The 132,847-nt window shown below is 50.5% G+C and overlaps 3 protein-coding genes across 9 annotated transcripts in view; all 3 read right to left on the bottom strand.

The window, feature by feature from the left end:
- Window positions 1-12,650: 12,650 nt before the first annotated feature.
- LOC122389387 (protein FRG1-like) lies at window positions 12,651-21,227 on the bottom strand. Its single transcript, XM_043381325.1, has 6 exons — window positions 21,080-21,227; window positions 15,993-16,078; window positions 15,515-15,640; window positions 15,127-15,293; window positions 13,973-14,169; window positions 12,651-13,509 (listed from the first exon to the last, which is right to left on the bottom strand). Exons 1-6 carry the CDS (start codon window positions 21,136-21,138, stop codon window positions 13,362-13,364), a joined length of 783 nt encoding a protein of 260 aa, XP_043237260.1. The 5' UTR covers window positions 21,139-21,227; the 3' UTR covers window positions 12,651-13,361.
- Window positions 21,228-23,154: 1,927 nt separating this feature from the next.
- On the bottom strand, window positions 23,155-103,436 carry LOC122389384. 5 transcript variants are annotated; one of them, XM_043381318.1, is made up of 17 exons: window positions 102,538-103,436; window positions 89,363-89,461; window positions 86,401-86,592; window positions 47,476-49,321; window positions 42,492-42,608; window positions 40,612-40,800; window positions 34,489-34,610; window positions 30,734-31,186; window positions 29,929-30,117; window positions 29,371-29,463; window positions 28,379-28,417; window positions 27,804-28,008; window positions 27,080-27,502; window positions 26,463-26,721; window positions 24,995-25,106; window positions 24,526-24,660; window positions 23,155-24,072 (listed from the first exon to the last, which is right to left on the bottom strand). In XM_043381318.1, exons 1-17 carry the CDS (start codon window positions 102,583-102,585, stop codon window positions 23,929-23,931), a joined length of 4,665 nt encoding a protein of 1,554 aa, XP_043237253.1. In that variant the 5' UTR covers window positions 102,586-103,436; the 3' UTR covers window positions 23,155-23,928. The 5 variants fall into 5 exon arrangements, with proteins under 5 accessions (XP_043237253.1, XP_043237254.1, XP_043237255.1 ...); XM_043381319.1 differs by lacking the exon at window positions 28,379-28,417 and having other exon boundaries at window positions 102,538-102,614; XM_043381320.1 differs by lacking the exons at window positions 86,401-86,592; window positions 89,363-89,461; window positions 102,538-103,436 and adding exons at window positions 70,658-70,916; window positions 75,169-75,223.
- Window positions 103,437-125,975: 22,539 nt separating this feature from the next.
- LOC122389381 overlaps window positions 125,976-132,847 on the bottom strand; it is a 14,647-nt gene continuing 7,775 nt past the window's right edge. Inside the window, exons 1-2 of one of the 3 annotated variants that reach the window (XM_043381316.1) lie at window positions 132,275-132,304; window positions 125,976-128,854 (exon numbers count right to left, since the gene is read on the bottom strand). In XM_043381316.1, the coding sequence (XP_043237251.1) occupies window positions 126,052-128,544 (2,493 nt within the window). In that variant the 5' untranslated portion in view covers window positions 128,545-128,854; window positions 132,275-132,304 and the 3' untranslated portion in view covers window positions 125,976-126,051. Of the gene's footprint in view, window positions 128,855-129,060; window positions 129,090-132,274; window positions 132,305-132,847 lie in introns of those variants that run through there. The other 2 variants (XM_043381314.1, XM_043381315.1) reach the window with 2 other exon arrangements.

The following is a 132,847-nucleotide window of genomic DNA, read 5'->3' as shown; positions in this document are numbered from 1 at the left end:
GAGAGACTCCTCGTAACTGAAAATGCAAGCGACAAGTTGTAAACATGTCGCGCAGATGTCGGTGGTAATGTAGTGACTGTTCTTGCGTTGAAGTCATATACAGATACGGAAATGAATGACGGATGCAAGGGGAGCACATTTTCGTTTCTCTGAGTGCCTCGTGCACTATTGGCAGCAAAAATGAATGAAATGAAACATAAAAGAGCAACATTCTCATTTCTGTCAAATTGAGTACCTACACTATTTTACAGCAATATAAAATCGATGTGTAAAATGAAACAGTAAGTGGTACAGTCCACAGCAGAAGTAATGTGGGGTTTCAGTCATGGGTATGTTCTGCTTCTGAAGCTTAGGAACGATTAGCCAGACTACAATGAAACTTTGAATGTAGCTTATATGCATCGTCACCCTTGCAGCTGCAACTTTAGCAATTGGCATCTTCTTTTCGATCACTCCGCATTAAACAATCGCCAGTCAAAGCCAACCGTTGAGATTGGTAAAACCCTACATTACTTTAGCTGTGGGCTGTACCTATCAATCTGTCATCAAGGAGCATTTTTGCAGCCTTCCCAAACAATAACATTATTAATCAACTACCTCTACATCGAAAACGAAAGCAAAGCAAACAGCAGCAACACTGCAGTTTCGTCCGGCGCTCAATAACGGCACATTGGGCGCGATCGACAGGAATCGTCCATTGCTGGCTCCGTTCGCACCTGGCCGGTTCAGCCGCGCGTCAGGGAATCCCCGGGGAAATCGGGGCAATCACAGCCACCAGTTGACTGCCACTGTTGTCGAGCTATCGAATCAGAGCCAAGCCGTCCGGTTGGACGCCTACCGCCGCCGCCGCGTCGGCCGACGACCGGGCGCCGCCGCGAGCGACGGGCGACGGCGCCGCGCCCCGATCGAGTCAGAGGCGTGACATGACTCCGGACTCCGGCACTCGACGAGACGATATCGTCAGGGATCCCGTGCACCCGGCTGAGTTCGGTGCCCAGATGGGATAGCAATGTTGGAGAGAAAGGAAAATCAGGAAGTTTGTTTGGGTCTGTCTGAACAATGTAGTTCCAACTTCCAATATAGCATAATAGGCAGATGTGCGTTTGGTTACCCGATGAACCATATGCCTTGAAAGTCATTATACTGCAGCTGTTTCATTTGTTCATTTCAATTAAAAAAAGGCTGGAGGATTGGTTATTTGGGGTTTTGTTTCAAAGTCCGTGCAGCTAACCGATCCACACTTTCCAATCCTGACGCATTGAGTTACATCTGTCATCACTTATCATTGTTTTATCAAAGAAAGTCCATTCAACAACATCCGATGAATACTTGTTAAATCGCGTCCACCTTTGTTTGCTTTCGGGATTCAAGTGTCTGCCAGATAACTCTAAGTTGATATGGCATTTTCTATCTATGCCAAAAAGTAACGGCAGCGACAGGACTTTAGACGTCACTGAAAATAAATCGCCATCTGAAATGACCTGACTCCAAAGGCAACTATCGAGAAAGTGCTGTAGCCAGAGAGAAGTAATAGTAGAGAACGGATATAAAGGAGAAAGAGAGAGAGAGAGAGAGAGAGAGAGAGAGAGAGAGAGAGAGAGAGAGAGAGAGAGAGAGAGAAAGAGAGAGAGAGAGAGAAAGAGAGAGCAAAAGCAGGAGAGAGAGAGAGAGAGAGAGAGGGGGGGAGAGCGAGATGGAGAGCGAGAGGGAGAGCGAGAGCGAGAGCGAGAGGGAGAGGGAGAGCTAGAGTTGAGTGCGTTCCTCAAACACCCCACAGCACCTGCTGCGATCCCACGTCTTCCCTTCCCACCTGCCCCCTCCCCCTCTCTCCACTCGGGCTCGGCACACAGCGCGGTGAGGGCGGCCCTCGACCACGGACAGGTGGGAAACGCGAGCGGCCGCCAACTCGGTGGCGTGTTTGCCAGTGATGGTGTGTGACAGCGCCCGCGCGGCCCGAGTGGCAGCCTGTTTGGTCTGTGTGACGGCGTGGGTAACGTCGGAACCGACTGCGCGCCAGGAACGTCGCGTCGTCGTCGACGCGTGCCCTGTCGTTTCCGCGTGTTGTGCGCCGCGGCGGAGAGTGAAAACAATCGTATGGCTAGACAGAGTTTGTTGTTTGCATGCTGATTGTTTTGTGGGCGAGTATTGGTGTCCTTGGAAGTTTCCCGAGTTGGGTTTGACGGTCGCTTCTTTCTTTCATGCTACGTTGGAGTTTTCTGATTCACGGTGACAAAAGTGAAACTTTGATGGCTATCATTGACAAGAAAACTTCGCATAACTGGGAGAAAAATAATATCAACATTGGATGTTGGAAAGTGATTGTAAAACGACACCCCAATCTCAAAGAGAACCCATACAACCAATAGCCCCTTCTGTTCCAAAAGCCCAATAAAGATAATGATAATTCACCGTTCGATAATGCAACATAATAAAAATCTATTGATGACGTCGCTGCCCGCGCTTTCCGTTCCGATACTTTGGTGCCAAAAACCGATGAAGTTCCAGATGGCATGGAAAATTGAGCCCTTTAGACTGATTAGGGTGCGCAATGCGCATTGCGCACTGCGCAGTGCACTATAATAGAGATAGGGACACCCTCAACTATGCTAGTGTTTCATTGACCTTTATGTTATGTGACTGCTGTATGAGCAGGTCAGGACCAGGCAAGCAAGGCGAAAAAGTATAAAAGGTATAACGCAATATTGGAAAAATGTATCATTGCGAGATGTAGTTGTAGGTACCCTGCATGCAATCATTGCAACAAATTCTACAGTACAAACATAAAGTCCGTTTGCTAACCCATCCTTTCTCATCAGCCATGGGCGTAGAAACCTCACGAAAAGTAGGGGGCCAGCGAGACTTCAATGTCACTTTGTGGGAGCCCCAATACCCCTATGAAATTATTTCCAGTTTTGTGTTCATCTCACCTTGCTGAACCATTTCATGCTCTTAGATTTATATTTAAATCAAAAATAAAGATTTTACTTTAAAACATGGCTGAAAAGTGGGGAAACATTGCCCCCCTCCCCCCCCACTCCCCTGTTCCTACACATATGTCATCAGCGCTTTATTTCACGTTTCCCATTCGTCCGGCAATACTCGCGTTCTGGCGACCCGGCGCTGGCCATAGCGCTGGCCACACCACGTCACGTACCCACATCGATCATTGGACAATTCGGTAAACCACGAGTCACAGTGCAGTAGTCACACGCACGGGTCGTCACGTGCTGGTCGCACGTACGTGTCATCACGTGCGACTGTCAACACCGGTTTCGTGGCGGCTAGTGTCCGACTGTCTCGCCACAGTCACCGGGCCATCGTCTGTTCCCAGTGGCCATATCTCTCCCATCTAGATGGCCTCGGGATAGGCATTGCTTTCCGACCAGTAACGTGAATTAATGATCGTCGGCCGTATTGATCAGCTTCATGTTGTCATGCCGCGTTAACCGCGCCAGTGGCAGATGTGTATGTGCTATTTGGCTAACGTGACAGTAGGTCGCAGGACGCAGTCGGTCTCTCGGTTCTACTGCGTAGAACACTCAGCAAAAATTAAAAAAAGGGGAAAATTGAATTCGGTTCGAATTGGGTGGAATAACACGCGATAACTTTGCATCGACAGATTCAGCAATGTGGCATGGGACGCTGCACTATCGTATCGTTACTCTCCCTCCCGAAATAAATATCCACATTCCCAAACTTTCCGACATTTTGACGGCTCACTTTTCCAAAGTTGAGTTGTTCTGAGAAAGCTTTATCAAAATTGGTTACCTTTTTCAGCGAGGGAAGCGGCAATTTTTTTACATCCGTAGTCCGTACATTACAGGGGACTTATACATATAAGCCCCTTATAATGCACAGTCAATTTCCTCATAATCTGATGTATAGTTAGACATAACCATTCATTTTTTCAAGGTAGACCGTCGTCTCAGAACGTATAACATGATCCCATGTTCATCTGAACTCCGTTCCTATCGATATCTAATTGGGCAATCCCGTCTCTGGTACAAATGCCTTGTGCCTATAATGCATCTGATAGGATGGCAGATGATCTCTGAAATAATGGGGTGTTGTTTGATACCAACGAACGAAAATAATGACCAATTAGATGACTTCCGTTATTACTTAGCAACGTCTCAAAGCGACATTGTACGCGGCCGCGGATGTGATGCTTCATAAGGAAAAGAGACGGTTATTGGTGTATGAAGGTGTGCACTGAGCTTTCCGCGGGTGGTTAGGTATGAATGATGGGTAATTGTCGGCGCTGCTGAGACTGAGCCGTTTGCTATCTCACCAAAATGCATCGGAATGTTGACTGGAACGTTAACACTTGTTGACTGGTAGTTATTGCTAGTGTTGATGAAAATATGATGTGAGCTGATGTTCAAACACACTTTTGCCGCCTGTTTTTTCTTTTTACCGTAAATACACAGTAAATGGTTGCACTGATTTACTCGGGAAATTAAATTTGTTTTGACTACAAAACCAACAGCTCCTCCTTTCGTTAAAGCTCAAGTTAGAAGAGAAAACAGAATCGTCACTAACACACATATATTTTCGTCTATCCCGTTCGCACCGCCTGCCACTCGGTTAGGTTCCACGCAGGGGTGACGACCATTTCTCCCAGCCGGCTGGCTCACCAGTTGCTCGGCACAATAAAGCCAGAGACGGCATCATTATTCAGACGGATGCCGAGCGGCGCCGCCACGACGCCTTTGAGCGAAACGAGCCGTTCCTGATAGCGTTGGCTCAAGTGGCAGTTCGGTGGCGGGGCCGGGCCGCCGGGCCGTTGTCCCCAACTCGGTGGTAAATGGCAATCATAGATGAATGCGGATGTCAAACGAATGGGACCGCCTCTGTTTTGAGGCAAGCTGTGACAATGTTTTCGTTGTGAGATGAATGAACTTGAGCTGATCTTAACAGAGCTTGTGACAGGGGAAATTCATACCTAAAAGATTGAAGGAGAACTGAAACATCACGATTAAGTAAAGTGTACAACTTAACCCTAGAACGCCTAGGGGGGGGGTTGTATCAACCCCCCCTGAGGTTTTTTTCGAAGTGCACGCTAAACGGCTTGTCGTAGCGGGCTGAAATTTTCAATACCCTCTGAGGCAACCTTTGCGAATCTTTTGCCGAAAAAAAAAATTGATCGGGTCATGTCAGGTCTTTGAGTTCGGTGCGAGCGACTTTAGCGAATGTCATTTGAGCGAACGTCATTTGAGCGAACCATTTTCAGCGAATGGCAATTCAGCGATTATCAAGTTCATCGATTATCAAATATAGCGATTATCAATTTTAGCGAAAGCTATGTTTCAGCGACATCTATTTCGTCGACTACAATTTGAGCGACTGTCAGTTCAGCGAAACATTTCATCGTCCTGTAACGGTGGATTTTTTTCTTTGCGAGCGTATCCGTACGAATGTTTCCGGAATTTCTCATGGTTATCCGGAACTGGATGGCGGATGTCGCGCGTTCAAAGGTCAGACATTGAGCTCCAAATTTAATGCTACATTTGTCAAAAATTCCAACGGTTCAATTTCCCCCCCCCCCCACCCTGCTCTTTGTCAATAATGGTGACCAAACGTTTGTTCAGAGATCTCAGATCAATATTGCTTTTGCTTTTTTCGCGAAATTGCCCCGCTTGAATTTGGATCAGTTCCCCATGTTGTAAAATTTGTTCTTGCCCCAAGCACCGTACGAATGTCCAGACATTTGGGCGAGGTCCCTGAAACATAGACTGGATTCCCCTGTTCCATCTCTCTAGTTTATTATTGGTCCTTGGCATTCCTTCCGTCGCCCTACCTCTCACGTTCCGCATTTTCAATTCAAATTTTGCCCGCCTCCTTTCCCTCCCATGCACCCCTTGTTGGTCGTCCGATGTACAGTCCACAGCAGAAGTAATGTGTGGTTTCAGTCATGGGTATGTTCTGCTTCTGAAGCCTAGGAACGATTAGCCAGACTGCAACGAGACTTTAAATGTAGCTTACATGTATCTTCACCCTTGCAGCTACAACTTTATCTATTGACGTCTTCTTTTCAATCAGTCCGCATTTAAAAATCGTCGGTCAAAGTCATCCGTTGAGATTGGTAAAACCACACATTACTTTAGCGGTGGGCTGTACATATGTGTCTTCAAAATTCAAATGATGCGTAAAGAGGTGCAATAATTTCCGAAAAGTAGCAAATGATTGACTTTCGTCGCGTTCGGTCATTCGCTGTAACTGCATCGCCCAATTGGTCTCCCACTGACCACCATATATTCGCTCAATCTGGTTTCGCTGATTCTGGTCCTCGCTTAACCCGCGCCCGGCTGGGGGTCCTGGATTTCCACGCCCTGCTGGGGGGGGGGGTGTTTGAACACCCCCCCTTGTAACTCGGCTCCTGGGCCACGTAGCGATACGCGGAAGGCGGCGTTCGAAAGAGCGTCAAAAATAATGACGAAATCACTTCGGTCAATTTTTTGGTCAGGTCAAAGGTCAGGTCACCAGAGGTCATTGAAGGCAAAATTTCGCCGATTTCCAGGTCGAATGTCGAAAATTTCCAAGAAGCCAACGCATAACTCGGGAACCAATAGAGCTACAGCGCCGCGGAAAAGCGCATTCGATAGCCCTATTAACGCCCTTTCTGAGTAATTCTCTCAGATTTGACCTAACGTCAACGGTTTTGCCTGCAGGGGGCAAAAACTGCAAAAATAGCCGATTTTTTTCGGAAACAGTTTTTCTGCAATAACTTTTGACCCAAGCCTTGTACGAGCTTACTTTTACCGGCATCGTGTTCCTCTCGTCAAGACGCATCGAATGAACTATAACTTGACCTTAAAAGGTCAACTTGAAAATTTGACCTCAGGTCAAGGTCATGACCTGACCGGAAAGGGTCATGTTGCATATCAGTCGATCCGTATCGTCGAGCTGAACACATCTAAGGCGTTTTCATCGCTCTAGCACGCCTCTATCAAAAGTTATTCGCGAAAAACTGTTAGATATCATTAGTGACCTAAGATGACCTCAGGGCATAAGCAAGGGTCACGGACACCATTTTCATGTTCAGTGTGTCTAAACCACTTGTAATTCGGTGTTTGGGAGTGTTTATAATGTCTTTCGTCCAAAAGAGACGCATTTCAATTTTCTCCCATTGACTTATAATGGGGAGGTCGCAAAATTGACCTGACCTTAGGTCATCGATATCAAAATTCTGAGATATACATTTTGTACATACTATTGCTCTTAGCAATCGCTGAAAGTTTCAAAGCGATCGGTCACTCGGTGTAGCTATGACAGACATTGAAACTTTTTATGAGGTGAGGTCACTTCAAGTGACCTGGTGACCTGACCTTGAATGACCTTGGTCTGAAATTTTCACAACATGTGTAGAATTGATGTATGATAAGGTGTACCAAAAACGGCGGCGCTCCGCGCCGCCGTTTTGGAGATATTCGCGAAAAACCACAAGGGGGGGTGTTCAAACACCCCCCCCCCCCCAGCAGGGCGCGGGTTAAGTTGATAATCGCTGTGACTGAATTCGCCGACTTGACAATCGCTGAAAAAGCCAATCGCTTAAATTGATAATCGCTGAAAATGTTTCGCTCAAATGTCGTTCGCTGAAATGACAATCGCTCAGGTGTCGCAGAACCCACGGAGTTATGACGTCATAAGAGGTACAGCCTCCGGCCGACAGTTACCAAACGTGTGCGCCGAATCCCTAGGTTTTCTGCCGGTGATACCCACATTGTTTGATGGATCATGATGAAACTTCCCATGCATGTTGGGGCAAGCATTGGCTATCGTGTGGTGCAAGAAAATTGACCGGGTCAGGTCAGGTCACGGAGTTATGACGTCATAAGAGGAACAGCGTCCGGTACTGTTTTTGAAAAGCGCCCGAACCACTATTTTGCTAATTCTTGTCACCTCAATGGGAATATGCAGCAATATTAGCTTCTATAAGGAGCAAATGGACCTTCCAAATCCAAAAATACAATCAGATTTCAAAAATTTAAATTTTGATTTTTCGAATTTCTGCCGCCGACTGTGACCTTGCCGACTTCCGGCGCTCCCAACGCGCCATTTTTAGAGCTAGGGAAACGAAATACATACCAAACGATAGAGAATTGATCAAGGAACACGATAGTGAAGGTTTCAAGTCGATATCTCCCACCGTTTTGCCGCAATCGCCGCAGAAAGTTGAAAAAAGTCTATTTTTCCGAAAATTTGACCTTTGACCGGTCAAAAGTAGGTCAAATGTTGACCTAGGACCAAAAAATATACCACCAATCGCGAGATCTCGTTGAGAGCAATCCGTTGGTTTTTTCCGCTAAGCTCTACGACCTTCCGTTTCGAAACGCCAGGGGGGGGGTCGTAACAACCCCCCCCCCCTGGTCGTTCGTGTTATGAGAAATGGCCTGGTCGTGCGAGGGTTAACCCTCGCCGGCACAGGGGGGGGGGGGGATTGATGCAACCCCCCTGAGGTTTTTCGCAAATAACTCGCGTAAAAAGTGGCCGATTGCGACGAAACTTTCAGTACCTTCGCATTGATCAATTTTACACCCACCCTGAAAATTTCATAACCCTGACCCAAATGACCTTTGACCTGTGACCTCTTTTCCGTGACCATGTTTGGCCGGAATCGCGATTCGGCGTATATGTCGGCTCGCATTAGCCGCGCGTTTGCGAGCTTTTCGTGGTTTCAAACGTTCAAACATGTGATTTGATGCTGCTCCCATGCATTAGGGTGGGTGTTAAGGTCACCTGAAGGTCAGGTCAGGTCATTGACCTTTGGTGACCTCGGTTAACTTTATCGAGTTTTACATGTTTCTAGGCTAGTTTTTGGAGCTGAATTCGAATTTAGCAACCATTTGAACATTTACGAAGTAGTTTTGGTACCTTCGTAACATGTTACGAAGCTGTCAGAGGCGGATGACAGGTACTTCGAATACCCGTCACGACCCCTACCGGTTGACCTGACCTGACCTGACCCGACCCGGTCTAAACGCTTAACGACATCATCTGTGATAAAAAAATAACACGATATTTCGCTATCTTTGGTAGAAAGGATGCAGCTACCCTATAAAAATTACCGCAAGTCAATCGTCCAAGCGGCTGCTGAGATATGAGCCTCTCAAAATCACTACTTTTGCAAAACAGCTTGAACACCCTTGACTTTTCACGTGGCACGTGCCACGACGGTCACTGAGATGTATCAAAAGTAGTCAATTACGGGGTAGAAGGGATGGGGCTACCCAGCAAAAAAGACCGCAGGCCAATCGGTCCAGCGGTTGCTGAGATATAAGCCTCTGAAAAGCGTTACAGGCCGGGCCGGGCCGCTCATACTGAGATTTTTCCGTTATATTGAAAAGACTAACACGCTCGCTATTTTTTCGCGAAGCTCTAGCTCCATCAGGGGCCAAACGCGAGGGGGGTCGTACCAACCCCCCCCCCCTTGTGCCGTCGAAGGACTGAAAATAGCCTGTGCCGGCGAGGTTTAATCGACGAACATTTTATGTAATAAATTCATCCGAGTCCAATAATACCTATTCGCATCCTCATAGTTTTGGACGCACAAATAACAACATCGGCAAATCATGACCATCATAGGTAAGGACCACCCCAACACCATTTCAAGTCTCGGAGGGTAGCACCAATCCCGTTATTCTCCCTGCCACCCCGCGTATTTTAGACCACGGAGCACGGCAGCGGGCCGGCCGAAAACATCCACTCGAGGCTCGGCTTAGCAACTCTGAACTCCGACGGCTCTGGCCATCCATCCGAGGCCGACGCCGACAACGCCGAAGATTGTATGCATAAATTCGGGGCTAAAGTTGAGCAGGCCCGCCTGTGAATGACGATGGTAGTAGGGGAGGGCGTGGGAGGACGTGGGAGAGGGAGAGGATGACAGGGATATGAGAGGAAAACAAACAATCTGTCGAGCTGGCTCAGTGCGAACAGGGGTGAATGCAATCCCGCAGCTCTTCACTTTCGATGTCTCGAAATTATTTGATATGCGCGACAGGAAAAAGTGGCGGATGACTGTTCCTTCAACACACTCCCATTCCAATTTCCATGAAAGGTATAGTGTGTGCGTGAAGGCATGGTTTTAAAGGGACTATCCCACCTTCTAAAAAGTACCGTTTAGGATTCGGAAATGTTACTCATGATATAGTGACGAATTCTGCAAGTTTTTACGCGTTTTCATCTTATACTTTTTGAAATATTGCGACTTTTATATTTCATTGTGACGTCATTTAGATCGGATCTGTGACGTAATGAAGGATTTACTTCATGTCAATGTGGAGGGAAAATTGGCAGCAAACATATTTGCTCTCAAATATGACGCGGCTCATACAATAGCAAAAGCATCTCCGATTGGCTTATTCGTAAATCAAGTGATACTTGATGTGATACTTCTCCTCCTCCTCCTCCTCCTCTCTCTCTCTCTCTCTCTCTCTCTCTCTCTCTCTCTCTCTCTCTCTCTCCCTCTCTCTTTTTCTCGATCAGGAACAGAGAGCCAAGATGAAGACAAAGTAAATACAGGACGCTCGTAGGAGTGACAAAGGTAGACGCACAAAGGAGGTATGGAGGCAAGGAGATAAAAATGTTTGCACACAGCACGTCACGTAGATGGTCGGAACAGAGGACAACAGACAACAGCGATTGCGGAGGTAGGCCAAACTAGCAGTACAAAGGCTGAACACAAAAGGCGGAGGGGAGCCTCAGTCCAGAGGGATCGCGGAAGAGGGATCGGTTTAGCTCTATACACATCGACTGGCGCACTATCGTGCTAATTCAGCGACAGACGGACCCAGCGATCAGCGGGTAGCTGAGCCTGCCTGGGCGTTCAGGGAGTGTGATTTGACCAAAGACCTGAGACCCTGGTCTGAGGCAACAGGTTGGACTAACTGCACAAGGGCTCGGCCCGATACGGACCTTCTGCTGGACCACAGGGTCACAGCTTCTGCCGTCTCCAGCCGTCTGGGGTCAGCCCTATACTAGCTGTAGAGTGTGTCAAGCCGTCGTCGACACATACCATGTCATAAGTTAACGAATAACGACGGGAGATAATTCCCGGTGTCAGCAGCGACGAGCTTTCAAGAGACCTCCGTCGTTCACGAAGGATTATTTCACCCGTACTTAGGAGTTAGGATCAAACAGCGTCAGCATGTATCGATTGAGAATGCGTGACCTCAGTCGACCTGGCGCGGCTTTGACCCGCTCTCTGCGTGCAGTCGGGGCTCCAAACGCAGCCGCCGCCTCGGGTGCCGCATATGAATGAGCCTTAGAGCGACGGAGACCATTGTGTGCGTCGATCGTCACGCTCAATGCGGACACAGAACAATACTGTGCGACTCTGTGTGTGTTTGACTGGTATTGTTCTACCGCGATGAATACCTGACGGCAGGCGATAGGCGTCTATAAATGTTTCCTGGATGTTGCTTATTGGGATCGACTGGTAGCGTTATTCTATTATTTATATAATTGCTTGAATATGCCAATGTATGCAAATCACCTTGCAGCACAATCGCTAAGGCAAGCCCCGAAGGGGAGCATCTGAGAGCTGAGCCGAGAGTAATTGGTGGCAGCTCAGTTCGAGCCTGTTTGGAACTCGTCATCTGACCCCGACGAAGATGGCCTGCGGGGGCCAAAACTAAGTAGATAGGAGAACCGGGTCAAGTCCGGCTGTGTGGGAATGTTAATTTTCAACACCAAATTCTGACGTTTTCTTAGAACAGGCGGCGGAGTTGAGAATCGAAGTACCAAGCCTCGCGGCTAAAGCGAACTACTTCGGGTCGGTTCATTCCCTCTCGAGACATCCGGTTTACATTTAATTGAGAATGTGGTTAAGGAACCTGTTTTTTTTTCACCAATAATGGTCATTTCACGATGGAACCGTGCAAATTATATTAGCGGGAAGTTGCGCCATCTCCCACCTCCGCCAGCGCCAGGTCGTGCCTCATCACGGGACAGGTAGTGCCACCTAGGTGCGCCGGGGAGAACTACGGGTCGCATAGTGCCACCAGATGTCGCGCACACACGACAGGAGCAGATATATGGAATTTAGAACGTGGGCGATATATTGTAACAGCGTTGATTTCTACCATGAATGTATTTTAGCAACTTACAGCGTGGGCGCAGGCACTGGAACCACAACGGCTACCACAACTGCACGTAAGTAAGTCCGACATACAACTTATGTTGGACTCGAGGCAACGCTGGCCAAGCGGCCTTTTCCGTTAGGACGTCGAGCGACGCGCAGCCATTGTTTTTTTTGTCTCCCTCTGTTCTTTCTAGGGCGTCTTTCAGAAGAGCCCAGGAAGGGGTCAGGGGTCGAGGCCAGCCAATGCCAATACACCGAACGTAATAGCTTAGCCCGGACTCACTTAGCAACCTTAACGCTAATCGAGCAAATTCAAATATCTTGTCATGTGCCATAAGTGGTTAGCACCCACACAAATCTAATCGACCATAAAAAATGTACCATATTTACGATATCATACATACCGGCCGTGCGGCTGAGTATGACACTTGCTGGATCCAGGGACTTCACTTTCATACGCAAGTCCAATGCATCAGTAAACATTCCCTTCCTTTCTAATCGACCATCCCATCATTCCTTACCTTTCTAATCGACCATCCACAAACAAAAGCAGGCCAGTCCGGTAAAACCAATGCTACAGTTCGCATATATTCATTATTCATCACACAATCATCGAATATGAGATGACCAGCAACATTTGCAATGATTCGTGAACGTTTTCTTACATTATGAGATGTCACTGACTGTTGCGCCACTACTAAGCTGACGGAAAATGTCCGATACTATGATCGATGAGGACCGAATCATGAAGCAGGAACCACCTACGACCGAAGTTAGCTAGCTTTAGCTAGCAGAAGTGTAGGAATGATAACTAGATGCCTCCTAGAGTCGTTAAGATGTTGTACGTGATGTTGCGACACGAACAGTCGATCGATGAACGCCGACTTCCACTCAACATTGAACTTAGTCGGAGTGGACTAAGTCGTTATGATGATACTTGTTCTCTTTTTGTCACACTGATCCGAGCTTAATTCAGTATACGATACAGCCCAGTCGTTTCAAGATGTCGGTTCTTCTTAAAAAAATATCGTGAAATGATGGCGCAAAGAGAGCAACCATCGTTCCTAAACATGCTGACTGCCGAGGGATCCAGACTACTTGTACAAAGCAGTGGATATTTAACCTCACATTACGTTTTCAGCCGTAGTACACTGATGTTGTAGAACCTCCGGGGGTCCCCGCACGTACATTTAATGTGTATGCAGCACATCGGACCACAGTCGACACTCAAAGAAAGCGTCGAAAACTGCTGACCTTAAAGCAGCAGGTCAGCCGTCGCTCATTTGCAGTATCGGTCCGCCTTCATCTTCGATCGCCGGTCCAGTAGTGACTCGTGCAGCCTACCTTGTTCACGCGCCGCGCGCAGCTCCTCGGCGCCTCCCTCGTGAAGACGCATCCGCTTGTCCTGGAACTTCTGGAACTGCTTGCTGTGGAAGGGTGGAGCCGGGTTAACAGTGGGGAATAAAGTGCGCAATCGATACCTAATATCGAGACCAACAAAAGCCTTTTTAGGATGAAATTATAATCAATGGTTATGTCCATCAGCGAGCACAGTACGAAGACTGACGTTATCAATTTCTACGACACGACACATATAGTGAAAGAGGTGGAAACCCCTATTACTGAGTGGCTGAGAGAATCTCGACGAGAAAATGAAAATCACACCCCTGAATGAGAGGCTAGCTATAACGCAATCCCTCTGACAAAGCACCGACTCAAAAATAAAAACCATTGCGCACCGAGCACCAAACGAGTACCTACACCCACGCCACATGAATCAGCGCAGAGCGCACATGATCAAATCAACTCGAATTAATTACATCGAGTTTTGTCACCATGAAATAGGATCCCCATGACTATCGGAACCAGCCATCACCACCCTCAACTCACACATAATTAATCTCGACTTGGTTGAGATTGCCCTCGTCCTCCTTGGGGGCCGAGCCGCCGGGGGCGACCCGCTCGGCGTGTGACCTAATACTGAGCATCTCCGGTTCGGAGGCGGTCTTTGAGCGGACTACAACGGAGTCCTCGGAGTCAGCCGAGACGAAGCGGCTGTTACCGCCCTGCAGAGCCATCTTGCCGTCCTGCGGGCGAGCAGAGGAAAACAAGAGATTGGTGAGAGGTGGTAAAGGTAATAGAGGAGAGAGAAGTAGCACGTGCCGTAAAAAAAGAACGATCCAGACGATTGACAGGCGTAAGGTTTTAGCTGGTAAAACCTCACATAAAACCGCTATCAAAATTCATTGCAAGTCCGCAGTCATATTCTAGCCCTGTCGAAAACCACTCAATGCCACGAGTTACCGATCCGAAGAACCGCAATCAATCGCTCTAAGCCACAACACCGCAGCGACACAACAGCACAACTACATTCAATGAAGTGGCCGTTTAACAACGTCCGTCACCCCTGTCGGAAGTGTCGACCGAGCCTATCGGGAGTGTCGACCGGGCCTGTCGGGAGTGTCGACCGAGCCTGTCGGGAGTGTCGACCGAGCCTGTCGGTCGCGGAGCGCCTGTTACACCGGTCGACAGCCGGCCATCCGTCGGCCCGTCGACCCCCAACCGGGATCCAGACGGATGTGTCTGTGTAGGACGGTAACGACCGCCGGTTCGGTCTGGCGACTGTTTGACTGGCCTCCGAGCGAGCGTTTGTGTGTGGTGTGGTGTGTGGCATCGGTAGAGGTAGGAATAAGTGGCGACATCTGTCTTGGACGGACAGCCGCGGGGCATGTTCCGAAAGTCTTCTCTCTAGCCGGCACTGTTAGTATTTGAGAATAATGACCGACTCTTGCGACACATACAAAATATCGCCGAGCATAAATAGCTAGGTCATCATCACGCATACTATAAAATATAAGCCAAGTATGAAGTAGACTATTTGAAGGAAGATGTGCAGAAACATAAAATAGTGCCGATCCGATATATTTAAAAGGTTACCATATGTCTATCGGGTCTAAGAAAAGGAACCCCTAATAAAGCCATCTTTCGATCAATACCACCGAACCGGCCTCATCCTCGGCACTGCAAACCATCTCTCAGCATACCTGGAAGACGGGCTCCCACTGCTCCATGGGCCCGATGGCGTCTGCTCGGCCCACCATTCGGTCTTTGGCGTCCACTCCCAGGTATTTGCCGTAGCCGGACTTGAACGCCACGCGCTGGTCGCCCACCGGGACGGCCATAAGGACCTCCTCCGGGTCGGGGCCTTCACCTGAGGGGGAGAGGTGGGGAGAATGGTAAACCAGGAATGAAACATATGGGCAAATAGGTACATCAGCTGGGACTTAATTTAGCAATAAAGTTAGGCGATCATTAATTTGAAGAAAAGGTGGAACAGGGGAGTGGTTTCAAAGGCGTTTGTAGCAAAAAAGAAATATTCTGCACTTGAACTATCGCTGCCCCACAATTATAAGCATATGGTTATTCTCCTACCCTCGGCATGTGGCGTGCCTATGGTGAAGAGACCATTGTCCAGTGCCTTGATGTAGGTTCGGTCTCCGAGTTCGATGGCGATGCTGCCGCGGATCTCAGACACTTTGAACACCGTCCACCAGCCGCCTGGAAAAGACAGAGTCTCTGGTTAATGTCATTGACATTGCTGATTTGCCTCTTAGCTAGCAAGCTATATTTCAAGCAACAAAAGCAGTAAATACCAACACCTGTTTGCACCAAATTCTATCCAAAATCAAAGTGAATATTGATGTTAAATGGAGGTTTATTTCCATCATGAGCAAACCACTAAATAATATTAAAACATAATTCAAAAGTAGCCAAGCTACGTAGTCATTGGTCACCAGTCAAGCCATCACCACAGAGCATAGCATCTGTGCCAAGATTACTTTCTGTGCAGAACCTTGTCTGCTTTACTTGTTAAATTCATCTTCCTCTCATATACAGTCTGAACTCATACCATGAACACTTGAGTCGCTCTTCCCCACAGCCACATCTAAGGTTGCATCTTCATGCTTCCTTTTGTGAGATTTCTTCTTGTGTTTCCTGAAACAAGCAGAGCAAGTTGATTAACATTCATTTGGTATGATTACGGAGCGAGCGAAGCGAGCGTAGTCTTTCCTTAGATTAACGGAAATTTCTGAGTATGAGCGGCCGGCCGGCCGGCCGGCCGGCCGGCCGTGGTCACGCTTTTGCGAGGCTTATATCTCAGCAACCACTTGACCGATTTACACGCGGTAATTTTTGTAGGGTAGCTTCATTCCTTCTACCAAGTATTGGACTATTCCCGATGCATGTGGGTGACCCCTTATGCACGTGCCACGTGCAAAACGAAGAGGTGTCACTTTTGTAATTGTTGCAATATCTCGGTAACTACTTGGCCGATTGCGCTGAAAGTTGGCATGTAGGTAGGCACCCACTAGGCACTGCATATACATGTGCCAGAGTTGGGGTGCTGCTGCACGTGCGCACGTGCAGGGGTCGTTTCCAGATCTCGAGAACGGCTGGACCGATTGCGCTCAAATTTGGTACACGGTTAGGGACCGGTTAGTAGGGTGCCGTGCACAAGTCAGTTGGGACCCATTTTGCACGTGCGCACGTGCAGGGTGCCGCTTCCAGATCTCGAGAACGGCTGGGCCGATTGTGCCCAAATTTGGCACATCGCTAGAGACCAGTTAGTAGGGTGCCGTGCACAAGTCAGTTGGAGGTACCCCCTCGCAATTTCGCACGTGCAAGGCCCACCCTCTCGCTCGCTCCGTTAGTCGCCCCAAAAGGCGTTATACTGGTGTGTATAAATGTCAGCAGACAAAATGATACAAACACCTAGCTTATTACGGAGCGAGCGAAGCGAGCGGAGTCTCATACTGAATTAAGGGAAAATCCTGAGTATGAGCGGCCGGCCGGCCGGCCGGCCGGCCGTGGGGACGCTCTTCAAAAGCTAATATCTTAGGAACGGGACATCCGATTGACAAGCGGTCTTCTTTACTGAATGTCACTTGGACGTAAAAGTTCTGCGGTGTGATGGCCACCATGCGTTCTTGCCAACCACCGCACGTGGCGCGTGGTAAAGTTGGACATTTTTTAAGAACCCCCAAAATTGCAACCTCAATAACGGCACAACGGTTGGGCCGATTGAATTGAAACTCGGTACACAGTTAGGTCTCCATCAGATAATTCAACTGCATGTGTTAAGGTTGGGGTGCTACAGCACGTGCGCACGTGCAGGGGGCGCTCCCAGATCTCGAGAACGGCTGGGCCGATTGCGCTCAAATTTGGTACACGGTTGGGGACCAGTTAGTAGGGTGCCGTGCAAAAGTCAGTTTGGACCCCGCTTGCACGTGCGCACGTGCAGTGTGCCGCTTCCAGATCTCGAGAACGGCTAGGCCGATTGCGCTGAAATTTGGCACATCGCTAAAGACTGGTTAGTAGGGTGCAGTGCACAAGTTAGTTGGAGGTACCCCCTCGCAATTTCGCACGTGCAAGGCCCATCCTCTCGCTCGCTCCGTTGGTCGCCCAAAAGGCGTTTTACTGGTTCAATATTCATGGATCATCATTTCAACAAGTTATAGAATAATAATTCAAATTGAATGCTGGCTAAGTCCTGTCGGAATGCTAAACTGGTAGCAACTTTCAAAATGAGGACCTATGCTAAAAAAGTTCAAGGTTCTATATTCTACAATGCACCTTGAACAGATTTCATTTTCACCATTTTTCAGTGCAAATGCCAGGGCTGCGGAGTCGGAGTCGGAGTCGGTCGGAGTCGACAGTTGTGACCGGAGTCGGAGTCGGAGTCGGAGTCGATTTTAGAAACCCGAGCCGGAGTCGGAGTCGGAGTCATCGAAAATCTGTCGACTCTGCAGCCCTTCTAGGTCTGCGGAGTCGGAGTCGGGAGTTGGAGTCGGTCGGAGTCGACCATTCTGCCCGGAGTTGGAGTCGGAGTCGGAGCTGGTTTTTTGAAGCCGGAGTCGGAGTCGCCGAAAATCCATCGACTCTGCAGCCCTGGCAAATGCACTATGCAGTGATATCAAAGAAGGTAGGCAATAGGCATGTTGATGTGAAGCACTTTTGACACATGCCCAAACACTAAAGATTTCTTGAAAGGTTTTTGTTTCACAAGAGCATCATTACACACACATTATCATTATGTTACCAGGCAGCATTACCTAGTCCTAACATTCAAAATTACAGTGCAATAAAGAAAATCCAGTGAAATGTGAAGAACTTTGAGAGGAAACAAATTACAAAGCCTTCAAGGCACTTTAGAATTCACGATTGGTTGACTTTGTCTAATCCAATCAGTGGTGGGCTCTCTTGGGCACCTGTGGTTATTGATAGGGGAGAGTGGGGTAAGATGCCCAGGGTGGGAAAGACGCCCCACCCCCTCTAGCGGGGAAACAAAGAATCGAACCTGGAAATTAATGTTCTTAGCGTAAAGCAGAAGCCTGCCTTGTTAACTGCACAAAAATTTGCGAAGCTCAGTGTGGCAACGGCTGGCTGGTGATTGCATGTTTTTTATTTGCTGCTTTCAAAAAATATTTTGGCGTCAAAACATTGTAAATATCAAAAAAGGTAGATAATTTTTGCGTCCCTTGCTATAGTCGTGATACATTAACATGCGTGTACTGTGTCCCAAACAGTTTGTTTCAGGGTGTAGTTTTATGGCTAACAAATTGTGCTGATTTAATGTTACTTCGGTACCTTGGGGTAAGATGCCCCCTGTCCTGATGGGGAAAGACGCCCCCCTAAATCCGTAGGCTGTCCTTCAAGCAGCCCGTCAAATCATGTATTACATACTTGTGATGAGAGACAAAAGCCGATCTGGGACTATTGAGAGTCCGGTACGGTCGGGTGCTCCCCATGCCGGTCTCTCGGCCCACACAGCGACTTTTTGGGCGGCATCTGACTCTGAGAGCCCTCACGACGGCCTCTGTGGGCCCCATTATTGGTTCTATGGCCCCTCACGACATCCTTTGAGGGCTCCCACGTTGGCTCCACGGGCCGCGCTGGCATCTGAGGTCCCCACGATGGGCTCGAGGGCCCTCAAGCATCATGAAGACCTATAAGGGCCCCACAGTGGTCTCCGAACGCCACCACGGAGGCTTGCTTGGCCACGCTGGACTATGATGGCCCTAACAATGACCTCTGAAGCCCCTTACGACTACTTTTGAGGGCCCTTACGATGACGTTTGGTGTCTACTGCAGGCTCGAAGGGACTACTGATTCGTTCAGGCGATTCACGTGCCTATTTATGTCACTTTTAGTGCAGGGGGCATCTTACCCAGCGCCAGGGGGCGTCTTTTCCACCCTGTGGGGTAAGATGCCCCCTTTCACTTCTTCAGGAAAATGCTTGATAGCAAAAAAAAGTTATCATATTTCAGGCACGAAAGTGTGATATTTTTGGAGAAAAATGATGTCGGCTTCCGTTGAAACTCCAAGTTTTGGCTTTTCGATCGTCATTTTCGAATAATATATGACATAGTCAAACCCTGGGCATCTTTCCCCACTCTCCCCTACCATTGATACAGGGTTATTGATACAGTTATTGATTTGTGGTTATTGATACAGGGGACTGATGCATCCCTTCAATATTGATACTTTGATTTTTTTCTAAGCCACCTTTCTTTTACCACACAAAAAAAATGAGATGCAACAAGCAGCATGCTATTGCTGAGTTGTATCAAATGTTGACAATGCAAGCCATTTGCAAGAATTCAGAAAACATGGAAGTTTCAGTTAAAAGGACCAAACATGGCAAAATAGCAGCAACTTTATTGAATTATTTGAAATACAATAGCTTTGATGACTCTGGACTGATGACGGTACAGCAAAATGAGACAAAAATGGAGCCAGAACAATTAAGCCTGCATTTGGAAAGGCTGTTTTTCATGTGGAATTCTTCATAAAACCGACATCAACATAAGAGGGTAAATATTTACTTTAGGACCGGCACACTTTTTCAAAGGGAAATTTTCGACAATCTTCCATTATTTGACATCCTAAATCAAGAAATGATACTTACATGTCACCAAAACTGCAAAAAGTCACACAAAAACTTGATAAAATCCAGCCATCTCACCGCGCGTCACGTAACGTACACTGACGAAATTATACGAATGCGGCGATTACGATATAAACGTGTTTGCGCCGTTGCCATTTGCGAAAAGGAAAAATATGTGCATGTTTAATTCAATGAAAATGACGTCATAATACCAAAAAAATACATATTGGCGAAATTTAAATGGTTAAAAATTGGGTGATATGGGGTAGGATAGCAAATTAAACACGGAAAAAATTATCAGAACATAACCTAACCTTACCTAACCTGACCTACTGATATTTGCCTACCCGGGGATAAGGAAAAAGTTGCTCGCATGAATAGATTGCAAGCAATGGTAGGTCAAATATTTTTAGGTTAAGTGATTGTGCATTAGGCTTCAGGCCTTCGGCCTGAAGCCAAATACACAACCACTTAACCTAAAAATATTTGACCTACCATTGCCTGTAATCTCTCCTAAGGCATTGCCTTCGGCACTGCCGCTGCTTCGCGACGAGAAATTTCATGACGTCACTTTCCTCACAGTTGAATAGCATCGTTAATATGTATTCACTAAACCTTGGAGCGCAGTGCGTGGCCGGTGGAGTACGCAGTCGGTGGGATCTACGGCGGTGACGGTTAATATTGTATTGGTGCATTGTAACTTGTTTGTGCCATGAATGACTATCAGCTATGAAATCAAAAGGTCAAATTATGTCATGCGATATGCTTCTTACTATCACTTGGGGTTCGTGACGAAAGTAATGGCTGCCGGTCCTAAAGTAAATAAATACCCATAAGAGTATCACAAAACGTGAGGAGTCCCAAAGTATTCTGCAACATGGGCCTGCCCGAACAACGGCTTCATGGGGAACTCTAGCATAGAAATACCAGGCAAAAAACATTTTATGAATGCACAATAAGCAGTTCATGCTGCACATGATATAAAATACAAATATTTAGCAATTTAGCATGTTGCCACAGACTGAGACGTTGCAACCACCTCGACTTACTTCTCCTTTTCACCTTTAAGCTTGAGCTTCCCAACTTTCACTTTGGCATATTCTGACATGTTTGCCTGTAATCACAAAGTTTTTTTTACGATAATAAGCACAGCAAAAAGCAGTAAGAAAGAATTATAATTACTTAGCTAAACCAGGGGTAGCCAGTAACAGTTGGTAGCATTAGGCCAAATGGGCGCTCAAAAACTACTACCCCATAGGGTTTCCATGTTAAATCGACCTTTTTCAAGCGAGCCCCACACGTAAACTAAAAGATAAAGTGCCAATATTATTGTGGGGAAAGGTAGCCTCAAGCTTCCTCTACAATCTTTTTATCTAGCGTTTTTCGATGCGGAGGCCATAACAGGTCCAAAAAGCATTGGGCGCTGCCCGAGGTACCAAAATCCCCTCCATAAGAGCACTAGTTCCTGCGCATGCGCACATTGCCTCAGCCCTGTACTAGCGTAAGCTGGTGATACTGCTCATGGACTAGATCAGCCAATGAGCGTCCCCGATTACATTAATAGACGTCGCTAGCATCACGTAAATCCTGCTTGCGAACACATTTTAAGAATGAAACAGCTGCGCCATTTCCGCCTTCCATAGATTCCTTCCATCTTAGTATCAACTATAGGCTTTTCAACTAACTTTATGCTAAGTTTTAAACTATGGTTAGTATGTTATTTCTGGTTCATATAATTTAAAAATAACTGCTTTATGAATTTGACTTTACTCGTCAGAATGGAATACACTATTTATTCCATATTCAAAAAATATATCACCTTCCATGTAATTCATCCAGGTAAAATGGGCGCTTTCCGCGTCGTTGGTGTACCCGTTGTTCTATATACCCTGAGCTAAACAGCTATTACAATAGTGTTTCAAAATTAATGGAGTTCAGAGCCAGTTTCAGGAACTTGATCAACAATGCTAAAAACACTTGTTGCCTGGTAATTTGTAAATTATTTTGCCGATTGCTAGGCAACAAGCTGCTTACAGTTTGTAGTGTACATTATTGAACATATTTACGTATTAAATGAATCGTCACAAATGCGCTGTTGTTGTATGATATTAGCGCTTCTAGATGAGATATGGTAGCACGACTAGGAAAATTCCGTTCTTTGCGGCTCCTTCATAGGCTCCTTGCATCCTGCCTGCCTATCATGTTATCATGGATGAAGGAGAACCTGGATTGGAAACTAACAGCTGATTGCGTTCCCTTCGGTAAGTGCCCGAGGGCACGCGCGGCGGCAGCGGGAGCCGCGTCTGCCGCGCATTCACTGGCGCCGCGTAAGCGTTCACCGGCGCCGCGTAAGAGAAAAACACTAGAAATGGCCCTCTTTTTCAAGGTCGCCTGTATTCGGCCCTCGTGTACGACTTTTGTGCGGAACGGACAATAATAGTTTTGATCTCATTCGATAGCCTGATCAATTTTGTTTGTCGTAAGTAGCTTCTAAACCTAAAAATAAATCCGCATTGCGGTCTAATACCCGTTTCAAAACATGCCACCCCGCGTCCCCCATAGGCCGCGGGAGTTTCCAGTCCCGATACTTACCGAACGCTAGGTGGCAGGTCGATCGCCCGGAACGCTGCCCGTAATGTTGAAGGAATAGGAGTTTCCTATCCAGGTTCTTTCATCCATGATGTTATCATTTGTGCTGTAATCGTTTACGTAATGTGCATTTTTCATGGATGAGACGGAATGAAAACTAAAAAATGAGGATTTTTCATAAAAGTAGTGGCCGACATGCCGGTGCAATGTTGGAAGCGTAAAAACAGGGGTGGACAATTGTGCCGAGTTGGGGTAGCACGAGCTTTCCCAATTCCACGCCGGCTGCGCCGGCTTGGCTTTGGAGCCGCACCAGACGGCGGAGGTCAAGTCACCGTTAGGGCGGCGGCGGATTTTCTGCGCCCGTGCAACCCCAACTCGGCATATTTCTCCACCCCTGCGTAAAAATGAAAATGCACCAAATGTCCCCCTTGAATCTGCCAGTGTGCTTGTTCCACTTGAACCTCCATGTGGTACATTTTTTTTCTTGACACGCCTGACACGTTTCACGAAATCTCAAATCAGCAAACGCATCGCACACTGGGTTATCCATTGTATTATGGTCAGACCGGCACTTGTAAAATAAATTAACACCGTCTACGAACTGGCATAAGCATTTAAACGGGTGCAGCGATCCATAGCAGGAAAATATAAACACTTCTTACAGGTAAAAGTACTTACATTTTTCACATGTGCAGTGCAGCTGCTGTCCACCTCTCGTGGACACGCGACAAAACAATAACGGTCTGCACTGACGGGAAGGCGGCACCAGAAAACGATCGAGTGCGTAACCACTGGAGAGGGCCACCCTCACCACCAGCGATGAGTGTCACCAGTCACCACTCGGGCACCGTCCAAGCACCACTGTTCACCATCAGCCCATCTCCAGCACAACGGGAATGTTACAGATTCGTCGCACAGAACACCACCGCACCATTCACCGGCGGGCGAAGGGTTCCACATACAGTATTCGGTTTTTGTTCCACTGTCACCGGCAGTTTTATGCAACTCCGCAACTCGAACGACCTGCCTCCGAATATACAGGCGCGGGGACGCTTCACAGCACACGACTCTGGACTCCGGTCCGACTCACCACTGGACTCTCACAAAGCAGCTGACGGAGTCGAGTCATTTGTACCACCTCAGTCAGACCTCACACTTCCCTCACATACGCAGTTCGCACACTCGGAGACATAAAAATCACAGACAGCCCGTGCGGGCCGGAAAACACACCCTGATGACGTCACTGCGTCACCCCGTGACGTCACTAGCTCATGACGTCACGCCGGGAGGTCAGAGCACCGTTGCGCCGCTACACGGTCCACTTTTTGAGTGCAGACACGCCGAGTTTCAGCCAGCTGCTGCGCGGTACCATGGCCTGCTGAAAGCCCTCCGAACCGGCCAGTACACAGGCTCCCAGGTACGCGGCGTGGTACCGATACGGCGACGCGTGTACCTGTAGAGAGCAAGAGATGCGTCAGATACATATATCTATGTGCGCAGCGGTGGGGTACCGGTATGGGAACGCGTGTACCTGTGGGCAGTATAGTGTACCTTTGACGGATGCCCAGGTAGGCGGCAGATGGTACCGGTGAGGACTGAGGAGAGGCGTGAACCTTAGGATTCATCTAGGTATGTGAGCCTATTCACGAGTCTGGACAAACATATTGTTCTGCTGGTCAGACACAATGGTGACAAATACAAGTAACCACCGTACTTGTGCCACACAATTCCGAGAAGCAAAAATTAAACGTTAAAAACGTTATAGTCACAATGTTTCAAGTCACAAGTAAAGAAGTTCCAGATGCTCAAGCTAAAAAGTATATTTTATATCCACAAATTATTACCATTACGATAAAATAACGTACATGTAGAACCCGTCTGATAAGTGACCTGTGGCCCCACTGACCTTGGGCGTGACCGAGGGTGGCGTCAGCTTATCCATCTCGGCCTGCAGTCGCTCGGCGAAGCCCGGCAGCAGGGTGACGCCGCCGGCCAGGTAGATGGAGCGCACCATCTCCTTACGAATGTCCACGCTGCACTCCTGTGTGACGTCACAGAAAAACGACCGGTCAGAGCGCTCTACTCTACAGTCTACACTGAAACAGCGATAACTGAAGTGGAGACGCGTTCAAAATTGACAGTTTCGACATCATGAACTATTGGCAAACAGCTCATAAAAACGTTTATTTAATCGGACGCTATCGTTTACAAGTCCTGCGTTATCAGAGTTTACTTATGGTGCAATATAACCATAGTTACATTCGTTCACATGATCTAAGCACGCCAAAGATCACGATGGAATTCGAACTTCGCATTCCAGATACGCCTTCAATCATCGATCCGCCTCTAAGGGCGGGTATTTGCACAAAACATACCTGAACTGCCTTGTGGACGAGCTTGTGGACGCCCTTGTTGTCCAGTCCCCAGGCGTCGGGGTTGAAGAGGCCCTCTGTGGCCTGGAACCGGCCGCTGTCGAGGGTGATCCGCCTGTGAGGGAAGGGAGACGATCAGACGAGTTACATGATGTCACAATGAAGTATATCTAAAGTGTTTCTGCTAAGTTTTGACACATAAAGGTACTTGCCACTTCTTTATCTACCAGTATAACGCCTTTTGGGGCGACTAACGGAGCGAGCGAGGGGGTGAGTCTTGCACGTGCGAAATTTCGAGGGGGTACCTCCAACTGACTTGTGCACGGCACCCTACTGACCGGTTTCTAGCGATGTGCCAAATTTGAGCACAATCGGCCCAGCCGTTCTCGAGATCTGGAAGCGGCACCCTGCACGTGCGCACGTGCAAAATGGGTCCCAACTGACTTGTGCACGGCACCCTACTAACTGGTCCCTAATCGTGTACCAAATTTGAGCGCCATCGGTCCAGCCGTTCTCGAGATCTGGAAACGACCCCTGCACGTGCGCACGTGCAGCAGCACCCCAACTCTGGCACATGGATATGCAGTGCCTAGTGGGTGCCTATCTACATGCCAACTTTCAGCGCAATCGGCCAAGTAGTTACCGAGATATTGCAACAATTACAAAACTGTCACCACTTCGTTTTGCACGTGGCACGTGCATAAGGGGTCACCCACATGCATCGGGAATAGTCCAATACTTGGTAGAAGGAATGAAGCTACCCTACAAATTTTGTTTGTTTTTTGTTTGTTTTGTTGGGTTAGGCCCTTTCGGTCCAATTAGACCATTTCAGAGCCGGGAGGATGATAGGATATAGGGGGAGACATTGGTCTGGGCAGGCACCCTAGTGAGTCGCCGGGGCTGAGCCCGTCCAGAGGACAGGCCACCCAGCCTCAAGGCACTCACTGCACCCGGCTACGGGGTGCGCTCCCTCGGGAGCAGCGGTGCCGCTCCAAGGGAGCAGCCCGCATGAGATAAAGTTGCCTGTCCAGCCCGGAGGGGGGTTGTGGCGTGGAGGAGAAGGATTTCAGTATCCTGAGGATAGAAGCACGGATAGGTGAACCCTACAAAATTTACCGCGTGTAAATCGGTCAAGTGGTTGCTGAGATATAAGCCTCGCAAAAGCGTCCGCACGGCCGGCCGGCCGGCCGGCCGGCCGCTCATACTCAGAAATTTCTGTTAATCTAAGGAAAGACTACGCTCGCTTCGCTCGCTCCGTAATCACGCAATATCACGGCATTTCGCTTTCAGGCCATGCGGCGCAGTATCACTCCAGGCGCTTACTACTAGTGCCATCTAGTGGCTGGAATATAAGTTAGCAGGAACGCCGCCAGACGTCCACTAAAACAATCTTGTTATTTAACACCGCACACATTTTCCGAAACGAGTAGCCAGCTCCTCGAGCCATGCTGTCTGTCTCTGCGTTACTCACTTCCACGAGACGTTCTCCCCGAGGAACTCCTTCACGGAGACGGTCTTCTGCACGCTGGCCGGGTCCTCAGAGAACTGCCTCAGGTCAGCGCCATACTGCTCCGAGACGAAGCAGAGGCGCTCCATGACGTAGCGCAGCAGCAGCGACTCCACCTCCGTGACCAGGGAGTAGTGTTTCTGCAGCAGGAAGTGCCGCAGGTGGTCCTGTATCCGCGCGCCGCCGTATGGTACCCGGGATACGCCGCCCTCCACGATGTAGCCTGTGGTGAGAGATGGGGAGGTGGTCAGAAGGGTATACGTCGGGTTTGGTAGGTTTGTTGTCCGTCGCTTGAAATGCGCTGAGCAGAAATGTTATTTAACTGTAACATAGGAGATAACCGGTCCGAACTATTTTTCCTGTTGAAGATAATGCGAATTACTGAATAATAACTGAATAGCGTCTATAAAAGGGTGATGGCTATTGTGAGCAATATTTCTCTCATCTATACTTCGATATCATATGATAAAATCCTGATCCTAATCCTGATCGATATCATCAACAGATTGTTGCCTTGTTGACCCACACAAACAAGATAACCCCGCACAGGCCATATCAGCCTGAGATATCGATTCGCTCACCATCAATAACGGGCACCACATCCATCCTGTCGCCGACATCGACCACCACGCCACTGGTGGCGTTGTAGGACCACATGGCCAGGATGCTCTGGTGGGTCAGGTTGACGCCCTGCGCGCCGAACTTGTCGAACAGCAGACGCAGGATCTCCCCGAGTGTGGCCGTGTTGAAGCTGCGCGGCAGGCTCAGCTGCACGCAGTAGTCGGACGGGTTGATGCGCAGTTCGCGGAACGTCAACTGGAGGAGACCTGACAGCGCCTGCACGTCCACGGAGTGCTTGGTGATCTTGCTGGAGGGGCGGAGGGGGAAGGAGAGGGTGCCACCGGCGCGGGCCTCCGGTCGGAGCGCTGCAGAGCCAAACACTGGCGCTCCGCCGTCCCGGGAGGTCACCATGGCTGCCGGGAAGAACAGCTGCGGCAGAGTGGCTGCGGGGGAATAGAGAACTTACGTCATTGGAGGATCAGACGCAAAATGAGACAGCGCAGAATACTGATTACTGATCTTGAAGTCAGCAAATCCCTGGACAGTCAACTGTGCTATCTGCATGGGCTTATCTAAATAGAAGAGAGCAACTTCTTATGACACAAAACCAGCAAAACCTTGACATCACAACAAGAAGACACATCTTCATCGTCCACCGACCACTACACTTCATCCTTCCATTCCTCAGTGGCCCATGACCAATGCGTCACCCTATACAGTATACACTCCATTACCCCCACTCACGCTGCTCATGAAGGACACCGGCGCGGATGGACGAGCTGCCCAGGTCGATGACCACGCAGCGCCGGCTGGTGGTGACGCCGACCGGCACGGGCACCGGCTGCACATAGGTGGCGTTGTAGTCCTCCACGGTGTGGGAGAGTAGAGCGCGCGTCCACCGCTCGGCCTCCGGGCGGCTGTTGCAGCGCACCACCACGTACCGCCCCTTCTGCGGAGTCGCGGGGGAGAGGGACACTGAGGGCACTGGGGACGAACCTTTTGAGGGAGGAGGGACGTCACTGGACGTCGAACCACCGAGTGAAATGACGTTGAATTGGGTTTTAAGTCTCAAATACACAAGCATCGAAGAAACATTTTTTTAACAGGAATTGCATTAAAAAAGAAGAAATAATGTAAATCGCCAATAGATAAAGACGCATGAGACAAATAGCTACTGCGATCATCGCAACTTAGCGCCAGCCATAGTATTCACAAGCACACATGTAAATCGCGATATCCATCAGCATTAGTGGACAGTAGACTCTGTCGGTTAGATAGCGAAGCGGTCAGAAGGCATGTTGATGTCTCGTTTGACTCACCCCATCATCCAGGCCGATCATGGGAAGCGTTTGAGGCACCTGCACCACCGAGAGCGCGAACCGCGGGAACGGGCAGACGGGCATTGTTAGATGCACGCGAGCGGAGGGACAACAACCAGAGAGATGTGTTTATGTATGCTCAGAAGGGCACGGTAGGGTCGTAGCCTGGAAGACGAGTATGTTGTTTTGTAAACGATAGGTAGAATAAGTGCTTAGACAATAAGTAACGTTGGGATGGCTTTGAAGTCAGAAGAATGCTTCGACTTTTGATGAATTAGTTATACTTCACGATCGTCTTTCAGCTACGATCCTATGACGCTCATTGTATTTATGGAAAACACAGTAGTTGCAATGTAAGCATTCAATCAAGACTTAGCTCATAGGTAGAAAAGTAAGACATATGTTAATATCATAATATTTGTCCAATATCATTTTTTAATGTGGCATTCTTCGCAAATAAGAAAAACAGAGAAAAAAGTTTAAAATCAGTTGAAAAGCAATTACTGAGTACGCCTGGCTTATCAGAAGCCGTCAAACTTATTCAAACAACGTATAATATTCGAAATGAATGCCAGTTACTTCGTTGCCGGATAGACACCTAAAACTCATGCTTAAGTATCGAACAGAAAGTTCAGAAAAGGGACCAGAGAGAAGCACATGTGATATTTCGGAAAAGCGCAAGATGTCATTGGCTGGAGTTCAAGATGTCATGCCATCAGAGTTAATGAAATTCATCGGATTATTGAGGTCGTAACAGAAGTGAACGCACCATTAAAGAAGGTTTTCACCAGTTTAATTTGTCAATCATCATCCGATATCCATGCAATTCAATCAGTTCCGACACACGTATGCCAAAACTTCTGAAGCCAGGCAGCTCTTCGGGAGGTTTGCCGTTATTAACAGTTCAATTGGAGCAGTGGCAGCAGTAGCAGCAGCAGCAGCGACTATACATACGGCTCCCTCCACCAGGCCGATCGTCGTTAGCGACTTACCCCATCGTCGATCCCGACGACTGACGACTCCATGGCCTCCACGTGGCCCCCCATCAGCTGCAGCACCATGCTCGGCTTCTCCGTGGTGTTGGTCTGCCGACAAAAAAGTTAAAACGTTAAACCACTGATCATCCACAGAGACATACAGGGGGTTATTTGTATCAGAGGGTCGAATATGGTAGGCTCGACTCGACCGATGTTTTTTTTTTTTTTTTGACTGCGGCAAAGCTCGTTTCCCAGTGTTTCCGCGCCGACTTTGCGGAAATCCCAGAGGTCACCTGGCTATTTCGGGTTACGGCGCAAGCTGAGAGTTCATTCACCACCACGCCATTACTGCAGAAGTGAGCCTACCGTCTATTGTGACGGTGACGGTATTCAAGGACACGGCTCTGCCGCATTGTTTGTTCGTGCCTTGTTTTATTGTCCCCACATTATGATGAAAACACGAGTCAAAAGTACCCAGTACATGAACGGAAACAATTATCGACAGTTTCCCAAACACGAATCACACATGCACGAGTGAGTTTGAATAGCTTATCACAGCAAAAGGTCACCTACCTGATAGTAGTAGAGGAAGCCGTCTTTGGCCTTGAAGTAGCGCCGCTTCCAGGCGTTCCAGAAGGTGGCCTTCTTTCTGCCGGACGGCAGCTTCTCCAGCCAGCCCTCGATGTTGACGTAGCCCTTTTCCTGGTCCTTGGGACGCTGGGCAGGCTCCGGCACATCGTACAGGCGACTGACGAGTGTGGTCTGGAAGGCCCGGGGCACAGAGCGACGAGTCATAATCGAGCTCACAAAAGTTCGCTTCATACATGACGCAAATTTCCTTTTGGGATAATAAAGGGTCAAACTAAACCACGAAGACAGAAACAAAAGTATCGACCTCACAGCAGGTTCGCTTCATACATGACAAAAAAGAAATCATTGAGGAATAATACCTTAAGGGTCAAAGGAAGTCATAACGACAGAAACAAAACTATCGATCAGGGGCTCATTGAATGGTGAGACAAATAGAATAGTGGATTGGGGAAATATCCAACATAGTCCACGATATTTACGGAGCGCGACAACCGTCATGGCTTATCTACGGTAATCGAGGTTGTTCTCGCTGCTCTTGAAGCTTAAACACAGGGACGTCAAGACGGTGCCAAACATTGCAAGGGTGACGTTTATGACTAGTATCAGACGAGGGGAAGTGTTTTGATAACGGCATGTACTTTGAGTGGTGCATCCTAGACCCTTCCTACATTCAAGGCACGAACTGTGTGATTTACGATCTTCCCATCTTGGCTGCATGGTGTTGATAAGAACGTCTGAGCATGAGTAGATATACAACACAAAGCCTCCCCTGTTCCCTCATACTCACCGGGTCCCACGAGAGCGTCGTTATCTTCTGTTTCAGCATGCGTTCGTCCACCTCTCCAAACTTATCGTAGATGGCCTCCACGGGATCATCCGGGATGTACACCTTCTTAGATCCAGCGCTGCTGCGGGCCGGTGACCCGACGGATGACCTCTGACCTCCCGCTGACACCGGGCTGACCCGCTGACTGCTGACCGGCGCCGGGTCAGCGACCTTCAGCTGCTGCTGAGGACGCTCAGCCGTCTTCACCTCAGCCGCCATTTTGTTTACCGGCGGTGACCTCTCTTTGAAGCGCCGAGGGGCCTCTGGGGGCGGCGCCGCCGACTCGAACTGCGACTTGAGCGCCTTCACTGACGGTAGCAGCTTCTTGATCTTGGTCGGACTGTCGATGGTCTTGGAGGAGTCGTCGGCTCGGCGCGGGGCCTCAGTGGCGTCTGACCACGTTTTGCCGTCCACCTGCGGCGATGAGAGATGGGTGGGTCAGACAGGTCACGGCAGGTGATCGCAGACACTGATACTCCCCCTCCGCCGAGGAGCGCTGCCACAGACTGCCACCTCGCCGGGCGGCGATCAGAGACTGAGCAGGCTTTCTCAGCGGAGGCGGACAGATAATATCAGAGGCGTGACCAGGCTCCGTGTCAGCTCAGCGGCATGACGGAATTGGGCGGCACGGTTCGATTTAAATGCAGACCTCCGCAGCTGCAGGAGGCTTATTACATTGATTGGAGAAATCGGTGCAGTTGCGAGCTAGTGACCTGTGGACGGGAAAGTTGCGGAAAGTCGGGGAAATCGAGCTCGTCTGGCCATAGCCCTTTTGAATAGCTTGCAAAGCAAGTACCTATCCACTCAGCGCGATATGTAAAAATAAGTAATAACAAGTTGCATGCTCTCCAAACGGCGATAAGATGGATCTATTGGTAACGAGCAGCGCATGTCCCACTCAAGAGAAATAAGTGCATGTGTCACAAAAAGTTTGCACAACACTTCAGTCACACCAACCAATGTCCCGGCCCATACAGATAACGGCAACGTTTCGCACTGAGCACCGGGAATCACTTATTGCAACGCGACCAGCCTACCACTGCCGGACAACCCCACACCAGGGAAGCCGCGCTGCCACTGTCCAGTTTCACTGATGCGGAACGGGGCATGATCCAGCACAGCTCTCCCTCACTCCTCTCCTCTCTATAGGCACACTCCCACTCTGCCTACCACTCCCGCTCTACTCAGAGGCCCATCCCCCTGATCACTCCCTCGATCGTTTCCAGTATCTCACCACTGCACACTCGGTTCGCATCGGCCCTTCCATGACCGTCGACCGGCACGGCGTCGCCCTGACTGGGGACTGTCAGTGGTATACGATCGACGGTGGCGGCGGCGGCGGGGGCGGGGGCGGGGGCGGCTGCAGTCACACCGTTACCGCACGATGCACAGAGCTCAAAGTGCCACCGCCGCCGCCGCCACCGCCGCCGCGCCGAGCGAGGGAGCCACAGCGCCAGTGTTCCACTACACGGTCTGGTGCGTGCCGTATTGTCTGCCACGACAATCCCGGCGCACTATGCGGCGCTGTGCTGCCGCCGGATAGCGGTACGGCTATGGCGCAGTGGGGACGATTGAGCGAGGGGGTGGGTGGGAGGGGAGGGACTGGTCAGAGAGGGATGGGAGTGGGTGGGTGATCGGAACGTATGGTTCGAATGTTAGAGCCAATGCAAGGTGGAGTGTGAAAGATTCAGGAGCAGAAATTGGCGAAGCAAACCCTCAACTTCCCCCCTTTCCAGATGCGTTTTCGGCCACGTTCCTCAAAAGTGCTTCTTCGGAACTGCCTCGCTTCCCGGTATGAAAGTAACGATCAAACTTCCTTCCAGCTCCTTTTGTTGCAAGTTTAATGAATTTCTGAGACTGACACGTAACACGCAATCGCGAAGAAACCCGATGGGCTCTGCAGTCTCATGCAGTCCAAAGACAGAATTCGTTATGAAGCGGAGTTATGTGCTCGAGTATTCATACCCAAAACATAACCTGAGTAGCTTGTCTAACGTAGGCCCTCGTATATACCCATTTCAAGGCCCGCTAGCTTCTAACACACGCTGGCGCTCTCTGTTATTGACCTCCCTGAGCTAGTGCGTAACGAGATACAACAAACTCACGTCAACATGTAACCAAGACCCGAGGTAGTATGATCAGATCATAGCAACACCACAGCTTTGCCTGGGCTGGAAGTGCAGACCAAAGTCTAGTGTGCAGGCTAAACCACAGTCAAAGTCATCTGATCCTGTCAGTGGACGTAAATTTGGTGAAATCATATACTACACGAGTGGGATTGGGGTGGGGCGGTATCGGGTGTGTATGTAATATGGGAGCACTGGCGGCTCGTGCTACACGAACGAGGCCTCTCCTCGCCCCTGACCCCTCCCCTGCAGTGGGGGACGGCAGGTGAGGGGATCGATTACCGGGGAGGGAGAGGGGAGAGGTAGCCTGATACGGACAGGACCGGTGTGCAGAGAGAGAGGATGGGGGGGCGGTAGAGGAGAGGAGTAACCACTGGTAACGGTACTGGGTCTGAGCTGGGAATGAGCAGGGCGAAATGAGACGAGAGGAGGCATAATAGGCGAGTTGTAGTGGTTGGAGCTAATTATGAACCACTTTTCGTCGTAAATTATCACCGCAATTACGACAAGACTGAGCTGTTGGTTGGAAGTGCCGCTGTCATCTTGAGACGACCACTGGCCTGACCAGTGCCTATTTGCATGCTGATGATGCAGCAGCAAAAACAACGAGCAATGCTCGGTCTAGAAGCAAGACCACCAAGGATCATACGGGAAACTCCAGTGCTAACCACTGGTTATCACTCCACAGCATCGCTTCCCCTGGAGTGTCCCTGTTCCGCGCATGGGTGGCGTTTGAACGTGTTTCATTCACCAATAACAGGCCATCGGCCCCTCACTCTAGGCTTTCGATCTATCGTCACGGGTCACCGGTCACTGAGGTTACCCCTCCCCCTCCAGCCCTCCCCTCCCACATACGTTGCTATATTGGACGTGCCATGACGATAGAAACACGGGCTATCTGCCATCACAGGGCCGCTAGCACACATGGGTCACCGGCACGGACCAACAACACAGACCGCGTCTTATCTAAGGCTTATCACCTGACACCGGCAGAACGGGGCCGTGACATGGGGTGAACAATGAACATTGGCCTCAATATTGTAAAGGAAAATTTGCGGCATTTGGACGACAAAGGATTCAATGCAAGTATTTTTGCCTCGCACAGGGACAAACAATGGCCAATGAAACCTCAGCGATGACCAATTATAGCAATTTTACACGTTTGTTTGTTTTGTTGGGTTAGGCCCTTTCGGTCGACAAGACCATTTCAGAGCCGGGAGGATGATAGGAATTAGGGGGAGACATTGGTCTGGGCAGGCACCCTAGTGAGTCGCCGGGGCTGAGCCCGTCCGAAGACGGGCCACCCAGCCCCAAGGCACTCACTGCACCCGGCTACGGGGTGCGCTCCCTCGGGAGCAGCGGTGCCGCTCCAAGGGAGCAGCCCGCATGAGATAAAGTTGCCTGTCCAGCCCGGAGGGGTGTTGCGGCGTGGAGGAGAAGGATTTCAGTATCCTGAGGATAGAAGCACGGATAGGTGGTGAATTTTACACGTTGTTCGGCTGCCTAACGTCCGCACCATAGGCTGCTGTCTGTAGGTAGTAGGTACATTATATTTTTTTTTTTGCAAGCAAGGTTGAATTGTCTGCTCACCTGTTTCTGTTTCTTGGCATGCTTGCGCTGCCGCATGGTCTCCGGGTACACCTCGACACAGCGGTCCTTCTGAATCCTCTCCTCCCGGTCTTCAGAAGGCTCGCGCAGGGTCGGGGAGCCACCTGCCGGCAGAAACGGGAGTTAATGTGTGTAATTGTCACAGTGGCCGCTAGGGGAGCTACTGTCGCACGTAACAGGTGGACGGTCCAGGCGAGGTCGTCTGGTGATGATGCCTGATGGAAGCGTGCTCCTTTATCCCAGACAAGGAAAACATTCATAATGCCTCGGGCTAACGATTCCAATGTATGAGCAAAGTCCTCATCTGACCCTGATCATTCATATTTCATGAGACAAAAGTGGCAGACTTGCTGAACGGGGGTTTCGGAGACGGCAGGAGGCTGATTGCTGTGGACAGGGCTGCGGAGTCGATGGATTTTCAGCGACTCCGACTCCGACTCCGACTCCGGCTTTCAAAAACTAGCTCCGACTCCGACTCCGACTCCGGGCAGAATTGTCGACTTCGACCGACTCCAACTCCCGACTCCGACTCCGCAGACCTAGCAGGGCTGCGGAGTCGACAGATTTTCGGTGACTCCGACTCCGACTCCGGCTCGGGTTTCTAAAATCGACTCCGACTCCGACTCCGGTCACAACTGTCGACTTCGACCGACTCCGACTCCGACTCCGACTCCGCAGCCCTGGCTGTGGAAATAGCCAATAGCTCGACAGTCTTTGATTGTCATATTGACAAAACATTTCGTGCTCAGGTACTCCGGAAAACAACGGTTGGTTGAGTGTGGCGTCTCATTCGCAGGTCGAACCAATAAATCTGCGACCTCTGTCGTCTTCGTCGCAGACTGTTCGACCTCCAGAGGCCATAAAAGCAGACAGGCTCGTCCCGGTCATCGAACTTGGAGAGTTCCTACACTTGTACGTCATCCAACAACCCTGATCACGTGCTTAGAATAAACCAGCCTTCCCGTCCCCACAGCCGAGGGAGTGCAAAGGGATATGATCAGCGAGCATACTCGCAACCCATGTGAACATTGCTCACATTATTTGGATCGATAAAACATATTTTTCTGTCAAATAATTTCAGTTATCAAAGCTACATAAAAATGCTTGGACGTGAAAATAAATGAGCACGCAAAAAAAAAAAATACAGATGGAAGGACGACTAAGCAAATATCAGGCTTCTCCACGTTCGTGTTTGCCCTTCACGCAGGCCGAGAGATAAAAAATCATGAGCCCTCTTCCGTGAAGGATCACCGTGACTGTCTCAAAACACCGAAACAATACCGTCTAGAGAAAAGAGTGAAACTGCTAGATCTCATTTTCAAAGCGCAGGGTAACGCACCTGAAACAATACCTAGCACGGAACTTGAACCGTTTGTCCAGCCATCAGCGGACGCACTACGCCTTTTCTAACTTTACCAGCGATTCAAAACATAAATGGCTCCTTTCTTGTCGTGCATTGTGAGCATTAGGTGGATTGCATGACATAACATGTAATAACTCGACAATCAGATATTGCGTGGAAAGGAGAGCGACTCTGCACTTCTATGTAGGTAGCAACAATAGATGGATGGAAACAGCAAGCCAACAATCATCAATTCTTCACATACGGTTACTTCATGCATAAATCATTATCATGGACATCTGAATGTTTACATGAATGAGTTGGTCGGGAGGGTCACATTCAGCTCAGCTTGTGACCAGTGACCCATGACGACAAGGTACAGCCGTGGGTCGGATGATATAGCTGTGACCACTGACCGGTGACCGACTGGTAACATAAAGGTAACAGACAGGTAACAGACAGGTAACAGAGAGGTAACAGGTAGGTAAGAGACAAGTAACCGTTTATAACCATACGTGCTTGCGCCAACGAGACCTAGCCCTGTAACGGTATAACTATCGACGAATGGAACAGTGCAGAAAGGAGCAACACGAAGACCGAGGGACTCTGCGAACTGCCGACATAGCTTCCGAAGTTCGAAAATGGATGCCATGCTTTCTACTCGTTTCAGTAGAAACGTATGGAGCATATTCAGTGACAATTAACCCAGCCTTCTGATGTGAAATCACTTCCACCTCTTCCTGTCTCGCACAGCTACGACCCGAACCGACCCGACCCGACCCGTGCCGGTCCGTGCCGTGCCGTTCCTTTCGCCGGTGACCTCCTCGCGGTCACATGGCTTTGGATCACGCCACCTCTTCCAGCCAGCTGCCATACCGCCAGCCTTCGAGCTGTCGCAGCAGACCCAGACGGAGACTGCCGAGCTTCCGGCAGCGTTTAGTCCGGGTAATGGCCGGTGGGATGCACGCTACCACCTCACGCGACCGCAGCCAGCCGCCAGAACTGGATGGTCACAGAAGAAGGCACGTCACCGCCGCTGTCTACCAGCCGACCGCCAGACCGGCAGACTGACCGTTTGTTGTGCGGTCGGTCATTTGGACGCCTCATTCACAGCTGAGATACTGAGAGAAGCGGACAACGACCGTTTAATTGTCTGGTTTAAGTCGTTACGTTTCATCTGAACACCGTTATCCATCTCTGCTCACGGCTCCGGAGGCAGCATCTCTCGGAAAAGCCGGGATGTATTCACAGCCCGCGTTGCAGTCCACCGGTGACCTCGGGTGACTCTATTTATACAGCGGTGTCTCTGCTCGGTGGGGCATGCAGCCGGCACCTGGAGACGCATCTGCACGCGCGCCCGAGTGACGTCACTCTAGGTGACCTCTGCAGGTACAGAGTTGCACCGCAACACCCGAGGCAGAGAGGGGAGGTCGTCTAATCGGCGACCTGCACCTCCCGCTCTACCCCGGTGACCCGTGGTCGCCAGGCGCAGACCCGTTCGACAACATTCCAGTGCCGAGGTGACTGGGGCAACGGCAGAGGTGATTGTGCTAAATACAGCAGCAGACGTTGAATCCAGGTGAGAATTTCTGTCAGATTTAGTGCAGGAAGTTGTACAACTTTGACCTACTGTGGGATCGCAGTGATCAGATTAGCCCTCGCGTCACCAAACAGGCTAACTCTGGAAAATACGAGCAGGTTACCACCTCCATTGTGTGTCACGATACAGCAGGTGACAGCTGCAGCTCAAGTTCTCCTTCCACCGATCCGACACTGCTCGCGTGCTCTGCCCACCCGTGAGGACAGCGCACCAGGAAGAGCCCGCCGCCGGCGGTGCGGCCGGGACCGACGGCCGGACAGAGAGCGATGGGAGCCGACGGTCCGGCGACAGCGACAGATGGTCCGACGACGCATCCTCCGACATCGGCGACGCGGTGGACCGGAGCGACGCAGCGCGCAGCGCGTCACGCCAGCTTCCGTCCGCGGCGGCTCTCCAATCCAGGGATGGCGCGGAATCTCGTAGGTAGCTCCAAAAGTCGCTAAATGAAGCTCAAATGCAGCTTCTGAGAGGTCTGGCGGCTCCAGAATTAGATAAATTGAATGTGGATAACTTTGGAAACTCATGAGCCTAGATCAATGAGGGTTCAATTGGACTTGAGGTTCCCACTTGAATGGGTCGCAGCTGCGAACGAAAATTTGCTAGTCTTTTTTTTTTGCTACGGTTTCTTCACGAGACAGCATCATGGCAATAAACTGTTATCGGGTTACGATCCTTGAGCTTTGACCTTAATTAAGCGTGTTCAGCTACCGGTCATTTATCAGCCCTCCTTCTGCGGATGCCAAGTTCCGGCCGTTTGCTGTTTTAGATTTGATCCAACTGATGCCTCGTCACGCTAGGTAATGTCACTATCCCAGTTCCAGCTACTTGTCGGCTAAACATAGGGGTGTATCATGATGTGGTAGGTTAAACTTATACTTGAGATCAGTTCAGCTTACTCTGATTTCGTCAACTGAAGCCAAGTACCAACTTGGAAGCACACCTACTTTTCGTCGCTCGATAGATGACTTGCTCCGCATTATAAGTCGTATCACACATTCCCCAACAATGCCTTGCCCCCACCGCACCCATGATTTCCACGAAACCCCAGACACAGCTGCGTGACGAGCTGACACTCTGACACGGTCCAGTGAACACTGACGACCACGACCGTGTCTCCGAGTGTCACCGTGTCGGCATGACACCCGCGTGTCAACAGCGTGTCGCAGCAGCCTGGAGAGGTCCAAGATAGTCTGGTGCATAAGCAGTGGCATGTCATCGAAGCTGCAAATTTAATGCCTGATTACCAATAGTCTCTCCAAGTGTTTAGGTTCATCGACAGGTCAGCAGCTGTGGTAGACAATGGCAGACAACTGTGCAGCGGTCATCACATTCCATCCGATCCAGCGACTTCGGCCGGCTAGTCTGTGAAATGCATTGCAACCAGCCCATCCAGCCAGTCGATCTAGGTCCAGCATTCCAGTGAGATTCACACAAATCCAGTCGAATTCAGCCATACCCACTCCGGTCCGGTCAGTCCAACCAAACTCCGGTCCATCCAGTCCAGTCCATTATCGCGCCTATGACGTTTCAGACCGGCCCTATGTCTGTATAACCAGGTCAGCAGCGCTGCGGCGCCAGTGGCCGGTCCGCGACGCGCCGTGGCCCGTTACCGAGAGGCTCCGGACGAGCCGCAGCGCTCCGGAGCGCCCGCAGGTCCGTCAACACGTCCGTCACAGAGAGTGCACATCGAGGCCGGCTGGTCCGCCGGCCGGCGCCGCCAGCAGGTCCGGTCCGGCCCGATGAGACGATTGGATGGGTGGGCAGCGCTGCGGAGACTGGGTATTATGTATGACAGCGGGAGGGATGTGTGGGAAGCGGAGGCGAATGGGTGAGGAGAGGGAAGGAGTCAGAAGCGTGCAGAAGCGGAGACAAACAGCCGGCACGCTCGAGCCGCTCGTCACGGTCACTTGGGTCGCCTCTCCGGCTCGGTTCCCGTTACCGGCCCTTTCCGAACGGTGACAGGTGTGAAAAGCGGCGCGTCGGCTCACAGACCGGCGAGCGGCGCCGACCGGTCACGCCGCTTCCGGACCCGGAGAGACGGAACGAAGCTCTGTCCGACCGCGGAGTCTTCCACCGTCTTCTCAGCCGGCTCGGTTCGAGGTTGGTCAGCAGAGCTCAGCTGATGGCGGCCATTGATGAAGCCATCTGCTCCACATTCCGGTCACAGCAGCCGCTCTTCACTCTGATTGCCTTGATTCGTGTGTCTGAGCCGGATCGGCCGGCGGCGACGAGCCGAGGACGGCGCGGGAGCGGGTACACTCAGCAGTAAACCAGCTGGAGTATTGGACAGTGGACAGCAGATTGTGGACGTTATTGTGGGTGGTCTCAATCTGGTAGCGTTGAAACGCAGTAGATAAAAATAACGGCGCCGGGCGCGTATGATTAATCCCCACCCGTCTCACTAGTTGCGCCCAAGCACTGACGCACTTATGCATCAACCTAATTCGCCTCAAATAATCACCCAGTTCACAGAAAATAACCGCTTCAGTCCGGCACCTCACCACTGCCTTTGGCGGCAGCGCGGTCTGTCAGGCGGTCAGATACCGTGAAAACAGCACGACGGCTGCGACCGTGACGGGTACGCGGCCTCGGATCGACGCGCCGCGCCTCGGAGTTACCTGGCTGAGAGCACCGCTGCTTCAGATGGCCCCGGCGCCGCCAGTCGCGTCGCACCGTGCCGCTAACTGCACACTGTGCGAGGATGAGCAAGTCACAGCAGTTCCCGGAGGCACGTCCAACTACCGACCAAGCTTTGTTACTGAAGACAATGCCTGCCTGAAGCCGGATAGCGGCGTTTTATTGTGCCTGTTTGCTTAATCATTGTGGCTCTTATCCTTTCTTCCGCCGGGAGTGTATGGTAAGTCATCAAACACATGGCTCTTCATTATTACTGATTCACGTGCTTTTACCAAATGTCACTTGAACTTACCCAGACCTGTGAATAGGGCTTTCCGAGGATCGTCACTTCCGAGTCTCCATGAACTTTCCGTGTCATTTCCGAGCTTTCCAGTCGGCACTGTCACCCTTGGGCTTGGCTTTTTGACTTACGACAAAGGAGCTATGGATTATCATGGACTGGACTTTCTTAGACCATGGACTCTTGCTAGGGACTGGAGACTCGCACAGAGTCTGAACTCGGATCACAGACTCATGCTGGACTCACCTGGGCTGTGGACTCCGCTGCTGGACTCCACGGACGCGTTGGAGCCAGAGTCGCCCTCAGCCGAGCCGATGCCCTCGGAGCCCTCCAGAGAGTGCAGAGAGCGGGTCTGGGGTGACTCCTGCTCCTCCTCCTCTTCCTCCGATGACGTCACATACTCGTCCTCCGGCTCCTCCAGAATCACCTCCAGACCTGCGCCAAGGTCACGTGACGGTTAGAACAAAGCTTGCGATGCGGGCTGGCAGCAGACGGAAGGTTTTGCTATTTGTTATCCGGGACTATAGGTAAAGTGAGAAAGAAATAAGCACTTTTCTTGTCCTCTGTGTGACATGAAACCTTGCAATGAGTCTTAATAAGTCTGAAACCATAAGTCACATTCTGACAATAAGCAGACGAAGAGTGTGAATTGTCACTCATCACCATACGTCAACCAGAGGTGAAACGTCATATTCTCATTACCTACTTATTCACCGCTGCCAGAAAATACGGAATAGCTGTCAATTTCCAGCATCAGCGAAGAGAACAGAGTCCGTTATCTCTCACTCTGACGCTGTCACCATCTGTCACCCTCTCACTCAGGTTACTAAGAGAATTGTCAGGTGGTAATCAAATGCTAGAAAAAGCAAAAGTACGTGGAATGTTGTCCTGACACATACCGTTCGGCCACGTGGGTCAGTCACGCAGTACCTATGGTGTGAGGTTTGGACATGCCAGACGGGGTATTTGAGTCACGACTAGCGGTAGAAGGTGAGAGTGAGTCAGGTGGGAGGTGAGAGAGGTCGGTCGGTCGTCTGTGGCCAGAAGTCTGGCGCTTTCTCACCTACCACAGCGTTCGTGAATGTGCCGAACGGGTAAACGTTTTAGAAAGAGTCGCGCTTTACACAAGCGCTTCTGCTCTAGTTTCTACCACTGGGGTCAAATGCTCTCGAGTCTCGATGTCTCAATTGCTCTCAGCCTCGTATATCGGTGGCTAAAAGTCGTTATAGTTCTCCTCATTGGCTCGCTTAAAAAGGCAGATAATGGTTTTTGTATGTGGCCAACATCGTGGGTGTTCCGACAGTTCGAAAGCCGGTGTTTTGTTTGCGGTTAACGTATGCGTGTCGACGGCGGTGGACACCGAATCCAGTGTGCGCCAGTCCCACCTCTGGGTCACCGAGAAACAGGCTCATTGGGTTCAAACCACACCCGCTGTGGCGGCAGCACAACCCGTCGTTCCCATGCATGCTTACACACCGATTATACTCTGTGCCGTGCAGGTCACTGGCGGATGTGGGCGTTCGTTTAGAGAAACGCACTCTTTATGTTGTCTTGTTTCTGCCTGTTTTGCGGCAAAATGCTCCACCCAGCGGCTAGCCATGCAGCTTGATGGCGATAACTATAGAAGTCCTCAGGCCGATAAACGGTACGGAGTCCCAGTCTCCGCGGCCCAGACACACTCAGTGGCTAGGAGACACATTGTTCCCCGGAGGCAAAGCCAAGCCACGCTCGGGCGGCGGTCGGAACGGTACCGTAGCCGCTCCTCTTTCACGGTGGGTGGATCGCTCTGCCACCAGCTATGGACCGCGTCCCGGCGTGGAACTATCGTGGGATATCGGTGGGACAGCGCCTAGTTAGGCGGGTCCGACCCGGCCCGATGACGGCGTGTGCCGCGCGTTACTGCCATACTTACACACGCCGTCGGCCTAATAAGACGTCTACAGGCCTACTCATGCATGCGTACTTACATAGCTATGTAGATTATACTCGCATGCCCATGAAGAATGTTTTCATATCGTCACACCTTTTCCAGTAAAATAATGCGAACTGTGTGTCATATGTGTCACATTATGCGTCATTTAACAGAAATAAACCTAAGAAGCGATGTCAGAAGCCTGTCGACTCACCTGGATCTTCGTTATAGTAGCTCCTGGCGTCCGATTCGCCGAGTCCTTCGTCCAGCTGATCATCGCCAATGTAGTCATTGGGAATTCCATCGACATCATCCCCGTCGCTTCCGTAATCTGAAATCGGCGTAAAATAACACGAGTGAATGGAGAAGTTGAAGGCGAGGTCGATCACTGGCAACTGAGCTTGAAAAGATTACATAGTTGGATGACAGCCCGTTAGTTTGACAGGCTGGCTGAGAGTTTTTCGATTGTTTTCTCATGGACGTTTTAACACGTGTGAAGCGCATTGCTGGAGAGGGAAAAGGGCGGTGTCCGTTACGTACCAGCAATCCACTTTTATGTTTCCCTAGAGTCTTGTGTAATAGGAATTGGACTGGAGTGCTTAATATTGGTTAATTAGGTAGCCCGGTTACACTTGCTGATGTGGTACAGTCGTGTACAGGTTGATGGTCCTCCACTCTTTATCTACCGGGTTCCTATGGCTCAGCATTGGCAGCAGCCGCCTGGTACCGGTAGGCTGTGCCGCATGACCCGAGAGTGAAGCGGCACAGCCTACCCACACTGTATGACACCGGCTCGGGTCGCCTGTTAGAGCGATTTGACCGGACGCTGCGTCACACCGGCTGGGAGGCGGGGGAAGGGTCAGGCCTGTCGATTTGGCTCGGCTCGGTGGATAGGCGGGCTGGTGTGTGGTGTGGGGAGGGGGTGATGTGGAGAGGGAGTGAGCGGACCTGGGGCTGGGCGTGTCCTGGGGATGGTCGGGTGTGTGTGGTAACTTGCTGCATTGCACATTTTGCGTCGCTTAACAATTGCACTCCTGTTTTTGCTAAGCACAATGCACGGAATACCCAGCGAATATGATTTACTTTACTTGTGCATTGTGCAATACGTGATTTGGCACGGTATCGAGGCAACGGTCTCGTGCCTATGCATGATATTTAGGCAATACGTTTATGGATTGATGCTGGATGTCAATTCGTATGCTAAATTCGGCACGTATTAAATGAATGAATGAATCAATGAATCAATGAATCAATCAATCAATCAAACAATCAATCGGCATGTATCGGCCGTAGAAACTGCTCGCAACCACTAATAGCAATCAAACCATCCTAACTCGGAAAAGCAGCCGGAGCCCTGACGAGGCTCGAACCGGGACTCCACGCTGTTAGTGTTTCCAATGATCCACTGTCATTCCACCAAGCTAGAGTGACCGGCACCCGAGCCCGCAAAAACATTAGTTGACTTTGCCGCCGACCTCCCGGCCCCGCCGCTCGCCCGGCCAGACTTTGCCCCGGTCGTAGCCACCATCCGGTGTAGCTCAGCGTAGCAGTGCTTGACTGTCAAACTGACCGGTAGTGAGGGCCAGGTTCGAAGCGCTTGGCGTGCTGGATATTTATTTCTCGGTGGGAGGCTTTGCGTTTAGTCCACTTTTCAGAAAGATTATTTGGTGACTGACCTGTTTTCTTTCTTTGCTGCAATTCATGAGGAGACCGTATGCACCCTTACCTGTCCTTCCGCACCCCACTTGGGAGATGGGTGGTTAACCCCCCCCCCATGGGTTTTGTGAATATCTCTAAAACGAATTTTTGGAGGGGGATACGATCGGTTCTATGCGACAAGTGACCACACACGCCCAGCCCCAGGTCCGCTCACTCTCTCCCCACATCACCCCCTCCCCACACCACACACCAGCCCGCCTATCCACCGAGCCGAGCCAAATCGACAGGCCTGACCCTTCCCCCCACCCCTCCCGTCCGGTGTGACGCAGCATCCGGTCAAATCGCTCTAACAGGCGACCCGAGCCGATGTCATACAGTGTGGGTAGGCTGTGCCGCTTCACTCTCGGGTCATGCGGTACAGCCTACCGGTACCAGGCGGCTGCTGCCAATGCTGAGCCATAGGAACCCGGTAGATAAAGAGTGGAGGACCATCAACCTGTACACGACTGTACGTACCGTGCTGTTCGCATTTCAAATGTATTCGTTTGGAGGAAAATTTCGCTTGCCTTGCCAGTACCCAAATGATTTTAGTTAAGCACTTTTCTATTCATCCTATGGTCGAAATTCAGATGTCGCTCACACTTGTTTATGTTTTATACGTCCAGGTTTTCTCTAAATCAACACCGCTTACTTCCTCTGGACGACGAAAATGTCTGCCGTAAACCTATTGCGCAAGACCGGCGACAGAAGCTGTGGAATTTCACGGTAATTAAAACCTGATATCTCTCGAGCGAAAGCCAGCCAAGGACTGGCACTCGTGAGAAACCTGACCATCTGCGACACCGTGTGCGACGCTGGAGCTCCGCCGCACAACGGTCCGCGCAGTATCGGTCGCACTCCTGGTCATTTTAGTCGGAAGCAGTTCCCACATCTTGACCAGAGCCCTTCGGCGCCAGAATATTACATCGTTACTTAGCAAGCAGCTGAGTGCAGAAACGGGCTGGAAAATCATTTGGTGGTCATAATTTCCCGCACTTTCGCTCTTTTCTTGATGAAATTATGCACAAGTTACAAGAGCAGACGCCAGTTAGACACACACACACACATACCGCAGCAGTCGCAATTGGGAATGAACGATCCACCTGCAACGAGCGGACAGCTGTTCGCGTGGCTCAACACGCACCGCGTCGTTCCAGAGCGTCTCACATCGTCCCATCACATCCCACGACGTCCCACCACGTCCCACGTTCCAGCCCACAGGTCCCGCACCGTCCCGAAGCGTCTGAAGTCCCAGCCCGCGAGTCCCGCGCGTGTCAGTAGCAACAGATGTCAGACGGGCGCTCGCTCCTGCCGATAACGGAAACCCGCGACCAGCCGCTGATCGCGAGGCTGGAGCCGGCGGTGTGGCGGTCGGGGCGGAGTCGTCTTGTGACGTATAACGGGCGCAGACTGCGCGCCAGACTCGCGGACACACACGCGGCGAACTAACGGGCTGCGTGATGATCATGGAATGTCTTCAGGAGCTGCCGCGGGGAGCGTCGCACGCGTGGTCATCAGTGCTGATTGGGACAGGGTGCCGGAGGCGGTGGACTGCGGACGTCTGTTGGGCGGAAAAGGCGACAACGGCTGACTGAGACAGTTGTGTCCGCTATCGCTATCCCGGATTCTGTTGTTTCATTCGATGTTAGTTTGTTCGTATATCATTTGTGGTGAAGCGCACGGGACAGGAAAACGCGATCGGGATTTCACTCAGAGAGAATCCGCGAAATCTAGACCACGCTCATATTGCTCGACTTCAACATAAGCACTAAGCAGTTACCACTAAACATGACGCGTCTCGCGTTTAGGTCAGCATCACGCAATAATGTCACGGAAGTGCAACATCCATGAAGATCACAAGCACGTTCCAAGGACGTGTACTATAAATAGATCACCTACATCTTACGTTCCAGCGCTATGAATATGCCCGGATTTGAATGTACATAGATGTACTGTCAAATCTTTCTGGTCTGTCGAGCGAACCATTTTCAGATATTACGAAAAGCGTTATGACTGTGTCCACGGCAAACTCACATAGGTACCATCTTCGGGCTCGGCTCCATCGCTAAAAACGATCGCATCAAAATGAGCTGCGCCACCACATGTAGCCCGGAGGGAATCGGGCCATGACTTTCACAATTGTCTTTGATATAGGCTGCTTTGTAAGGGCTTTCTGTTTACTATATCTCGACATGGGATCATATTGTCGCGTCGGTTTCGTTTGTCTTTACAATTGTGCTTGATTTTCATCGCTGCAAATATAACAATCGTACAAAGTGAAAGCATTTCCTTTTTGTGTTCCTGGATACGTGAGAGGGCGTCAGCATAAAGAGCAAGTCCGTTTTCCAACAGCCCAACATAAGACAGCATAAGAGCACTGAGTAGTGAACAATTAACAATTATGCAGGTGCGTCTCTCAATGTCTGAATCGAGTAGGGGATCAACCACCTAAATTAAGGTGTTCAGTTAATTGAGATGTGCATCGTGCATTTGTTCCGCTGATCAGACTGTCATGCAAATGAAGGAGCTAACTGATATGTCAATATGTCAAGTGACTCAGCGCATTTCTTCGTGGTCAATAACTCTGACGTTTGCAGAAGCGCCTGGGTTACCTCATGGAAGTCAACAGTTAACGGAATACCAACACAAACATTAACGGAAAACACAGCACGATTTTCTACCCTTCCGTGACACGAATTGTACATGGAAAAGGCGACATGGTGCTGATATGGAACCGTTCCACTCGGTATGTTGATATTTCCTGGTATCTTCTCCGTCGTAGGGGAAGGGGGGGGCTGTAGGGATGCTAGATGTTTGAGCAACAATCTAACCGATAGCTTTTCATCCAGTTTTTATCCCATATCCGTAAGAAGTTGTCACGTTTAATTGACTCGTTACCTAATCACAATTTACATAGTAAGTGAGTTTATATTTCGGGACGTGATGCTAGTTTTACGTCTACATATACAGATAACACATCTCGTCCATAGTTCTATCTATTTAACACGCGGTGGCTTTCGAACTAAATCGGGCATCGCCGATGTCTGATTGATAGCGTCGTCTGTAGCTGACTAGCTATTACGCTCTGCGCTACGGCTCAGCTCACAGGACAGCGAGCCGGAACGGGCGGCGATCGACTAACGGGCTCTTTAGAGCAGCCTGACGGCCAGGAATGTGGGACAAACAGTGCCACCGCGCCCCGACAGGTGGGCAGGGAGTTGACGAAAACTAGTGCTCTGAATAGGTACTGGCTTGGCTAGTTTCCCTAATTGGATAGTTTGAATTTATGCTCAAAGGACGGGACACGTTTGAAATGAAAAGCACTGTCAGCGCAAAAGTTATAAGACCTCTTGAACGCTCATCCTTAATAGGTAGTTGAACGATTTATCTCACTAGCTGATAGACAAGGTGCCTATATCTTTCAAAGTGCCTGTTCCTTCAACATTTATATACAGGTTCTGTCCCCACACCACCCACTCTCCCACCGTTGCAGCACCCACCTGGTGACGGTATGTCGGGCCGCCTGCCTCCGTCGCCGTCCAGAGAGTCGCGGTCACAGTCCTGCGTCTGCTCCACCGCCGGCACCGCCATGCCGCCCTTCAGGACGATCTGTGTAGACCGGGTGGGCAGCGGCTCCGAGCGACCCGGCCCGTACGTCGGCCGAGGGGAGTCATACTCGCCAGACTCAGCCGGCTGCACGTTCTTGATTCGCGTGCGCTGAGGCGCGTCGTAGATATGCGACGCCGTACGTGGAACGTCATACTGACCCGAAGAGAGCAGGCCGTTTCCGGATACGGATACGACGCCCTTCTCGACGTTCTCGTAGACAGCGTCCGGCTCGGAGAGGTTCTGCTGCGACTTGGAGAGGAGAGTCGTGTTCTGGTACTCGCCGCCGGTCTGGTCGCTGAACTGGACGTTCTCGTAAAGCTGCTGGGGTTCCTCGGGCGCCTTACGTCGCCTCCGTCTCTGCTTCACCGGCTGGTCGTAGATGACCTCCGACTTCAGCGGAGAGTTCTGGTAGACAGCCTGTCCGCCAGCCGACACGTTCTCATAACAGGCATCGTCGGGTGTCAGCGCTGGGTCGTCGGACTCGACATTACGAACGGGTCCGCTGAACTGCACTCCGCTCCAGGGCGCCGGTCGGCCCTTGCCAGAACGCGACGACGACTTGATACCCACGTTCTGATACTCGGCCTCCGGCTCTGAGTTGCGCACCATCTCGTCCTGTTGGCGTTTCACGCGGAGAGCTTTTACCGACTCGAGGATCTCCTCAACGGAAGGAGCTCGCCGAAGACTGGTCCTGCTGCCGCTCAGTGACCGCGGCTCGCCGCCCACATCCGCCAGACAGCTGAAGCTTAGGGTACGTGAGACGGGCGCTGGCCGAGCGGGAGAGTCCAGACCCTCCTGACAGCTCTGCGTGCGCGTGATACCACCGCCGCCAGGGAGGATGCCGATCGTCTGCTTGAAGTACGTCAAGTCGTCATGACTTAGATGGTTTTCAACTGAGCCGAAGCGGATGTATGGCTTCCGTCTCGGCGGCTGAACCTCTGAGTTGTTTGCGGGTTGGTCAGAGTCTGTGCTCAGCTGCCGTTCAGAGTCTCGTCTAGATGAACTGCGACTTGACGGCTTCTCCGCAACGGAAGGGGAATCGTTCGAGCCGGCACGTTCCCGCTTTGAGGGAGTGGCAGAAGAAAGTCTCTCACTGGAGTGCGAGCTCGCTGAGGTTTTCTCTCGTTTCGCCGGCGCACTGGACGATCTCTCGCGCGAGTCGTAGCTCCTCTCCCTTGACGTATCACTCACCGAGCTCTGGGCAGCTGTGGGCTGCTGTGTCCGTCCAGAGCGCGCCGGGCTACTGCTGGCTGCTCTCTCCGCGGCGCTCTTTCCACCGGCTCGTATCCGCTCCGCCGCCGTGCCCCCGATGCGCACCTTCTGCGCAGCGCGGTCGGTCCGCTCCGCCGCTGTCCGCGCGCCGTCGTCGACTGCCGGGCCGTCCGCGGCGCCGGCCGCCGACACGGGCGCTCCGCCAATGGGCGCGCTGGCCGCCTCTGACGTCACGTACCGGGGTCGTCCGTTGACGAACAGCACCGGCTCGAAGTCGTCATCTCCGACGGAGGCCGCGGAAGCAACAGAGCTGCCCGAGCTGCCGTCGGAGCCGACGGAGCTGCGGCGTGGCGTCGGACGGCTGCGGGCCGGAGGCGTGGAGCGCGTCAGGTTGTGGGCTGCCTTCTGGAAGAAGGTGAGGTTCTGCTTGAAGCTGGAGGAGATGGCGGCGGTGTCAACCGGCGGAGAGCCAGACTCGGGCTCGTCCGCGCGGTCCGTCACCCGCTGCCGCGCCCGCATCGCTTGCTGTGAACGAGAGAGAACGGAATCGGTCAGACGAATTGTTTAGCAATTTTGAGTGGCTGAAAAGTAATGGAGTTTACAGCTAAGTTTGGCTACAGAAAAGACAGCCTATGAATCAGACGGAGAATGGCAAAAAAAAAAACGATGAGTTACATTTTATGCAAGTTAATGTGATATAATTATTTTGTGTTCCTTCAACTGCTGGTATGAGGTTACATCACTACACAGCGTAGTTATAATGTACGAATGTATGTGCATTTAATTGCCCCTGACAAAAAAAAATGTGTCACGCTTCTTCTGGTGATCAGTGCGTCTTTCCAATAGTTTGGCACTACGCGATGCCTTATTTGCATGCGCCAGTGTCCAGTGAATATGCCACTGCCGGCATATTCTCGCATTCATTTATTTCGAATTCCACCTTCATCAGTGGCATTTTCAGTCTTCCGGTTTGGCCCCGACTCGCTGACTCGCTGACAACTGACTCGCTGACAACTGACTCGCCGACTCTCCGTCTATTAACTGTTCCGGTAGGCTCTGCAGACCATTAACCGTGGGCCACGAGAACCATAGAAAACGGCAGAGATGGAGACCGTCGTCTACAAAACGTACCCTTTCCCCTCTTCTATCAGTATCATCGCCATCGTCACCGCCGTATTTCCTCCCCAGTCGGATCTTTCGCCTGGCGATGCTTGACGGCCTGCCCTGCTCACCACCACATGTAGTGCGTGCCGTACCGGTGCGTCTGGCCACCATCTGGGCATTCTAAGGCTCCTCGCTCGGCCGCGCCGCACCATGGGCCATTTAGCTCAGACCTGGATTCATCTCTCGCTCTCTCAGTTCCCGTGTGCGCCGTTCCGGATCGGCCACTGAACCGAGGAGAGGCCAAAGAGAGGCATGACGGACGGGGAGGAAAACGGGGCGAGGGAAGCCTGAAAGTGGACGGAAAGACGGATGATAGAGAGACACGGGATCAGAATGTTATAGGTAAGAAGAACTGGACTAGCTGAGATCAAACAAGGCGAGCTAAGCGTCCCGGGGTCCCTAATGATATCGTTCCAACTCCCAATGCTATCCAGCAGACGGAACCAAAGCCACTTTGACGCACAAAAATACATAATCGCTCTGACGCACAAGAACCACAGACAGGGTGTTAAAAACGGTGAGGCTAGCGTCATAATGCATGGCACATTCAGATCTAAGGCATTCTTACGACAGATTACAACATGCATGTGGTCGTGATGTCAAATACTGTTAGCAATGCGAACTCGACAGACTGTGAACATGCAGCAAGACCTTTTTGCAACATTCTGCATTAAACTGAAAGCGAAATTTAGATTCCTCCGAGCATGCTGAGATATTTCAAAGATGACAGGTGCACATGACCTCCATGAACTATCAAGCTAATAGGGCAAAGTGAGAGTTGCATTACTGCCCGATTTCGTTTAGGTTACGACCATTGGTCATAGCACGGATGTGATATAAGTGGCTGTAGAAAGTGCAATTTGCTCAGATGAGCTGAGCGAACCGTGACGGGATCGCATGGCTGAGAAGGCACACCGTAACAGACATGGCGAAAAGTGACTGAACCTTTTCAGTGACACACAACCAAGACGTTTGTGTGTCTTTAGCTGATAAAGGCGTGCATTATTTTCATGCTGGAGAATGGAATGAAATAATAAACAACTTTGCAGGTAAATATATTTTCTGGGAATACCATTTCAAACATAGGCAACAACAAAAGTGCAGTATTCAACGTGCTTTTTTGGCCTAAAATATCATAGAGGATGCAAGGCACGCACAGGACATGACCCCTTGCATAAGTTGCATACAACCCTGCTGACTATAGACATACCCGTCTTTATTGATTTCCTATATCGGCTGTTAATCACACACCTCAAACCAACAATGATTCTGCCCACCCCTACCAGCTCCTACCAGCCCAGAAGCTTGTTCCGCCTTCCTTCCGTCTCTGTTTTGGTCGGACTGAGTCCACCGAACCCCGGTGCCAACGGCCGGACCGCAGACTGAGGGTGATGAACGATGCGACGGCGGCGGTGCGCGCACAAAGGAACGATGGTACCACGCTGTCAGCGACCATTCTCGTCCCTCGGCTGTCTCCGGCCATCACACCACATGGCTTCAAACGACGCGGCATTGCCGGTCAAGTGGCTTAGACGTTACTAAAACTGGCATGCTGTTTTATAATGTAAGAAGATAAAACGGTTTAATTATAACATTGCTTGAATTATCGCGAAGAATCATTGGTCGTCTTATTGGAACACACCGACCGTAGACCACTCAGGAGTCCCGTCAAGATACGTCCATCCGACAGTTTACGAACTGCAGATACCATCTAGAACTGTCTCGCTCCATGTCCACGACGACACGTGGACAGGGCGGTCATTGTCGACCGGCGCTGGCCACGACAGATGGTTGGCCTGGCTACCACCACTTTCAGTTCATGTAACAGGTGCGGCAGATTAGAGTGTCGGTCCGGCACAGAAGGACGGTGGACAATGGAAGTGTGCGGCGGACACCGTTGGCCGGCACTAGTCAGTGATGCTTGGAGCTGAGAGAGCTGGGCAGTGCTTCTCATTAATGTTTGCTATTAGTCGTGGATAATCTCGATCACCAATGGTTACTGCTGATAGGTGCTGGTAAGAACGATTAAGCATGGGGAGGCCATCGAAGATCGAGGAGTATTTTAGGCTGCGCGGCAGGAAGTGATTTCAAGTTTCACAGCTGATAGAAGGTACCAGTCTAGAAGTCTGCAATACATCTGCTACTACATTGCCTATCTATATTTTCTCAGCATCATGCGTCGTCAATTATTATTCGTGATAATCATACATCGTTGTTTCGTGACAAAAACATTTAACGGAGCACCCATAAACAACCGTAATCATTTTCTTTGCCTGGACGCTCCGCTACAAAGGGACTCCTCTGGCACGCAGTCAGGCACGAGCCGATGGCTCCGGGGCCGTTACCCATTCAAACACCTCGACATCTCCTGCCGAAAATCGAGCGTCAGCTGCGGCTGGCTCCCGGACTCCAAAAGAATCGTCACGGACCATCTGCTCGGAGATCCCGTAACTCACGTCATCGTGGGCCTGCCATGGCGGGACTCCACACTGAGGATGCTCAAAGTTTTGCCTTCAAAGCCACGCAGACCTACATAGTCTCGCGGTACCGTCCTACACTTCCAAGCTCTGTCTACCTCAGTCGACACAGAGCCTTACGATTGACAGAGTTGGATTTTCACCACAAAACATTGGTGGACGAACGCCGACCGGAAGGCCAACGGGTCATGAAACAACTCGCAGACGTTAGGCATGGCAGACCAGCGGGGCGGCAGACTGAACTCTCTCCGGGTCTTATAAGGCAAAGTGAAATTTGGAACACCGCCCAGCTGTATTGTGAGCAGAGGCGGGCGAGCATTGATCTTACACAGATATTGCTAACACCAGACCGCCTCCAAATAGTAACAGTGCCGCCCACCACCATTCAATTTACATACTCGGACGAGGGGTTTCTCTAGCTACCTTATGAACCATATGAGTTTAGTTTCCAGTTTTACCTCTCAGCGATGCCCCTGACACGGGACAAGTGGAAAGGCAGCACAGCACAGCACAGCAGAAACCAGCGAAGCGCTATGCCGCCGCAGGCGTGGAGCATCGCACCTAACACAGCGCAACGTATCGCCGGCTCGGATCTCGGCCCTCTCAGGCTCGGCGCTTTATGGTGAGAACAACAGGATGCTGCGCTGGTGCCGGCGGCGGCGGCGGCGGCGGCGGCGGATAGCGGTGCCGGACCGACCGGCCGGCCGGTCGTGGTCAGCGACGCGGAACGGGTCACCGGACAGTCGAGGAGGGAGACACATGATAGAGCGAGCCGGGAGTGCTGGGGAGGTGGGTGAATCTGCAAGAATTGAGATGTGGAATGTGTTCGTGGAATGTGACCGAACAGCTGTTGCTGAGAAGAGATGATTGTTGAAGCTGGACATATGCAGGAGTTAATTGGCCCAGCACCGTGCCTAGGACTGCCCGCTGCGGGTATCTAGGGAGCTGTCGGCCTGGTAACGGCGGCATGACTGCGGAAACGGACGAGCTGATTGATTGGTGTCGCTGGGAAACATAACTGGACGCGATCGTTCACAGCGGTGCCAAACTGTGAACTCAGAACTGTGGGCACGGGCTGCGCTAACGGGATTCACAGTGACAGAACCGCTATATTCTCCCATGTGAGATGTTCAATAATCCCAGCGTCTGAGCAGCTTCAATCGAAATATGCTGCTTACCGGTTAACGAAAGATGCTTCCTCATATTTTGACTGCCAGGAAAAACGTTAAGCACATAATTGTATGCCTCGTAAGTGTCTGTATCGTGCATCATAGTACGATGTCATGTTTCAACTATTCTTGACCTCCTCGTTTGTTTTGCAAAATATGAAGGTTTTCCACGCTTTTAATATGATTCACCTCGAGTGGCATTTAAGCGTTACCATTCTCACGCAGGTGTGAATGTTTCATTCCGAGTTCCGACATACCAAATGAGCGTCATGAATGAGGTAACGACTGGAAAATGCTGGCCATCATGCCACATCCGTGAGACTTCGATGGGCTCCAACTTCCGTCTAAAGAGCTTAGTGCGATTTATGGGTGAAACACCGGGCTATCATGAAACCACAGACCCGTACCTGGTCTGCAACGAAGTCAGGTGTGGCCAGACTATTTGGGGTGCAGCATTCACACGGATGGGGAAAAACGCTGGCATAAATGAGGGCTTATCGTATGAGACACGCCCAAGGCCGGGTAGAATTTCACGGTTGATGTTCTGACTCATGAACTCATAAGTGTTGTTTTCTTCCTATTAAATTTGCTGCTTCTATTCCACTGCAAGTTAAATTAAGTCCTGTCACAAGAATGATTTTTGGGCATATGAATCAATGGTATAGGGTTATAACATGTTCATGATCATGTCTACGCTTGTGTTCCGGCATTCCTAAACCTCTACATGCTACTGGGTATGCAGTGATATTCAGGTAGAAAATTATCGGGGCACTAAGTGCTGAGCTTATTATGAATGCGAAATCCTGAGTGGAGTGCATGTCACTCCAGTGAAAGTTTTTATGACAAATGTACTGAGACCAGGGAGCCATGAAGAGTTGAAGACGCCTTGATAACATTATGTCATGATGAAGTCTTGACCACCAGATAGCAGCACTGAGCGCCAGCCTGTGAAGGAGCCGAGTGCCGCGATCGGCCGCCAGGGCCCACCACCAGTCAGTGCAAGTGTGGAGACATCGGTCGCCAGAGACCACCACCAGCAACTAACGGCCACCAGAGGCAGTGAGCTCCGCCTCCAGATCACGCCACTATAATAGCAGGTAGAAGATAAGTCGTTAGGGACCGCTACCAGTGGGTATATGTACTATGTACCAGGTGGACTGAGACTGGCCGCTAGGGACCACCACAGTCAGCCACCAGGCACTCATAGCACGTAGGTGGCCACTAGAGGGACGGTTGCAGCATGTGCTCAATGGACTAGCGCCAATAGCATTTCTAGATACCTACATAGAGCGATCCCCATCACTGAGAAGTGAGAACCATTTCTTGTTCAGGGCTGAGAGTCACCTCGCCAGACATGAGACAACAGGTGGAGAATTGTTTTCAAAGGGAGCATTACCCTCCAGGTTGGCCACTTGAGCGAATGGAAATAGTCGTTAAATTTCAACTCAATATAGATGTTGAGCTGAAGATCAAAAGGATAATTGGAAAATAAAGACTTGCTTATTTTCAATAGCAAATAATCTTCGTAAACCAACTTATTTGCACTAAGTATTGTGGACGTATTGCAGTAGAGGACATAATATCGATATAGTTCAGATATTCCTCCATAGATGGCGCCAGTAGTAAGCGCCTGAATCTATGCTGTACCGCATAGCTTCAAACTATGAACTGGCAAATAGCTGACGCAAACATTACCCAAGCGCGAAAGAAACTTTGCACCGGTCAAAACACACACAAAAATCCTGTCACATCACTGCCACACAAAGCAGTTTGATTCGAAAGCTTGCCTTCATCATTATCCCCGGTGCAAAGCCCCGACCACGGGCTGGTACGGGCGGTGACTACAATTCCGAACATAACAGTAACTGGCCAGTGGCGGCGCCACCAGTCGCTCTCAGTACTACATAGTAACCGAAGTGGACACAGGTGGCGCTGTACATCGCCTGTATACTGTTCGCAGATGTCAGCACAGTCTAAGCGCAGGCGAGTGAGTGAACTGGAAACTGTGGAGTGGTTGCCGAATGCCGACTGGATATGGAATGCTGAACGCTACATTACATCGTTGACTATTTCGTTTACACTGGTGCTGCTGCAAATTAAAATATTGAGTTTTGGTTATCACGCATAATCTAACTGTCAGAAGCTATTCGTAACTTCTTTTCAGCGTCCAAGAAAAAGCGTGGGCACTGAGTCAAATGGACGGGACAAAAGCAATGCGTATCTAAAAATCAACATATTTCAGCATGGTCTGGACACTGTCAGATTCAGCGACAGCAGCATCGTGCACATGATCAGAAGCTGGAACTTGTCATCAATAGTCATACTAAACTTGAGACTCACGTGCGCAATCAATAATCCTGGCAGGTTCAATATATTCCTGCCCGGGGCCGGGATGATTCAATAAATGTCACCGAGGTTTTTTAGCGAAAACTCCGAGGGCCGTCAGGCCCGAGGTGATTTTGCTAAAAAAAAAGCGAGGTGACATTTATTGAATTCCCGGCCTTAGGGCTGGAAGGTGTTTCCCATACCTGCCAAAAAGCTCACAACTATATGAAAGTGACGTCAGCAGCCGTGTGGTTCAACGTGTTTAACCACACCCCTTGAACCACACGGCTGGTAATATTAAAGCATTGCATTAAACTTTGAAAAGTGTGGTACAGTGCACGTGCCGTTTAAATGCCTGGATGTCTCGATTTAATCATGCAATGTAGCAGGTATGGGAAAAGACATTCATGAACAAAACTTAATTGGAACATTGATTGTGCAATACATCAACATCATGTGCGTGAGGTTTGCAACTCAGTGACTTGACCACATAGTTAGGTGGGAAAAGCTAGATATGGCAAGTGCAAATTTCGCTCCCACGGACCCACCCGTGTCTCATACCTAGGTACCATTACATATGTGATGACGGGACAAAAGGCACATACCCCTTCATATTTGCGTTTGCATGGAAACACATAAATTGCGTTATTGTGATGTTATATAATCAACATCATCAACATGACACCCGCCCATACGCTGCGCAAATTGGTATGGTATATATTATAGGGCCTTGATTGGTATGAAAAATGCAACGCATTCGCTACCATCCTCATCACATCGATATCGTGAGAAGCCCCGCGTTCTCACATGTCCATCCGACATCTCGACTTTCGAAGCTGCACAAGTGTGCGTATGGGAGAAGCGGCAGGAATGACACGCGAATCTCCTCTGTGAATACAATTCCGTCGCTGCTGGCGTCCGAATACCGTTAACGACACCATTCAGGTGGCGGCTGGGCGCAGCGACCGGCGGCGACCGGGCGGCGGGCGGGCTGCCTCTGAAGTTCCCCTACCACAGACGATGACAATAACCCTGCATAGCGACTCATTCGCCATCTCTTTCAGCCGGCGCCGACTGAGAGGTCGATCTTCGCGGCTCCGGTGACCAGGTCACACGGGTCACCTCGACCGTGACGTCACGACATTGTGACGTCACGTTACGACCCGTCACGAACTGGGAAGTTCCGACCGGGCTGTCTGCGAGCTGAGTTGTGAAGATCACCCTCGGATGATGACATGACGGTTGCGTGGTGCCAGTATAGCGACTGTATTCGCTCGACCATCACTGGTAAGGCGCCCAAATCGGTCCCACGTGGTCCCACGCGCCCGAGCGGCACCGCTGCATGTATAATGGTGGGATCCGATCAGAAGGAAGTCGGGGCTTGACGTCCCAACGGTCCCTCCCCCTCCTACCCACTTTTGGCGGACCATCGGAAGTCTGAACTGACAGTCAGACAGTGAGTCAACTTCCTGACGGTCCTTCGGAGGTCCAGCTGACAGTCAACCGGCTACCCCCCCCCCCGTCGTGATTGACCGTCTTGTCGACGGTCAATCACGATCTGAGATTGACGGCCAAACAGCGAGTCATCCTCCCAACCCCCTATTCGGTAGACCGGTAAGCCGTTTGGTTAGGCCCGCGGTCAACGGGTACTTTTATGTAACGCAGTGTTTTAACTGATGGGCATGGCTAGAGGGGTCACTTATGCGACGTAGGAAGATTATGAGAAAAACTGCCACGTCATCGGTTTGTGTTCAAATATGAGTCTGATGATAAGCCACCAGTTCCGGTGTCTGGTTGTCGCATAACGTCATCGCATACATATCAGAAGTTGTATGTAATTCATAGTCATGCATCTGAGTATTTCGACGCAGCAATTTAAATCTTTGATTCATTTTTACTCCGTAGCTATTAGTTTTGATGGCCCAATGGGTCACTGTTTTGCGACTTCTTTGATACGTTTACCGGGAGATATATAATGCATTAGGTTTTATAGTTCAACATATCGTAACTCCAGAACAGCAATCATAGCTATCGCCGTCGGTAACTTTTGACATGCCACTTCCTCAAATAGCGAGAAAATCTATGACATTCTCGTACACAAGATGATCCGATAATATTTACAATGTGGTGGAAACTCCACATATCATCACCATTGAAAGCCCAATCATGCATAGCAAAACACAAGTAAATAGTGTATAAGTGGATAAACGAGCCATCAGGCGCACGGAATAGCGGTAGCATTGCTCATTAACCACTGCAATCATCCATAACAATATCCACTTCAGTGTTTGATCTCGTTAGACAAACCGACAGCTACAGTAGCAAGAACGTCCGAACCGATTCTGTTAGCAATACATTGCCAGCACCGCTAGCCCCTTGCGGCATTGGCAATAAAGAAATACTGCAGGCTTCAGCACAACACCCACACTAGCTCAGATGTGCACTTCACAACGATTCGATCGGGCCATTCCACATGAGTGCAGGGGTCGGCAGCCGGGGCCGAGCTGAAACCGTTCTCCAGCCGTACTGAGACCGTGCTGGGCCGTGCTGGCGGCGCCGTTCAGTGAACCGTTAACTCCGCGCCGCCCAGCGCATGCGGAATCAGCGTGCGGCGGCGAGCGCGGCGCATTTGACCGCTCCGTGCGTGGTGGTCGCAGCCGATAAAAACCAGTTCAGTAGAGACCGGCCTGAGCTACCACCGGTATCCTATCGGAATGTGCTGATGGACATGCATGTCAATATTTGTTAAAATTATCGATTCGTCGTAGCAGAATACTTGCCAACAATTGATTTCAATCCAATTATAGAAGGAGGAAATTATTCAAATAAGACACGTGAGGCATTGGGCTTTCCGCAGCCTCACCACGAATGCAGCTAAAAGCATTTCAAAAGCATTGTGCAATCGCATGCATTCGTCGAAGAAGCCATAGTGTTCGGGCTAGCAGAATATATGATCAGATTAGTCTGCACGACCTATGACATCGTTCACCGGTCTGATGAGATGCGGTGACCCTAATCCGGAGGTGTTCCATCGCTGCCTCGTGGCCTACCGCCGGCCGCAAGGCGCATTGGCAAAATGTCAGAGGCTTTGCAAACACTCCGCTGTCTATTCGACCGGATACGAGAGCATGGATTCTGGATGTAGAGTGAGGTTAGCGGGACAGATTTACCACCGCTGCAGCATCGGAGCAGGGTTGAGGTGGTTGTAAGACAGGGAGGAAGTGTCTCAGCTTTGTGTTGAGAACTAAGGATAGCCACAGCCGACAGCATTCTACATAAAGGACCATCCAACCGCCTGCAGTGCACTCGGTGATTTGGTGTCAGGTCAAAGCTCTCGCTGGTAAGCTCCATAAACAACTCAATGTCCTGCATGGTGACGATCAGACCAACGCATAATTAGTCCACAGCCAGGTCAGAGTCAGGTCAAAGCTAGGCCATAGTCAGGTCAAACCCGGGTCAGCTCTCCAGCAGGTGCGGCCTGGGTAAAAACTTCATAAAAGACGCGGCGTCCTGGTGCCGTCGCATAACAACAGCTGCTTATTATGGCTGAGTCCCGTCCCCTGCGGTGTTTTTACCCAGTAAGGGATGGCACGAGGTTTCGTAGGCAGACACGGTGGCTGCTTGTTCGCCGTTAGTGGATTGTTTTTACGCGCTGGTGAAAAAGGCGACCACTGGCGCTCATCGAACTGTCTGAACTTGGCATAGCTTGCCAACCTAAAAGTCATGTCTCATGAGGTTTTTCAGTTTTGAACGTGCGACTGCTAGTCCTTGAACGAGAAGGTTTCGAGTGTGCATTTTTATTTACTGGCAAGTGAAAGGATTATTTGGCGGTAGCATTGCGATGCAGTTTCTCTGCATGTATATAGCAGCAACATTCAGGTTTTCTATGCATGAAACCAGGCACCCGGCAAAAAGAGAAGATGTTGTATACCATCCTATACTGCATGCATACTTCTTTCACTTTCCTCGTGCTCTTCCAAGAATATCTGACAAATAACTACATGAAGTTGACACCGTGTCTGCACTCTGCAATTGCATCTACCTCCTCAGCCCCGTGCACCGGGCGTGATTTCTTCCTCGTCGCGGGTGCTGAAATCTCTCGAGCGAAACCGAGAGAAGAAATTACCGCGTGGTTCTCCCAAGCAAGCACGAAGGTAAGAGCAAACCAAATATAGAAGACACGGTGTCTTCTACGACACCAGCTGCTCACAGACGACGCTGCGCAGTGTGATGACAGGATCGCCATCACTATTGACACACAACTGACACAAATGACACGCGTGTCAGTCACACCTGACACGGCCGGTATCTCGACACGGCTGACGGACGCCAACGACACCATCCGCGGAGATTTCTCCGATACCGGACGTCGACGCCGTTCCCCTCCGCTGCCGACGCCTTCAAACGCGACCGGCTATACATAGCGTTCACACCTTCAGACGTGACCCCGGGGCAAGTGTCCAGGCCTTCAGACGAAACCCCGTGAGACACAGTGGGCGTCACTGAATATTCTCAGAGACAGGAAACGGAGACAGACCTTTGACACAGGCCAGCGAAGATAGGAAGCATCGGAGGAAAGGATCTCCATAAAACATCGAAGGACAGGGCCTTCGGCGTCTGGCTGCAACGTCACAAATAAGCGTCACAGGCCAGCGACAGAGGTCAGTGTCTGGAGCTAGAAACACTGGCCAACTCAAGCAAGCCAGCTACCAGCCAGCTCAGCTAAAGATAGACAGCTAACGAAATAACCAGCACCGCTACCCAATATCACTGACCGCACTATGGACAATCACCCACACCCACAGCGTTCAGTCATCAACCCAACCAGCATCGTCACCAACCCGACCAGCACCACGGCACCAATATTAGAAGGTGAGGAGAGCACAGCGCCTCCCGCGCCTGTGAGACCGTGGGGTCAGCGGTCTCACGGCTGCGCTGCCTGTTCGGTGATCACGAGCCGGTGACCCTGCGCCGTTCCCAGGCTAGGCACGGTCAGCTGACCTCGCGAGACTGATACACCACGGACAAAAGAGCTCGTGAGGTCGACACTGCGCCTGGGTAGCCAGCCGTGCTAAGCCACTCATGGTTAGAAACTGACAGTGCTGGCTGTAGGTTATTTCGTATCAAGTGCGGTGCCTCAATGCATTGTGTTTTTACACGATATTACATAACTTTGGTAAAACACGATACAAAGTCTGAGCTTTGTGTGCCAGTACTTACCTAGTGCCTGAATGCATTGTTTCATTTTACATGAAAAAAATACCTACTTCACTTACTATTTACTTTTTTGTAACCATTATGTTCATCATCATTAAATTGGTCACAATATTGTGGTCGTCGAAGCCAAAACATCCTGTGAACCAGCGGTTTAGTAAATGAGCGTTTGGTGGTTCGACAGCCTCAGACGGCCACGTCACAGGCTGAGTTAATGCTCGTCGACCGACGCTACACAATCGCTCCTTTCTTATCCATTTCTCCTTGAATCTATTACCGCTATTGACCCGGCTTATTACCCCGCGAGGTCATAATCCCGCGCACGTCTTCGGTCAAAGCCGCTCGTGGCGGTGCATCAAGCAAACAGTTCTGAGCCCGTGACGCAACCAGTCGAGGCAAAGACGTCTGCTTAGGTACTGGGGATTCATCCGCACTGCAAGTCTTGTGCAACCGCTAGCGCGAATTGACTTAATGCCGATGGAGTAGCCTGCAGCTCGTGTTGTGCCTCATCTTAGAAAATCTCGCTAACGGTGCCGATTGCTCGTCAGAAGAAGCCTCCGTGATAATAAATGGCATGGATGAGCCCACCGATACTTAACTGCGCCTCTTCAATACCCAACGAGCCATGACGAAAAGGTGTGGGCCGAGCACTCAGCCCTGGTTAGCACCCAGATAACGCTGCCCGCCGGTCTGAATACAGGCCACTAATCATATGCATTCGAACTGGTCCACCAGAGGTAACGGTGACCGAGAACGTACCCTGCGGCCATGAAACCGGTCGATCCCGATCCAGGTCGGCCCGGTGCTGGCCGGAGGTCATTCAGGTGCAATTTGAATGTCATTCGGGAGCCGTTAGGATATCATTCGGGAGCCGTTTCAGTGTCGTTTGGCGTCACTCAGGGCGCTGCCTGGGCGCCCACCGGATGACATCTGGGTGCCCGATTGTCCATTCCATGTCCGCTCACCATGTGTTCAGCCCTAGACCCAGTTTCGGCCCGGTCGGAGCGCTGCCGTCTGTCGATGGAGACTAATGGTAGCACGTGCGCGGGCCGGATGGGGCGGGACGGAGGTGGATCGTCCGTGGCGGCACGGCACACGATCCGCCGTGGTTCCTCCGCCTCCAGTGGCCGTAAATAGGGCGGGCTGGAGATGAAATGGTTCACTGACTCTGTGGTATTTGTTACCGTCCGTCATTAGGAAACCGAAGGCGAGAGAATCGCCTTTCTCGAGTTGCTAAGCGTGGAATAGGTCTATAAACTCTATAATAAACGGATATTTGTAAAGGAGATGTCTATAACCGTTTGTGTGAACAACTGATAACAACATAGTGAGGTTAATTTACGGTTTCATTTTCAAGAAGCCGGGCAATTGTGCATTATACAAAAACTGATGCTTTCTTTAAAGTTTGACAACGAAGTTCATAATTATAACTTTGAGCGTTTAAATGAATAACTTATCATGACCTGACGTTCAGCAATTCAAGGAATTCAGGGGAGCATTTGCAAACAGCGACCACTGGAGCAGCTTGAACCAACCTTCCACTACCGCTCGGCTCATATCGATTCAACACTCTCAACCGGGCTAACAAGGCGTGCAGCTTGGTGGTAATGCTGGTGAAATATCAATTCAAACCCAGTACGAGAGATATGCTAATTGCTGATGTGTGAACTCCTTAACCCTCGCCGGCCGAGGGGGGGGCGGGTGCCGCCCCCCCCCCCATAGGGTTTTTTCGCGATAGCTCCGAACACGCTGGCGATAGAGAGCTGAAACTTGGCATACCTGACCTTTGATCCAAGCCGCATCTTTTGACACCAACCGCATTTTTGGGTCAGGTCAGGTCACTGACCTATGACGTCATAAGTGAACCTCTGCACGGTCTTCAGATGTCGCAACTTCGCAACGCCCTCACTGCCAGAGGAGATGTCACAGGGAAATGAAACTTGCAGGATCTAGTAACCATTATGAGTCCCACAACTTGTATATCTCGGATTTTTCCTTAAGGTCATATGAGGTCAGGTCATTTTCGTGACCTCACCATTATAAGTCAATGGGGAAAAACGAAAACTGCTATTCTGGCGCCGGGAACGATCTCTAACTATCTCAAGCACACAGAATCGTGATTTGATGCACTCCTTGCAAGGTTAGATGCGTCACTTTTGCAATGTTGACCTTGCGTGACGTCATTTATGACGTCATCAAGGTCATATTAGTTTTTCGTCAATAACTCTTGATCAAATTGAGCTAGCGAGTCGGGAAAGCCACGAATGGACTCCGGAAGACCTGCCGAATCGAATGATATGCGACATGACCTCTTTCGACCAACTTCGTGACCTTGGGGTGCTGACCTGACCTTGACCTGAGGTCAACACCCCAAGTTGACCTGACCCGGACAAAAAGTATATCATTCGACGCGCCTGAGCGAGACGAACACGATGCTGCCAAAATCGGCGCTCTGCGGCCGTTTTTTGCGAAGTTATTCACCAAAAACTGAACCGTACCTTGGGGCAATTGACCTGACCTCAGAGGTCACCGGTTGACCTAGGACCTTAAAATCGGGTACCAATCTCTGCGTCTCGTAACGGCGCACACGCTCGTTTTTTCCGCGACGCGCTAGCTCCACCAGGGGCGAAACGGCGAGGGGGGGTCGTACCCCCCCCCCCCCCTCGGCCGGCGCGTACGTAGAAAACCAATAGGTCCGGCGAGGGTTAAAACAGTCCTACGAGCAAGGTCTAGATGCGAGTCCAATAGTTCGCCACTATCATTGTCGTCGATGTGCTACAGTGAGACATCGGTGACCTCCCTCACCTTCTGCGCTCCCATCTTCTATAGCCGCTGATCGGTGGCCGGTGACAGCCCACACTCTGCGGTCTATGGACCTGTCACGACACTTTCCGCCGTTCTCTCTTCACGGATCACTCTCTGTCTCTGCCGTCACGCCGTTCACGGTCCACGTGTCTCGTCGCCAGGATCGGCGTCCACTCTCTCCGAGCGCTGTCCAACCCCGACGTCTGGTCACGGCCACGGCCAGACCACTGCTCAGACCACTGTCCAAAACCAGTGATTGATGTCCAATATTTAGAACCACTGTCCAACGTTCCGATCAGCGATCACTGTCCACCGTCCATCTCAGCCCGACCTCAGTGACCACAGAAAATCCTCGTCTCTAGTGACACCAATCCTCATCACCGTTCGTCCTTTACCACCCCTTTCCCGCCACACCGCACCTCTGACCGAAGTCGACGGATCACCAGCAGCGGCGCACGCTGACTGACTTCCCTGCCGCGCGTCCACCTCCACCGCGCCGCCTCCTCCAGCTGGGATTGAGGCCAGCGGGAGCCACCGCCGGCCGCCGGCGCTTCGGCCGGTTTATGATGGCCGCACCACGCCGACTAGCGGTCACACCGCCCCTCGCGGCGAGGCTCCGAGCCGTTCTGCATCAGCTGCCCGCCCGCGCGCATGAGACGAACGCGCTGCGCGTGAGACGAGCGAGGCGCGCGGAGGCGAGCGCGGCGCATGGTTTGGGGTCGTGACCCGGCGCACACGCATCGTCACAGGTGGCGAGACAGGTGTTTGTGATGGGGCGGTGCAGCAGAGTACGTGAGACTGGTGAGGCTATAATCATATGCGATGTCCGTGTGAGCTCCGCGCAGGGTGCGCATTGAAGGTAGCAATTGTGAAGCTCCGTTATGGGAAGTTGTGATGTGACGTGACTGAAAATTGCTGAAAAACCATCGATAACAAGCTAAACAGCAATCTATTTTCTGCCATGACATGGCTGTCTTCACCGTTTTGAAGAGTTTGAGGTGTTGAGAAGGTTTAATGCGCTCAACGATGTTAAAAATCCCAACACGCATATTTTTGCACGAGAGGCTCCAAATAGGAATAAGAGCCTCGTGTCGCACAATGCCTCAAATCGTTCCACTAGGGAGCTCCTATCCTCCAATAGAGACCTCGTATCATCCCAGCAGGCAGCAGGAGCCACTTTCCCTTCATGACCTGACCAGACGCGCTCAGTACCCCAACAGGGCCCGTCGCTGCAGCCCCCATTCCCCAGACGGCAGAGCGCGGCCTCTCAGACCCACTTCATCTGACCGCTCCACTCCCCGACCATTGTCCACTCTGCCCACTAATTGATGCAGCGTCGGCGAGGTCGGTCAGCGTCCTCCCCGCGCTGCAGACGGCTCGTGCAGACTCGGGCAACATCCGCGTTGTTCCTGGCCCGATCAGAGGGCGGTCGCGGTCACCCCGGTCACGGCCGGAATGGAATGCGGGTCAGTGGGAGCTGCCGCAGCCCGTCCGAGCTCCGGGCGGCCTCTGACGGGCCCGGGCGTGCCGAGCGCGCCTGCTGGATACACCATCCTGCACCTCACCGCTGGGTGCGGCCGCAGCGTGGGCTCTACGAGCCGCGGTCCTGTGCCGACCGCAGCCGGAGCGTAGATCCGGGAGGCAGCTGAGAGCCGCGGTGTAGGTAGGTATGTGTGTGCTGTGACGGCGCGGCCGCCGACGGAATTCATTGCCGTCGCCGTGTTCGGCGGTCCTCTGAGATGGAGGGCGGCGGGCGATGGACGGTGGATTATGGACGGTGGACGGTAGACGGTGGACGGTGGATGGTGGACGGTGGACGGCGGGCGATGGACGGTGGGCGGTGGACGGTGGACGGTGGACGGTGGACGGTGGTCGGTGGACAGCGGACGGTGGACCGTGGATGGTGGACGGTGGACGGTGGGGTAAGCGACGGACTGCGGACTGCTGACGGCAGGCGGTGGACGACTATCGGCTATTGGTTGTCGATGTCGACGGGCGGCCGGCAGCCTGTTGCGCAGTTGAGTCGGCGGCGATGCAGCACGCTGCAGCGCCGGGCGATGGCCGATCTCATTCTCGGTACCTCAGAGGTCGGCGGGAGTGAGGCCGCCGGCGGACGGTTGGAGCGGGCCATATCAGTGGGCGGGTAACGGACCGGTCGGGTGCGTCATGGGTCACTGGCGCTGCCGCCTCCGAGCCAGAGTCGGCGGCTGAGGTCAGATAGGTCCGATTGGCCGGTCGGGTCACTAACCAGGAGCACTGGATGCACACCATGCATACTGCAGAGACGGGATATGGAACAGCAATACTTGGTAGGTAGCTTGTGAGTTGTGAGGTCGCTTATGAGATACAGTCGCTTCAACATGCCTGTACTTGTGACTCAGGCATGTTGAACCAGCATGCAGTCCAAAGTGAATGGTGCTTTGAGTTGGGTAGACTGGGGAGCTGAGGGTACCACTTTGTCTCCTAAGTCCGGTCCGGACTAGGGTAATGCCAGCCAGGACCGTAAACCTCGTTTCTCAATGTCGTCGTCTTATATAACTGCAGCGATTAATTCACCAATTAGCATCCAGCAGAGGTCAAGTAGTCAGATTCGCGGAACGAGTTTTGCTTCGGACTTCTAACACTGTCAGGAAAAACATCAGCATGGGATATAAAAATGTAATACGTGAATCCGAATACATGATATGTACATATGTAAGCATTATCACGCCTTGGGGCCTATCATCTATCAATAACCACTTAGAATGTAAATAAATACTTTATTTTTTTCGCCTTCGCGAAATCGACGACAAATGTTTGCGATATCAGCTGGGTGGGTTACACTCTGAAAGGCGATGACTTGGCGAAAAATAGCCACACGTTGAGAGAGATCCGGGAGAGGGATTCCGCAGTGCAAGCCAGAGGGGCCGACAAAGGTCCATAACAGTCGAATGCTTTCAATTGTTAGTCGGTAATCTATACATTTATGCATACAAAGGGAATCACAAAAGGGTGGGAGACCATGAATGGAGTGAGAAGGTGTTGCATGTCTCATTGGAAAATGCCGCCACGTTAGATCAGAATAATGCAAAGTCGTTAAAGGGCAAGGATGCGGCGTTACCTTGACGTTTTTGTATAGACAGCATTCTGCTGGAATGGAATGGCTTTCAGGAGACTTATTGATATCGAATTATTCGGCGGCAATTACATAGTCCAACCAAGTTCGAAACGTGATGAATTATTACGACAGGGTTTCACATGCAAAGGGTTGCATTACATTCTATGGATGGTCGATGGATGATCTTTGAAATTAAATTCCGACCCAGCAATAAGGTTTTAAAGTTTACAATTTAATACATTTTAGAGAACGACATATGAATAATTCTAACCCATGCATATTTAAAATACCTCCGGGTATTCAGAACTATTTCACTATCTAAACATCGTGTCTGGAGGTGCAGCAGCCTTCAGTCGTCTCACTTGTCTAGGACGATGCCCCTACTTATCCGCCCACCCCGCGGTCAACTCGTGAATATGCACGTGGCTGTCCCATCTCGGTCTTTAAATTCCTGCGCTCGGTAGTCGCTTGGTATGCCATTACAAGCATTTTTAGGAGAAAGGGCCCTCGAATGATGTTTAGAGATGCAGGTTGTCTAACTGCTAGACAGCGGAAAATGATGCTCTTGACGTGCATAACAAACTGAAGTTCTATCATTCAATGGCGTAATTTTATGAATACAACAAAGAACATCCATTCTCGTATTAGTTGCCTCTTCTCTGTAAGCTCTTCTGCTCTAGATAGAAGCCTTGCCGCTAAAAACTCCCCATCATTAGCCCGTCAGCTGCTGGCCGTGACACAGAGACCGACATCCCGGCCGTTCAACGTCCATTAGCCGTGCCGTGCCGTCCGGTGGGACTGGTCGGACCAGCAGTGACCAGCGTCTGCTGACCATCTGCTGGTAACGTGACCGTGACCGGGCGACAGTAGAGCGACAGTTTGCAACGGCATTGGAGTGACATAGTGGACGGTATAGGGGCGGCATTTGTGACATGTAGGCCGGGGGAGGGAGAAACAGGGATGAATTATGTAGCAGCCGTACCTATCATCTGAATGCTGAAAATGTCCTACACATCCGCCTAATAATAATAGCCTTACTCTTAGTAAGCACCTGGGAAGCAAACAGCAAAGCAAACAGCCGGAATGTTCGCACTAGCTGGAGGTCAAAGTGCGAATCAGTTGACACAAGCTGCGGTTCCTTTTTGCTTTGTAGATACGCAACGTGTATGCTCCCGTTTCGATCGCACTCACAACAAGGCTGACCTCCGTGTGTCATCTTCAAACGTCCGATAACAGCGTTCAAACACAGAAGCAAAGTGCACTGATGACGTCACACCGCCCGGGAAATGCCACGTGAGCGGTGTTGCATGCAGCAAAGTAAAAGTTCAGGTTCAAGGTGGGATCAGCCTGTACAACAATTCCGAAATGTGTTCGCGGCTTACGCTCCAAATCCAGGTGTAGATCGTGTTTCTGTCAGACAGCAAATGTTTCCGTTAGCTGCTTCCTGGTAAAACTATTTACTGTGTTTGTTTCAGCCCACTGATGTGTCAACAACGTCCGAATACATGGAGTTCCGCCTGTCAAACAATGGTCGAGAGGAGATGTGACGGATGACTCCCAAATAATACACCGATCGGGGGACGAGTCACGACATACCTGGTCATGAGTGACTGACCGCGCACAAAAGATCTTCGTATTCCCTGCCGCGCCGCGAGTGTCTCAGCCACTGCCAGGCGGCGGCGTTTGGTGGCGCACCACCTCAGCTGGCGTTATTGTGGCGCAGGAGAGCTCGTGGCGCGGCGGGCGGGTCAGTCGACTTTATACGGGTCACTGCGCATACATCAGGCACCGCCCGTCGCGCGGCGCGGGGCTTGGTCGGGGCAAGAGATGAGATGCGTCTGACAGGTGTACAGAAACACATACCTCCCGCCGAGCCGCGGCGCAGATCAGGGCAGGCCATTGAACTACAACCGTAAAGATAAGCAAATTGGTCTCATTGGATGAGACAGATACGCGTCAGAATTCTCCTGCGGTGTGACGCTTTCCACTGGCATGTCTCCACGACTCTAAAGAAGCCAACCAGACCAGGTCAACTCCTCAGTCAGGTCACTTTGTTTTTTTTTTTTGTTGGGTTAGGCCCTTTCGGTCGACAAGACCATTGCAGAGCCGGAAGGATGATAGGAATTAGGGGGAGACATTGGTCTGGGCAGGCACCCTAGTGAGTCGCCGGGGCTGAGCCCGTCCAGAGGACAGGCCACCCAGCCCCAAGGCACTCACTGCACCCGGCTACGGGGTGCGCTCCCTCGGGAGCAGCGGTGCCGCTCCAAAGGAGCAGCCCGCATGAGATAAAGTTGCCTGTCCAGCCCGGAGGGGGGTTGCGGCGTGGAGGAAAAGGATTTCAGTGTCCTGAGGATAGAAGCACGGACGGGTGAGGTCACTTTGGACAGCTTCGGCAGTACTGCGGCGCCGCGCCGGACTAGGAAGTGGGAGCGGCCTAGCCCCGGGTCGCGCTAGTGTGTCCAGCCCACTCCGCAAACAAGGAGGGCAAACAGTCGGCGCAGCGGCCACAGAGCGACCCTGACGCCGGCCCGGGGCCTTCCCACCGCCGGTGACCTCAGCACCACTCGGCTGTCCATTGTCCATGGATACTGCTCAGGCCTCAGATAAGTATGCAGAAGAGCTTCACTGTAAAGAAAACAACATAGAAAGAATGCACGATTCATATATGATCAAGGTTTCAGGTCTGGGCTAAAGTAGGTTGACTTTGGAGGGTGTATTTATGACCTTGTTACGCCACTGCACCTTCTCTCGAAATATAAGGCTCTGGTCTGCAGCAGACATGACCTCTGGACAACTTAAAAGTCATGACTGCATTCAGTGTGTAAGCTCAGAGGCCTGCCCGGTTGACAAAGTCCCAGGACGAGTATGAGTTCATCTGATAGCTGAACGAAGCAGTTCTCGCTCCTGCTCAACAGCAGAGGCGAATGCGAGCTGCTGACGACAGACGGTATAAGCACCAAGTAAACCTAACGAACACTGAGTACAGGTAGATGATATGTTATGATATGGAAGATTCTTGGACCATAGACCTCTGTAAACCTTGGACATATCCTGGTATGAACAAGACACGATGTTTAATAATTGATGATGGGTGATATCAAATTATCTGAGGCTGAATAGTGAATACCTAACGATTGGCAAGACACCCACTCGTTAATATTAATCTCCGTAAAATCCGTATTCACTATGCATAAACAACATTCATGGGCATGCAGCTAAGCAAAACAAAGCTGCGAGCTCGATTAGCATCTCGATTCAATACAGTAATCATAAGAATCCAAATTGATTTGCATCCTTAACAACGAGATATACTGTTTGGACAACATTTTCTTTTAGCATGCTATCAAACACTCGACAGCCAATACGAAATTCCGCACACACACAAAAAATGTACATACATTAGGCATGGTATTTTTATAGGTATTTGATTTATATTACATGCATACCTTCAAGTGTCATTTATTCAAGTCCTATCGTTTACAATGTGACTGCAGTCTTTTCCATGCAGTTGATCACAAGATCGGCACTCTCACCCTCCAAGGTATCCGCCCCCCCCCCCTCCCCCAACCTTGTCGATCTGTTCGTCGAGCCTTCTGCAGGCAACACTTACCAGAATGGAGGTGGCCATCTTATGAGCAGTTGGTTCCACTTCGCCGCGGCTCCGTGGAGCCAATACTGGCGTCGTGCACTATTCACTATGCACTGTGCACGGCTGTGCTCGACTGCACGACGGTGCACGCGCTTCTCACGCGGTCTTGCACGGTGCAATCGCCTCGCCGAACGATGCCGGCTCACAGTCTTCGTATTGTCACTAGTGAGGTGTCTTCACGACTTCATCGAACTATACGTCTTCTTCTATCAGTTTATCACTAAGGGGCGGGATAATATTTGTAAGCTTATAGTCATCACCAACGGCATGTCGCAAATTTATACGCTGTTGATGGTGACTAACTATACCGATGGTGGTGGTGGTGGTGGTGGTGGTGGTGGTGGTGGTGACGGCAGCGGTGGTGGTGATGTTGGTGATGTGGTGGTAACAAGATACCCACGATGGCAGCGGGCCGGTGAGGAAGAATCGTATACAGCGCGGTAGACGAATGACTAATGGTCCCACCCGCGTGCGGTTTCTGGACGATGAATGTGGCTTGTGATTTCCGGTGATCTACGTTGTTTTCCGGTATCTAAGGTGCACAGACACCGGTGCGTTCCCGTCGTTTACCTACTCTGTTGTTTGTTTCCATGCGTTTCCATAGATTAGCGAGTGTGCTGTCAGATAAGCGGCAGCTGCAGCGACTCCAACCCCTTGTTTTCGTCCAGCCCAGCGCGCACATGTGCCGAGGGAACAGCGAGAAAGGCAGGTGCGAGCTCCAAGCGATACTCTGCCTATCTGGTCCATCCATCTCGGCCGCTCGCTCACCATGAAATGGCTGGCTTTCTTCCGTCCAGCACCAGCCACCAACCCATCAGCTCGGGTCATTTCCTGGCTCCACTGCCCCTCTCCCCGCCACCCCGTTCCACAGCTCGACAGGTCTGTCGGCTCGCCCAATTACCTGTCGATACAATCGATAGGTCGGCGGCACGAGAGGCGCCACACCGGTCTCTCTTGACCCACTGCGGCGGTGAGATGACCCGTTTCTGATCTTCTCCTGGCGGGCTGCCATTCGACCTGGCCTGAATTAGCGCCATTTCCATCTGAGTTAATGAGCTGGTGCCATACTACACGGTCGGACCCGGTTCCGCCCGGATGGACAGGGCCATATTTGACCTGTTTGTCTGCTGTGTGACCTGCCGCCCACTGAGATCTCGAGGGTATCTGAACTGACAGATCATCTGGATTGCGCGTCTTCTAGCCACGTGGGGCGTCGGAGTTCATATATCTGGAAACGCATCCTTACAAGACGTCGGATCTGCGTGCCGCGCGCCACGCGCCACACGAAGGACTATCGCGAACAAATCACCCCCGCAGCAGGACTGACGCACTGACGGACCAGCGGCACACGCGCTGGGCCACTGTCCCGGCATCCATCTCATTATCCGATGCGTGCTTTGAGGACGCCACGCGGCGCTATAGTCACGGCAGGCGGGGTCTCGGCTGAATACCGATGGCTGACCCGGAGGTCATCAAGGGTGGAAAGAAGCTCATAGACCACACAGAAAGGCGTGAAAGCTAACCTTACTGCAGCATATGGTTTGACAGAACGCCAACCCGCCTGACCTGGCCCGACACGTCAAAGCACGGAACGGTGATGCGTCACCGTGCGTGGTGCAACAAGCCAACAAACAACAGACAATCGAAAGTATCCGACGATCGACGCACATTGAATTGGTGACGTACCAGTGCTTGTTTCAGTGACCGCAAAACCTGCGAGCTTGCATTGACCTTGGTCATTGTGAGGCAGTGTTGTGTGCCAGAGCACCAGTCCGGAAACTATAGCACCGAGCGACGAACAAAAACGGGCGGATTACAACTGGATTATTATTCGGTTTCCGTTTTGGAGCTTTCCGTTTCAGAGCCGGAACTCCGCAGGGAACTGCTGGAGAGAGATGAGAGCGAATGAAAGCGGCATTGGCACAGGCAGTGAGCGAGAGATATGCCTAGGTGCGACAAAATGTGTGCTCCTGAAAAAGTAACAAATTTTGGTATCATTTTTTGTTACGTGTTTGCTTTATAGTTATGTCAAAAAAAACATAACAAAGAAAATAAATGACATGAATTGTAATTTGCAATCAATGCAATGCTTACTCATTCAGTTATATAATGCTAATGGGTAGACGAACTTCTGTTATCGACGTCCGTCCTCATGGTCGGATGGTTCGTCCGTGTCCTGCCTTCATCCACCAAACGCACTGGCGCGTCACATTTCAATTACCGACCACCACCACACGGCTGTGACGCCCGTGACGTAACCATGACGTCACCGTGTGACAACCGTGACGTCACGGGAAAGACAGCTGACGACCCGCCCAGCGACCTCGGCTCTCGACCAGACGAGGAACAGACGGGCCGATCGATTTTTCGGTAATCTGAGCTCAGGGTAGTTATGGGATCGATAGATACGCGCGTCGGCTGATTGGTGGCAGCTAATGGTGCGGCTACCATATGTTAGAGGCTGATAATGGGAAACGCAGAGAACACCAATTTCTGGCCCGTAAAGGGACAATAACGCAGTAAAAAGCAGCTCATATTATACACAGGTATGACTGTCTCACCCATTTTTTGCTAACCGGGCGATATGGAAGCTGGCGTTGCCGTATATTACCTCAGATTTTGCGTGGGCCACACGTGCAAAAAATTCCGCAACCCTTTGACAAGGACTAACAGGTTCAGGATATGAATCCGGCCAGCCCGACTGGTTTGCGCTGCCCGAGCACGCTGTTTACAAGAGCTGGCGACCCTACCCAGTTTCCGCTGCCGGCCGTGGTAAGCCACAGATCCGGTGGAGGATGGATCGGAGCCTGTCCGACCGAGACGCGTGGTCTGCGCAGGGGCTCCGACCGACCAGCTCTGCAGGAAACACGTGTGGACTGTGACCCAGCCAACCCGTGCGTCCCGCTCCTTTGACGTGAGCGGGACGGACGTTTGAACAGATTCCTCACGATATACGGATGGTATGTTAATCTTCCACGTGTTGTGGGGACGGAAGCTAGCCTTCTGCCTTACAACCCTTTTTACAATCCGCTAGCCAGATCGGAGTTCGATAAGTAAAGATGGTCCTCGCAGAGAAGAAAAGACCAACGGACAACAGACCAGCGGACCAATCAGCCCGGTATAGACCGGATTACAGTGGACCACGTGTGGTCCAGACAAGATCAAAGTGGGCAATATGTGCACCAGAATGGACCAGCGTGTGAACCACCGGAGCCGTGCCGCACGGCGCGTTCGAGGCATGCTGACCACTGAGCTGAGCACACTTCCACGCCGACACGTGAGATGTGTGCAGCAACCTCCTCGCCGACTGTTCTGGTGAGACAGCCACCGAGTATAGGTGGCAAGCTCATCTGCGGAGGCTAGCATCGCGTCGTAACGTTCAGAGAACACGAAGGTCGCAGATGGGATGATACATCTGCATAAACAGGACCTTCAAGCGGCTTCAGGACGGTAGGCCGTTTTTTGCCTCTGAGAAACCATAAACTGATCAACGCAGGTATGCCAATTGCAACACCGTATAAGTTCGGCACAAGCTGCCAATGACCTGAAGCAATACAAAAGCTGCCGGCTCTTTGTATGGGCAAATGAATGCATACCACGAAGAGATAACCAACGCAATCCATTGCAGGACGACTGCAGTTCATTAGCGCCAGTGTTCAAGGAATTTGTGCTGCGAGCTCCCCATATACCATCCTCGTGTGACGATGTTTTAGAGCACCAAACACGTGCTGTGAGCTCTCATCCCATCGTGTTGTGAGCTCTCGGAGCACCAGTCACCACCCACGTATTCGTGGGCATTGTTTCCGCGAAGGGAGCTCTGCACCTCTGGGGGCGGACGGTCTGTCCTCCCAAGGGCATCGTTTCGAATCGCATTGCGTGCGCGATGCCCTCACTCTCAGAAGCTCGCCGCATCACGCGAGGTGCGTAATGGGATAGAGGCCTGCGGGCATATTACGTTCGTCGTTCAAACTTTGGACGCTTCCCGTGAGGGTAGAACCCGCGCGTACCGGCGTGTGTCACCGTACTGAGCGTGGAGCGTCTGAGTCACAGTGTGACGACCGTCACGGCCGTCACACCTGGCGTCCGCTCACCTGCCGGGGAGGGGAACAGAGGAATGGGGTACAGCTGACGGTGACAGCTGCCCCGAGCGCGCTGGCCGTGGGGTGTAGAGAGGTTCGGTGGAGGGATTGTACCAACGTGTTTGTGCCATAGAGGATAGTCGTTCAATGTTGACGATTGTGGACTGTTGAGTGTTGATTTGTGATGGTGGGATCGGGTGGGAGCTTGATCCGTTCTATTCACCTCTGTGTGTGTCTCCTCTCGTTGTAGTTCCGCCACCACCACCACCGCCGCTGACACCACTGTCCACTAACTGCCTCGCTCAACACTCACCACTTTTCTCTGTTCGCAACCGTCAACCAGGGATACGCCTCCCTGGACACTCGTGCCAACACACCACCACAGATCCTCACCACCCACACTGCGCGGCTGACGGCGCGCAAACTGCCGCCCTGCCGCCCGCTTGGCGCGTCGTCCGTAAGTACCCTGCGTCGTCCCGCCGCCGCCGCCGCCGCCGCCGCTGCCGCCAGGTGCCGCTGCCGCCGCCGACGCCCGGCGATCGGCGCATTTCCGGTGATTAGGGCGGCCGCTGTGGGAGCCGCCGCCCGAGCCGCCCAAACCGCCGCCCGAGCCGCCCGGAGCGGCGGGGTGCCCGCCCAACACCGCCGCGGTGTGGACAGAGCCGACAGAGCCATGGGGGCTGGTGATGACGACCGGTGAACAATCACAAAGACCGGCAGCGAATGCGGGCAGGGTGCAGTGGACGCGGTGGTGAGGGCATGGAAACAGCATGGTGGGAGTCTGATGCCGGTTGTGGTGAGACTTCTCGTCAGTTGTCTGGAGAACCAGCATAGACAGCATGGGGAAACGGAAGCTCGTCGACATTACGATCGACTGATAAGGAGAACCGTTCGTGCGGACGGCACTCGAGTTCTTGTGCCCGATGCAATCCGATAACAGCTTTAAATGGCCGATGTTCTGACACAGGAATGTCGGGAAGGAAGCGTTTAGTTGGACTATGTGTAAAAAGCAACTTCCAGTGAAAACAGTCGTTATTCAGTTTTCCACGAATATCACTCGAACGAAAGCAGAGCGTGTCGGCGGCCGTGCCTGCGGAAACTCCGCCGTGTACGATCACAGTTGACAGTTGTTAGCAGGCCGCGAACTGCCGTCAAAGCGCCAATCGGCCGTGAAAGTGACGCCTTGGGTGTCGCCCCTGCTCGGCTCTCCTCCGCCCGCTCACTGCGACCGCCGGCAGATCCTGGTCATGTTTTCTCTCCATCCGTCACGGCAACTACCGTGATTCTGTGACGCCGTTGTGCCCACCGGGCTGCCGCTGCCAACGCCGCCGGCTACTGGCTTTGTGAGCGGCGCCACGGCAGCCACCCAGCCGCCCCGGGCACCGTCCACGGTCACCACGCTGGGTAGAACCCGTGCACGAGCTGGTCTAAAAACTGGACCAACGACCGCCCCGGAAACGGCGGTGCGCCGGCGGCCGTCGGAGGCCATGGCAGCTGCCGGCCTCGCGTCGGGCGGTCGCCATTGATGGAAGGGTGGGCTGGGTGGCTGGATCAAACGGGGAGGGTGAGGGGTGGACTGGAAGTGGTGGTGCGTGATGACCGTGGCTCTGCTTGTGACTACATTGTGGTTGTGTATACGTCACATGCTGGAGATTGTTGGGATTTTGTAAAGGAGGGAGACGAAAAATCAGAGAAGTGTTCAAGTGGATATCATCTGTTGCAGCTCAGCAAAAATGTAACAAACAGGAAGCAAGCAATGCCTACATAAAATGCAGAGTCGCAAAGAGATTAAAACGAATCCGAAACAGCATGCAGCTGTCGATGAATCACGCTATGGCCTGAAATTTCTTGTCAGGTGACGACCACAGGCACTGATGATAAGCCTTTTGAGAAATGACCAAAGCTTCCGAACCCGTGTAGGTCGGAGTCAATTGTCACAACAGCGGGCAACAAAGTGTCAGAGAGCGTCAGCCTTGTGTGAGAATTTCGCTCGTCCTTCAAAGACTGTCCGAGTTAGCCCAGAGGTCGTGCGATGTCTCTGCACAGGTTCCCTGAACAGGACATCACAACCACACCTGTTTGCAGTGTGGGGTCAAGGGGTGTTCTAAGGCTCTACGCATCGGCTTAATTGGTGAGAATCTGTGCCCACTGCGGTCGACCACCCCATCACCACATGACCGCCGGTTACGCTTCTATTACACACGTAAACTGCGAACGTTTGTCACCATTTTAGTGGAAGCGGAAGTGATCAAGATATCTCTGTAATTTAACATACACAGTGGTCCTCTCAATCAGACAGAGAAGATAAAAAGGCTATTCTCACGCCTGTCTTCGCCCGAACTCCCAACTGTTGGTTGGGATGGGCGGGTCGGGTCGGGCTGGGTGGGTCAGGTAGTTTTGTAGGCGATGGGCCAGTTCCATAGGTGTGCCCGGCCCAATCTCACGAAATATACCACCCATCCATTAGCCAGCAGCGCTAGCCAGGCCTCCGGCCAATGTCCGATGCATATTTGACGAGTGCGTTGAATTTGGCCCAGCCGCGCCCTCATCATGAGTCACTGTGGGCCGCTCCCCGCCCGAATAATTGTGTTCGTTATTGGTTAGCAGGCAGACCGAACGCACTACAGGGTGGCGTCTGGAAACCGATCGGATAACGAGACGTTATTGCATTATTGGGAGAATTTGCAATTTCGGTTGTAGTATTTGAGCAGTTGGGCGGTAAGAATTCGGTCATTTGTACCGAAATTGTACCAACCATTTTCCAAAACGAAGAAAAACATTAAATTCTCCAACTCCATTACTTTCACATATGATGTAGCTACGATTTACCTGCTATAATTAGCTGATATATCAATTGTTATGTAAAGAACGCCAATGTAGTGAAAGAGAATAAATAGCCGATTATAATTATCCAAACAACCTTTGTCATATCCCTGCCATTCAAGTTTAACCGGGTCTCTGCCATCTTGTGCCAACAAGCACCGGAAATGTCACAGACATTCTGAGAAGGAATTCAAAGTTCCGGTTTCATTCCTTCCGACACAATGCAATGGAGGTAACGGGGTAAGAATCACAAGGAAAACAACACTAAACAGCTACATTGTCCCTTGATAGCGAGACGAGATGCGGTTTACGATATGCGACCCACGTGCTCGCTGTATCGTGCGGGAACACATAAAATTCGCATCACATTATACCATGCAGCAGCAAATCATTTACTCATGGTTATCCTTGCCTCCTTTGCAGCTACTCGCAAGAAGTGTCACAAATTGTTCAATATATTAAAGCGTTTACGGGATGTTCTCTTTAGTGCATGCTTTGTGCATTTTAATGCATTTGCCTACGTATGACCCTCGTATCGAATTCGGCCATAAAATTTAACCTTGCCGGCATTGCTTCACCAAGCAATCCAAATTCAATGCCAAGCATCCCAAATACGGAAAGCAGTATAGACAAAGAGCACAGCAATTAAATTTATTCCAAACCGTATACCTTACAATTATGTAATATTTCCATTGGGTAGGCATTTTGGGAAGGTGATTTGGCTTGGAGATGTGCAACTTCTTGGCGTTACAATGGATGTAACGAGCAGGTATATTTCCATCTGTCAATAGTGAAGCGAGCTGTCCCCCAGGAGGTCAAAACGATAACATATTGGATCAATTACTACCGATCGGGAGGCTTGCTAGCTCAATCTATCTCCGACGTCTTGCATCGGCCAATTTGTTATGCATCCCATTGACTAATTTCCCCGAGCAAAATTAATCGCCTAATGAATCATGCCATTGAAGCAGCGAGGCAGCTTTTAAACGGCGAGAAATCGCGTTGAAGTTCAAGCGCGTGACAAAAAAGGGCGGCAGAACTGGCCAAAGTTAGAGCACGTCTAGCCAAGATAAGCTGGCATACTGTGAGATGAAGCAAGACGTGTCCAGAAGCAGCGAGACCCAGCGAAACGAGTCTAGTGATGGGCCTGTATCGCTCGGCGGCGTGGCGCGTCGGCCGCCGGCGCGTGGCGCGTGTCAGACGCGCCGTGACTGGCACCGTTACGATCGTCACGGCGCCCGTCACACGGTAAACACGTGACGTGGCTCCTCTGCCGCCGGGGCGAGCGGCGACAGACGGTGACAGAGGTGTCGAAACTGACACGATGTGGAGTGAACATCGACACCGCTACAGCGCACCTGGACATCAGAAACAACATCGGAAGTCGACCCCCGGTCCCGCGCCCGACCGGGCCCCGCTGGGCGCCGCGGAGTCTGGCCCATCCCTACCAGCACGGCGCTGCGCAGCGCGGCCGGTCGGTCGGTCGGTCGGCCGGTCCGTCTGCACGCCGTTCACTGATGATGGACGCGACACGCTCGCCGGAAGCAGCGCGCAGCACGCTCGCCGGAAGGGGGCCAGCCCGGCGCGGCGCGGCGCCGGAAGACGGCCACACCTATGAGGCGCCGCGAAGCACCGGTCGGCCGCGGGAGGTCCCCCGGTGGTGAGCAGCCTGACACGAGATGGACGGCCCACGGCTCACGAACGGCCGCTCGCATGAGCAAAACGGCGCGGCATAACCGGGTAGGATAAAAACGTCAGCACCAGACACGGAATGCCGTTAGCGGCCTGCTGAAAATGTGGAGTTCCGTGTGCGCTAGTTGAGCGGGCTCGGAGTCGGGCATTCAGTCCTGTTTTCAGGAACGGAAGTGGAAATAAATCGCGGTGTTTGTGTGTAATTGATATCGGGGATGATTTCATTTTGCATTGATAATCGTAACAGGCGCATAATCAAGATAGCTATAAGCAATGTAAGTATACTCTGGCTTATCTGCATCGTTAATTTCCAACGGCCGGATCAAAATAAATCTATGCCGGGCCTGGTCATAGGAGTGGTGTTAATTCGCATGTTTGACTTCATTTGCGTTGTAGATAATGTCCAATGCCGACTTTAAATTTGGCTAAGTAATTAACTGCTTGTGCACGTTTGAGTGACTGACCAATCTAACTGATAAAATCACTCGGAAGTACGAATAAATACGGCTTACCCATGATCGCCTCAAGCAGACTGATGCAAAGTCCCGAACGATCTATTTGAATCAAATATCCTTGGGATGAAAAACGTGGTATGCCATCAAATAAATGTTAACCCTCGCCCATGTAGGGGGGGTTGGTGCAACCCCCCCTGAGGTTTTTCGGAAATAGTGCAAAAACGGCGGCGCGCAGCGCCGCCAAATTTTGGGTACCTTATAGGGCAAACCTTGCGCATCTTTTGATAAAAAAAAATTTGACCGGGTCATGTCAGGTCACGGAGTTATGACGTCACAAAGGGAACAGCCTCCGGCCGGATTTTCACAAACTGAGTGCCAACGCCCGAGGTTTCCTGCCGTTGGTACGGACATCGGTTGATGGATCGTGATGAAACTTCCCATGCATGTTGGGGCAAGTATTGGCTATCATATGGTATAAGAAACTTGACCGGGTCAGGTCAGGTCACGGAGCTATGACGTCACAAGAGGAACAGCGTCCGGTACTATTTTTGAAAAGCGCCCGAACCACTATTTTGCTAATTCTTGTCACCTCGATGGGAATATGCAGCAATATTAGCTTCTATAGGGAGCAAATGGACCTCCCAAATCCAAAAATACAATCAGATTTTAAAAATTTAAATTTTGATTTTTCGAATTTCTGCCGCCGACTGTGACCTTGCCGACTTCCGGCGCTCCCAACGCGCCATTTTTAGAGCTAGGGAAACGAAATACATACCAAACGATAGAAAATTGATCAAGGAACACGATAGTGAAGGTTTCAAGTCGATATCTCCCACCGTTTTGCCGCAATCGCCGCGGAAAGTTAAAAAAGTCTATTTTTCCGAAAAATTTGACCTTTGACCGGTCAAAAGTAGGTCAAATGTTGACCTAGGACCAAAAAATATACCACCAATCGCGAGATCTCGGCGAGAGCAATCCGTTGGTCTTTTCCGCTAAGCTCTACGACGCTCCGTTTTCAAACGCCAAGGGGGGGGTCGCACCACCCCCCCCCCGCATGGGCGAAGGTGGCAGATCGCCGTTTACGGGCGAGGGACCACACATAGACCACACATAGGCACACACACCGCTATCCGGTCCCCACGTTAAACACATCTCCCTGGTATTCAATCACCGGACAAAGGTCAGGTCACCCATTGGCGTCACATCGACACCCGACATTCGGCGCCGTGAGATCGATCGACACCCAAATGGAAATCACTCACTGCATTAGAATGGTAATAACGCGTCTGCGCGCGGCCGTCGGGCCACTCCTGACAGCCGCTTGGTCTCGGATAATTGGTGACTCGACTGGTGTCTCGGGTCTCGCTCCGGCCCGCAGTGCCTGAGGGGATTGCCGGCGTCGTCTCCGGCTCAGTCGCCGCCGGCTCCGGCTCCGCGCCGCCTTAGTGCGCTAGCCGGCGGATTACCATAAGCCCGAGCCGGCGCGTGAATAATGGAGACCGAGCTCTGACGTCAGTTCCGAGTGAAGTACCTGCACTCGGAAGTGACTCCGAGATGCGCTGGTGAGCCGGTTCGCCGGTGGTTCGCCGGTGGTTTGTTGGTTGTTTACCAGCGGCGGCGGCCTATGATCAGTTCTCTGATGAGAGGCGCTATCCGTGTGCCACTCCGCGACCCCTCGGCGGTGCTGTGTCGTGACGCTGCTGTCCGTGACAGGTTCCGATCGGAACACATCTCCGGTGCCGTGAGCCCATACCGATCACCTCAGCTCGGCGTGCGATCGGACGTGGGACAATGGACGTGAAGGCACAGTCGATCAGCCACGCCGATATTGAATTATTCAATGAAAAGTGGAAGCACGGCACAAGACATTTCGATAGGGGTTCCGTTCTGAGAAGAGCTTTCTGAGAGCCATGCTGACTGAGCATTTTATCGAAGACCTTAGCTTGACTTTTGATTCGGACCTGTGAAACTGACTCGCACCCATATTTTGAAGAGTTGCAGCTTCCAATATCGCTACATATACATAGCCGTTCGACATAACCGATTATTTGATCCACAGATAACATGAAACAGATTGAGATTCACAGATTCATGTCATCTATGTTTGACCTGATCGAAGGAGGTCAAAAAGCAGCAATAGCATTCGGCGATGCATAGTGAATGCTGTAAACTTCGTCATCGTCTCCTCTATCGGCATGGCTACCGCACCATCTTCACCATCGTTTAACGTCACCACCATAGGCACCAACACCATAACCAGCACCAGCACCAACACCACCACCAGCACCAACACCAGCACCAGCTCCTTATCGCCGTCTCTGCTCACCAGCGCGGCGCCGGAAGGCAATCGGCATTCAGTTAGCGGCTCGACTGCCGTCCCAATATGGTACCCCAGACTCACGATGGTGAGTCGTTCTACGACGCACCACCCACCCACCCCGGACAGCCCCTGAGAGATTGAACTGACTCCTTACAGCGCACGTCCGGGACACGCGGTAGGAGACGTACCGGAAAACACGTACGAAGATTATCAGAGTTCATCCCGGCACGACAGCTCAGGATGGGGTCAGCACCGGTGATGTTACTTTCACGAGGAATGAGTGCCGCAATGAAACGATATTTGACGAAAAGGAATAGCGCTGTGGCAATAAAAAAGAACATGAGAGAGGTAGTGATGGTTCAAAGACAGAGTCCGTCAGCCAGGGAGGACGTAAGTCATGTGGGAAGATTATGGTTTGGCTACATAAACCAGAACCTTGTAACCTACTGTCTAGTGTCTAGTCACTAATTGTTCTTTGTTGCCCATATACCCATGTTGCTGGAAAGTCAGCCTCCACTCTCCAGAGATGAGCCTTTTTGATCGGGTGATTAAACCCACCCAACACTGTAAATAATGCCTTTCGTATTTCAACGGAGATAATTGAATTCTGAACGAGTTGAATGTGGTTTGGATAACGAGACAATTCATAACTGCATTATCATTCATGATAAATATTCATCGGGTCACATAATGCCACCCAGTCTTGGCTCGTGGCTTTCTGGGACGCTGTTGTCGCGGTAAAGAGCAGTTATCGTGAGACCTAATCTCGGAAACCCATCCCATTTGGTCCGGGCAGGCAAATTAATATTAAACAGGCCATATTTATTCGCGTTTTTGTTGGAGCTCTGCTGCCTCCGGCACCTCGTCCAAGGCTGTTGTCACGGCTCGAATCAGCGTGACAAGCGAACAAAGGCAGCTATATAGCTGGACGCGCCCTGGTGACCAAGCGCGCTGCTTCTTGGCACAGGGCGGAACCTTTTTGTGCGACTGTCATTGCTTATGTAAATGTATGTCAACGCATGCCTATGAATCGGAATGATGAAAGCACAATGTCTCCTACCTTCTACATACACAAATTCTAGAAGAATCGAGATTTTTTTTTAGATTTTGGCTCGTTTGTAAGAGGGTTCTTTCTTTTGCACTTGTGCTATAAATAAAAATAATGTAAAACATCATCAAACTTACGCGTTTACCAGCTATCATCGGTCCTATGCAGCCACTTTGTGGCAGTTTAAAAACGCTAGTATGCGTGCCAATTTTCAGAAATAAGAATAAATAAGCTCCGTCTCAATCTCAGAGTTCCACGCTACTTCCATGGCTGACAGTTCAGATGGACAGGCCACACCTCCCAGGGTTGACCCCCTCTTGTTCGGTTGCTGGGTCAGGGCTGGAAATGACGCCGAAGGTCACCTTCACCGCGATCACAACGGATGCCTATGAATTTCGAACTTTTGGAACCTGCGCCCTGTAACCAATATTACAGTGGTCTGCCGCTGGCATCGATGGCTGTGTCTCTTTTTGTAATCGGTGCACATGTTGACAGTGGCGGAGCCCTTCTATAGAGTTCTTATAGGGTGAAGTCGTATAAGAGTACGCACTTAGTGGATTTCTTGCTCTCATTTGTTTAATATTTGAAAGAAAGAAATCGCAAATAGGGAATATTAAACTTCATTGAATTAGCCATCAACCCATGGGGCAACGATCCTTCAGCGTAAATGGAAGTGGCCTAAAACTGACATTTTCTGAACCGCTGCAGTTGCGTACTCTTACCATATGGGGTGTCTAAGAGTACGCACGCCAGGCGGGTGGAGTACGCAAGCATATCAACACACACCTATGCAGCTTGTACTGTCCAAATGCTTAACTTCAAACTCAGAAGGCATTTAAGTTAATTCTTGTATCCAAAAAGAAAAACATAGAATAAATCTTTCAAGTCTATAAATCAGGAAATAATCATGTCGTGTGTTTCTAAAAAAAATGCACAATCAAAAGGGAGAATAACTCGTATTTGGAAGAATTTCGGGTACGCATCTGCATCACAGTGCTCCATTGATGATATACCTACAAAACAAACGTCATTGAGCGATAGATTAATAATTTTATATTTCTGTATATTCGATTTAATGTATAACTCTGCGTACTCTTACCCTCCTGAACAGTGCGTCCTCTTACCGTACATGCAATTCGCGCACAAAACAACCCCGAAACGTTGCAAAACTTCGCAAACAGAATATTGCACTGCACAGTATTTCCCCAGATAACCTCACAAGTTTCCCACAACAATCACGGAAATGTACCTTATCTCAACTGCCAAGTATCAAAATTATTGTACCATACCAAAATAATATCATAACGCTCGAAAATAATATTCATCGCCTTAAACTCAACAGCGTCGCCGCTCAACGCCCACGTTCCGTTGGTGATAAGCACGCACTGGCGGCTTCATGTCACTTCATGAACTCGACAAACCCGCGTTGCTAAGCAACCGAAACAGCTGATGCGTACTCTTATCGCCCGCGTACTCTTACCCGCCCTTACCCTACCGCTGGAGTTCGTGTCCCTGAAAACCATGCCTCTATAGTCCGTACCTGTGAAGCCGGTGGTGCTCGCTCCGACCGAATTTCGTTCTGATCGATAGCCGAGCATGTGGCGGCGGAATTAATGAGGTAATTACCGCGACAACCAGGAGATGGGTCGGTGGGCGCCAGAAGTCTGACAGAACCCACCGATCACCTCTCGGCGGCTGGTAGATCGGGTGCCGCGAGCGAAGCAGATGCTGGGGTCCTACCGGGTAACTGGTGGGGTCATATGAGCTGCTGGGAACGCGCTGTTTGTCTAAGAGGACCAGATAAGCAGCAGAGATCACACTGGGAATCAGGAGAGCATATCAACTTCCGACAGTGTAAAGGTAATTTTTAGTGAAACCGCACAACCTCCGAAAGCTATTGTCATTTCATGTTTGAGTTGTGCTCCGAAAGCGTTTGCTGTTCTTAGATTCTGTTTTCTCTGCAGACATAGTTGACACTAGGTTTTCTGCATGCAGTACCTAGTGACTGCTGCTGCCCTTTGTGTGCTCGTCTGCAATGATTGAAGCGAAGGAACGCATTGTAAAACCATTGACACAACGCTATTGACATCTCATTGAAGGCAGGAAATGGGCCTGGACGACGGATGTGCACAGCGCTTCTTTGTACCGTCCTGCACTTGCCACTGAGTTGGAATTTGGAGCGTTTACTGTTTAGATTATCAACCCTGCTCTCACTATACATCCAATGAACTATAGATATGTCACATGGTATTTGCTAACTTTATGCTGAGTGACGGTTAGATCTTGATCAGAAATATTGAAACAAAGCGTCTTCTTTGTTTCACGGGATCGCACTTTTGCGGTCTATTTAGAACATTTCATGACCGTTGTGCGAGAGAATAAAGGGAGCATTTGTCAAACGGTCACCCCGGAAGGAAGTGCTACTATTGGAGTTACCCTTGCTAGTTGCCTTGGAAGCGTGCTCTCGGGTTGAACAGAAAAGTGCGATCGACGATGCGGGTGGGTCGGTACTTGGTACTGTCTCTGTGGATAAAAAGGACGGATGATCCTAGATCTTACTGCAACCGTCCCACTCTCACGGGCTGCAGCTCGTGGAGCCATTGCACGGAGTTATCTGGGTCCGATGCCGCCTCAGAATATGTTATCTACCGCGTGGTTTCAGTATGGTTAACTCCATTTCATATGAGCACATAGCTTTCAGTGGCTACCCGAGCAATACAATGAAGGTCCAGCGTGCACTGCATATCCCACCAATGGACATTGGTTCTCTGCAGTCTGCAGTCCGCATCGTTCGGTACCTAGCCAGAAATCATAGATGGCAGCACATGCCCACGGCTCAGGAGAGAGGAGCTGCGCCTGGTGGCTGGTCGGTCACAAACCTAACTGCTGCCTCATCTCCGATCCCACCGATCAATCTTCAGAACGCATAAATCCTCCTCACACCACCATCCCCCTGGATGGATGGTGGCTAAACGGTGTCTTTCATCTGACTCGTGCGTATAGTCCTTAACGGAGCATGCTAATGTGCGGTGCAACTGTGCGGTCATCTCACCGCGGTGGGGTGATATGTCCCGATACGACTTGTCCGAAGGGCTGGGGCCTCTCCAAATCGGATGGTAATATTTCATCTTTGTCAACTGTCGTCTGCCGACACCCCTGCGGTTTGGCCCTGTGACATCCTTGGCTTGGCTCCGAAGGGATGCTACCAGGGCGCCACCTGCACGTTCAACCGTAGAACCACCAGTTGCCTATCTGTCTCACACAGATGGCAGCACAGCGCGACTCACCTGTGTGAAGCAGCGCATGCTGCGGCCGCAGAGCCGGGTGAGCCGCGCCTGGGACGTGCAGAGGGCAGCACTGAGCCGCTGCCGCTGAGCTGAGGCCGTCGCTGCTGACTCGAGCTGCTGCTGCAGGCTATCGAACGTCTGCTGCTCGATCAGCATGGCGTCCTGCAGCAGCTGAATCAGCTCCAGCAGACCCTGCAGGAGGGAATGGAGGGGTGCGGTCAGGTGGACGGCGGATGGAAACGTGGTCTGGTTTTAGCTGGGAAGGGAATAGAAGTTGGTTAAGCATGCAGGTAAGTAAGTAGGCTGTGTTTCTGCATCAACAGTGGCTCAGTCTGATTTGATAACGCCTCCCAGTTATCATACTTATTTCATAGCTCAGTTTTTTTTTTTTGTTACCTCTAAAACGTGTAATCGTTTTTTTTTTTTTACTTCCCACCTATAATTAGAGGCGACGACCTGAAACTCATTATGATATTTGCTCATTACAGGTGAAAAGTGTTTCAAACTAGCATAACAGAACGTTTACAATAGCTTCCAATCCTTCTCACGTTCACATAAAATGCTCATTCTTTATTCATGTCTCAGACGTTCATTCTTTCATGTTCTGTAACTTTACAAATTTAGACTCCAAAATATGCACACAGCACTGCGCAGTTGCCGACAAAAAAGTAGCATCCGGTCCGGAATTCCCTGCCAAACTTCAAACCATAAACTTCAATGACTGCATATCTCAGAGGCCGGACTCGCATACGCCTCTCACGACATCCCGAATTGAACAGAGCAGCTGCGGCCGATCGCACGCCAGTCTAGTCAGCAGCCAATAACGCTCCCAAAAAGAGCGGAGCAGCCGAATCTCGGTCTCCTCAGAGCAGACCGACATCGTTAGCTCTGCTAGACGCGAGTCGTGCAGCCACGCCGTCGTTACTAAAACGAAGTTCGAGATTCAGATCACTCTTGTGGAGTGTGGTGAGACCTTTCTTGATGAGTTAGAAAAAGCCATGAAAGCGGCTCATGACCGTATTATATGAAGCATGGTTGATCAAATATCTAGCCTCATATTCCTCCACTTTATGTCTAATGAAACCAAACCTCCCACATATTCTTCCGCAAGATCCCGCTGAAGATGAACTAAAAAAAACGTTTAAAAAAACGTTTGTAGACAACAGGAATAGCAGTGTGAATGCAACGTAGATGTAATTCAATAGATACACAGCAAGCTGGCATTTTCATAAAATGCGTTGGTATAGGTATAGTTACATTGCACATCGCTGATATCAACTTCGACCAGCGATATCCATCTCCGCCCACAGCAGGCCCAATATAGACCCCGGCTGCGTGGGCTAAGGGTGTCCTGGGCCGCAGTCTCTTACTGCTGTCGTCTGTTGAATTGTTCCAACATAAATCGCTGATGTTGCCCGACCTGTCGCCAAGTAAGGTTCGGTGGCCATGAGCCGTCAGTCGTCACGTTCAGGGATGTCTGACCACAGCCACGCGCTGGGAGAGGGAAGGGGGGGGGGGGGCGTGCAGGTGTCTTATGACTGGTGGCAGCAGCTCATAAGTTTTTTTTTAATATCCTTTTTTGTTAACGGTACATTGCAGTGCAGATACGGTGAGGATTGAATCGGCTAACACTCGTCGAACGCTGTGTCAACTCTTAATTTATTAGCCGCAACGCGTCAGTAATATTTCTGACATCTGTCGCTGTGTATAGATACGAGGCAAACGATACGCGAAGTTCTTAATTGCAAGTAAAAGTGACATCTATCAAAGTCATGATGTTCTCCAGCCTATAAAACTAATTATGAGAAAAATCCCACGGCCTAACTGTTGACATTTCCCTGACCCTAAACTAGTCGGCCACGTTTAGGTCGTGCTTTATTGGACGAAGCATTAATTCAACAACAGTGTTAATTGACGGTTTGCGAGCCTTCCTCGACATATTTGCATAAATACAGATACCGTTGTGCTATTTATGTGGCTCCTGCTAATAGCTGTGGCTTAGCACTGAAATGTTCCGAAACCAATAGGGTGTTCAATCTGCGAAGAAAATAACGGTTGAATGAGCGGAACTGACATAGGAACGCTGGAAGGTCCAACTTGGAACTGTTGTGTGTAGCTATGCGGCAGTATTATACCTATTTCGTATATATACCTATTTCGTATATATATTTTTCCTATTTCGTATATATTTCGTGTATATATACCTATTTCGTAGTATACCTATTTCGCTGTTACAGATTACAAGTTAGAAGGTCGGGCAAGGCTAGTCCGTGGTACAAATTTACTGCGAGGTGAACATGCACACCTAATAACGATCCATGCATTCACCTGGACGGACAAGTACAATGTAGAAAATCATGGAGAAGTGTTGGTAAAACCTTTTCAATTTCTACTAATTCTTGGCCGCTACAAATTATGTTCTAGTTATGTGTTTGCACTTGTGACACCGGAAGCGTAATACATGTGTTGCTAAAATGACCGGTTGCATTCGAGACTCGACGATAGAGATATCTGTAAGAGCAAGCAAACTAATCAACTATTGTATGTGCAGCGGAATAGAAAGTACTCATGCTCAAACGATCTGTCGCCTCGTCGAACATTTCCTATGCCCTAATGACCGGTCAAATCCACTTACCCTCTGCGAGATCCGCCGCAGTGACTGGTCATGTAAGAGCGGAGAGCCGCTCCAGTGGCCGGTTAAACTCACTCACCCTCTGTGAGAGCCGCTCAATCACCGGTCAAACTCACTTACCCTCTGCGATAGCCGCTCATTTGACCGGTCCAATTCAATTACCCTCTGCAATAGCCACTCAGGTGACCGGTTAAATTCACTTACCCTCTGGGATAGCTGCTCCAGTGACCATTCGAATTCACTTACCCTGTATGGTAGCCATTCCAGCGACCGGTCAAATTCAATTACCCTCTGCGCTAGCTACTTAAGCGACCTGTCAAATTCACTTACCCTCTGCGATAGCTGCTCCAGTGAGCGGTCAAACTCGTCATCTGTGCACCACATCAGGTGTTCCCGTCCCTCCGCCGTCAGGGCTGATGCCGACACTCCCTGTGAACAGAACACTGCATGTCAGCTGATTGATCACGTCAGCTGATCGATCACGTCAGCTGATTAACCCGCGCCCCGTAGGGGGGGCCGAAACGCCCCCCCCCCCTGTCCTTTTCGGTCGATATCTCCTAAACGGCTGGAGATATCGTCACCAAACTTTCAGGACCCCTCTGGGCATCAATTTTACACATTGTGACCAAACATTTTTTCCAGAGGCTATGATAGGTTGGCCACAAATGACGTCAGAGTGACGTCATGTTCTGTCATTTTCGACCGAAAAAAGACCTTCGTGAGAAGACCTGGCAGGACTACAGCTTTGAAGATACAGAAAAATGATCAAGACATAAAAGGTGTAGAATAGACAGGGCTACAAAACTACTATCTCAAATTTTTGAAATTTTTGAGTTTTGACCCCCAAAAATCAAAAAAGCACTTTTTTGCATATATTCGCCAAAAATCCAAAAAGTTTTTTGAGTTTCGAAAAAAACCGGAATAAATGTGATAGTGCCTACCGTCTTCTATCTACATACCAAATTTCAAATCGATACCTCGTTTTTTGGCCAAGTTATAGCGAAAAAACTGTTCAGAAATGATGACTTCAAATTTTCAAACTCAATTTTTGGCAATTCTAGAACTCTTAGAGCAAAACGAAGACCACCATTAGACTCCCCATGACGAGTTGCATCGAATCGATACCCATTTTATGCAAAAATATCAACTTTGAAATTTGACCTTTTTTGACCTGACCTTGACCTGACCTTCACAAAAACGTGACCTAGGCTGGCCCCAAAGGCTGCCTAACCCACATAATCGCATTTGTCATGTAAAATGGACCATAAAACATGTATCACACGACACATTCATATTGTGACCCCCGGTGACCTGACCTCGCTGTGACCTGACCTGGTATCAGTGACCTCAGATAGCAAAGTATGTGTTTGACGAACAATGTACCATCGATGGTTTTCAATAAATTACCAATTTACTCGCTTTCACAGCACATTTCTTGAATTGCCTGTGAACGGTGAAAATCTGACCTTTGACCTGACCTGTGACGTCATCGGTTTGACCTAGGTCAATGAAATTTGGTCACAAGGTAGTTCCCGGGTGGGGATATCGAACGTTGTTTGAATTTTGAAAATCGGCCGGTAACTTTCCGAGATCTTAGGGGGGGGGGCCGAAACGGCCCCCCCCCCCCCTACGGGTGGTAGGGTCCGCCGGTAGCCCTACGGGGCGCGGGTTAAGGGGGCAACGGGGGGAGGAACAACGAGCAAAAAACGCAATTGGGCAGAGGTGGTTATGTAAAGGGTTTGTTACACTTTCTTAGAAGATCGATTGAAAAATATTACTTAGTCATAGTCAAACAATAACATAACGTTCTTTTAATTTTTGTGTTTGCATCTGACTGTTTGATCTGGGTCAGAAAAGAAACATTGATTTTCTCTGCGACGGTCGGCGTCAGCTGCGTCTGGCCTGGTCGGCGCCTAGCTCAAATCATATTCAGATGAAAATATATCCTTGCTTGGCGATGTCAGCGCCGGACGCTTGTGAATATGCAAACTTTTCGCCAATTTGATAACCTAATTTGAACTATCACCATGGTAGAAGGGTAAACCCCCGCAGTCTCAAGAGCATACTGAAGCGTCATTGTGTTTTGTGTCGTCAGCCTCTTCAAAAACGAATCCATTGCATCATACGGCGGCTTCGACTAGTGTTAAAAAAAGTTCAAAACGACTTTTATAGAAAGTCTCTACCTTCATACTGCAATGGAGTGTAGCATTTGCCTACTGATATTAGATATTTGGTAAAAATGCGTTTTTTCTATTGCAAATCATCTCATTTTGGCAATATTTTAATTCTTAAAGGGAGATAATGACCTTTTTCCACAAAATCTGAGTTAGGACCATTTTCTGACAAAACACAACAAGTTATAATGTAAATTAAAACCATTTTGCTCAATGCGGTACCTTGCCGCAAATATCTCAACTTGAAGTCACGTTAGCGGGGAGCGCTGAAAATGACCGTTGAATAAGTACTCACATCACTTTTTGGTACTTGCATGTAATTTTGTAAAATGAGCGTATTCCTTACATTTGATCTTCATCACATCTAGTTAGTTAATGGTCGTCTATAGTGCCTTCAAAAGATATTCATGGTTTGGGGGTGGTTTATGTCTAAATTTACGCAACTATTTTTCCTGTTCATCATCTGAGGCCATATGCTGCTATTTTAGTAGCAACGACTCAATTTTGAATCGGTCCCGCCGACTGCACAATAAAAGAAGATAGATACAACACTTTTGCGGCATCACTGAAAAACTTATGCAGTAGTGTTATCAAAATTCTCATAACACCGTTCGACAAACCTGAAGTCTTTTTGAAATAAATATGCTTGTATTTTTCGCTTCAGGCTCTGAGGCCAAAATAATGAATTTCGTAGTCGCAATCGCAAGATTTGGCTGCGTTTCTGGCGCATGCCGTTCATTTGTGGCGCAAAATAATACTTGGAAACAAAGAAGAGTAGGCACTATGTACCCCCGAATTAGAATCTAATTAATTATAAACCGAATTAACTCTAATTCAAATTAGAATCCTTACAACCAAGCAACGACAAGGCGATAACATAAACAAAAACCCAAGCGTCGCTGTTTGAAACAAAAGCGCCATATACTGCGACTTTTTTATAGAGAAGGACAACGCATTTCGGTGGGTGTTACAAGTACTGCTTCTTTTTTGCAAAAATAAAAACCTTTTTCACATACGAAAATGTGCTAGGAAATTTTCATATTTTATAGAAACTACAGTAGAAATAGTATAGATGTCGAGTAATTTTTATTTAAGAAAAAAGAAAGCTCATTATCTCCCTTTAAGTTTTGAAGACAAGCTCAGTAAAATCATATTTACTTTTCGTAACATGCCAACCTCACCAACAGAACCAGCAAGTTTTCGCACCAACAGTTTTCGCAAGTAAAGCATAGTTGAAATGACGCATTTTATGTTTTTCTTAGGACAACAGATTTCTATCAGTTTTTCTTAAGTTGACCATTTCATATTATAAGGTATAGAAACTTGAACTAAATATGATTTCTATATAGAAACTGTCGATAGAACTTTGTGAGTTTTGCATTTAAAGCATGCTGAAAGTGTAATGAGTTATTATTTCATGTGGTGCGGTACTGCGGTGGTGGTCACTGCGTGGTCGGGTTCGCTCCGTATGTAAACTAAGGCCAGTCCGTTTTCAGAATAGTCCGCGCCCTATAGCAGAGCTCCAAGTATAATAATAGCAAGACGTAGCGTGCTCGAACTACACAAAGCATAAATCATATAGTGTGCATTTCGTACATCAAGCTTGCGTGTTAAAAATATTGCCTTGCTTTGGACTGATCTGCATATGCTTAGGTGCGGTGATTATCATGTGAAGTTGAACATAACTTGATTTAAGCTTGTCAACAATTCGTAAAACATAGTAAAATAAATTAAGCAAACATGCTTAAAAAGATCCGTTGGACCTGTTTATGAAATGCGTCATCAAATACCAACAGCCAGATACTAACGATTGACTCCAGATCACACCACCACGACACAAACATAAGCACCTAATCCGAGCGCCACGAACCAAAAAAAGTTAACAAAAAGTCACCTACTAATCCGTTTTTATTGGCCACCCTCTCCCGCTTCCAACGGCCAGCGCTCGGACAGGCATAAATCGTGTGCCGCATGTATAGGTGAAACCGAGTATCTCTACGGGACACCTCTGAACCATCGTCTCTGGAACAGCCACCGGATTCAGCTGCCACCAATGACTCGTGCAAAGAACGACTATTGGACCGTTACTTCGGTCACGAGCCAATGCCAATGCCGAAACTCTGCCGCAGTCCGGAGGTCCAAGATGTTGCACTGCATACTGCACCAGTGACCCCAAGTGATCAGCTCAGCCTCAGCGGAAGTCATGCATTGCAAATCAACAGCACGGTGTCATAAAACGGCGCCAGAATTGAAATTCATTAATGTTAATTAATACGAAAAACGTGCATTGTCTGACTTGAAGCGAGCTTTCACCAGGAGTCACGGCCACCATTGAATGATATAACTGGATACATCAAACGGAATGGTCGCCTGAAGTGGCCATATTCACTCAGCAAAACCGATCTTGCATGGCAGACTATTGGTCATGTTTATGCAAGTTTAGCATTGAACTTTACGACTTACGAAGGGCAGCCGTCAGAACCACGTACATCTCACGAACAATTTTTCTCTGAACACCTGTCAAAGAACGTGTCCGTTATATCCAACTCTTCCATCATTTTATAAAGTGCAGCATGGACAATCATTAACGTCTGCTTATCCGTATTGGCACCGCCTGGATAGAACTCCCCGTTCTTACTGCAGATGGAATCGACATGTGCGCCATTTGTGGTCTGGACATGATGTATTGATATGCGGGAGTGTGCCCAGAAGATCAGCTAGGCGTGAGCACGTCTGACAGTTTCAGTGCACGTGAGCCTGACTGGGATCATTGAGTGGAAGCTCAGTAGAACCAAGGCCCTAAAATAGAACTTGACAGCGAGCGTAATAGTTTATTGGCGCCATTCACGGTCTGGTTTAATTGAAATATCGAGTAACAAAACGACCGGAGTAAAGAGGTTATGTGATTGAAAGGTTCACCAATAGCATTCATGTTTGTGGCAGCAAGTCCATGTTCTTGCAACGTTATATCAACCAGTGAACATGACGACACGCCCCCAGCTGCAGGTAAAGGCCTTCTGAATTACACATGTTCTCTGTAACCGACCAAGTCCAAAGCTGAACAACACAGCAGTAATATGGCACAAGCATGTGTTGCTGAACACCTGTACCACAGACTTCTCTATACATAGAGAAGTCTGTGCCTGTACAGATCCCTCGTAGGTCATGAACATCGTGGATCGATAACAGCGAAACCACTTTTTTTCTTAGGTGACACACATGCTGTGCGTCTAACAAGCAACAGTCTTCCAAACAAATAGCAATTCCACACAGCTGTACGTACCTACTCGACAGCCATAACATTCAGTCAACACCCCTGCATATTCCAGTAGCCATGACACCCGTCGCACAAGGTCCAATACCAGCCAGACAGCCACTTTATACCTACTGCTCCCCTCAGCTGTGCTGACGGCTCACTTACTGTCCACACATTTCGTGAAAAACACACAATCCATGTGTACCGTATCCCAACTAGAGGACTTCACCACCGCGCCATGGAGCCACTCTGTGTGTTCAACAAACTCCCTGTCAGCGCTGGAGGCCTTTCTACGACCTGTCACACCGAAAACGTGAGTCATTGCAATCGATGTCGCGAGGCGCAACGCAAAGGCGACAAAACAACCCGCACGTCAGAGGCGGGACGAAAGCGGAGGCGGACTGTGATACGGACTGCGGACTGCGGAGGCGGACTGCGGAGGAGGCTCTGATGGATCAATGATTTTCCGTGGCTTGCGTGGCATTTGGATATGCTGATATGCCGGATTCTTGACCTTGTACTCGATGATAAACCGATATTGGCTATGAAACTGGATAGCTCCACCGTTTTCGAAAATGTTTAGTGACTGGCCAATGCATTATTCATTCTTTAGACGGTCTACTGTTACAAGGATAAGAGTGAAGCCTTCACAGCGGCGCAGTGACCGCGACACAACTTCGCCTTATCTAAAATAGCTGCCTCGTGCGTCAGTGATCAGTCACGGTAAACACCATGCTCTCTGACCGCCTTATACAGTGTGAGATTTTAACTACCCGGTCACCCTTATACGGCGAGTCTCTAGGTCCCACCCTTTGGCCTTGAACAGCGTGATGAATCAAAATCGACTCTCCTCTGGCCAGTCACTACCGTCGGCGCTGAGGTATTGTGCACCGGTATAACGCCGAGTGGCGGCGGCGCACTATGGAGGGCGTTTGGAGTTCCGCCCGGTCTCAGACGGCCGCCCGTCTCTGTCCAATGTCAGCAGCCGGAGACGCCCACGTCGACCAGAGACGCCCAGAAACGCCCCTATAGAGTCGCCAGAATCATCCAGGGTGCCCAGATCAAGTCACCCGTACCACCTAGACAAGTCCAATTTCAATATCGTCCAGAACAGTCCACAGAAGTGAAAAAGGAATCTACAATAGTTGTCCAGAGTGTTAAGAGTCAGCGCAACATGGTCTCATAGTTGTTCCAGTGCCGTCCGTCCAGCCGAAATATCCAAAGTTGCTCAAAGTGATATAGATAGTTCAGAAACTCTTCGAGACGCCTATAACTGAGAACACGTCCAAAACCACCCACAGCACCGAGAGTCGTTCACGCTGTCCAGGATGACCACTGTCCAGTGCTGCCAAAAGGCCGGCAAGAGTCGCCAAGAACCAAGGCTGCCCAGAGATGCCTCTCAAAACGCCAAAGCGCGTGCTGCCGCTGAGAGTCTTCTCGAGCAGCCCAGGCCGTTCACGAGCCGCCCACGCTGCCCATGAGCCGCCCATGACATCCGCTCCGCCCGGCCAGTCGGGCGGGCGGCGCTCTGTCCGGCCGGCCGCGGCCCTGGCACTGTTCTGAAGGATGTAGCACCGGACCTGGAAGCGCTAACGGAGCTATTTAGAGTCGGTACCGGTCGCGGCGTATGGTTATTCTGCCCCGTCGCGACCTTTGACACTAATGTGCCGGCTAACATTGCTCACGCTCATGAAAGCGCCGGTGCGCCGGCGACGTCAAACAATGCGGTCAGGTCGGCACTCTGTGCATGCTAATTGTTTATGGTTGGATGACTGCAGTCATCACAGTAACAACAATGAGTTGACAAGTTCTAACGGAGCGCCGTATACATGCTGGATAGCAGTTCTGACTAGCAATATGGCTAGTCAGAACCGGCCTAACACAGGCTATGTGCAGTAAATGGATTGAAGTTGAATATACATGGCACCATGGGAAATCCGTGTCCCATTAGACTGTCAAAAGTGCCATCTGGCAGTACGGGTGCAACCAAGTGTCACTCAACTTCAGTAGGGCACGTAGGAAAATCGATTTAATAGGCGATCTTTGAAAATATGCATTCGATCATCGGATCTATCTATGCAACCCGTTTGCACGTTCGTGACTCGACGTCGAAGGATTGAAAGGGCGATGCATAAATCATGCGCCTCGAGTGTGTATTATCCTTGAGCCAAGAGCTCCATTGCAATGACTCGCACGGTTTGGCTTCATGATTCCTTCAGTTGACTCAGCTGCGTGCCGGCTAGAGTCAACACAGCTAGACGTGCCGTGAGGCCCATATCACTCCACCACGGCCAGTGAGCGATGCCAGAAGTGACCCACTCAGGTAACCAAGACGGTCACTTCTGCTCACATGGGCCTTTATCGGCCACCACGGAGTCGGTAGCGCACCGAACACGATAACACGACGCGTGTAGATAGTTAACACCCCTCGCACCAGTCCCTGCATGTATCACGCAACTCAGGAACAAGGGGCCAGACAATGGTGCCGGAGCGCACTCATGCAGCCATTGTTCAGAGAGTTGGAGGTTGAACGGGCGATTGTCGGCACTTGTTCAGCCCAGAGATGGGGTGAGGAGAGACCGTGCTCACGCACACGTGCACAAAGTGGTCTGAAATGTTCACAATCACGCACGGATGTGATTATCTACTCAATCGCATGCAATATAAAGATAATCATGCAAGCGGCAATATCTGTGCAGGAGGCGTTACGAAAACATTGGAAACAGCAAACGTGTATGGGAAGTAGGTATATTTCACATTGATCCAAACAACGTCATTTCCGCTGCATTGTCTTATGACCATGTATGGAGTCAACTAGAGCCGGCAATCGACTAGATCCATTCTTTTTATCAGATCCATGCAATGGTGTTTCACCATTTGCAAGTGTCCCACGACTTCGTTATGTTCAATTTCAATTTTATCAGTCTGTCGTTCGCAATCTCAAAAACCTTTGTTTCGCACTATAACAGCTGACGTCATGGGTAAAAGGAAAGGGACAGTTATCGCCAAAATACTTTTCAGATCGTTCAATGAGCTTCCCCAGCACCAGTGACATTAATTGGTGACGACACCGCCTGATATCGGTGGATGACACTGCACGTTTTTTCGACGGCCCTCAGACCGTTCTTCAGGTTTCATGATTTATAACTTTCCCGATGCCCGCTGTATTGTGCACTAGGACAAAAAGAAGCTCTTTTCCACAACTTACGTCTCATTCCGAGCTTAACATGACCTTTATATTTCTTGTTAAAATTAGCCTCACACCGTTAATGACTTTCGCCTCGCACTAGTTGTCTGGTAAATACTTGCGTACCCCCACTGTGTGCAGGAATCTCCCGCTGTGAGCCGTCTCGGTCCATCAGTAGACGTCAGTCAGGCCGGTCGGGGAACGATTAGACGCCCACCAGGTCTCAGCGGCGCCGACAGCCGCGAAATGGAGATAGCGCGGGCGGCCCGCGCGCCCATCCCGTAATGACCAGTCGCTGGGCCCGCGGGCGGAGTTCCTCAAACGGCCCCCGGGATATTTACTTATGATGCGTCGCACTCCCCAACTCACTTCATTGGAGGAGGCGGTGTTCAGTTGATTGGCCAAGGTATAAAGGGGTCGGCGAGTCTGCTCTGACGGCTGACGGGCGTCTTCCACAGGCTGTTTGGCATGATCGTGCCCCAACGAGGGCGGGTCGTGCCTCAGGGAGGGGGACGGGAGGGGAGAGGGGTCGGAGGGGTGAGTCGTGACGGGCCACACCAGACGTGACTGGATCGGGTGAGTGCCTTTGGCCGTGACTCCGCCGTCGGGCGCTCACGGCGGCACCCAGGAACTGCGCTGCTTTTTGCCACGTGCGCGCCAAACAGGCGTGCTCGCAGCTACAATGCGTGATGCCGTATATCCCATAGTGGTTGGTGATTTGGCGGGTGGGCGGCAGGGGGACCGGAACTGCCGCCGCCCCCGCCCCCGCCGTCATCGGAGCCGTGCCGACGCCTCGGCTCGCAGCCCGATGTCAGGGCTGGAGTCACGCCGCCGGCCCCAGCTCGACCCCAATAAATTGGGTCGGAAATCAATTTGGCCTCATATAAAATGGTCCCCTTGGCTGTGATATGCTGAGTAGTTGCTTGGAGGGCCTTGTGTCTGCTTTTCAAGGCTTCTCGGTCACAGATAATCGCAGGTATCGTTTGGCGACAAGTTCTTTCTAATGAGCGCCAGGGTCAAGTGATTATTTTCCCATTATGGGACACATTTGACCCGTACCACAATCGCACACAGAGGAGGGATGGCAAAATCATAACACACTTCTTCATGCCACCAACAAAATAACAGCCGGAACAAAGGTCGCGAAAGTGAATGCTGTTCTAGCTACGTCAGACAACAGAAATGGGACGTGCAACTTGCGTGCGGTCCTTGTGGGACCCTTGAAAAGGAAAGCCTGAGAGAACGCCTGAAAGGAGACCCTCCTTCAGGCTAGCGGTGCTGAGAGCGGAGAGAGTAAGCATTACCATTGAGGAGCGCTCGGCGGGCGCACACTCACTGCTCGCGGCCGGTAAACACTCATCAGTTGACTGTGGGCGGACGGTACGGTCTCTGGACGACGGGCAGAGCCGGCGGCAGTGCCAGCCGGCACAGAACTGTGTCACGACGACGGAGGCAATCTCACCGTCACCACCAGCTGACGTCCCAGTGACTGTATACGAGTCGCCTCGGGTCTTCAGGTGGTAGGCAGGGCTTTCCAGTCGAGACCAAAACATTAAAAAGCTGTTTGATTGGCGTCCTCATTTGCTGAAAAGCTTTGGAGTTGATGTTTGGTAGCAAAGCTAACGGACATAAGATCTAACTACAACAGATCCAAGCCAGATCTTTCGGCGAGTTTCTGAACATAACGGAATGTTTCTGCTATAACCCTTCATATGACAATATGCATGATGACATCTGAAACGCGTTTGGTTACAACTCAAAGAGGCCACCTGTTGAAGCTATCAGCCTACCCCAAAATGCCCGACTCATTCACTTCCGAGCCTCACTTCTCACAGATTAGCCCAGCCCTGTTCAGTCTCAACTGCCCATGGAAAGCCAGCTCGTTTCCAATAGCTGTATCACCACGGTCCACACTTCGGGAAGGAACGGCGCAGACCACTTCCGAGAGAGCCTCTGACGTGTCAACACTTCAGGACAGACGGGTGCCAGACTGCACAGACCAGGTCAGATGAGGTCAGACGAGGTCAGTTGGGTGTCAGACGAGGTCAGATGAGGGTCAGGCAAGGTCAGGCACGGTCAGACAGGTCGGAAAGACCAAGCTGAACCGTGAAGGGCTAGCTGGACACCGTTGGAGTCCATTGCGATTAGTCTGGAAAAGACGAGAGTGGCGCGATTCCCCAGGCTATTGCGCGATTAAGTGCAATTAGACGTGGTTACACGATTGAGCAAAACGGTACCGGACTGGGCTATTAGAGTGTCGCGGTTATTAAAGTGACATCGGTGGACCAAACAGTCGACAAACAAGCGATGGTAGTTCGGTGGCCTCAGCTAGGAGCAGCAATGGATGAGTGTGAAGCAAGAGAACATTTTCTCTATCGAAATGATGGAGCAGATGTGACGAAAGGCAGTCAGTCGCGCTGCCAGGCTGTGGTCAGCTGTAGCCTCGAGGCGCTATGTCCCTGTCGTTTTAATCTCGGTCTCAAGCCAGCCACAGTGCAGAAAAGCCGGCTAGTGTCGCCTGGGCAGGCTGAGCCTGCCGGATCAGCAGCTTAGAGAGCTCTCTCAGAGCGCCGTGGCGGTACTGCAAGCTCGCACTTTTACCCGGCACTGGCCTTGGCCGGCGGACAGTCGCGGGCGGCCATTTCGGACGGGCGGTCACGTCCGACGTATACCGTCCCTCTCGGTCGTTCAGCGGGGGAGGAGCGGGGAGAGGAGCGGGGAGGGCAGAGGGAGGAGAGAGATGGGCGAGGCCGCCGGCACAGCCGGCCGGCAGTGCTATCACGAGCTGCCGCGAGCCTTGGCCCGCTTACCCAGACAGACGCGGCCGGAACAACAGGCTGGCCGGCCGGGCGGCGCCAAACAATAGAAAAACACGGCCGGAAAACGGCGTCTAGCCGGAGATCGCGGCCCCGTGCCGCGGCTGGAGGTCCATAGTGACCTGCGTGATCGCGCAGCGAGGCGGCTGAAAAATGGGACCGACCTAATGGGAGAAAACAAAGTGAAATGAGCCCCAGTTGAAATCACTCAGAGATAAGGGCTGTAATCTGAATAATAAGCGCAATTTGTCGGGGCTGGTGTAATTAATGACATTGAAAAGATCTTTCGATAAGTCTGCTGAAACTATTTACATGTAATGTGATATGCAACGGCTGTTTATCAACATCAAACCGGAGAAAATCCAGAAGTTTGTGGCATTTTTGAGTGATATTTTTACGAAATGGGCGTTCAATGGCAGAAAAAGACACCGATGGGCTCTCATAAGTAAGACAGCAAGCTCACGAATCACGACTGCTGGCATTGCACTGAAACTCACCACCATTTGCATCACAGTTAGTGCTTGTTTCTACATATCTTTTCCTTCAATTTCTTTCTTTTCGGATATGGGACACCAAACCCATGGGAATGAGAGGAGCGAGAGGCATGAAAAGAGTCTCAACCCTGCCCTGGTTGGGAACGGTTCACCGAAAGGTTTAACGATTCCAACCCTCCTGCTATCGGGAGATCTCGCGGCGACTCACTGGAGCCGAGCGACCCCACCTGTCCAGAGACCTAAATATCGAGCGGAGAGACGCAAAAAAGAATCCGATAAAGCTAATATAATTCACCTATATGGAGCTAATCCATTCCGATATGCTAAACGATATCAGCTAATGACAGATACGGTGATATCGTATAAATGAGGCGGAATAGTTTTCCAGAATACGAGATAATATCACCCATGGCGATTTGGAAAGAAATCAATCCGGACGCACCCAAGCCTGTTGGTGGCTTGTCGGTCATTCACGTGCCACAGTCGATATATTATGCATGCACGACTGTGCCGTACGCGAGCTCCGCCTGTTCCCACCGTATCAGGACTCCTTCACGTGCGTGTAAACGCCCACGTGCTGCCTTTACAGCCGCGCTCCGGGAGAAACGCGACAAATGTTTTGAACATCTCGCATACTCCTGCGCGCACTGCACGTGATTCCACGCCGTTGTCGCCGCGTCCCTCCGTGGAGAAACGAGAGCGGTCAGCGCTCGACACGTGAGCGAGTATGAGCGGCGGCGTTTGACCGTTAGCGTTCTCCGCTTGCCGGCCTGGCCCGCTGAGCTCGGGTGGCCTGCAGCGACCAACACCGCTCAACTGCAGGGCCGGGCGCAGCGGGTGGCGACCACCGCACCGCGCCGACCCACCGACCGACTTTGGCGGAGGCGTAGAGACGGTCGGACGGAGTGAGTGCGTGGTGAGGGCTGGGCTGGAATGGGGGTTGGGAATACGGGTTGGAGACGACTGCACGAGACGACAAGACTGAAACGTCTTGTACCGAAAAATGAAGGACGGAGGCCAGGTCAAAAAGGCGATATAAGGAAAGAATTATCAATGTGAATGCTTACACATATTTCTAGCTTTTAGCAAACTACACATCGAAGATTGAGAGCTGATAGGGTTAGCTGTTAATAAATACAGCTATAAATGTTAATAAATAAAAACATTTCCATACGACCATATCAAATGAATGAACCATCAGGCCACAACGCCAACACAGTAAAAGCACGACAGTAGGCGCTACTGAGGAAACTTTGTGCCCGATCCTTTGATAGTAAGACGCTGAACACGTTTCACTCAGCTTTATAAATTCCATAGAAACGTGATAGATCGAAGCTGTATTTGTTTGACTACCTATGTTTGACACTTTCTCCACTCACGCTCGCTAGATTGTTTGCCACAAACTGATCAAGATTATGAATTTCACCATTGAAATGTGTCATATTTAATCGGCGTGTCGTGGGGACAATTCGCAGACACGTGCGCCCCATTCATGGCTACTTCGTGGGATCGACACGAGACTGGGCGCCGATGGAGGAATTTCGCACAAGTCGCGGGACGAAGTTCGCTGGAACTCACCGGTGGAGGAGCGGGGTCCGTCGTCTTGATGTAGATCTGGACACTCATTGTGAGCAGCAGACGTCAGTAACGGAAGAGACACATCCAATCACTAAGCGCAATGTAACTCGAGCTCCTTTCAGCTCAGCTACCACCGAGCTGAAGGAACTAGCACCGATACTTCGGTTGCTACCGAAGTCAAGTAGGTACCCGACAAGGCTTGTGCCTTGTTCACTGCACTGTCTGATCTCAGCTACTGACCGCTGGATTCACAGCTGTGTGCCACTGCAACCCAGCTGCCGTTCGGTGGTTCCAGCTCGCCAAATCTACGCCAGCGGTGAACCACGATAGGAGCAACAGTCACGACCTCAGCTGATCGTGGTTTGCGTGACTCCGCAGCGCACGGCGCGGCGCCCGATTGTAGATACGATGGTCGCTGCAGCTGCACCGCGCTGGTCAGTCTTATGGCTCCCTGCGTTTCAGTCAATACGCTCTCAGAACTTCAGTCACTATGCCTCATCGGCAGCTAGATCCCCACTCTCGCAAGCGCGCAGTCACTTTACGCACAAATGTCCCAGTCACCACGATCATAAAAGCGGCTCAGTCACATTACTCGCTCGCAATGTCGTCCGTCCTCCCAAACAAAACCCGCACAGCACTCGGATCGTCTCTCCCAGACCAGTTTCTCGCACACCGGTCTGCGATTTCAGCACTGCTGAGCGCCCCACGTGCCCGCCGCTCAGCGCTCACCGGGACCGTCCGCCGCCGAGCCGGCCAGATCTCCACTGACCAGCCGGCTCCAAGCCGCGGTGGCCTGCACCACCCCACGCCGCACAGCGCCAGACCTTGCCGCACAGCGCCGAACCACGCCGCACAGCGCCGACCGTCCACGGGCTACGGCAGTCGATTTCTCTATTCCCTTCCGATGCCGTGCCGCGCCGACTGGCCGGCCAGCAGGCGATCGCTACGCGCATGCGCCGCGGCCGCTTTGTGACCTTGCCATCTAGTCTGACCCCAATCAGATGTGGTGACGCCGAAAGCTGTGGGTGGGCCTGCCGGAATAACCCCTTGCCGAACGGTGACGGCGCTTTAGAGCGGCTAATGCGGGGTTCACACCGTCCGATTACGCCGGGTAAATAGTTTGGGTGGCGCCGTGGTCCGCAGGGCTCCGGGACGATTTGGCCGGGCCTGCAGGGGTGCAGCGCTGTCCCCTGGAGGCTGCCCTCTCCGCCTATCCTCATTGACATGCAAATGCTGAAATTTCTGCCGAGGGCAGGCTGTGACCACAGGTATGGGTCACGCATTAGCGGCTCGCACAATGGCTCGCGTATTAGCGCTCATTAGTGGCATTATAATGATGTGGGCGTAGCATGGCATAATGCACTCCGCGCCCGTATAATCGCATGGTCGCCGACAGGCCTCTGAGAACGCTGGTTGCAGCGCACATGGCACTTCAGTCATTATAGTTTCGATTTTATAGCTATTAACAAAAAATAACATCACATAAAATTGTCATTTTCCTCAGTATTATAGAGTTGAAAATTATGAACAATTAACTGTGAACAACATCGGCCTGAACGGTGGCTATGAAAAGCTTAGAGGATCATTCTTATCCACTACGCTTGGCAAGATACACATATGTACACATATAGTTGGTACATACGCAAGCATTTCAAGTCACAACACCCAATGACCTATGTTTTCTGCGACGTAACTGTAGTAAGACATTATTGGAGAAAATGAAGGGCACTCCCACATAGGACTGCCCATCGTTTCTGGGTAACCTGCCCAAAGATCTTAATTTATGCCTACAATAAGTGAGATCAACGGCAAATTTGTCTGACAAATGGAAGTTGATGATCGACAAGTGAGATTGGAGATCACTGCCCACGGGCTGCCCTCAATCTGTTTCCGGGCGCGATAGTCCAAAATCCGACTGTAAAATTGATATGCTGAAATGAGGAGACAGCGGAATCCAGAATCTATTATTACCTATCACCTCTCCAGGCATCCAAAACATTCGTATGCTCGCTTTCACACAGCTTTCCAACAAAACCTTCCAGTGACACTGTGGACAGTGAAGCTGAGACGTGGTGGTGTCTGGAGGCTGTCTGACCTCCATGCTGTCCCGTGCTGTCGGTGGTGGCTGCTTGAGTGACCTCGTTCAGACGGCATTGCTGGCCGGCCGCGCGGACCCAGTCCCACCCAGCCCGGCACGTGAGCCGAGCATAAATGAACGGGTGTGGAGATAGCGACCGGTGCGGAAGGTCTGATTGGCAGAGCAGAACAAAAGGTGGCGACAAAATCGCACAGCAATGATTCAAAATGCTGGAGCATATAAATAAGTTTATCAATAAGCTGGCATTTAATAGAGCTGTCTTGTTGCATGAAATCATAAGTTAGATCCGTGGGACCGACCGACAGGGCGTTACTTGCCGATCGAAGAGATCGCACATGACTCAGCATTACCGACCTTGCAGCGAACGGTGAGCTTCAAAGCTTGGTAAGTAGCCTGAAGATATGTGTCGAACCAGATCAGTAAAGCGTTTTCGGCCTTCACGAGATGGTCAAATATATCAGTGCCTAATGTTGACGCGTGGTAGAGATATATGCACGGTGTCTTCGATTTTGCCATTGGAAAACATAACGCGTGGCCAGTTGAATAAGGCTTGGCTGATCATGTTTGAAGAAGATATTCTCTAAAACTTAGCTAGACGCTGGCCAAGGTTTCCAAAGTCGAATTACCCCTTCATCTGTCTTTCGTCTGACAACACCATTTTATCACACGAACAGCGTGGAATAGCCAATATGGTCTGAACCCGTTGCCTATGTTTGGTAAAAACATCCGACGCAAGTCATGACTCGAGCTTATTACTCTCGGGCCACCACATCAGTCGACACGCGAACTCAGACGAAAGTGAAACGATTACGATCGGACGGACTGACGGCGGGCCGGCGCGACTGTCAAAATATAGGTCGCCGCTCCAAATACGCCATCACTAATCAGAGCGATAGAGGCACTCGGTGCCTGCGGGCGGCCCTAAACGAGCCCCGGCACGCGCCCTTGGTGGTCCCGACACGCAGCGTCCCCGGTCGTCAGTGTGTTTGATGTGCCCTCCGCGCGGGGGTGCAGTGCTCCCCGCATGATCGCTGTCACGTCAGGGGGCAGACCTGGTAAGTGGCAGGAGCGGGCACAAGGTCAGGACGGTTGGCTTCCGGGCCCAGTCACCCCCAGGTGACCGTTCACACTAGGTCTCAGTCGAACCGGCCGACCGGCGACATGAGAAACGAGCGGCGCAGACTCCGTAACACCACACCGCGTCGCTTGGCATCTATATATCACCGTGACATCAAGGTCTGCGGTGCGGCAGCACGTATTTTCTGCTCCCGATATAGTGCGCGGAGGCGGAGGTTGTGGAGGTGGGCGTGCGGCACCGCGACGTTCAAAGGCCTCCACCCCTACAGGAGGCCTCCGTGGACCCATCTAAGGATCTTCCTGAAGTATATGAGCCCGGTCGGCCGTTCAGATCATGAATGGATAGTTGTGACAGTCGTGACTGCTCGCCGGAAGGTTAAAAATAGTCGTGATGAAGTGATAAATAGTGATCCTGCGACCGAGAAAAGGTATAAACCAAGCCAGACGACCATCGCCTCGGGCTCCCTCGCCTGGCGACTGCCGCTCCTGCCGTCTAGCGACTGTCCCGGGTGGGTAGTGTCGCCATACCGCAGCGTCCGCGCTCGATGGCCACGATAGTCCACTGACCTGGTATGATGCGATGACCCGCGATACGACAGTCAGAAAGGCGAGACGCCGGACCCCTGGACGGACCACCGGCCCCGGCTCCATTGTCCAAGCTAAGATACATGGGTGTAGATGGGGGCAGACGAGCCGTCACCGTGGTGTTGACACGCAAAACGTCTTTGTTTGTCATCTGACGCCCGATTTGGTTAAGGAGAGATCTTGGTTAGGAACTTTTTACTTCGGATCCTGTACTCACTCTCTCACAGCTCTGAAATATGATCAGTTCACCCAAACAATATCCATCGTAAAACCAGTTTATGTTACATCCACGAGCATTTCACCCACATTCTCTCCCCTCTATCGATTTCTCATCGGACTGTCCCTGGACAAGACCTCTGTGTTCCCAGCCGAGTCCGGCCGTCCCGTTCGGTCACGGGGTCATTGAGGTCACCTCTCCGCTCCGGCCCAAGACAATGGGGACGGGAACGCGAGGTCGCCCGTGTAGAGTGCGTGGCCCCGCGGTCATACCATTACGACACGCGTGCCATGAGTGAATGGAACATGTTTGCCGTAGCGCGCTATAGCGACACATCGAATGTGGCGTGGCGGCATACCAAATGAAGGCATTATGTTTGAAGGAGCGTGACAGGCGGTAATTAATTATTACTGGAAAGCGTTGCGCTATTGTTTGTTTGTTGCAAACAACAGATGAGTGTAATTCAATTGACTTAGCTTATTACTGGCTATTTGAACCCAGATATGAAATGTGGCGCATTATAAGGAGCACGCGAGCGTAATAAAAGCAGGTAAATAGGACAATTGTCAGGCTCAAAGTAAAAATGTGACAATATCCATAGACGAGTATCCCTTTATAAGTCCCCAGCTTCCTAGAGCCATTGGTTTCCTACATTTTCTTGTCCATTTCAGGAACGTTTCGATTCTCGTCCCGTTCCTCTTTGAGTTAGTGGCCCTTATCCCGTGATGGAACTCACCTCACCGGTATAACCATAGTGGTAGCCAAGAACAACTTTAAAAAAAAAATATATTTAGCTTCCCACCTCTTGTTCGGTATTGTTAGACATATTAATAAAATCTGGTGGCCCACCTCTTCCACGGATTAAGCGGTAAAACTCGACGCCTCGCCTTTTGAGCCGGGCTGACCCGCATGCATCAACTGGTAACCACCTCATCTGAACTTATTTTCCTTTAACTCCACGGCCCTTTTGCGATGGTCAATTTCGAGCAATGTACTGAAACAGGGCAGTCAGACCATCTTTCAAAATCGTTGATCAGTTTTCTGTGTTGACGGCTGTCAGAGGACAGCAGCCGCCCAGAACACCAGCGCCACCCACCGACCAAGGCCGGAACCTAACGTACGAGCTTCCACCGCAGAGGTGGTGGCACTGATACTAGCACTACTATGTCGGTTTGGTTAGGTGAGGGTGGCTGGAGCTGCAGATGGCGCCACTGTCAATTACTCGAGAAGCACCTCTCACAGCACCATCCATGCAGTGGAAGCATGATTTATATCTTTGATATCTAAATATGGTGCCCGCTGTTGAGTTCTTAGATATAGCCGGCAACTGCAGCTCAAGGGAACGTGACGTTCAGCAAGTGCCATTATCGTGCTTGTAGCGAGCAATACGATGCATGGATGGCGGAAAAACTAGAGGAAGAAAACATTAACCAAACTGAAAATTTATAGAAATGACACGTTACACAAAATCGTCAGAATAACTCACTACATAGACCGACATCAGCAATACGAAATGGCTTAGCTTCCAAGCGACGCTGCACCGTTCCATGCTTCTATCCTCAGGATACTGAAATCCTTCTCCTCCACACCGCCACCCCCTTCCGGGCTGGACAGGCAACTTTATCTCATGCGGGCTGCTCCCTTGGAGCGGCACCGCTGCTCCCGAGGGGGCGCACCCCGTACCCGGGTGCAGTGAGTGCCTTGGGGCTGGGTGGCCTGTCTTCGGACGGGCTCAGCCCCGGCGACTCACTAGGGTGCCTGCCCAGACCAATGTCTCCCCCTATATCCTATCATCCTCCCGGCTCTGAAATGGTCTTACTGGACCGAAAGGGCCTAACCCAACAAAACAAACAAACAAACAAACAAGCGACGCTGGTGCTGGTCTTTTGTGAATAATTGCAGTCTCCATGATGTTCTAGTGTTACACCCTCCTGCTGTATTGCAGTCTCCATGACGGTCTGATGTTACACTCTCATGCTGTATGACAGTCTCCATGATGGTCCAGTGTTACACCTCCTGCTGTATTGCAGTCTCCATGATGTTTTGGTGTTATACCCTACTGCTGTATTGCAGTCTCCATAATGGCCTGTATTGCACGATGTTTTGGTGCTACATGCTCCTGCTGTATTGCAGTCTTCATAATGGCCTGGTGTTACACGGCATCCTCCTGTTGTATTGCAGTCTCCGTGATGGTCCAGTGTTACACCCTCCTGTAGTATTGTAGTCTCCGTGATGCTTCGGTGTTATACTCTAGTTGCTCTATTGCAGTCTCCCACGCCCGCATAAAGGACTGAACGTCTGAAGTTTATGCTTCAGCCACCAGATGGCTTTTGCTTTCGGCGGGCTCCGCCAGAGGGCGTGGGCTCTCGCCGCCAGGCGGCGCTATCAGCACTCTGGACGCCGCGCCGTCTGGCCCACAGGGTCACTTTTGCTTGCAGTGCTTGTCAAAAGCATACCACTGGCGACAGTAGCGGCGGGACACCTTCAATTAAAGGGGGGCACTGTCGACTTTTGGTCCCGTTCTTTCCATGCAACGCCCATAGGGCTAATGTTAACCCGCGCCCTGGTGGGGTCTGTTTATAACGCGACCTGGTGGGGGGGGGGGCTATTTTTTGCCCCCTCGTATCTCCGAAACTACTGGACGGATCTGCAAAATTCAAACGGCGTTCGGGGCCCATCAAATTTGTCGAAGGAAACCAAATTTCATTGACCTCGGGGTCACCGATGACGTCACAGGTCAGGTCAAAGATGAAATGTTTCACCGTTCACGGGTCTTCTAGGGAATGCGCTATAACACCGAGGAAAACGCATTTTGTCGAGAATCAGCGATGGGGCGTCAGTTGCCTAGTAGATATGTTGCTATTAGAGGTCACTGACAACACCAGGTCACGTCACAGGTCAGGTCACCAAGGGTCACAGGTCAGGTCACATGAGCCCAACTTTACTAAGGTTGTATGATGCATGTTTTATGGCCAATTTTTCATTTCCAACTCAATGGTGTTGGTTATAAGACTATCAGGTACGGCTTAGGTCACTTTCTGGTGAAGTTCAGGTCAAGGTCAGGTCAAGGTCAGGCCAAAAAAGGTCAAATTTTAAAGTTGATAGTTTTGCATAAAATGGGTATTGATTCGATGCAGCTCGTCACAGGGAGTCTAACGGTGGTCTTTGTTTTGCGCTACGGGGTCTAGAATTGCTAAAAATTGAGTTTGAAAATTTGACGTCATCAATTTTGAACAGTTTTTTCGCTATAACTTCGCCAAAAAAGAGGTATCAATCTGAACTTTGGTATGTGGATGGAAGGCTGTAAGGACTATCACATATATTCCGGTTTTGGCGAAATTCAAAAAACTTTTTGGATTTTTCGATCATTATATCCAAAAAAGAATTTTTTGATTTTTGGGGGTCAAAATCCAAAAATTTCAAAAATCCGATATGGCAGTTTTGTAACCCTGTCAATTTTACAGCTTTTATGTCATTATCATTTTTCTGTATTTGCAAAGCTATAGGCCTGACAGCTCTTCCCGCGAAACCCTTTTTTGGGTCGAAAACGGCAGAACATGACGTCACTCTGACGTCATTTCCGGCCAACCTATCATAGCCTTTGGAAAAAATTTTGGTCACCATGTGTAAAATTGACGTCCGGGAGGGTACTGAAAGTTTGGTGACGATCGGCGCAGCGGTTCTGGAGATATATCGAAAAGTCTGGAGGGGGGGGGGGCAAAAAAATAGCCCCCCCCCACCAGGTCGCGGGTTAACCCGCGCACCGACGGGGGTCTGCGCCAACTTCGCACCGACGGGGGGGGGGCGGATGACCGCCCCCCCCCTGAGATCTCGAGAACGAAGCAAGATAGCGACAAGCGGTAAACGGCATCGGATACGCACGGTCAAGATCTACAATTTTTACTAAGGTCATTTTCAGGTCAGGTCAAAGATGACGTCACAGGGGTCGAAAAAGTCAAAATGGCGGCGCTAGATATGGAGAGAGTTTTTCTCGAATAACTTTCGAATTAGTCAAGATAGGAACAAACTAAGGGCATCATCGTGATCCTCTCGTCAATCCGCATCGAATGATATATACATATATATATATATATATATATATATATATATATATATATATATATATATATATATATATATATATATATATATATATATGTTGACCTCGAAAGGTCAAGGTCAAAGGTTGACCTCAGGTCACGTGACCTCGAGGTCATCATGTATATCATTCGATGCGTCTTGACGAGCTGAACACAATGAGACCATCCACGCCTCTGTATCTTGTTTCTGTACGGAGTTATTGGCCAAAAACCTTTAATGACCTTTGATGACGTCACATGACCTCACAGCTGCCCAACAGCAAAACAGACCTCAAGGTAGTGAAGGTTGATCGTATATGAAGTTATGTATGGTATATGGGGCCATTCCGACCCGTTTTAGTGGTAAAAACAGGGAGTTGATTTTTCCCCCATTGACTTATAATGGGGAGGTCGCGAAACTGACCTGACCTTAGGTCACCGATATCAAAATTCCGAGATATACAAATTGTAGCTCCTAATGACCTAATAATATCCTGCGACTTTCAAAGGCCTCCGACATCTACTGTAGCTCTGGCACGGTGACAAATTTGCAAAAAAGTGACTTGAGGTTGGGTCATTCAAAGTGACCTGGTGACCTGACCTTAAAAGGTAGGAGGTTCAAACTTGCACACCATGTGTAAAATTGATGAGGTTATAGTCATACCAAATTTCGCGGCGCGTAGCGCCGCGGTTTTCCCGCTATTCGCGAAAAACCTCAGGGGGGGGCGGATATCCGCCCCCCGTCGGTGCGCGGGTTAAGATGCCAAAATCAAAGGGGGGCACGGTGCCCCGGTGCCCTTCCCGTTCCGCCGCCTATGACTGGCGACCGCAGGCAAGGGAAAATGAGTTAAGGCTGAAACAGACTCTTCCCGCGCTCAGGAAGTCGCATGCGAGAGCCTATTCAAATACATTATAATTCTTCTCGCCAGGGTTGTATACGACTCAATCAATAGCAATCAATTCAATCACGACAAATTTGGGAAACAAATCAAATCAATCAAGTCAGAGCAGTTTTCGGGAATTGATTCAATCGACTCAAACGCGACAATGAAAGGAATCAATCAACTCAATCAAACGACTCAAACCAACACATACATTAGGTTTTTTGCCCCACCAACTTGGAAAAGTGTCCATAGCAGTCTGGTGTATGTACGTACCTACCTACCTACCTACAGAAGAAACATAAAAATATTGTCATTTAAAATTATAAATTACCATGCAATTCAAAGTTTCTATGTAATAAGGAAGGATACCTAGTGATGGACAGGTGGATCATGATATTGAGGTTCAATGGGTAAAATTGGAGCAGAAGTTTCATTTAATGGGTGCAAAATAACCCAGTAGTTGACTCGCCCCTTAACCCAAATCACCACCTTTCACCTAAAAGTTGTCAATTTAATTTTGGCCATATTCCAGCTAAGTCATTAGGCCATCTACCCCATGTAAAGCCCCTGTCTGTCTCTTATGTGAGTTATGCGGAGCTCTTCTGAAATGAATCCTGATTCCTGAACATAATGAACCTAGCTAGGTTTCATGCCACACTGACACCATATGAAAGTGTTGAAAATGTCCTACAAATTTGACAACTTCATTAGGTATGCTTTATGAAGACAGCAGGAAAGCAGGTAGGTACCTACTTACCTGCCTAGATGTGTCACTGGCTACCAACAGTACCAACGAAGGTAGATAGGTACCTGTGAGGTAGGTCAATCATTCCTTCCTTTCCTTATTAATATAGCTTGTGATAAATCTTGTACATTTTTTAAATAAAGTTGATAAATTGCAAGATCATGGTGAAGGAAAAGTAGAACGCGAAAACGGCACGGTGCGACTGTGTTTTGCCAATAAGTATGCTAAGCTTTTATAAATCCTTATTCTACGTCTTTTGATTTTTTGGTAAGATGACGTCATTGATTATCATGTAGTATGGTAGATCATCATAAAGTAAATCGGTTGTACAACACCGATTTCGTTTTAATTATTATTTCATTTGAAATAAAACCAGTATTAATAATATTCGGTAAAATATTTTAAGGAAAATCAAAAATATTAAATATGTTATGCTTAGGCTCTCAGGAGAAAAGGATCAACAAACGTTCTGCTGCAAATTAAACAATGCAGCAAACTAGCTATTAATTAGGTACGTAAACGTAATTAGCAGACGAAAACGGCGCTTTTGTTTCAGTTATTTTTGTAGGGGTTTCAGATATTAATAGAGTTCAGTGGGTTGTTTCTGAGGAGATGTGGAGATGTGAATTATTTTAATTAATCACACTTTATTAGTATATAGGGCCTTGCACTTTATCGTCTGGATAAAAAAAACGTTTCCTGCTGAGTGCAGAAAGGTAGGTAGGTGCGTCGCCAGGTTCTATCACCAGGATTGGAGCAGTTATTGCAGTTAAAAGTCAAAGTTGGCTGTTCATGTTTAGGCCCTGTTCTTTATTTGGCCTTCTACCCCATATTGCAGTTGTGATGACAAGCAGTTTTCGGTGTAGTTTTGTGATCTTTGATGTCATCAATTGGTGTCATTATTTTTCGTCAACTAAAACTTATTTGAACTTTCCATCCAATCGACTCAATCATACGAGTCACTCTAATTTTCGGGAATCAAATCAGTCAACCAGTCGCTAAAGTCAAACGAGTCAGTCAACCAGTCATCTCGAAAAGTCAATCGACTCAATCCAATCAACTCAAAATACGCGTTGAAACAAATCAATCAATTCAATCGACTTGATTGGTATACAACCCTGCTTCTCGCATCAATCGCTTGCGGGAGGTGCGTGCGATTGATGCGAGCGTGCTTCCATGTATTTGAATAGGCTCTCGCATGCGATTTCCTGACTGCGGAAAGAGTCTGTTTCAAGCTTTATTCTTTTGTGATGTCATATGCCTATGGCCTATGGTAATGTAAAAATGGCCAATCAACCATCGAGTTTGCTTTTGCCGCCCCCTCCTTTAGCCTGTACTCGGGTCAAATAGTGTATCATCCTCATTGACCATGTCCATGTTACCAAGGCATGAAAACATGCAATGCCACTAGAGGTATTCTCGGTAACAGTACCTTGCTTTGTTGAGCTAGAAATAAATTTCCTCCTTGCGGTGGTTATTAAATAAATAAAAATGTAAAGGAGGGCATTCACCAAAAGTGCTGCATCTTGCTGAAAGGCCTACCTGGGCCTACCCAGGTCATTATAAAAATGGATTGAAATACTTACTGAATTTCTACAGTGTTCTAGTTTCATCATTCCCAATACTCTAAACACCACCAGTACCAAAGCCACCGTAATCGACGAGACGCTTTGATTCGTCACGTACCGGTCTGGTCCAATGTGTCCGTTAGTAATGACACTGCATCTCCCTAGTTTGCTGGTCTCTCCTTGGAACCGCTCTCCGCCTCATCTCAGGCCCAGACCCGCTCTCTGACACTCGTGTCCTGGTAGAGGTGTCAGAAACGTCACCGATCTGTCTCCATACGGCCCCGGGAAGCGAGCGTCATCCATCTGACCGTCGGGGCGCCGAGACATGTTTGTTTCTCGGTCGGAGCTGGCTGGCGACGGGCTCCGACAACGTCGCCGGTCGGCGTCCTGGTGCGATGGATATTCGCGTGCTGTATCATTATATCCGTCTCGCATACAACTTGAGATCCATGGCTGTTCAAGGACGGTGTCACGGGTGCATGTGCCAGCCAGGTATGTTTTTGCAGAAGAGGGGAAGCACCCCCTAAGGTGAGCGCATGGTGCTCCCTGTTCCATCTGCCAAAAGGTTTTTGCAGTAATGATGTCTGCAGGTCTTATCAGTGCCAGCTCAATTCCATCGTCTCTGCCGTCTTCCATCGAAGGACTGTCATCTGTCCTATCTGTCCCATCTAACAACTCCGAGCCCGTCTGCTCGTCCTACCACCGTATGTCGAGCATACCGTATGCCGTAAGTACCAGAAAGAAACTCACATGTGACACGCTTCTTCTCGCAGCACACATCTTGTCCTCTTCTTGCCCCTCGCGCCAACCCCCCGACTGGTGTGAGCGATAATGAGAACCAGGACCGTGCTGAAGTGCTCCAGAGCACTTTGAAGTGCGTCAGAGCGTGCCTCCTCGCATACCGCACCGGAGGACGCTGGAAGTTATTGGAGGCTTCCCGCGAGGGTAGCCGATACTTCTCCACAGGACAGTGTGCTCGACATTTCTGGCACAGTCTGGCGCCCCATTATGGATACATGGATACACCTCATTTGGGTGCGGTGCTGGCTATTTCTGGAGTTGGTGCCTCTAAATATGAATCTCCTCACATAGCTGATATGGCTCCTAAACAACTGGAAAATCGTTATTTGATTGGAGATAATGCATTATTTGTATTTCGAGACAGATGAATTTAAAAATGCTGAGTGCGAGAGCAATTACCTACTATACAAATGAAGTTAAACAAAATAAAAATTATCAGGAGACATGCGAAATGCCAAGAATACATACTCCAGAAGAAAGTATATAAGTGTTTTGGATCCTGCTTCATATCTAGGACAAAAACAGACGGATGGCCCACTGACACCTCCAAATATGTTCCCACACACTGTCTGCTATTCATCATTTGATAGAAGCCCTGATCTTGTCGCCATATTTCGGCCACAATGCGCCACTCCTGGCGGCGTTGTGTGATGTTCGGAGGGTCCGGATCGCTCACTCCACGCGCACTACAGACCCGCTGGCCCACATCGGAGGTCGGCGCTCCGGCGTGGCAGGCGTCCCGACGCAGCCGCTTCCCAGCATCACTCATTAATAAATCGGTCGTCTCTCAGCGTTCGGGCCGGGCTGGGCTGGTCCAGTAGGTAGGCACGTGGTCATTAGTGGTTCGGGTATCGGTGACCGGCAGCCCACAGTCAGGGAGGGGTGGTTGGTTCGTCAGGGCGGTCAGCTGGGGGAGATCGGTGGGGAGGGACGGGTCAGCGGGTCACAACGAGGTGGAGGGTCATGGGAGAGGGGCTGAGTAACGGAACTTCATTCTGGGAGGGATATGACCACATGTCTGAAAAAGTGGTTTGATTTATGAATCACAGGAAAGGAGATAAGTGATAACTTTTGAGAATCAGCTAGGATGTTGAAGACAGTGGCGCGGGAACCGGGGGGGGGCTAGGGGGGGCTGAGCCCCTCCAACTTTTCGGCTGGGGGGGGCTCGTAATGTATTTGAGCCCCCCCCCCCCCCCAGCTGGAGGAATCGAAATCGGAAATCTACCAACACAATTTCATAGATTCATACATAGGCGCGGGAACCGGGGGAGAGGGCAGTGGGGGAAGCTTGCCCTCACAACTCTGGGGCCGTGGGGGCGGTGCCTCACAACTTTTCATGAGGCCAGGAACCGTTGGGGCAGCTTGTCCTCCCCAAATTAGGGGTTGTGAGTCACAAAGGAAGAAAGCATGTGAGTGAAAAATCTACCTATTTTACTGACTCGGCAACTCATTTGGCAGCTTAAAACCTTTATTCCAGGTTGCCAAAACGGTAGTTTCTTCACTCAGCTGAGACGGAATACCTCACTTTTTTGCAAATATTTTCTTCTTTTTTTTTCGTTGAAAAGGCCAAGGTCTGAAAAATAAGTGGCCTAAAACCGATGAGAAAACTAGATTTGGGGGTACCCTAGGTTGATCTCTATGATGGTTCAGCCCCCCAGTCTGGAAGAAGTTCCCGCGCCACTGGTTGAAGAAGGTTTCAAATATACGTACCTATCTCTTGTTAGGAGAACAAAAGTTGAAAGCTATTGTGCAAAATGTATATTGCATGAAACTAACCGTCATTGCTGTACTGTGCTACTATTGTTGTATTGTGTGGCATTAAACGCATAGGTTGTGTCGCTGTTTTGTTAAGAGCAGCTTTGGACTTAGCAGCAACCAGAAAAAGTCACTGCTAAGAAGTGCTTCTCAATCATAAATTGGGCCAGACAACGTAACGGAAAAGTAAGCCGAACCAAATGAAATAAATGGTCTGTCGAGCGATTCGAACCACAACAGTAGGTCAGTCGAATGCTGCCGTATCCGTTGCGAATGTCCACAATGTCGTCAGAACACGATGTCGGTCGCCGCGGGTCGGAGCGGACGGCCGCAGAACAGGGCAGCACAATGGGCCGTGCCACCAACAGCGCCGGCCGAGACCGTGACGGCGGCCGAGGACCGTTTGACATCCGCCCGCCCGGCCGGCGGCCGTGCGGGGCGCTCCACTTTTCTGTCGCAAACGCCGCCGGTTTTCATTTATCTCCGGCTGATTGGTGCATCGGCTCAGCGGCGTACGTGATGAACAGAATAATTTCGCAAAGGTAAAAGTGTGTCTTGTGCCGGGATGTGACCAGAGGCGGTCGCCGCTGCTGATGGTCATTTCACCACATGCCCGCGGGGGCACGCCCTGACCTGTGTGCGTGATAGCTTCATTAGCTGATGGCCGGCTCATTACCTCAGTTTTGGTGACGCCACAGATGTGGTAGCGTTGTTGCCCGAGGCTGCAGAGTAATTGACGGTCGGCTAATGAAAATGTCTACAGCTTGCATAGACACGAAACGTTTAGGTCAATCAGGGATGCTGATGTGTGAGGCTATACAGCTACATGTATGTTGATATATTTGCGGCACAAAGATGTACAATGACTGCAGGGGATTAAGGACATCAAGGGTTATACTGTATACAAGGGTTATACAAGGGTTGAAACTCTATGTTTCACCAAACATCCTATCTGCCTTTCCTTTTTAGAGTGGAGGATGTCTTTGCATGTCTTACAGTAAACAAGTACTCACGCTTCAGTCAATCACGTTTTACAGCCGACACGGCACGTAGATAGGAGCACCACAATGTCGTGGACCACATATCAACAACAATACTGTAATAATCATCACACTGGTTGAAAGAGCGCTATAAATGTTTATTACGCGTACACGACTGCATCCATCACCACATTGCCCACACTGTTAGAAACAACTATCCCTCTCCCTTCCCAGACCTATCGGGCACGTTACGGATACTGTAGATCAGGCTCCGAACCACGTGACTCTGTAGCCTATCCGTCTTCTCCCTCTGGCCGACCCTGGCTGCAGTGACAGGCACCGTCTCGCTCTCCGTCTCGCCGTGTCGCGTCTCGCTCCAACACCTGTGCGTTGTCATGTCCTCTGAGCTGAGTCGGCCATACTGCTGCTTCACGCGTCGTCCGGCTCGGGCTCAACAATGACCACCTATGGTAGGCGTCGCGTCGCGTCGCCCGCAGCGCGTTGTGTGGTATCGTAGCTCACTGACAACAGGGCGTCTGAAAGAGCCACTTGGTGCCACACCTGGGATCAAACCACACCGCCAAGCGTGCCCTCAGAAACCTGGGGTAGAGACGAGCCAGACATAACGGCGCCGGACCAGCCCACAGAAAACGCTTTGTGGACAATAGTGAAGAAGGCATCGTTCAGCTTTTGTCCCAGTCACGCAGGAGTTTTAAACGACTAGGGTAGGTGTTTAAGAGGCTGTAGTAAATAAAAACGATGGACTACGCCCGCTCACGAGAGGTGGCGTTTAGACAGTAGATGGTCTAAACGCCCGAGTAATCTGTGAGGGTGGGGCGAGATGGCTACAGCCAGCCGGAGCCACTCAGCCGAGACAGGCCTGCACACATGGCTCAACTCCAGCGGTGGTTTTAGCACCCGGGACTGTCCAACCAAGTGTCCAACCAGTCCCGGCCCTTCCAGACGGTTTCACGTCGTGAAAAGACCGCCTAATGCGTACGCAAACACGTTTTCAGTCCGCCCGTGCGCTCCCATGTGAAAGAGTGCGAGAGTGCACTTTCGCTCAGTGAAACTGTTCGCAATTTATCGCCGAACAAAAACTGGGCTCTGACCTGTGAAGCATTCGTCAACGACGGCAGCTAGCCTTGTCTGTCAGCCTCGTCACTGGTGCCTCGTCACTAGTGGCGCTTTGTTGTTACGTCGTTACGTAGCCTTCGGCGCCCACCTTTCCCCGTTACCACCGGCCGTCGCCACCACATTCCTCTTTACAGGAGGGCGCTGCCGAGCGCTCTACCTCCATTGGCTACCGTCACGTCCACTCCCGTGGCCGGCACGCTCCGTCAATCCCCGTGGCATCCACGATCGTCGTTCATAGACGAAAGCGCCACCCTGCGCCGCCATTACGGCGAGCTGCGTTAAACACGGCGAGGTTGCGGCGAGCGCCGGCGCAGCGCCCGCGGCAGTGCTTTCTCGTGTCGACGGCGGCCAGGTTAGCCCGGTAGGGAGGCTTAATGAGAGCCGCGGCCGCAGGAGAAGGTATTCAGATACCGAAAGGCAGCACGTTCGGCCCGCCGGGAGGGGCGCCACTCCCCGGGGAAGGTCGCAGCTGGCCGTGGCTCGGCTAATGGCCGATTGCACAGCACGTGGTGTGTGGTGATATGCAGCGGTGGTGTGCGGTGTGGCGAGTGTGTCATAGGTTGGCAGGTGGCGCGTGCCGCCGTGACCTGTGTATCGTAAATACCTTCACTGCCGGAAATGACAACATGGGTGGCGCAGTGAACCCTGCATATTGCATTAATGGCAGGGCCAGAGGTGAATGACAAGTCACGCCATTTGCTCCGACAGTCGAAGGGGTTTTATGGTACTAGAACCATTTAAATGACGATCAGTGAGGCAGGTTACATAATTGGAGGTCGCATAAAGTAAACCAGGTTGAGATCTCAGAACTCAACCAGTTGGAGTTAAACAGCTTAAACATAAAAAGAAATAAAAGGGCGATCATTGTAAATTGGGCAAAGTTCAGTCTGCCATCAAGACAGGTCACTTTGACGGGATACTTTTCTTTCCTGCTATAATTATCTGCTGAAGGATAGGTACTGACGTGGAGCATGAACCATAATTTGATTCATGGCTCACTTCATGCCCATGCGCCTGTCTTGAAGCTTTTATGCTGCCGTCTAATCTCCATCTGAATCGCGCGGTGCCAATACGCACCTTCTCGGCGGGCCTTGATCTCTCGACCGGCGACGGGCGGTGGCCGGGAGGGCGGCACGCCACCTCGCCATCATGATCAGAGAGTGCGTGGGCCACGCCCGACCTCCCGTGGAGGGCTGCGGACAGGCAAGACGCCCAAACGAGCCTGTCGCCACCCTGCGTATACTACTTCGTCCCTCCGCGCCGCTCTGAACACTGGACAGCCGAGCAGTAGCAGCCTCCCAGTCCGACATCTCCTTCTCATTTCACATGGCTTTATCGACCACTCTCCTCACCGTCTACCACCTTTTCCACTGCTCAGGTCACGGCCTATCCTCCGCTCAGCCTAACACCCAATCCACCGCCCCACGAGTGACCTGTATACGTCCGAGTGGGTCACGATTCACCGTGGTCGAAACACGGTGCTAATCTGCACCAGCATATGTGAGCAGCCAGCTATTGTTGTGGCTACAGAGACGTGATGAAGACTGTACCCGGGTCCGCACAGGTTGAACCAATTGCGTTTTGACGTGTAGTCATGACGAGAAGAAGCTAATTGGGTTGGGCGTTCAGTGAAAGGGAATCGAGGCCCGGGTAATGACTGTTATCCACGTCCCAGGCCACCGTAATTTAATTTCGTCAAAGCGGTGGATGATGGTTTATAGGGTCTTGATTGTTGTATATGTCCTTGAAACAAGCGCGATGGTGAATGTTGCTTGAGTGGTATACATGCTGAGCACAAAATAACGATACATAAAACAGATTTGCAGGTTATTGTTTCATTCGTAAATTGTTATTCATCTTGAAGGACTTAAGGGCGGCATTGGGTCGTATCGCAAAAAAAGAAATGTATTGGTTGTGACCTGAATTACTGTCTGATTAGCTTATTTATCAGTGGATCAGACAATTTGACAGGTCTTTTAGATAACAAACATGCACTCAATTTCTCCTCATAAGAGAAAACCCAAATTGGTTCAGGCTCACGCTACATCCGTCTGACACCAATGCCTTGAAAAAAGTAGTAATAAACTTAGAACAACGATCGTTGACGAGCATCCGGTTCACAAACATTTCTTCAAAATTATTCTAATGAAGCTACATATACCGATGCCTTTCTATACATACATTCACCCTAAAAATGTGTGCACATGATGTCGTAATATTCATCGCTGGACAATATGCGAACGCCTATTGCTTTTCCCGGACGGAAGCGCAAGTTTGTGTTTTGAATCCGTCAAAAGGCAGCATTCCTTTAAAGTGTGCACCTTGAGCTGTACCCTGGCATGTCCCCAAAGGGCCAAAACCTGTCATATCGTATTCACGTTACCGCCCACCCCTGATCATCATGTGCGCACTCACATCGCCTTACTGTCCTTGATTGCTGGTTATGGCTCATTTACATATCACACGACATTATGAAACATCCCCGAGTAATCGTCGATCATGGCACCTTTTACGACATCGATCGGCGCCGCAGGAAGCACCGTTTCTACGGCACACGAGGCGACGGTGGGCGAGAAACCACGCTGGCTCGCGGCGTCGGTCCGGCCGCTCCGAACTTCTCGGTCCAACGAGCCAGCACGAGAAGGCCGGGTGCGCTTACAGTGTGACTGATTGGGAAATGTAAGAAAATAAGTGGCTTTATCGAATTGATGTGGAAGTTGTACAATTGACAATTGCCTGAAAATGTGCGTCTGTGAACACGACAGCAGCAAATGCAATACGCTGGTAGGGTGAAGTCGTATAAGAGTACGCACTTAGTGGATTTCTTGCTCTCATTTGTTTGATATTTGAAAGAAAGAAATCGCAAATAGGGAATATTAAAGTTCATTGAATTAGCCATCAACCCATGGGGCAACGATCCTTCAGCGTAAATGGAAGTGGTCTAAAACTGACATTTTCTGAACCACTGCAGTTGCGTACTCTTACCATATGGGGTGTGTAAGAGTACGCACGCCAGGCGGGTGGAGTACGCAAGCATATGAACACACACCTATGCAGCTTGTACTGTCCAAATGCTTAACTTCAAACTCAGAAGGCATTTAAGTTAATTCGAGTATCCAAAAAGAAAAACATAAAATAAATCTTTCAAGTCTATAAATCAGGAAATAATCATGTCGTGTGTTTCTTTAAAAAAAATGCACAATCAAAAGGGAGAATAGCTCGTATTTGGAAGAATTTCGGGTACGCATCTGCAATTCACAGTGCTCCATTGATGATATACCTACAAAACAAACGTCATTGAGCGATAGATTAATAACTTTATATTTCTGTATATTCGATTTAATGTATAATTCTGCGTACTCTTACCCTTCTGAACAGTGCGTGCTCTTACCGTACATGCAATTCGCGCACAAAACAGCCCCGAAACGTTGTGCAAAACTTCGCAAACAGAATATTGCACTGCACAGTATTTCCCCAGAAAACCTCACAAGTTTCCCACAACAATCACGGAAATGTACCTTATCTCAACTGCCAAGTATCAAAATTATTGTACTATACCATAATAATATCATAACGCTCAAAAATAATATTCATCGCCTTAAACTCAACGGCGTCGCCGCTCAACGCCCACGTTCCGTTGGTGACAAGCACGCACTGGCGGCTTCATGTCACTTCATGAACTCGACGAACCCGCGTTGCTAAGCAACCGAAACAGCTGATGCGTACTCTTATCGCCCGCGTACTCTTACCCGCCCTTACCCTATACTCGTACTATTGGGCATTTCCGTTCGTTGCTCAGCTTCAATAAGTGGACTCGGGCAGTCATTGACAAGCCGTACTGAAAGTCGCCGTTATACTTGCATATCGGATAGCTGACTTCAAAGAGGTCATGCACCGTCTTCATTTCTCAGTATTTCCCGAGAATAAGTCAAAGGTTCTCGCCCTGTTCACCAGGCCCCGTTTTATCATTTGTTTCCTACTTCCTAGCATCATTCATCTCTGTTCTGTCTCCGTGTAAGAACACAACTGTCTCCTGACACAATACCCGTCTCCTGGCTCCCACGCTCGTCTCCTCGCGTCTCTGGTTCGTCTCCTCGTGTCTCTGGCGGCGGGGACAGCTGTCATCGACCGTCTCCGTTCGCGTGTTTCCCACTGGACCATGCTTGGCCAGCTCCTGTGGCACGGTAACGTTTCTGTACCGTTCGCCCCACTGCCGCGCTGACCCGAGTTAATTATGATTGTGTTATGATTACGGATCCAACGGTATTTATAGTAGACGGTTAAATCGGCATGCGGCTTTTGATGGCTCCTCTGAAGGTGCATTGACTGGAGGTGAGCCTGCTCGTATAGCGGTGTCTGTCTTCAGCGTGCAATAAATCAAGGCGGGTATTTTTAATGGCACTTATATGAGGAGCTAATGTAAACCGTCTTCAATACGAGGACGAACCTAAGTACGATACCTCGTGACAGAAGGCTGGATCGTTAGATATGATCACTTTAAAATCACGCAGGTCACGCGATCAAACATAACTCAAGGTCACAAAGAGTCAAGGTAGTGGTACATTTCGGTACAGCCAAACTCCTACTCCAAACCTTGGTTCATTACAAATCAATTGACGAGTCGCTCAGCGTCACCTTCTCCTTCGGACCACTGCACGTGGGCGGCCGGTCACCGGTACGGAAATAAGAATGCCGACCGCATCAGTTCAAATCCGCACAAGATCAGCACGCCGGAACACAGGGGTGCGATCAGTGGTGAGCTGAAGGGGTGCTCGCGGTCTGTTCCGCTGTCTGAGATGATATCCATCGATCACGACCCGTCTGATCTTACCGCCGACATCTCTGAGCTCCGTCACCTTCGACACCGCCCCATCCGGCCGACTGAAGAGGGAGGGGGAGGGAAGAGGAGGGGAGGGAAGGGAGCTGACCCGCACGTGGCCCACACGTGGTCACTGGTCATCCATCCGTCCACCCGCTGCTCAGCCGTCGGTCCGTGAGGTTCCCAGGGATAGCTAGCGTCCCGGCTGGGAAAGTTATTGGTAATGACGGTCAGTGCAGTGGTGTACGGGAACCGGGCTGCACAGTTTGGTGATTTGTGGGGTAGTGAAAGTAATATGCACCAGTGTGACAGTAGTATTGAACCAGCCCAAACAAGGGATGTCGATGAAGCGTGCAGTAAAAATACGTGTACGGAATTAGGAAGAAGGATGCATTATTTCGCTGAACAGATTCTAATACTCAGTTCCAAGGAGTGGCGTTTTCCTCTAATAATCGTGCAGCAATCTATAGGTGTGTCTATTTGCAGCGCATGTGGTGGTTACTGTCCCGGCTACTCTATTTGGCCGTAATTACTTATATCAAGTCATTGTTTCATTGTTATCATTGATATTGCTTCAATTGAATTTGAGGACACAAAACTAAAAGTGGTGGCCTCATGCTGCACCTATTCAGTTGTCTGAGCTTTTTAAGCACGCATGGAACTGAATCGTCTTCCCCGAATGTCATGAATAAGATTTATTTGATGATAACACATTAAAATTGACATAGACCGAGGCTCACATATCAATTATGGGCTGCCTTACCACGCTACAAAACCACAAGTGTAGTAGAGGCAGCTTCTTCCTACGAATTTCACGTATTTAGATTCGTCTTGTCGCGTTTGACGCTCCTTATTCACAGTGTCCTTGGCCTAATGAAGCAGTTTCAGAACCATATCGATTGGCAACAGATGTCAACCGGCCTTAAAAGCACGCATATAACGTTCCGTTTTATGTGCGGCATACATCATTCTCGTGTCACTTTACGCCCTCTCCCGCCGTGCGTTCGACAGCCCATGGACTCTTCTCAGATTGTATTCAAAACGCATCGCCGCCATTTAGCCTCGATAAGAACCCGCAGATCCCAGGTCTGTTGCGTCAGGGACTGAACCCTGGACCCAGTGTGGTTTGCTCCCTATTTGGTCAGCTGTGTCCCCCGACCGGACAGAAAAGGAAGGCCTGAATTCACCTCAGAGTGCCCGCCTATAGGCGTGCTTTAACTCGATGTCACAAGTGATTTAGAGGAAGGGCTTCCGAAATCCGAGCCCGCCAAGGCTCTATGCTGCGAAGAGACTGAATAGTGAATATGTGAGATGACCGCACGGCCTCTGGACTTTGCATGGTTGATGTGTGCCACGGTTTATTAAAACATTCACAGAGGTCTTTTAGGCATTTACTCATACAGGCTAGTTATGCGACCATATAATATGAAGTGCTCGCAAGCTCAAATGCAGTTCAAGTAGCTCCTGTAAGTTATATGTATATGCCTTTATTCTCAGCATTTACCAAAGCATGTTTAGGCTTCCCAACCCCCATAATCGTCGGTCTCATTTTTAGGCCTTTCTCTAAGCCTTTCTTGCTGTCACCTTTCGCTTCTCGCCATGCCTCTGCTTTCAGCTCTCCCGAGGATCACCTCTGTGTTTAGTGTCAGGCCGGAGCTGACGGCTCATTGCTGTCCCAAGTGATGACCAAATGACCGCGCTACACACCGTCATTATACACCGCCCATGTGGCACGAGCGGCGTGGGTCTGCGCCGGGCGTGATGGCCACTCTCCCCGCTCTCCCCTTCCCCTCTCACCGGCGTGCGGTCAGTGATGAGCCAGCTAATTACTGTGTGAAACACGACGTGCCGGCTGGTTCTGCACCGGGGTGAGTTTGGAGTTAGCCGAGCAGCTGTGTCAGAGTTAGGTGTGAGCTCGGGGCGTTGAGGTGCATCGGAAGGTGGCGGACCGGCAGCAGCCGCCGACCGGATGCGACGATTAATAGCGTGCGATCGTAGGTCTGGGCAGCTATTAGGGCGTGGGCTGTGGCTGTCACAGATGTGTTGGACTCAAACTTGGCTCGGAGTGAGGTCAACAAGCGGGGCTAAGAACTATCCATCATCAGACTCAAGCCACTGAGCATCCACCAGAGCGATGAATGTGGATTCCACCTCGCATCGTGGATATAGCAAGGACCATAAACTGAGCTCACTGATAAGGGTGATGACTTTTGTTCCACCAAGAGGCGAATGTCACGGCTGCTTGTGGTCATTCCAGTTCACCGCACAAAACCATCATCGGAAGGGTGGTGACCCGTGCGCCGCGGAAGCATGGTTTCCGAGGCCGCGAAATTTGCCGGTGGATTAGCGATGCGATGCTGCCAGCGCCCGCGGGGATAGGGAGTGAAACAGGGGGTGAAATTGCGAACTGAGGCGACGTCAGGCCGGGCTGGAAATAGTGACAGATCACGGAGAGCATACGGCATTCAAGAGCCGACTTCTGGGTCGCTATAATACGGTCACTGAAAACTACACACACGACTCTCGGCGCGGACTGAAAACAAAACAATAGCGAGAGTCGTCTGGCCGCAGAAGCGGAGAGTTCTATGGTGAACAAATGGGCGTAGCTTTGGGTGGAGTTTGTGTGTGATAGAAGCCAGTCGTGAAGACTAGAATCGCCGACTCATCATACAGATTACCACCGTGGCCTCATCACACTTGGTTTATATGTCAGGCATAGATTAACGCGTATTGTACGATACATGCATTAGTTAGGTTCATGCGCAGACATTAATCAGTACCGTATTCTCTCAGTGAGAGAGGACTGACCTGGTTTGTGAGTGAGGCTGGTGTGGCGGCGGTGAGGCCGTCTGACCACAGAGTTACGTGCTGTAGACTGGAGAGCGCCTGCTGGCAGATCCTCCCGAGCTGTGCGGAGTCCGCGGAGGATGACCGTGGTCGAGTCAACCCTCCCGACATCCCACACGAGTCAATCGACTCCACCAAGTCACCGGCAGGACGTCGCTCGCTCAATGAGCGGGGCTCACGCGAGCAGCGTGACTCCTGAGACTCATGTGACTCTTTTACATCACGAGAGTCCTTTGCCCCACGGGACTGAGTCTCGCCGAGAGCGTGTTTTGAGTCTCGCGGCTCCGGTGAGCCTCGGGGCGAGGTCTGGGTGGCGGCGACCGTCTGCCGCGGGCGACGGCGCCCAGTGCGCGGCAGGGTCGCGATGTGCGCGTAGCTCGCCGACGACGGAGCGTCCTCGTCGTCATCGACACTGGTCTCGGGTCCGAGGGGGCCGCGGGGCTCGCTGAGGGACCGGCGCGGTACCACCGTGACCCGTTTGGCAGTCGGTTCGTCGGGAGCGGTAAGGCGGAAGCTGGAGCTGCGCTGCGGCGCACTGCCTTGCCGCGGTGCGCGGGCTGTCTCGCCCCCACCGGCCGGCTCGTGAGCGGCGGCGGCGGCCGGTAGCGCTTCTGATCGGGCCGCAGCCATTGTCCGCACCGGCTCACGAGCAGTCTCGCCGGTCCGGCTTTGTCTTGTCATTCGAGGTAGCGAGCCGTTTGTGATCACGTGACTTCCGATTTTGGTCGATGGTGGCCCGACACCGACAGGCAGACCCATCCTGACCCTCGAGCCCGGCTCGCGACCAGACCTGAACTCTGTGTCATTTGCTGACCTGGGGTCATTTGCCACATGTTGTCCCGGGCGTCCAACGCTCCAGCTTCTGGATCTCATCGCTTCTCGGGTCACTCGGTTCACAAAGCGAACATGAATCTTATCACTAGCGTGAGTCACTCCACCCGCGTCGTTCACGTAATCAGCCGTGTCCCCGTTGTACCCCTCGGCCGGCTCGTCACGACATGCACTCTCACTTTTCCGGCCCTCGCTGGCGCTGCGTGACTCCTCCGGTGGCGGGGAGGCTCGTGACCGAACCGGCAGTGTCAGAACCCAGCGGTGGTCGGTGCTCGGGCGGGAGGCTGTCGTCGGTCGAGGCCGGGGGAGGGAAGCGCTCAGGTAGCGAACGGGTCGCTCCGGGGCCGCCGCGCCGCCTTCCTCACTGCGACTTCGGCCGGCTGGTGTGACACTGATTCGTGTCACTCCGCTGTCCTCCAGGATGATACTCTTTGGTTCGCAGTCATTGTTCGGAGTTGATGGTCTGTTGTCATCGTCAAAGCTGTCGGTTTTGTTCTTGAAAGCGTTATCTCCACGGTCATGTCTGGGAGGCGCCGGAGGCGGGCTCGCTCTCGATCGTGCGAGATGCTGTTCCAGGCGCGATCTAAGAATATCTGTGGTGTCAGTCGGGGCTCTCGGCGTCTCTATGCAGCTTGCAGGTGCTGTCTCCGCCGCAGGCAGCTCTGGCAGGTCACGCGTTCGACCAGGGCGGCCCCCGTGTCGCCTCCTGAGCCTCTCCAGTAGAGTGCTGCTCCAGGCTCGGTTTCGATCGGGTGAACTATCCTTGTCTGGTATTGCCTCCCCTTCCGCCACATCTTCCCTGTCTGGTTTCTCGTCTCTGTCATGAACGCCATCTCTACTCCGCTCCTCTTCGCGTTTCCGTCGCTCAGTCGTCCTCACACTCGGTGGACAGATGATGAAGAACTCATCGTCGGCGATCCCGCCCGCAAACGCCATAACCCTGGACTCTGCCGAAGGCGAGAGCCGCCGTGGCCGCGGGTCGGCACTCTGACGGTCTGGAGAGTCATCAGAGGTGTATTCGACGACCAGATGCCGGCGCTGCCCAGGCCAGAGGCTGGAGTGATCAGGAATGACGGCTGCAGCTGGGGTGACGGAGGACGCCTCTGCGGCGCCGGGTGTGTTCCGAACACCAGACACAGTACCTCGGTGGGTGGTTTTGCCGCCGCGACAGCGACGGTCATGACCGGGCACAGTGGCGTAGTCTCTAAGAGGGGATGTCGCAGCGTGCCGTGGTCGCTGCCGATCGCTGTGCTCGGGACGGCGCGGTGGGCTGGCCTGATCGTGGAAATACCGATCGTCCGAGACGCTACGGGGCTGGGTGACGACAGATGGCTTATCTGGTGGATGGCGCCGTGAATTGACGTGACGTGGTCGTGATGACACTTCATCTATTCTGGCGTCAATTTTGACAACATGTTTTCGTGGACCGTTATGAGCCTTTTCTTCCAGATGATCCGTGTCGACGCCACCGATCCAAAGCGCCTTTTCTGGAGACGGGTCTGGTCTGCCATGCACATCATACTTCTGCTTCCGTGCCTTGTAGCCGACCTTGCCATTGGCATACTGCGTCAGCCACTTCAACATCTCGAAGGCGATGAACGATCGCAGAAGGCGCCGCGGCACAGAAACCTAGCACGAATCACACCTCAGCAATCGGCCGCGCCGGACGTGGCCGGTAAACCGCCGGAAGTGGCCAGGGCGCGCTGTTTTCGGCGGTCGGCAGCTCAGGAAGCACCACTTGTCGTCGCCCCGATTTCCGGCGTCGGAAGCGGCGCCTTTCACTGTTGGCCCGGCACGGTCGGCTCGAGCTGCAGCCCGGGGCCGGTGTTGATGTGTGAGGGCGTTGTGCCGCGCCGCGCAGAGCCGTGACGGTCCGTGTAGGCCGTGACCGGTCCTGTCGGCACAGAGGGCATCAGTCAGAGGACAGACAGTGACATAGACGACGACGTGGCGCCCCTGCCGCCCCCACAATGACAATGGTGCGCACGACTATTGTAGCCCGGCAGGAGGTGCAATTGTTCTAGAGTTTGGACGTCACGGAACGGTTCTCACGGTAGCTGCCATTTCTGGCTGTGATTTTGGGGACGAGGCGGCACTTACAAGAGACATAAAATTGCAATTGTTCCAGCATTTCGCCGCATTTGCAGCATTTTGGGAGCTTTTTATTTTTGAATGACTAATTCGCCTAAATGAGCACGTGAGCTTTATTCGAGGAACTATGTCAGTGAAGAACAATATGGTGCCAGATCCAAGGCGTAATTGTAGCATGTTGGACAGTTGAAACAATCATCTCTTGCGAAACAACTCTGGCAAAATGCTCAAGTCATTCTAATTACATGAGATTAGTGTCATGTGTAGCATGCAACATGAGTGAGCCCAAAATTGTAGGCCTAAGCGCTAATAAACAATACACAAATTGTTGCGGGTGTGTCATAGAGTTCCTCTTGATTAACTTAATTTAGGATGGCGAGGCTGGCAATAAAACTGTTACGTTTTATGGTGTGTAATAGTTAATTTAGTTAACTGCTCCAGACAAACGGTAAAACCACAATGTTACCCCACGGCCCACCCTCTTATCTCTGGAATATCACAACAGTGGAGGTAGCTTTCTATCGTCAAAAGGTTCCTGTTCTAGTCGAACATCTTCACGTCCCCCAAATATTTCCTAGATACCGACACCACGTATCTCCCTTGTCGACCCAAGTCTGGCGCGGGGTGAGAAGAGAAAGCTGTCCGTCTTCTGCTGCGATGCTCCTTCTAAAAATGTGAGATACCTACTTATCGCGTCAGGAGCGAGCAGCTTGGCCGGTCGGCGACTCGCCACGCCCGGGTGGATCGGGGTCCGCGGAGAAAGCTCCTGGGATGGGAACCGAAACCGAACCCCTCCGCATCACACGAGCACGACTATTTGACGGCCACTTAGCCAGAATGACCAGCGTCTGAGCTCAGGTGGCCGCGTGACAAACGCTACCCACGGTAACTGTGTCCCATAGTGAGTGGGAAGTTTGAGTCTGGGGACTTGAGCTCATGCCTTCAATCTCAACATATTCGAGCTTATCGTGCAGATCAACCTCAACGTGCAGGCATTCTCATGACGACGACGACGATGATGATGATGATGATGAGGATGATGATGGCGATTTGTGTTTAGCCTGGAAGCCAGGTTCAGCTGGTACTTAGGTCTTAGCTTACAGTTCGGGTTCGCTTGGTAATTTGCAGCTCTTCCTACGCCTGCGGTACTGGTAAGGTGAGCAAATGATTAACGGTGTTCACGCTTCGCTGCCAAAGGCCGTTAGCAATCAACACACGGGATATCCTTAGCAACCTCTCCGATACAAATGGTTTCTAAACACGCGATATTCACGCTTATTGTGGCAAATAGCTTGGCGTCTATCAATCAAACTTCTCCTTTGAGTAGGTATGCACTTGTCAAAATTTATCGACTTTCAGTTTTTTTATATCTCCCCTTCTTTTTATGGAGTGTGTGTCATTGTGCAAAGCGCATATACGATTGCAGACATCCGTCAGACTAGTAAAACCTTTTACGCATCATTCGCGGCAGCTTTTGAACATGATACGTGACTCGTCATGTGGCCCAACGAGCTCATGGCTCAAAAGAGAGCGGTTCGGTGCGCACAGGTGCATCCAAGACAAATTCTCTGGCGCCGTCTGGACCGCGATCTTTCCGTGGATACGATCGCGGCGCGCTGGCGACCAGCTGAGGCAATTGTGGCGCATCGATCACTGCCGGTGGCCGCCAGCCCTGGGCGGCACAGGAGATAAGGAGTGAAAGCAGTCGTGTGCGGCACAACGTTATTTGTTCCCGACTCCTGAACGCAATTTGGTAATTAGGCAATGTGCACTCATCGCGTACATATCACAAACGACACGAATATTTGGCATAGCGTAGGCCAAGTTCACGAATGGAAAACAGCTACAAATACAACAAAAGCCGCCCCTCTTTGTCAGGCTGACATCGTTTGTTGGTGTTCCTGAATGTACACTGTGTCAGTGTGTCTGTGTCCTGTCACTTACGGTGCCAGTAGGACGGGGCACTGGAATGGTGTCACATGAGGCGCCACAGATGCCGGAAAATAATGACGCGCATACATCAAAACGTCGGACCAGATAACTTCGCTCCTTGTTAGCCAATATATATGCTAAACAGCCGCCCTAAGGAGAAAATTACGGGTAAAATGGTATGGAATGATACAGCTGCTCGTTTACGCTTTCTATGCCTTGCGATGCATTCCGAAAGTTTTAAACGACGCTTAAAATGAAAATAACTTCATTTTGAACATTAAATATGTGTGTTGCTCAGCTCCATAAAATTCGCCATTTACAACAAAAAAGCTGTATACAGCATCAATCACTCACAGCATCACATCAGCATAACAGCTGCCAATGTTTTCCTTTCAACTATTATAGTTCAGTTCCGCGTCTTACTTCAGTGCGTTTTATAAGGATCAGCCTTTTTGGAATGAGTCAACCAGTCTTTACGTTGGGAGAGCGGCGCCATTTGTTTTGCCCAGCAGCTGTCGCCTTCAAATTTGTCTCGTCTGAGATTCGATTTCATGCAACAGCTGGTTCACCATCATTACAACCGGGGGTTGACAATCAACGCCTCAAAGGAACGCGATTAGAGTTGCAAAGTTTTCCCAAAAGGCTGCTACCGGCACCGCCCCGCCCCACAAAAATTTTCTGGGATACCGGCATGCTACCACGCCCCAAGCAAAAAAAAAACGCCAAATTACCGGCATACTGAAAACCTGCATTCTTGATTCTAGCCTACCTTTGCAAGAGATGCCACATTTTGGCAGTTTCAGCACCCCTCCCACCCAACAGCCATCCATTGTCCAACCACAAATACCAGCAGGCTGATTTTGGCTGAGTTGGCCCCACAAATTCCCACAATTTTGAAACTCAATTCCAGTCTATAACTGTTAAAATATCACCTGTAATTAAATAAGTATTGCCTACAAAAAACTAATACATTCATCAAAAAGGTGAGGACGAAAAGGACTTGAATTACTGAAATGTGTTTTTGAAGACTGGACAGTGAGCAGTAATCACATTTACATTTCATAGGTGTTCTACTTCCATATTCTCCTAAAATGTTGCAGGCACCAGCCAAATGTTTAAAATCTAGATGGTCAAAACATAGGTAAACAAGTACAGATTCGGCCATCTTCCTAACTGAGGAAGCGAGATCAACATCTACTTTTTCCTATCCACTATGGCTTGCTGGTTCGTGAATAAGATACGAATCATGTAAAAAATGTGTTAATAACTCACTAGTCCTGAGAATAGTCACCAAATAATATGTATAAAAACGATATCTCTTCCATCCTCTCCAACCTCAAGCGGGAACAAACACAAGGTTATCGATTTCGAAACAGATGCGCCATAACAGAGGCTTTTAACCAGCTGATTAAAACGCTGCCAAAAAATGTTTAACGACTGCAAGCCACTGCCTCGTGAATGATTATATTGATAAAAATTATCCAACACAATATTACATTATGATGAAATCAACATTGTAGTGTAATTCACTACAAAGAAATTCATTTCTCTTCAGTTATTCAACCAAAAGGGTATATGAATAAATATTACGTCATCAGATTACATCCATTCATTAGGGGAGAGAGAATCTTAAAAGCAAATCCTTGGTTGTCTAATTATTTGCGCCACGTTGTGTCAATTTTGCCTGCATGATGTGTTTTCTTGTAAAGATAAAGACAAAATGCCAGTTCAAATCCATTTTCATTTAATTATGGGACCAAAGTCAGGCTCAGGGCTACTAACACCTGCCTTTTCAGCTGGATTTTCAGTGTCAAATTCTTTGTAGGAGTTTCTCAGATCACATCTCATGATCTCAGGACTCAAG

Source organism: Amphibalanus amphitrite, unplaced genomic scaffold (assembly GCF_019059575.1).
Source record: "Amphibalanus amphitrite isolate SeventyFive unplaced genomic scaffold, NRLGWU_Aamphi_draft 000356F_arrow, whole genome shotgun sequence".
NCBI lineage: Eukaryota > Metazoa > Arthropoda > Thecostraca > Balanomorpha > Balanidae > Amphibalanus > Amphibalanus amphitrite.
This window is presented reverse-complemented; position numbering and strand designations above follow the sequence as displayed.

Coding starts and splice junctions, on each gene's coding strand:
- LOC122389387 (XM_043381325.1), bottom strand. CDS start 21,138: ATGTCAGAATATGCCAAAGTGAAAGTTGGGAAGCTCAAGCTTAAAGGT. Junction 15,294..15,514: donor AGGCACGCCACATGCCGAGG/GTAGGAGAATAA, acceptor TCTCCCCCTCAG/GTGAAGGCCCCGACCCGGAG. Junction 13,510..13,972: donor CAAGTCGAGATTAATTATGT/GTGAGTTGAGGG, acceptor ACCCTTCCACAG/CAAGCAGTTCCAGAAGTTCC.
- LOC122389384 (XM_043381318.1), bottom strand. CDS start 102,585: ATGAGTGTCCAGATCTACATCAAGACGACGGACCCCGCTCCTCCACCG. Junction 34,611..40,611: donor CAGCGGAGTCCACAGCCCAG/GTGAGTCCAGCA, acceptor TTCTGCCGGCAG/GTGGCTCCCCGACCCTGCGC. Junction 24,661..24,994: donor TCGTCCACAAGGCAGTTCAG/GTATGTTTTGTG, acceptor GACGTCACACAG/GAGTGCAGCGTGGACATTCG.